At 39.1% G+C, this 144,179-nt stretch overlaps 2 long non-coding RNA genes across 3 annotated transcripts in view; both read left to right on the top strand.

Annotated features, from left to right (window-relative positions):
* Positions 1-1,795, top strand: part of LOC144930882 (uncharacterized) — a 53,255-nt gene extending 51,460 nt beyond the window's left edge. Inside the window, exon 2 of the long non-coding RNA XR_013636347.1 lies at positions 1,610-1,795. This is a non-coding gene — a long non-coding RNA (uncharacterized LOC144930882). The remainder of the gene's footprint in view (positions 1-1,609) is intronic.
* A 43,852-nt stretch (positions 1,796-45,647) lies between these two features.
* LOC140917278 (uncharacterized) lies at positions 45,648-128,674 on the top strand. Of its 2 annotated transcripts, XR_012160770.2 has the most exons (5): positions 45,648-45,825; positions 98,120-98,268; positions 110,341-110,428; positions 118,768-118,884; positions 126,915-128,674. It is a non-coding gene; the product is annotated as an uncharacterized LOC140917278 (long non-coding RNA). The 2 variants fall into 2 exon arrangements; XR_012160772.2 differs by lacking the exon at positions 98,120-98,268 and having other exon boundaries at positions 45,651-45,825; positions 126,915-128,673.
* Positions 128,675-144,179: the final 15,505 nt, after the last annotated feature.

Genomic DNA, 144,179 nt, shown 5'->3' with positions numbered 1-144,179 from the left:
TCAGGGCAAATCTCTGTGTATTGTGAATACTATGGATCTATTCCTTACATTATACCTACTCTCTACCCCACATTAAAGGCACTGAAAGGGTTTTGGTGGAAGTGATTACTAAAGGCATATTAGTCAAATACATGGTGTTTTTCAACCAGGAGCTAGCTCCTGATGTAGTCTTTTAAAATAACGTGGGCTTGTTTTTAATAAATTACAATTTTATAAATGAAGCTTTTTCTTTTTTTATAAACTAGGGGCCAGCTCAGCTCCTGTGAAGGAAAAATCCAGGGGCCTAATTTTCATTTCACAAAGGTCCATTTCCACTACCATGACAGTATAACTAGATCTTAATATGGGTTTAAATAAGTCCTTGCACCAGAGTGGTGTAAAGGGGCCTTAGTGTAAATGAGAATCAGAGCCTCAAGTTCAGGCTCAGAGTTTTCACCACTTCACTGCCTCATAGGGTTAGGCAGGTAGGCAGGATAGGCCTGCCCTGATGACTCCCTCTGCCCAGAACATGGGCAGAGGTTTCACATCCTGAGATTTGCAAATTGCCCAAGATCCACATGGATTTCAGTCAACCTATGAAGGCTTTAAACCTACAGAGTGCCTCCTTGTCCCTGAAGCCCTTCCTAGATATCGTGACTGCCTGGCTTGTACATGAGGGATGCTCTAGCTACCTCCTTCCCTGTCCCTAACATGACTCGTGGGGTGCAGAAGGTTTATACAGCACAACAGAACAGCAAGTAGAATATTGCTGAGTGATATCATTATCTTGACTTCTGTGGGGGACAATGCCACAGAGAGTTACTTTTCTCTCCATTCCAATCATCCCTAATTCTTTGTACCAACATCCATTCAGAGTTACTGTTGATTTCAATAGATTTACACACTGTAACTAAGAACAGAATTTGGCCCCTTTGTTTTGCATTTTAATTTGTGTGAGAATGGGAGAGCAAATTGTGCTGTTGCTTTCTCTTAGGTTTTATGATATTTTTTGCTTATATTTATTTCAAAAACTTCAGCTTCTCTCAAAGTAACTAACAGTTGAATCTAATTTAATATCTGCAGTGTCTCTTTTCTATGTGTTTGGGTATCATGTGTGAAGGTTCCAATCCTGCTTCTGAAGGCAAAATGGGAAAACACAATAACAAACCTCGCTTAAGAGTTTTATCATACATGATAATAACCTAGGCCTATATTTATGAAGAGTAAGTTTTCAGTGCAAAATTAAACTAAGCTGTACAGCACAGTAAAACCCAAATCACCTATACTGAGAGAATTCCTCCAGTGTTTCTTGTTCTTAAATGGTAATTAATAAAGACAATACTAAAACCAAAAGGAAGCTAGTGATATCCTGTTCTTTTTCATTGCAGCAAGGAGTCTGGTTTGGTAAACTCCATCTCAGATCATGTAATTTAATTAGTGAGCACAGAATCTGAATAAACATAAAGACATGACGAATAGCTTTCTCTTATAATTCCATTACTGAGTAACAGACGGGTGTGGCTGTTAAAACTGAAATATTTGTTTTCTTCTGTTACAGAGTGTTAAAAATATAAATGAACTCTTTTATCCTGCCTCCTTTTTCTTACCCTGTCTTTTAATTTCTTTCTAGATCTAAGTCATAGAAAAATCAAAGCGATGCGTGCCACTGGTTTGGATCATCTGTACACAATTCAAAAAGAAAAAGGTGACTTTTTAAAATTTCCCACCAGCAAGTGGGAGAGGTGTAGGCAAGTGTGAATTTATGCACAAAATGCTAAATCCAAGCACAATAAAAGACCTCTTAACGTCATATAAAGACTTCCATGTGCAATAATTACTGATCAGACCATCCACACGCTACATTACTTAATGACATCCAAAGATTGCTGCACTTTCTGAACCAATAGCAGCTATACAGTGACCAGCATCGTTCCTGAATGGAAAAATTGGCCCAACCACTGGTGAATGGCACGCAGTAGGTTTCCTATTGAACTACGCAGCACAACAATGATCCACATTGGTAAATCATTCTGTGTGGTTTTCAATTCTTTTGCATATCAGCTTCCATTCATTCTGGCGCCCAAGGCAAACAAATGTAAGAGATGAAAGTGAAAATGCATATGTTAAATCCAAATGGAAGCAGATGAGTGTGATATATACCTAGAGTTGCTTAGCAACAAACATGTTTTGGCCACAGGAATTGTGGCATAAGTCAGAGACGGGAAAGAGACGCAATTCTGCACTACTTGTCTGTCTCCCTAGAAGCTTCATAAGGCTCCTTCTTTAGTTATTTTAAGGCAGAAAATAAAAGACTATTGTGGACATTTGTTTATACTATTAATACAACAGACTCTATGACAATAATCTTTTCCTTGAGTGGAAAAATGTTTTCATTCAAGATATCTATTGTAAAGATGTATGCCTCCATCTATCCACACTCATCATGAACACCTCCTACATGGTTCAACTTAACATTCTTGATCTCTAGAGTTCATTGAAAAATTTCAATTTTTTTTAAATAAAAACAAAGGGCACCTTTTTTTAGCATAAAAATCCCATTTTAGCTCTGGTAGAAGAAACATTTGTTTTATTAACATTTCACATTCAAAGCACTGTGTGTTTTCAGAAGGCAAAATAAAATATAAATAGTTAACATTTATGTGGCTGTTAGTCATGTATTATTCTCATTTTACAGACAGTGAGGCATAAACACCCTCATAAAAATACAACAGTGTTCCACAGCATTGGCCTCCAGCACTGCAGTGTCACTCCTGTAAGCAACAGTGTTTCAGACCCTTAAGGCACTGTGGTGCTAATAGGGGAGAGTCAGCCAGCAGCAGAGCCAGCAGCAGAGGTGTGATGAGAAGTCCTAGGGCCTAGTAACGCAAGAGCACATGTAATTCCTTTTCAAGCAAATGAGTGCTATGCATGTAAAGCTATCAGATAATCAAGTGCCCCTGGCTTCCAGCAACATCCTCACCCCATAAGATCATGGCACCTTTCACGTATAGAAAGACATAACATTTATTTTGGGGGTGGGGTGTCAAGCAAATTGTCACATTATTGCTACACAAGCCACACTGGAAACATTTTTCAGTGTTTCCTTTAATTTAAGGTAATGAATGAATTAATTTTATTGGGCAGGAAGAGAAATCTGATCCTGAGTGAGGGGAACAGAACATATGAAGCATGCACTTTGAGTTCCTTGCAAAAAAAAGGATTTTCCCACAAGATTAGGAAATGGAGAGGAGCATAAAGTATGTGTGAGAACTCAAATGCTCTTAGATTTAGGAAGTAAAGTGTGTGCAGCTTGAGAAAGCTAAGAGAGTTGATGGCTACACCAGAAGAACATAACATATGAATGGCCATACTGAGTCAGACCAATGGTCCATCTAGCCAAGTATCCTGTCTTCTACAACAGTAGCTAGTGCCAGAAGCTTCAAAAGGAATGAATAGAACTGAGCAACTTTCAAATGATCCATCTGTCATCCAGTCCCCAGTTTCTGGCAGTCAGAGGTTTAGGGACACCCAGAGCATGGATTTGCATCCCTGACCACCTTGGCTAATAGCCATTAATGGACCTATCCTCCATGAAGTATGCATGATTAGAGAAGAATGTCTAGGAAATGAATCAGGATCTTCTAGGAATATTTGCTGGAGCAAATCCAACATTCCAATGTTCTGTTGCTATACAAGGGTCTTTGGTGGAGAATTACACAAAATGTGCCATGTTGTCCACCTCCAATTATCACATTGGACATAAAATAACAGGAATCTGGAGCACAGGGAAAATAAAGATTGAAGTGGAAGAAGGAGGAAATGAGAGAGTCAGTATTGGAATGAGTGTAGGCTGAGGAGAAAACCTGTCTTTATTTCCTATCTTCACTCCTTTCCGTTTCTCTTCCTTTCCCCAGCTCCCACCAACTGTGCCCTGATTGATAGATACTCAAGGCAGATGCAGAAGGGTTGCAGGGCTGTGTTATCTTGTGTGGATAGCACAGTGGGACAGGGCAGAAGGGTTGCAGTGGGGAAAATATAATCATTTCATAATGGGTTCTATGTTATCTCTTCAAGAATCAGTGGGCAAAAGGGAACTCATATTAGTCACAAGTCAGCTGTCCTTTATCATCCCCTTTGTTCAATAGTGTGATACTTCCATTCAAAATGTTAACAAAAATGTACCTTTTTGGTAATTTTCTGTATTTGTGAAGGGAACTGTCATAAATATAAAGGGAAGGGTAAACCCCTTTGAAATCCCTCCTGGCCAGGGGAAAGCTCCTCTCACCTGTAAAGGGTTAAGAAGCTAAAGGTAACCTCGCTGGCACCTGACCAAAATGACCAATGAGGAGACAAGATACTTTCAAAAGCTGGGAGGAGGGAGAGAAACAAAGGGTCTGGGTCTGTCTGTAGTCGTCTTGGCCGGGGATAGACCAGGAATGGAGTCTTAGAACTTTTAGTAAGTAATCTAGCTAGGTATGTGTTAGATTATGATTTCTTTAAATGGCTGAGAAAAGAATTGTGCTGAATAGAATAACTATTTCTGTCTGTGCATCTTTTTTGTAACTTAAGGTTTTGCCTAGAGGGGTTCTCTATGTTTTTGAATCTAATTACCCTGTAAGATATCTACCATCCTGATTTTACAGGGGGGATTTCTTTATTTCTATTTACTTCTATTTTTTATTAAAAGTCTTCTTGTAAAACACTGAATGCTTTTTCATTGTTCTCAGATCCAAGGGTTTGGGTCTGTGGTCACTTATGCAAATTGGTGAGGCTTTTTATCCAACATTTCCCAGGAGAGGGGGGGTGCAAGTGTTGGGAGGATTGTTCATTATTCTTAAGATCCAAGGGTCTGGGTCTGTAGTCACCTAGGCAAATTGGTGAGGCTTTTTACCAAACCTTGTCCAGGAAGTGGGGTGCAGGGTTTTGGGAAGTATTTTGGGGGGAAAGACGCATCCAAACAGCTCTTCCCCAGTAACCAGTATTAGTTTGGTGGTGGTAGCGGCCAGTCCAAGGACAACGGGGGGAATATTTTGTACCTTGGGGAAGTTTTGACCTAAGCTGGTAAAGATAAGTTTAGGAGGTTTTTTCATGCAGGTCCCCACATCTGTACCCTAGAGTTCAGAGTGGGGGAGGAACCTTGACAGGAACTAATAAAATGGAGCCATAAATGTCATTTACGTTTTGTGTGTGTGTGTATGCATGCGTGCCTGCCTGTGTTCATTTTGGAATGAATGGCCCTGGGCCTCATTTGGCAGTAGAGCTGGCAGTCGTTAATTGCTCTTGATTATGAGCTATCATTCTATTGGGATTAATCTACTAAAGAACCAAATTCAGATTTGATGTAACTTTTCAAAAAGTAATGTAACAGTGCCATGGAATGGGAGCAGCAGACCATGGATTGAGCAAGATTAAAGGAGAATTGAGGTAGAGCATAGAGATGATTGTCACAAAGCAGGATTTTCTTCCATTTTCAACTGCTTCCAGATTCCTCCGTTTCCATGCTACCTGTCAATACTGAACTGAGAAAGAATAGTGGACAAGGGTACAAAGGGAGCAGAGGCTAGGAGCAGCATAAAATATATTAATTACTATGATTATTTATTATGTTACCAGAAAACAATTTCCCAGGAAGGGCATTATGAGAATATGGGTTGGCATGGCAAAAGGTATGAAGATGTCCGTGACAGAGAAGGAGATTACTGGGGGCATCGAGGATAGCTGCAAAGGCAGAAGGAGGAGGAGGGCAGGGGGGAACACCCCAAAGAAGACCAGGCCCGAGATGTAGGTAAGAGATTGCATGATATAAGGTCTGAAGGCAAGGATTAGAAGTTTGATGTTGATCACCATTGCAGTGGAGACGCAATGAAGTGACGCAAGAGGGACAGAAAGGTGACATAGTGGACATGATGGATGATAAGATGTTAATTGTTTGCTTAAACCGACATCTAGAAATGCAAGATCTGCAGCTGAAACTTATGGCTGGCTTCTGCCATTATAATGGTCAAACTGGGATCCTAGGTCTGAACAGCGTGAACTGGTGAGCTTGGAAATTTGACCTTTTGACTCCTATCTGATGGCTTGGAAGCCCATCTCTAGTAACTTCCAGAAATTCCCCGGCAGTTTTCTTTTCCAGCAAACTTTTGACAGTTTCTTAAACCAATAACTATGTAAGCTCAAGAAATAATGAACTTGCCTGCAAAATAGATGTTAATAAGGCCTGTCAGATTGCCATCTTTTTAAATGCCAATAATCAAAATTTGTAATGGTAATTGCACAAAATATTGTACATGTCACATTAATTACTGTACTGCAATTTATTTCCAAATAAATACATTTCAGTTTATATCTCTGTGGATCTATCCGTTCCTTAAATGTAGGACCCATGGCTACGTTAAGTTTTTGCTTTCTGAATTTTTTTTCTTAATTCTTTTCTTTATGAAATCTGCTTCTCTAATTAGCAACCACACAGATGGATAGGTGATTTCAAAAAGAAAGTCAGAGCTTTGTTTGACTACAAGGTTATGAATACATTTATATTTTCATTAATTATGCTATGAAGTTCAAATGAAATGCAAAATGTATCCCTCCAAAAAATCTTAGTTGATGCTAATTAACGCCTTTGGCCTACATTCCACTTTCCCACCAGTTACTCTAAAAGAGGGGTCGGAAAATGGTCAGAAAACTCTGCAGCCTTATGCCAGAAAATCCCTGACAGGATCTCCCAACATGGGGAGGAGTTTGAACAGGCTGAACAGTAGGGCAAAGGGTGTCATATGCTCCCATATCTCTTGCCTCTGTTACTTCTCTTCACAGCCCATGTATTATGAACTCCATTAGCTATCATGCTTTCTCCCTGCACAGTTTCTTCCACAAGAGAGTCTGTGCTTTCTCCCATGCTGCCCCTATGGCAGCAATAAGCTCCCTGAACAAATGTGTCTTGCAAGCTCTCTCATCTCCTCCACATCCTTCTCCTAAACCTGTTTCTTTCAGGCAGAATTCAAACACTGAATGCTCAGCACCAGTCTGTGAAGAGAATTACATTTTTAAAAGAAAAGAATCAATAGTATATATTTCTAAGTAAAGTAACAATATAGAAATGAGAGCCAAAAATATGTGCACATTCGGTATCCGATGTTGTGTGATCCATGACCTTCTGTCACCCTTCTTTTCTGGTTGATACCATCTTTCCCAGATCAGGTTGCACATAGTTTGTCATAATGTTTAAGGCCAGAAGGGGCAACCAGATCATCTCATCTGACCTCCTCACAAGCCACCACCACCACCACCCCGCACCTGCACACAAAATCCAGCACCCGAAATTATAACCCACAGGAGACTGGACTGTTATGTGCCACAGGGAGAAAATAGGAGGGACCGAGGTGCACCAGTTTCTGAGGCCCCCCACAGTGGTAGGGACACGATGAAGTGAGCTATATCCAGATAATCCAAGCAAGTGACCTGCACCCACGTGCTGCAGAAGAAGGCAACTCCACATCCCCCGCTTCCCACAAGGTCACTGGCAATCTGACCCAGGGGGAAATTTTCTTCCTGATCCACATATGTCAGTCAGTTAGACCCTGAACACGTGAGCAAGAACCAGCAGCAGCCAAGCATCCAAGAGAGAATGCTCAGTGCCACCTCAGAGCTCTGGTGCACCGCATCCTCTGGAGCCCCGAGACCTCCCTCCCCGCAGGGCTGAAGCCCCCGAGCCCGAGCAGGCACCTTCTACAGGGCAGAAGCCCTGAGCCCTGGCAGACATGCCCTGGCTCTCAAACTTCTGAAGATTGTTGTATGCGGCTTGGAAGGTCAGTAAGTTTGGACACCCCGCTCATACACCATCATAAGGGTCCATCTCGATTGATCCCTTTGCAGGATAGGAATTATAAAATCCTTAGGACAGCGATGCTATTTGTCATTTGTCTCCAAAGCATCATATATCCCTGTGGTGCTGTGTAAATACATAAACTAATAAACACTGTCACTGAGACTGCACAGAGCCTCCGGATTCAAAGGAAAATCAAATCCCATACATCTAGATCCTATGGAGTCATTGAGATGAGCTGTATCCGTACCAGTGCATCCTGGCTCCTATCCTTATTGGCACCATGCTATCATTAGCCTCTCCACAGTGGCTATCCACTATCCCACTGTCTGAGAGCTTTGGGAACCCACAGAGAACGCATAAATACACCGAGAGTAGCATTATTATCCATGTGGACTTTTGGCTTGTAAATCCATTGGCTGCTAAGAAAATCATACTACCTGTTTCCAGGCTTCTACAAATGTAGCCCACCATCCATGACCACCAAAGCATTCAGATCCTCAATTGCATGGCAGTCATTCAGAGGAGTTTTGGCTGGCTCACAGAGAAGGGAGCATAGCATTCGCCCATGCTCCTCTGCCTGCTCTCTCCTGTGCACTTCTTTGCTCTCTCGCAGCAGATGGGAGCATTTGGCATTTGTGCTGCCGCAGAGGAAGGGGTCAACCTTCCACAGGACCAGGGTTTGGGGGGATAGGTAGCATGCCCACTCTGTAGTTCCCAAACACAAAACACCTGAGGGGATGTTTGGTAATTCTTGCCCCTCTAATACAGCCAAAGGGTTTTTTCCGTGAGACGGTGTGCTTTTCACCAATAGTTTTGTCAAACTACATCAGAGACAGGGTGGAGGGTAAAATTTTCAAAAGTATCCAAGAAACTTAGAATTAGTGTTGGTCAAAACTCAGAATTTCCATTCTGTGGGAAATGCTGACATTTTCAAAATCTGTTTTTGTTCCAAATCAGAATGAAAACACAACAAATTCAGAAACTGTGGCAATAAAAGTGTGGCAATAAAAGACGGCTGCTACTCTGAAACCTGTGGCAATAAAATGTTCCATTTTGATAACATTTTGAAATGGAAAATTGAAACTATTTTTTCCCAGTTGTTTGCGGATATGTTTCCACAGAAAGATTCAATTTCGATTGCATGGAATTTTCTAATGGAAAAACATTGTCTGAAAATTTTTGACCAGCTGTACTTAGGAGCCTAAGTCCGATTGACTTTCAATGGGATTTAAGCTCCTAAATCACCTGATGCTTCAAAAAAATGATCAATCTTATCTCATTTAAGCTTTAAATATTTTTTTCAATCTATCTGCAATAAACTCCATGTGTTATAATAGGCTTTTTCTGGCCAAACTGAGGATTTCTCTGAAGAAAAGTTTTGAGGCCTCACTCCTCAATGCTTTGCACCAGGTTCACACTAGCACTGCACTGATTTCACTGGTGTAAAATAGGAGCAATGATGGCTTTTCATTTAGCTTCTTAAAGCTGGCCTGTAAATATGTATATTGAGTTCAATTAAAGAGGATCTCTTAATCTGGATACCTAAATCACTCATATGCCCACAATATGAAACCCAGAGAGACAGGAGCACGTATCCAAAGAGAACAGAGGTCTGACAGATGAAAAGAATTAATGGTTCAAGCTTATATTTTATTGAATTACTGAAATAATACTGAAGTAATTAATGGACTGCTTGCATGTCATTACACTTTTGAAAACCATGTCCCTCAGATCCAGTAATGCTCTGAAACAAGGATGCTGATTATGTGACCAATTGTTTAGCATGTGTTTCTAAAATGGTTTATAATTACCAAATTAATCTCTCAAAGGTATTAAAAGCCTATTTGCACAATATGCATAAAATGAAAAGGGAAGCAAAGCACTTTACCTGCCTTGACACCAAACACCGCAATAGCAACTATTTGTCTGTGTAGCCGTTGTGGCTTTTGGGAGCAAGTAAATATAAACAGCAGGAAACACAAATACAGAGGAAGTGCAATTGGAGGTTGTCAGGCAGCAGTATGGTGGCTTCAGGAGCTGAATTCTGCTTGAAATAAGCTTTGTCTCAGTGTGCGTAAGAGGCTTTGGCACTGTATCAGACCTCTGGGGAAGCCACTCAGCAGGGTGGGGATTACTATAGTTTGTGCTTTCCAATTCACAGCAAACTTGCTTCCCCTTCATACCCTTGCATTAACTCTCTGTGCACCTCCTCTGCTTTTTTCTGTGTGGTTTTCTTTCAGCAAATAGACTGACACATGCTTGTTTGAGTTTAGATAAAATCCTTAAGATACGTGACTGAGTGACTACAGAACATTTGAAATCTATGGCTAAAGACAAAAGCACAAAGATGGGTAATTTTGCCAGGATGTATAATTCTCCGCTGGAATTGATATACTCTCCAGTAGTTGCTTTGACAATACACCTAAAATGCAAATGAATTGTATCTGAACATAATTGCAGCTAGAGTTGTCTAGTCACTCCAGTAATATAAACTTACTCCTAATAAATTTTCTGTTCAGACATATGGACTACAGTCTCTTTTAAGGCTTGTCAAGGGTTAATTTTTCTTTGCTGTGGGAATAATATGCATTGGGAGAAACTCCATGGTTATTCCTAACACATGACTATCAAAGTGTCAGATTAGTGGAAGGGGAGAGGGAAGGAAACTGCCTGTGCACTTCCTGTCTGTTAATGAAGCTGAGATTCCATAAGTATTTAATATCTATTGTGATTACATAGGAAATTGCCTGAACACTCTTAGCAAGTAACTGAATATATGGTTGCTATATTGAATACCATTTTTCCAAGATCACTTTTCTTTCAATTATGACAGATATCTAGAAAATGTTGTAAAAGCAGTATCCTCTTACAGAGCACAGCTAAGTGAGCACCTATAAAAAATACAGCTTTTAAAATTCACATCCCTAAAATGTATTGAGAAATGTGAAGTGCACCAGTGTGAAAGAAACAACAGCAATTGCTTTATAAGCACTGCTAAGGCAATAAAATGTGGATTCCTTACGTAGGTCCAAATGTAGCAGCTGGATTTGGCTTTATGAACCATGAAAAATAGTTCCCATCTGGAAGCTGATGTTGAATAAAGATGCAACAGTAAGACTGCATCTTGCATGTAACATTTATACATTTCCAGATCTGTGCTACAATAATATGGGAGGAGGGAGGAATGTGCAAATCAGAAACTGCTGGCTAGTTGTAAATATATAACAACAATTTAGCAGAATAAAATCTTAAGGACCCAAACCCCATTATAATATTGGAAAGCAGACATTTTTAAGTTAAGATAAAACTTAAAAAATAGAATTTGGAAGTTATAGAAACACACAAAGTTAAGGTACTGCAAATGTGCCCCCACTCTACAAATACCCTGCATTCAAAATCAGGACACATGTTACTTGCACACTGTATATATTTAACATAGGAAATATAAAGCACATATATGTTAATTGCACTGTGCCATACTACATATGCAATACCACTCACTATATATGGGACCTCTATATGATTATAGGCTTTCTTCAAATTAGCCCTGCATTAATAAGACAGCAATACCAACTTCTCACTTCTTATACTTTTATATATATATATATACCAAAAACCTACACAGCCTCCATACCACTTCTCCAGTATAGTTGGATTTGCACGTATTGAAAAAGTGATTGGTGCACCAGATGCAGAAAGAAAGGGAGAATCATCTTAGATTTGGGAGAATGAATGCTTAAAACAGGGGAACCCTGAGTACAGCAGAGAGATTATATTATGTGTGTATTTGGCACTGGTGTCACCGCTATTGGAATACTCTGTTCAGTTCTGGTGTCCATAATTTAAGAAAGATGTTGATAAATTGGAGGGGGCTCAGGAAAGAGCCCCAAGATAAAAGGATTGGAAAACTTGCCTGACAGTGGTAGGCTCAAAGAACTCAATATATTTAGCTTAACACGGAGAAGGTTAAGGGATGACTTGATCAGTCTGAGTACCAACATGAGGAACAAATATTTGCTAATAGGATCTTTCATCTAGCAGACAAAGGAATAAAAGTTCCAATAGCTGGAAGCTGAAACTAGACAAATTCAGTCTGGAACTAAGGCATACATTTTAAACAGAAAAGGTAATTAATAATTGGAGCAATTTACTGAGTGTTGTGATGGATATTTTTTTCTAAAGGATATACTCTAGTTCAACCAGGAATTATTTTGGGGGAGTTCTATGGCCTATGTCAGAGGTTCCCAAACTGTGGTCTGTGGATCACCAGTGGTCCAAGAGCTCCAGTCAGGTGGTCTGCGGATAGTTCCCTCTAAGATGCTCATCTGGGCGGCTGCACATGAGAAAATGAAGGGCCACCCACCTAATTAGTGGAGCCGGGCAGGCGTGGCTTCACTAATTAGGTGCCTGGACCCTGGAGAAGATGCATATGCAAGGTGAGGTGGTGGCCTTGGGGGGAATAGGGAGTAGGTGGGAGGGGGCAGTGGGATGAGAAGAGGGGATGGGGGAATTTGGGATGTTCAAGCCTGCAGTGGCCAGAGAAAGAGGCAACTTTCCCCAGCTCCCGGGCTGTGGCTGCCAGGAGAGATGGCCATCCTTCCCAGCCTCAGCGCTGTGGCAGGGGAGAGACCCCCCTCTTTCCCAGCCCCAGCTCGGGGGCTGCTGTGGCGGGGAAGAAAGGGCACATCCATTGCATTAGAAATGTAAGACTACTGATATTAAAATATGAGTTGTGTGCTTTTATTTGTAGAACAAAAAATGTTAACTATTATTAAGGGTTTTTTTAATATAGTGCTTTTATCCAAAGTGCTTTACAATAATTAGCTAACGGTACAAACAACATTTGGAAAGATCATTAAGTGGTCGGCCAAGATCCTCTGCAATTTTCAAGTGGTCTGCGAAAAAATAAATTTGAGAACCACTGGCTTATGTTATCTGCAGTCGCTTCCATAACTGATAGTATAGACCAGGACATAGAATCATAGAGTTTAAGGCCAGAAGGGATCATCAGATTATCTAGTCTGACCTCCTGTATATCACAGGCTACAAACACCACCCAGCACCCACACACTAACCCCAACAACTGAAATTAGAGCAAAGTATATTACAACCCACAAGAAGGCAACAGGGCTATTACATGCCACAGGCAGAGAACAGGAGGGAACGAGGCGCACCAGTGCCTGAAGATTAGGGAGAATTTGTGCAGGAACACTAGGAAGTATAGGCTGTGTTCAGTTAGTCTGGGAGCTGGAGATGAAAAGAGAACTACAGTCTTGTCTGTGTCCAGTGGCTTTAATAAAGAATCCCATTTCTATTTATTACTGCATCAAGTCCTATCTCCTTCTCTGTTGTGAGGGACATTACAGATACATTCACAAAAAGAAAAGGAGTACTTGTGGCACCTTAGAGACTAACCAATTTATTTGAGCATAAGCTTTCGTGAGCTCTCCGATGAAGTGAGCTGTAGCTCACGAAAGCTTATGCTCAAATAAATTGGTTAGTCTCTAAGGTGCCACAAGTACTCCTTTTCTTTTTGCGAATACAGACTAACACGGCTGTTACTCTGAAACCTGTCATTACAGATACATTGTTTCTTTGTAGTCTTAAGATATTCAGATGGTTTTTAACCTGCATTAAATCTAGAATCTTTAAATATGTTTCTATAGCCAAATGTCTTGCAATTAGCTTCTCAAAAAGTGTGGGAATTTACAGAGGAGAGGTATAGTGACACAGTGATCAAAGTAATGCTTCCTTCAGAATATCACATGGCAAAATTAGAGGAAACTCCCTTGGTTCAGTTGGATGAGGAGTTAATATCTATGGAAAGTTAATAATATTGGGCCTGTTTTTGGCATCACGAACATTTACTGTGCTTGTACACCTAATAGTAGGCATTCCAAGAAGCCTAGGGATCAGAGTGTTAATCTACTTAGATGATATTCTAATTGCTGCTTCTTCTCAGGAAGCAATAAAACTTCATTTGAATTAGACAATCCACCTGTCAACATCCTTAGGGTTTCAGATACACTAAGTGGGGAAAAAAATCCATCCTCATTGCACAGAGATTGTATCTACATTTTATACTGAAAGCAGAAGTCCTAACATTTTTAAAAATTAAATGCCCCATTGCACACACCAATGTGTGCATGCAGCTATTTGGCTGTGCTGATGGTACAATTATTATAAGTGCATAAACAAATCAGGTAACTGCACAAGCTAATAACCACAGGTCACAATTTGGATGTTTAAAATGTGCACGTATGGTTGTGGTAATTCCATAGTGTTAGTTACAAGTGGAAAAGGTGGGCATATTGATGTTCTTGATTTAAAACAAAATCAGGCCCTTGAAGTCAGATTGTCAAGATTATTGCCACAAAGAGGGGAGAAAATTTTAATTAAAGGAAGAATTATAACAAAAATTGAGGCAACTAACAATATGATAACTTCCTTAGCATTTGTTTTTTGCCACATTATCTAGCAGCAACAGCACCCTTCAGTATCTGTTACTGTTACAAAGAAAGACCTATGAACTAGAACGGGGATGTAAAACTGAGGTTAGTGGCTCTTCTAGAATTTGAGCGTTATGGCAATTTCACCAGCTGGTAAAAATTACGGTCATACAACCACTTACTTATTTTCTTCCTCCCACATTTTGCAGACAAGTGTTTCCACTCAATGCCAGGCAACTTCCTTTGAGAGCTAAGTGTTTTTGAGCTTAGTTTTGGATAGCTACTAGTTGGAAAATAATAAACAGGCTAGAACTGATAGTTGACCAAAAAACCCTCTATAGTATCTCAGCACCTTGGGCACTATAGGGTCAATATGAACAAGTTCTGTCTGACAACATAGTATTAGAAGCTGATTTATACCAAAAGAAAATGTAAGGAATTACCTTTCAAATCTAGCCCCACAAATGCTAGTGTTCTCATATCAGAACCAGTGGTTCCTGGCAACATTTCACATTCCAGGAAAGAAAAAATTAGGTAGTCCCTCTCCAGGACTTGTATCCTATGGGAGGATATATATATTCTGGGCATGTGGCTGAACACAGTGACAAAAAAGTGGGACTCCCCACTTGTGGATTTGTTCATACCAGACACAGCAGGCAGGAAAAATTGTCTGTCTTGAGACAGCTTGATAGAAAACATAGGAGAGAGCTGCATTTTCCCTAGATGGAGAAAGTGCAGTGGATGAATGTTTTCTCCATTTCCCCTGTTTTAGTTAGTGTCCAAAATGATCAGGGATCATCTGAAAAAGGACCTATTAAGTATTCTTCCATACCTATCCCAAATAGATTCCTAAATAGCTTCTCCCTTTGTTTTGTAGAAAGTGTCTCATAACAATGTAATACTATATATAAAATTCAGAGTTTCATCTCTCTTCAGTGACATCATCTGCACTGATCTCATTTCTATCTCAGGAAATCCCAGTGACAAAGGTCTTCCAGAAGACACCACTGACTTGTTATGCGAATCCAGGAAAGTTTCAATGAATTCTTTTACAAAAGAATATAGAGAGACTTTGCTGTTAGGTCCAAAAAATAATCTTGGAAGCGCTTTTCAATTTTTAAGCTCTAAATTTGATTGTATCTGTTATTAAATTCAGTTCTGGCCTACAGGCTTTTAGTTTAGAATTATCTCCATCTTCAGTGAGGTCTGTATTTCCTGAGATAGAATCCTATCCTAAATATCTGTTGCTTTTCAGGGCAATAGACATCACCCCTGAATTGAAGTCATTTTGGGTTGTTGATGTTCCATCAAATACTTTAAGAAAAATGTTTGTGTCCTATTCCATGACATTGGTATCTCCAAAACTGCACCCATTGACATATATGTAAATGGTAAATGACTTCATGAGATGAAAAGTAGCAGAGAATCAGGCCGCAGGTCCGATTTCAGGTTAGATTCCAAATGCATGACTCAAATTTATGGCAATCCTACTTTATTAGACTTGGTTAGAGAATAATTAGGGAAATCATAGGTGCCAACTCTGTGGGTGCTCCGGGGCTGGAGCACCCATGGGGAAAAATTAGTGGGTGCTCTGCGCCCACTGGCAGCCAAGCTCCCTGCCCCACTCTGCCCCACCTCACCTTCTCCTCTGCCTCCTCCCCGAGCGCACTGCCTCCCTCTGCCTATGTCCCAGTGCTTGCCGCCGCCAAACAGTTGTAGCAAACTCTGGGAGGGAGGGGGAGGAGCGGAAACATGGCGTGCTCAGGGAGGAGGCGGGGAAGAGGCGGGGCCGGGGCAGGGATTTGGGGAAGGAGTCAGAATAGGGGCAGGGAGGGGGCGGAGTTGGGAGGGGACTTTGGGGAAGGGGTTGGAATGGGGGCGGGAAGGGATTGATGGGATGGGAATTGTGGGTATTTTGTGCTGCCACAGACTACCTTAGAACAAACTTTCTGTCACCAGGGATTGTCTGCTGCCTTAACCCAGGCATAAAGCAAGCCCCATATTCATTCCTGTACAGAAACTTTGAGGAAAAAGCTGAAATATTTCAGAGTAAATTCTGCCAAATATTCATATATCTACATTTTCTCTGCACTCGAGGGGAGCAGTGGTAACCAATGCACTGAAAGTCTTCAAATGCCGACAAATACAATCTAGCTTTGAACAATTCTGTGGTAGTAAATCCCTTTTGAAATCAAAAGGTGAGTCGTTAGCATTGACTTGTGAGAAATGGAGATTACTATGAATTCATGGGAAAGATTCCCTAAAATGTTTCCCTAGCAACAGCTGCTGAGGGGCTCGGGGCATCTCTCAGGTGCCTAGGTGATAGTGGAGCTGGCAGCTGTAGAACAGGCAGCTTTCTATCCTGTGGCTGGAGTGTGTCATCCTTTTCCACTCAGATCTTGTCTACACTTGGGGAAAAGGTGCAGTTTCCAACTGAGCTAGTTGAACTTGACTCATCTCCCCCAAACACCCCTGAACCCAGATTGAATTCTGATTTTAGCATGTTGAATTTATAGCCAAAGAAGTGCCCTAGGCAGTTTTACCAGCAGCAAGCATTCAAAAATCGTAAGTTAGGTCCCACAAACTCAAGGGATTGTCTTAAAAATCATATTTCATATAAAACTTGGGGAATTTAGAGTTCTCATTATTTGCCTTCTGGTTTTGAACCTTTGGAGTGCACTTCAGTCACATTTTCAAGCTTTTTTTCCCCACTACCACAACAGCTATAAATGTACTTTTTAAAAAACAAAACAAAAACTGAGCTCCTTGTAACTCCAAGTCCTGGGACTTCATGAAAAGCACCAAATAGCATGACAGGTTTCAGAGTAGCAGCCCTGTTAGTCTGTATTCGCAAAAGAAAAGGAGTACTTGTGGCACATTAGAGACTAACAAATTTATTTGAGCATAATAAATTTGTTAGTCTCTAAGGTGCCACAAGTACTCCTTTTCTTTTGCAAATATCATGACACTCCCAATAAAATCATGAATTGGCAACATTGCCTTCTCTATAACTCCAGCTGCTAGAATCAAACTAAAGATATTAAACTGTGCCTACACTGGTATTAAGTAGTATTCAGTCAAGTTACGCTAGCTTGGTTGAGCAACTCATCGAAAAAACCCAAACATCCCCTCTCATAGTTTAGATAAAGCCTCAGAAGACTTTTGTAGGATAAGAAAGGGCAGTGATCAGACCCAGGTGAAGAAATGGTTCAAGGGATGGTCACTAGCATCTGTAAAAGTGCAAGCATGAGAGTGAGTGTGTGTGTGTGTGTGTGTTGAAGGTCATTGGAAGGCTGAAAATGTAAGTGGAATATTGGCTGATGGCAACTGGCCTCAGAGGTTGCACAGGCTGAATTCTTTGACTTATCATACAAAACAAGAGTTGGGTTTTTTTGGTTGGGTTTTTTTGTTTTTGGCTTAAGTTCTTGAGGATATTTTAGGTTCCTGCAACCAGTCTAAATCTCAGGACCCCTGCAAATACATGCAAGCAAACCCCTTGACTACAGTTCATGTCAATGACAATGGCTTAAAGCAGGCAGTTTCTAACAGCCCTAAGGGCTAGCCTCAGTCAATAAACATTTAAGTGGAGCCACTCACCACTCTATACCAGAGGTGGCCAAATTTACTGACCCTCCGAGCCACATATGACAATCTTCAGTAGTTCGAGAGACAGGGCTAAAGCCCTGAGACCCTTCTCCCTGCTGGGCAGAAGCCCCTACCCCACCACACCGCTGCAAGGCAGAGGTCCCAAGCTCACTCCCCAAGTCTGGCAGGTGAAGAATGGAGGGTTCGGGGGTGGGGGGACTCTGCAAGCCATACTTTAACTTTAAAAGAGCTGTATGAGGCTTGTGAGCCAGGATGGCCACCACCCCTGCTTTATAAACCATATATATTAAGCCAATTCCTTTATTAAATGATGTTCTTTCCTAGTCCCTCCACAATCTGTTTACAACATTTCGTATGTTGGCAACATGGTCTTACAAAATGTTTCATATTTATGCTATATATTTTTTCGTAGCCCTCCCAAATCCACCCTAGATGTAATTATACCAATATGGATCCTAATAGACTTAGTAAGAAAGTATATAAATTGCTGCTGGGAAAACCAGCAACTTATGCAAACAATCACTTTTGTGGTTTTGCAAGAATGCAAAATATTTGTTGGGGTTGTCTCCAGCTTTTTGGTACTTTCAACAAAAAAGAGAAGCAATTTTGTTGATGAAAAACAACCATCATGTTGCCTCTTACTCTTCTCTCTAAATGAAACAGTCCCAATCTTTTCATTCTCTCTTCATATGGAAATTTTTCTGTGCCTCCAGTCATTTAGCAAAATGGGCTAAATTCTGGCTTCTGTGCTCTGCTCTAGGCATGTTCCCTCATTGAGTTAAAGAATAACCTCCTACTCTGTTGAGCAAATTGCTAGCAGAATATGTAGAAATGCCAGGAAAGATTAAACACATCCAGTGCTGCCTGTGGAGTTTACTCATTTGGGGTTCCCTCCTCTGTATTCATTAGTTCCCTCCCCACTTCTCTCTATGTTTATAATTAAAACTGTATTTTGTATGTAGCATTATAAAACAAATAACAAACAGCTCTGTGCTCTGGGACAGGCTGGGAAAGGCAGTGAGAGGCTAGGAGGAGAAAAAGGGCAGCAGAGAGAGGTGGAAGAATAAGGAGCAGCAGGCACAGAACTCTCTCATGGTAAAAAGAACAGGAGGACTTGTGGCACCTTCGAGACTAACAAATTTATTAGAGCATAAGCTTTCATGGGCTACTGCCCACTTCATTGGCTGCATAGAATGGAACATATAGCAAGAAGAAATCTATATACATACAGATAAGTTGAAGTTGCCATACAAACTGTGAGAGGCTAATTAGTTAAGATGAGCTATTATCAGCAGCAGAAAAACACTTTTGTAGCGATAATCAAGGTGGCCCATTTAGACAGTTGACAAGAAGGGGTGAGGATACTTAATATAGGGAAATAGATTCAATATGTGTAATGACCCTGCCATTCCCAGTCTCTATTCAAACCCAAGTTAATGGTATCTAGTTTGCATATTAATTAAAGCTCAGCAGTTTCTCCTTGGAGTCTGTTTCTGAAGCTTTTCTGTGGCAAAATTGCCACCCTTAAATCTTTTCCTGAGTGGCCAGAGAGGTTGAAGTGTTCTCCTACCGGTTTTTGAATGTTATGATTCCTGATGTCAGATTTGTGTCCATTTATTCTTTTGTGTAGAGACTGTCCGGTTTGGCCAATGTACATGGCAGAGGGGCATTGCTGGCACATGATGGCATATATCCCATTGGTAGATGTGCAGGTGAACGAGCCCCTGATGGCGTGGCTAATGTGATTAGGTCCTCTGATGGTGTCAATTGAATAAATATGTGGACAGAGTTGGCAACAGGCTTTGTTGCAAGGATAGATATAACACAGGTATAGCAGGGGCTCAGTTTTTTTCTCCTGCTGATAATAGCTCATCTTAACTAATTATGGAAAATAGTTTGGATAAAAAAACAAACTGTGCTAGGTCAACCAACTCAGACGCTACTGGAACAAAGTGGGCATCATGTTCCAAAATTAAGGAACCTTAGGCAGAAAGGGATCACCATATTGAATGAGACCTAGTGATCTGTCTAGTCCAGAATCCTTTCTCTGACAGAGGCCAGTAGCACGTGCTGCAGAGGAAGTGCAAGAAACCCTGTAGCAAACAATTATGGAAAAACATGCCAATGGGGAAAGTTTCTTCCTAATCAAGTTAGAAGCCTCTTTGTGCCTTCAAACATGAGTCTAGTCCTGTTCTAAAGAAATGTTCACATCTCCTATCATTATGTATGTTATTATATATATTTAAGTTTAATCCTTTTAAAAATCCATAGACCCTCCGTGATATCGTGTGGCAATGAGTTCTTCAGGATAATTATGCATTATGTAAAAATGATTTCTTTTTAACTGTTTTAAATGTGCTGCTTTTTAATGTCACTGAGTATCCCCTTGGTTCCTGTGTTATGATAATGAATGTAGAAGAACACCTTTATTTACTTTCCCCATGCCATCATTTTGTATTCCTGTGTTATACCTTCTCTTATTTGTCTTGTCTCTAAATTAACCAGTTCCAATCATTTCATCCTCTGTTTCTCTGAAAGTTTTTCACCATGTCCAATTATTTTCCTTGCCCATTTTAGAACCCCTTCTGTTTCTGCTACTCACGCTGTATGTATATCCGCTGAGAACACCTGATATTCTAGAGACTGACAGCTCATGCAACCTAGCTGATCTTAACTGCCAGGTTAAAACATGATGTTAAAACAGTGAGGCAGTCTCTAAGAAATACAGGCCCTAAGCCATGAGGGCTTTATGTATCAAAAATGCCATCTTGAATTACACCTGGAAGTGAATTGGAAGCAAGTGGAGTCTCTGGAGTACAGGTGTAATATGCTCCCTGTGAGAAGTGCTGCTAAGGAGGCAGACAGCTGCACTCGCTGAAGTTTCTGAGTGGTCTTCAGATTTAGCTCCAAGCATTGGTTATGATTGGTACCAGCTGCAGACTCAGTCCAGTGCAACACTATGAATCCTCAGAATACATTCCAGATGATTAATCTGATGCAGATTTACTGGAATGAGAGTATATTTGTGGGGAGAAAAATCATTACTTCTCAGAACTCCCTTCTTAAAGCAAGGCAATCAACTTGCACAAGAGCTGCATGGATGGAACAGAGAGCAGAATTTGGGCAACTGTTTTTGGCTTCTAGTCAATCATTAGTAAATAAATGACATTTACACCCATTTTGATACACCTTTACAGTGCTAAGGAGGAAGCACTGTAAACAAAAATCAGGCTCAAAATGTTTTCAAGTTTATGTACAAATTGGAAAATTTTGAATTCTCACTGTTCCCCCGCCCCGTTCCAAAGGTAAAAAAGGAATTATTTTCTCCTGCTGTAGCTTCTCTAGCTTTCCCTATTATCAGAGAGGCATGTTTGCCACTTAAAGCAACTTGAGAGGCATTACACAGAAGTTAAGCAAAAGGGCAAATAACCATCACATGAGACAAGTTTTCCTGAGCTGAAGCTTCAATGGGGACATCTCATAGGAAACTTTGAGGAAATTTGCAAAAACATGTCAAAGGTTAGCTGCGGAAAATCCACTAAACTGCCTAATTTTAATTTTGTGTTCTTTGTTGTGTCACTGGAAAAAAATGTTTTTCCCTCCCCCTTTGTCTTGTTGGGGAGAAAATGGCTGACGGTGAAGAGAAGAGGGCTCTGACAGGGACTGAGAAGAGGTTATGCTCCCTTTAGAAACCAAAAACCTCTTCTAAAACTGGTGATGATTCATTTAAGGGGGGACTTGGGGAGACGAGAAAAGAAAACTAATAATCAGCCTCTAAACGACAACTTTCCTCTTGAATAAAAGAGCAACAGGAGGCAGTGCAGGCAGGGGGTGACACAGCCTGAAGGCAGTGTCACAAAAACAAGGGAAGGAGAATGTGCCCCATTTCCCACTCTAGAATCTAGATCCCCTACAACTTTACTGAAGCTCTGAAAGCACAGAAACTCACACAGACTTCTGCAGATGTGTCTGTGCCAGCTGTGGCCCTGGGACTCCAAACTGGGCTCCTCCACAGAGAAGGAAGAGACTGAGTCTAGTAACACGAAAGTCAGAATCAAAGAAATAATGACCACAGCAGAATCTGCCTCCTATTCTGAATAGACAGCATGAGTAGTGAAGCAAACCATCTTTACAGGCCCTCTGCAGACAAAGCTGCACTGATTTAACTAAAGATGTGTTTTCAAACCAGTTTAGTTAAAAGATGCAAACCCCTGTGTGGCCACTTTTAATTCTGCTTAAAGCTACCTTATATTGTTTTAGCTGGTGTCCGTAAATTTACCAAAGCCAGATCAACTGAGATAAACTGGCTTTAAACTGATATGAGTGTCCACACAGAGTTTGCACTGGTTTAACTAAATTTGTTTTTAATTAGACCTCTGTAACTTGTGTATGTACACCAGGCCTGTGTCTTGTAACTGTGCAGTGATGCATCAGTGGTGAATTTACAGCATACATGCTCCAAATGGATCATGATACAAATTGCATTGGCACTTACCCCGAGTCCAGTTCCAGCTGTCAGTGATGGAGAAGCAGAGTGGACGGCTCAGATTGTCCATGTAACGCAGATTGGATCTATTATAAGTCAGATGGACTGGTGGTATGGGAACAATGTGGAGCCAATTCTTTTACTACGTGGAGTGTAAAGTGATGAGGCAGAGAAAAACAGGGTTTAAATCAGGGACTATTTCTGCCAAATTTAATTCTCTGCAATACAGAAATAAAACATGTCGTGTCTGGTGATGTTTATTCTGAACTATGCACAATGTTCTCATTGATCATAAAAGAAAGCCTACGTGTGAATGTCATCTAGAAACTTCGACACATTCTGAAGAGAAGATAGAGCTTGAGTCCACTGAAATCTAGTATGTGGAAAACCTTTTGACTGTGAAAGTTATTGGCAGAAAAACCAGGCAACAAGAAGCAAGAAAATTAGCTCTTTTTTATCTGGTAGATGTATTTACAACATTACAGATAGATCAAATTCTTTTATTTCACAAAGATATTTTGAAAATAGCTCAAAATAGACTCCAATTTGATAACAAGTATGAATAACTTCTGCATAAACGAATGATGGTTTCCCATATTGATTTTTGTCTAAGTTTTCAAAGGAAGGTGAAATTGGTATCCTTGCAAAAATGCATTTGCTACACCCAGTGCATTTGTACTTGCATGTAAAAAATTGTTCCTTGCCTGTGCAAAACAGGTAACTACATTTATAAACCGGCAACAACCCATACTATAAATGCAAATCTATAGGCAATCGTCGATCCACTGGTTCATGGTGTACATGGAAAGAGGTCTATTCAGGTGCCCGACAAATCCACTTATGGCTGGCAAGCACAATGCAAGAGAGACACAGCTTGTTACAGATTTCACAGATACATGAATTGTCTGACTTGGAGTCCAAGATTACAGCATGCTGCTTTCTCCTTTCTCACTTTGCTTCCATCCTCTGGATCAAAGTCAGTACATGTTGAGCTGCATGCAGTGCCAGATATTGCCCCCAGATTGGATGGGATTCTGTGCACTCCTCCCAGCTTTGTACATTGATGTTGAACGACTTTGTATCGTTTTTGCACGTCGTGGTACCGCCATAAAGGGTGACCAGGCTTTCTAGAGCCGTCTCAAATCTCGCTGTACAAAATATTCTGGGGGATACAGTCTCCTCCCATTTTCCTGACATGACTGAGCCATCACAACCTCTTCTTCTTGATAGTGATTTTTAAGTGTCAGTCCTGCATGCTGCAGCACTTCTGTGTTTGGTATTTTGTCTTCCCACTTTATTTTCAGACTCTTATGCAGGCATCTCATGTGGGAACAGTTCAGTCTCCTGATGTACATATCATAGAAGATTAGGGTTGGAAGAGACCTCAGGAGATCACCTAGTCCAACCCCCTGCTCAAAGCAGGACCAACACCCACTAAATCAGCCCAGCCAGGGCTTTGTCAAGCCTGACCTTAAAAACTTCTAAGGATGGAGATTCCACCACCTCCCTAGGTTACCCATTCCAGTGCTTCACCACCCTCCTAGTGAAAAAGTTTTTCCTAATATCCAACCTAGACCTCCCCCACTGCAACTTGAGACCATTACTCCTTGTTCTGTCATCTGCCACCACTGAGAACAGTCTAGATCCATCCTCTTTGGAACCCCACCTTCAGGTAGTTGAAGGCTGCTATCAAATCCCTCCTCACTCTTCTCTTCTGCAGACTAAACAAGCCCAGTTCCCTCAGCCTCTCCTTGTAAGTCATGTGCCCCAGCCCCCTGATCATTTTCATTGCCCTCTGCTGGACTCTCTCCAATTTGTCCACACCCCTTCTGTAGTGGGGACACCAAAACTGGAAGCAATACTCCAGGAGTGCCCTCACCAGTGCCAAATAGAGGGGCATAATCACTTCCCTGGATCTGCTGACAGTGGTCCTAGTAATGCAGCCCAATATGCCGTTAGCTTTCTTGGCAACAAGGGCACACTGCTGACTCATGTCCAGCTTCTCATCCATTGTAATCCCCAGGTTCTTTTCTGCAGAACTGCTACTTAGCCATTCGGTCCCCAGACTGTAGCGGAGCATGGGATTCTTCCGTCCTAAGTGCAGGACTAAGTGCATAGCGTATGTAGTCCAAGTTTCTGAACCATAAAGCAGAGATGACAGCACACAAGTCTTGTAAATTTGTATCTTCATCTTAGTTGATAGTTTGTTGTTACTCCATGCACGTTTCTGTAATAGCCCAAAATTCTTAGCTGCTTTTCCAATTCTGTTAGTCAATTCAGTCTGAATGTCAAGATTCTTGCTGATTGTAGAACTCAAGTAGCGAAAGCTATCAATGACGCTAAGAGATTTACCCTCCAGAGGGATGTCAAGCATTAGTTCTTCCACCCATTGGTACATGATCACAATCTTCTTGAAACTAACTGTCAATCCAAAGCTCTTGCTTGGTGCAGAAATCTACCCAAGAGATTTTGCAGGGAATATTTATTATGAACAACCAAGGCCACATCCGCTGCAAACAGGAAATCTCTCAGACCCCCAGCTTTTTCACCTTGGATTTTGTTAATCCTTGCAAAGTTAAACAAACTTCCATTAGTCTGGTTTGAAGATAAATGCCATCATTGTTGTCCTTAAATGCATAAAAAAGCAGGAATGAAAAGTAGATGTTAAAAAGTATGGGGGCTAAAACACACCCATTTCACCCACTGTTGATATCAAAGGCATTTGATTCTCTGTTTTCATACACTACAGTTGCCCTCATACCTTGATATAATGAACGAATGACGTTCAACAATTTGGGCGGACAACCCAGCTTCTTCAGAACAATAAAGAGGCCCTGTCTATTGACCATATCAATACATATACAAATACCCATGTGAAAATTTATCTCTTGTGCCTATCAGGAACTGGTATTGGTTAACTGCAAGTGAACTCTGGTTTTTTATGGTTTTTTCAGCTTTAACATCCCAGTCAGTTATGGTATAAACATTCATTACCTTGAGAGAAATTAGAAACAATGTTAAAAACCAAAGTGAGAAATACTTACACAATTTTAATTACAAATCACTAAAACCTACTGAACTGTATAATATGAAACATACTTACTTGTGCAATCCAAATTATAATAGTGTCATGGGTAGATTAGCTCCTCTGTATTTAACTATATTTGGAAAAATAAACAATGATTTCATTTTTACATAGAAATATGGTATAGTTAGTGAAAAAATGGATTAACATATTCTCTTTTCAGTGGTTCAAAACAACATTTGCATCCTGAAATTAAATGGAATCCAACTGAGGTACTGTTGTCTTTCAGATACAGGCTTAGTTACAAGGTGACGCATTAATGATTAACCCATTGATATTGTAATTTTTCTAGTATACGCAGAAAGAAATTCTCATATCATAGGTTGCTGAGAACCTTAATATTTCACAAATTGGGGATCATTAGGAATGTTTTCCATCTCAGATCTATACTAATTGTGATTGTGTTGATGACATACATGATTCTACTAAAATTGAAAGTCACTGCTTACTAAAGAGGTTGAACCCTGAGTTTAAGTCCTTGGTGACTGATTTGATTAGTCCATTTGAGTGAGAATAGGGCAACACAGGGGCTATGTTAATGGAACTTAAACAATAGGCCATCACTAATCAGAGACCTCAAGGTTGAAGTGAGGTTAATTGTTATGCGGGTGGTATTTGAAAAGAAGTCTTAACTGGTGTAATGCGCTATGGGACTGTAGTATTTGAACATGCAGCCTTAGGGCCAGATGTTTTGTTTAGGTTCCCACTGAAATTTAAAGCTACATTATGTACATCTCTAAACAGCAGCCTATATGCCATTACCTTTTGATACATCACAAGAGCAACTACTAACTGACAATAGAAATGAGCCCAGGACCAACATTCAGATCCAAATCTGGTACTGGATTTCAATCCTCTCCTAAAATCTGTGGGGTCGAAGCTGTTTCAGAGTTCTGGTTAAAACCAATAGGACCCAGCCCTAAAATTAGCTGCTAGACATGGGTTTCAAATTCCCCCTAAAGCTCAGGAAGCTTTAAATCCAGAGTTTTGGTTTAGGCCTATAGTAAAAACTTATGTTCATTGTGATTGGTTAATCACAAAATAATGGGAATTATCTTCTTGAAAACACAATGTTCTGATGTAAAAATACTTTGGTATAATTTTTAAGAAGTGTTATCGATACCTTTAGGTTGATTTAAATGCAAACGCACAGTATCTTAAAATAATGTCACATTGCCAGTTGCAGATTTCTGAAGTGTAAATTTTTCTTACACATATATAGAATGGGTTCCTGCACCAGGGGATAGTAGGTATCAGTGCACGCCATTTGGCAAAATCCTGCTAGCATTACTCATATGAGTAGCTCCATTGACTTTGAGTACTTCTTGGGAAGTATTTGTTTCAATTCTGCCTACGCATTGGTCACCTGAGTCACATGGTATTGTTTCTAATCCCTGATTGAGTAACTGAAATGTTATAAACAGAGAGGGTAATACAAGATGTGACTAGCAGCATACCAATTATTTTGAACAAATCCAGTTAAGAAACAAAACTTTCACTTTCTGTGTCCACACAGCAACATGCAAGGAAGGGCTGGGAAAACAAAAATCTAGTATGAGCAATGGAAATGTAAAGATATTTTAACACAATTGCATATGGAATTTACAAGTCATGAATAAGTGCCTTATTCACTCGAACCCAATATTTTGATGTATTGCTATGATAGAAACAAAAAGATGGGCCAGAAATGACAGACCCATAACACATGCCCTCGTTGTCCTTTATAGGCACTGTCTTCCCCTAAAAGCAATCTCTCTATTTTTTATTTCTTCTGTGAAAATAATCAGTCCTCCCAAGCATACCCAGTATTAGCAAAGTCTTTCCAATGTAGTTGGAAGGATCACTGGGTGCTGTGGACAAAGCAGCTGTAGGCCTTATGAAAACCAGCAATTCATATGTATGTTAACATAGTACCCAGCACACCAAATGGCTATTTAAAGAAAACCCTTTAATTGCAGCCTATGGGAAAGAATGGATGGAGGGTCAAAATGTTGGACATAAGCACTTCGCTGTTGATAACAAAACACTTTCACTGTGAGAAAATGAGGTTTGAAAAATAAAATTAAATGATAAGTTGACGTGCTAGATACTACACAGAAAATGCAGTTTCCTCTCCAGGTACATGTGTACTCTCTTAGAAAATATAAAAGGGACTTTGAAAAGAACTGTCTTGAACAGCTTCAAGAGCAAACAATAGCAAACAAAGAGTGGGGGAAATATTTTGGTTTAAAATCTATTGAACCACATTTCCTTTAAAATAACATGCAAACAAACTGTTTAACATTGCACTGGGTCAAATTCAAGTCCTGGTGTAAATCTGGAGGGTTTTTGTTTCTTTGCTTGTTTTCTCTTATTTTGTGCCTTGTAGTAACATCCCAGTCATGGACCAGGACCCCATTGTATTAGATGCTATACAAACACAGAACAAAAATATGGTCCCTTCTGCAAAGAGCTTACAAATGAAGTATAAGGCAAGGGACAACAGTTGGATGCACACAGACATATGGAGGATTGTTCACTATAGCGAAGCACTTAAGCACGTGCTTTAAGCATGTGAATAGTCCCATTGAAATCAATGGGCGGAATTCCCAATCTGACATGGCTGGAGAACTGCGGTTCAGAATTTCCCTTGTGTGGATGTTACAAAGCTAGCAGAGATGGATCTGCCACCAACTCCACTACCCACCGTACCATTTGCTGTGCTGAAACTCAGCTGAATGGACTATGGGGAGGCAAGTGGGAAGGAGGGGGAAGCGGGTGAGGTGGTGCTTCAGGGGGGGGATTGGGCATGACAGAGTGAAGCTTTGCTATGGCCAATTCATCACTCATTAAGTTCCCGAGTTACCCAGGCAGCATAGTTTAAAGGTGCCTCCCTGCAACTTTTAAGCTGGGTGGCTGAGAATCAGGGGCCTGCAATTAGTGCTTAGGTAGCCCTGCTCCCTCCTCCCCTGCCACACACACATTGCCAGAGCTCTGTGCATGAGCAGTGTATAAACAAGTCCATTGGGAATACTCATGTGCTTAAAGTTAAGCATGCCCTTTCAGCGCTGTGCCAGATTGGGACTTCTGAGCTTTGCGTTTTGAGGTGCTTCAACTCCCAGTGGCTTCAGAGGGAGCTGAGATCATTCAGTATCTTCCAGGAGCAGACATGTTGTTTTGTAGTTCTAGATTTACCAGTGAGTGGCAATTTAGGACGTTGATGTATGTTACCCACCAAATGCGTGGGACACATAAATAACAATGGCTGATGGTGTTTCTGTTCATCCAGGCCTTCCTACTCTGGACACAGCTTACTGACTGACAGTCTTGAGGGGTTTGCAGGCAAAGAGAAAGACAAACATGCTTCCCCAGTAAAACAGCACTAACTGTGCCAGTTGTGGGGGTGCCGTTACATCTGCATGGAAGCAATTCTAACTCTCCGTTCCCCTCCTCTAACTTTTGCTGTAAAATGTGTAAAAAAGAATATTACCCTTGGCAACTAATGGAACAAATAATACATATGCTTTCTCTGAAATACAGGTCTTCTCACAAAAGGGCAAAATCCTGCACTCAGCAGGTCCAGTGTAAATTTGGAGTTACTGCAGCCACCTCAAGTATGTGCCAGCACCTTAAAAGTAACATTTAGCTCTTGGCTTGCACTGCTCAGCTCCATTGAAGTTATTATGCCTGCCTCTATACAAAACAGGTTTAATCCTTACCACCATCGCTCTTTGGGTATTATGGCTGCTCCCAGCCAACCCACCACTTGAAGTGGAGCGCATTCAACACTTAGCAGCGTCAGGCACTAAGAAGTGTAAAATAATCCTATATCTATATCTGTACTTGCTACATCGTTGCCCAGTCAGAACCCTCACTAAATTCAGGAGAGTGAAAAAATTGCAGGACTTGACTAAAATGTTCTTGTTGGCAAATGTAATGTTTACTGAAAGAGGCATCATGTTTAACTTCTTCATGGGAAAGGGGAATGCAGTAATTAATATGATCCACACCAGAACCTGTCCTTTTCTTTCTACCTTCCCTTCATCTTTAAGAAGCTTCAAAATAAAAGTTAATTTTAAAATGCTAAATCTCAGAAGATTATTTCATTGTTGATTTGCGGATTTTGTTTTGAGCAGGGGAATAGAATCTTTCAGTAGCTCTACACATTTTTTATGAAAAGTGATTTATAAAAATTGTCCTGATTACCTGTATAGCCCTTGATGTACTCAGCACACTGTTTACTACAGCTTTGATTAATTATCCATAACTAGTAAAACCTTTCAAATTTTTTAACTGCAAGAGCTAATTAAATGAACAAATGATTCTGTTTGATCCAGATATACTTCGAGTCATTCATTTTAAGTTAAATGATCCTTTTTTTGTAACACAATCAGCACATATCCAGTAATGGAATAATTTTTAGCAGCTGCACTGTATTTACTGTTACTCACTTCCTTCTGTCTGATCCGCTTGTGTTTTCAGGTAGTACAAGATACCCACATTACACCAAGCAAAACAAGCTTTAAAAAATCCCCCAAAACTGCAGTGTATGCTGTATATGAATCAGATTATTTAGGGTTTTCAAAACAGCCTTCAAAGATTCCATGTAAAACCCCAAATTGCAATCTGTAATTTAAACAAACCTTTCCCTGAGGTGAAGTAAACATGTGCTGGACAGCAGATATTTCTAAACATGCCAGCTTGCCCACTATATGGCCAAACTGTTTATTCAACTGAAGCTTGGACAAGAGCCACCACATCAGTGTCACAGTCTCTCAGCACATGTGAAGAAAATACATGCGATACATAGCAAATTAGGTGTCATGCTCTAGAAGGAGTGGAATAGGATTGATTTGCCACTTTTAGCAATGCTCTTTTACTGTCAGCCATGGCTTTGAGAAAAGCATTAGAGATTCTTGTCACAGATGTTTCTTTCATAAACTGTTGTGGGAGAATGACATTCTGCAAAAATGGTTTACTACTCTGCTTTCTTCTCTTGGGAAAAACAAAGTGCGCTACTCAGCCTAGCCAAATGGGCTCAAGGAACGCTCCTCATTTATACCACAATAGCATTAAGGATCATGACATTTACAGAGCTGATCTCAGAGACTCTGTTGGCAAATGTACAGTGCAGAGGTATTTATCCAAAGTGTGTGCCACTGATTTTTTTCTCTTGCATTAGTTCAGTGGCGTGAAACTGGCCAGTTGGGTGTTGAAAATTGAGACGATAAAAAGGATTGAGCTTACACACCATGCATTAAGTGAATGGTTCACACTGGCTTTGAGTGATTAATCACCTTTAACAAAAACAGAACAAAACAAAAACCAACCCACCACTACTACAGTATTTAAAACTAGAAATCCCCTTTGGTTTACTGTGTTACGACATTGCAAAGTACACGAAATATAACCGTGAGACTAGATCATTTTTTATATCAAAATAACTCTTTGTTAGGAAAGATATTTTAAGAGGTTTCTATCTAGACTGACAGGAAGACAAAGATCTACTATTTTTGGGTCAGAAACTTTGCTTGAAAACCTTTGAGAATGTAAATTTTCTGAATTCAAGTTGAAAGGCTTTGTATGAATACTTGCTCTGACGTAAAAAAATAGTTACTGTAGCAATGGCATTTTTTCTAGAACGTACCCTGCAAGTCATAGACAAGTTATCCACACGCCACACTCATGTTCATACTTTTATATAATGTTACTTAAGCAAAAAACAGAACAAAAAGCCCCAAATCCTAATAATGCCTCATACATTTTCCCATTTTGCACTGGTTATTTTAAAGTAATGTTTTTCCTATACAGTCCCATGTTCCTGCAGTCGACTAAGGGCAGGGAAGGGCAGAGAGAGGGCCATGAAATGATGGGATAGGGAGTAGTCTGGAGGGTCAGGCAGTCCATGTGCATGCCCCAGTCCTGCCTACAAATGCCCTGGTATCAAAATGGTTTGCGCATTGAAATCAGGACACAATTACTGCTGAAGGACTATGCCCCTATGTACTGGCTCAAACTTCCTTCTTTGATGAGAATACTGCAGACTGAAACAGAGTTTCCTGCACAATTTTTTTCTGTTCTATGGGCTTTTCTGTGGGAATACCGATATACGGCATTGTATTTTTATTTATTTATTTATTTATGTTTAATATGATGAATTTAGCACGAATAGGAAATAATAGCATGGCAGGCTTCAGCTAGCTGTAATGAAGCTAATGGGGCCACAGCCTTCTACACAACAATGTACCTTAGGCTTGATTTAAAACAAACAAAACAAACCAACCCTACTGAAACAAAACACTATGGTGGACATACAATTCTCTCCCTAGAGAGAGGACAGGGGAGAGTATGAACCACACCTGACAGATGTTGTTCATGGGGCAAGGTGCGTGAGGTAATATTTTTTACTGGATCAACTTCTGTGAGTGAGAGAGACAAGCTTTCAAGCTTTCGCACATTTATGTCACTTAATGCATGACTGGAAGGTGCTTAGGTTACTGTGGTGATGAGGCCAGGTAAACTCTCTGGGGCAGGAACTGTATTTGGTCTGTGTTTGTACAACACCAGCACAATGGGGCCTCGGTCCATGACTAGGTGTTACTGCATTATGAATCATACTTATACAAACTATTTATATTTATATTCAGAGAGAGAGAGAGAGAGAGAGAATAGATTTGCATCTCTCCTGCTAGCCTGTACCTTGGACTCTTTTTAAACTTAACTGTTAGTTGTGCCAAATTGTGTGATGGCCTTGTTATATACACAAATGTTTTCTAGAAGAAGAACATTCCTCACCACAAAGGTCAGATTTTACTCCAGTTACACCACTGGAAACCTGTAGTAATGCCACTGATGACAACAGAGTTACTTCAGATGAAGGTTAAGGTTTTGGACCCCTACTCACATTGATGAGCACTTACAGTGCTCATCAGCACGAGAAAAGGTTGCACAACCTAATTCCGATTACGCTGGTGTAACTAATAGCAAAATTTGGTCCAAGGTCTCCAAAGGTGAAAGGCTAGTGTAAGTAATTATTTAAAGCACCTAGGCCTTTTTCTCCCCCTGGATTCGGTGTTCATTCAGAAGGGCTTCACTGTAATTCAGTATACAGTGCACTGTAGTTCTGTATGATTAGCTTCATGGAATAGATATGTGTTCCTTTTGCAGGTTGTTTATTTATATATATATATATATATATATATATATATATATATATATATATATATATATATATATATATATACATACATACATACATACATAGAGCATCCTTTAAAAATCCCGTCTACTGTCCTGTATTTAAATAATAAAAAGACTTCATTTAATTTGCAGCTGTGACTATGTTCAGTCTTTACATATACAGTTAGACTGAAAATCTATGTCTTAGTTTCTAAGTTGGCATGATTCCCAGATTGCAATGTGGTAAAACTTTTGACATAAGATATTAAATAAATGACAAGAATTTCATGCAAGATTTGCTTCTATAGAGTATCTGTGTACTCTATATCTTTCTTTTCTTCATCATTCATGTATTCAGATTTTGGTTTATTTTATTTTATTTTGCCATGTAAATGTCAACAAGTTTGATTAAGTGTAAACAAGAATTTAGAATTCATCTTTCAGTGGAGTCTCACAGCAAAAGGAACATTCAATACAAGAGAAGGTACTGCAGTACAGGTATTAAACAGATTATTCCTCAAAATCTGAATTTCTGGAATTCTGTGGCATTTTGAGACCAGCTTTCTGATTAGGGAATCATAATTCTATGGCTGTATTCCTCAAACTATAACCTTGGCTGCAGGACTCTAGTTTCACAACTATGAAATCATTCTATACCCCTGGATTTATGTAATAGTCTCAGTATATCTTGCCATAGCTCTTAAAGAGGAATGTCAAAAAATGGATTAAATCCAACCTGTGTCTAAACTGGTATACAAGGAAAAAAAACAGATGTACATTACTCAAATGACGTATGCAAGCTTGCAATGTGGTGATAAGTATGGAATTCTGTTCACAATAGTGTGCTACCACCCATGCACGGGTTTCTACACAGGCTGCACAAATCCATGGCAAGGGTTGTGGTTGTGAAAGAGGCATGGACACCAAGAAGTCTGGTGAGAATATTTGCAGCTATAATGAACCCATACAAAATGAAAGCAATAGCAGAAGGCAAAATGCGACAGAAGCTGAAGTCAGGAGCACCCCACAGCACATTGGACTGGCCCTGCATGACATTCTGCCCTGTTATGGCAGACTACACAACATAATATCTATTGAACTGCGTGCACCTGGTGTTGCATGTGGGAACACATTGTTGTTTCCTGTACTTGTCTTTGTGCATATACTTGGGATTTATTTAGCCCATTATATTAGTATGTGTCCAAAAATGTTGTGTAAAGTTTTCTACTAACGTGCTGAAATGATTAAAAAGGTTCTATACAAAAAAGATCTGGCACTTTATAACTAACCAGTGCTATTTAGCAACCTGGGAGCTGTTAAGCTGGATTCCTCCATGAACATCAGGAGTGACATCAGGCACTAACTGATGCAAAAACAAACAAACAAAAAGCTGACATACTGCTATTGGCAAACCAGGGAAAGTCTTTTTTAAACAACCACATTTAATGACCTTTTGTATCCACTGCTGTTTCCTCTGGCAACTCTGGGCAGGGGTCTGTTCTTTGAAATAGGTTTGTTATATTTTAAACATTTAACAGTGTCTAACATAGGAGCTGTTCTCGCTGTACTCCTTTTAAAGTGCCACAAGGACTATTTTTGACAGGTGACTAAGAAGAAACAAGAATTGATTATTAAAAGGCTTTCGAATGATATTGTTAAAAATACAGCAGCAGCATCTGACATATTTCCTATAATATTCTCCTTTGGCCTGGTTCCCATTGTATTTGCTGCTGTTTATTTCACATCACTAGTGATTTAGCAGAAAATGCTTGGTATCCAGTGTAATGTCTGATGCTGACATAAAACATTGATCTGCAAGTTCAAAAGAAGGGGAATGATTTTAAACAAAGTTGGATGAATTCTGTAAAAAACAACAACAACAAAAACACTGGGCCAGATCCTCAAATGGTGTAAATTAGCTTCAGTGAAGAGATGCCAATTTACACCAACCTGGTATTCATAAACTTTAATTCTAATTCCAAATGGCTGTGGAGTTTGACTGTGTTCTTGCCTCTTTTGATTTACGTATGAACAATCCCTCGGGGGCTTTTGCCTACATGAGTGGATGGGGAACAACTGTGTTTCAGATAAATGTCCAAATTCACAAATGACCAAGGGCATTTTTGCCTAAGCAGGATTATTTTAAAAATTGGCTACTCATTATTTGCCATTCATTATTTGAAAAGTTTCATTCATCCAATCAGGGAGTAGAAACAATACCACGTGACTTTAAGTATACTAATGCATGGTGAACTAGCCAAGTGAAAAATTTGTGAATGCAAATAATCCCATTGGTTGAAATGTAAAAGCTGGTGATTGAATTCTATAAACTGTTCATTGAATAGAGAAAAAGTTAGAAAAAATCAGTCTTTGTGAATGTTTTGAAAATCAGGAGAAAGGGTTACATTCAACTGATAAATTGTTTACAATGAATCACTGAACCAGATCTAGTCTGAAAGTATTATCTTCATTTCGAATGAACCCAGAGCAGGTTGGTTGGGTGTGTTTGTGCATCTTTTGCTGTCCACAAAGGATTCTATGGCTAGCTAGCCTATAGCTGGTTGGAGAACTAACAAACCTATAACTGATCTATTTTGTAATGAAAAGGTCCAACCAATTTATGAGTGGGCACAATGCCATCCAAACAGATGGGTGTGAGTGCCAGCAGCCAAAATACCAAGTAAGTTCATCAAATGCAGATATTGAGGCTGGGCAGATTTCACAGCCAGGAGCATTGAATGTTGAGCCCATGTAATTAACAGAATGTGACATCATTAAACCAGCTTTGGGCTGGATTGATTTTAAAAAATAAAATACATACTGTACACATTAGGGAAGGGAGAACCTAAAAAGAGGCTGACTTTCAATAGTCAGGATATGGCACATGGAAGCCAAAGATTCCAAATCAGAGACCACAGGTTTACCTTTCATGAAAGTTCATGGCCCAGTGCCAGATTTAGGTGTTCCAGGGCCTCTGTACAATGGATGGCACTTTAATGGGAGTGAAAGATGAGGTGTCAATCCAGTAGAGTTTCCCTTACTCCCCTTTTGCCTTTCCAGAAGGCAGAGAGCAGCAAATCTTTCTTCCCTGGCCAACATTTGTCAGAGTAAGAGTAAGTAGGATATTCTCTGAGCAGAGCTTTTGTTGATCGAACAACAGTAATTTCTTAAAAATTGACCCTATAAAATAAATATATTTTCAAATTATATTTAAATTCCATAAGCTCCTACAGTGGCAACTATGCCACCATACCGAACCCCCCCGTTATTCGCTTAAGTCTACTGCCACCTTCCCCTGAAGTTCTGCCACAAATGAATAGGTTTCAACTTTGCTTATGACAACATAGGAACCCTGCTCAAAGAAGCTGCATGGAGCATGTGCTGAATCAGCTATTCTTTGCTTGTCTTGTCCACACTCATTCCTTTGATGAACCTCCTGTGATGGACTTGAGCTGCTCAGCAATAATGTATGAATACTGCATGTTGACTGGTTTACTGGGATGTTTACTGTATGAATTTATTGGTTTAGTTTAAAAGGGGTCTGTAAGGACAACTGAAGGAAGGAAACAATGGCTCAAGATAAGCCGCCTCCTGGTAAACACTTGAGGGACAATAGGAGAGCCATTGACTCTGAGGATTCTGTTTTGATGTCCTGCTAATAGTCCCCAGACTGGGCCAGAAGGGCAAAAGCCCAGGAACTGAGAAGAACAGGGACTCTGGCCAGGTTAAAAACTCTCTTTCCTGAGAGGAGGCTGTTGTGAATCTGTTCAGGAAAGCTGAGTGACATAGGAACCCATTGAGGTGTCTGAAGAAGTTAGGTCTGCATAGGTCACCGTCACAGTATGGTAGGGCTTTAGGTGAAGTAGACAAGAATGTAGACTGTTGTCTCAAAATCCTTTTTTCCTAGTGTGAGAATAAACAATTCTTTGGTTTAAGAAGGCTGTTTGATCACTATATACCATTGGTCACAGGTGCCTGAAGGAAAGAAGTGCAGGTGATGAACCCAGTCAGCATGTCTGTGTAAGCACTGCTGATACCAGGGCCCTTTCTGAGTGGAAGAGTCATGTGATTCCACACAGGAGAGATGAAGTCATTAGGCCTGATGCGTGACAAAGTGCACTCAGAGAAACCAGGAAAGGGACAGAGGTGCAGCTGGCCCTGCAACTATGATACCTCCATTTTCTTCTTGTGATCTGAAGCAGTGACCGTCCCGCTGCCCTAGTGGGTTGTGTTGGCCATTTCCTGAAGTCCACCCATCTTAGGAGGCTTCTCTACTCCCAAACTCATTGCATTTGCAGTGGCTGGGAATGCTTAAAATGGGTGCCACAGACTGTGGCTAACAGTGCTGCACAACATTACTGCCCATTGGCCACTAATACCAAGTCCTCCCCTCTGCCCCAGCCAGCTTCAGCACTCATGCTGCCACTGACCATTCTACTCTTCCCAACAGGAGATATTTCTGCACTTCCAGTATGGATCAGCAAGTGGTTAGGGCCTGCAGCCTACAATGGAGGCTGGATTTACCCTTTGTGCTAATCATTGTGTGTTCCTCAGGATCACCAGCCCTAAGTACTCAAACATCATGATTCAGATTCAGACCCCAACAAAGCATGAGATTGGCTAAAAAAAAAAAAAATCACGAGATTTAAAAAAAAGAATGAACTTGGGTTGTTTGGTTTTGGCCTTTCGAGTTCTGAGCCTTTAGGCTTCATGTTTTCAAGATTTTTCCTCCAAACCATGCAGACTAGAATCTTACTTTAAAAAAAAAAAGCTGAGACTTTCATATAATCCCTTGACTCCAGGAGCTGGAGCTTAAGGAAAAACCATCAAATATTGGGACTCACAATGAAATCACAAGAGGTTGCAAAAGTGGTTCTTCACTCCATGTGCTAAGGAGCCATAGAGGGACAAGGTATGTGTGTGTCTAGCTTCCTGTGTAAAGAAGACACTTTGTGTTTACTATATTTGAGTCATACCACTTCTGTATTGTGATAGACACTACAAAAACCAACAAGCAGGACTGGCTTTAGGCACCAGCAAAGCAAGCACGTGCACGGGCTTGGGGCAGCAAAATTCCAGGAGTCGCATTCCGCTCCCCCCCTTTTCTTTTTGCTTGGGCAGTTGCTCTCTCCGAGCTTGGGGTGGCAAATTTTTTGCTTGGGGCAGCAAAAAACCTAGAGCTGGCCCTGCCAACAAAAGAGCTCCTCCCACCTATCTGGGATAAGTTGCTGAAGAATGCTATTAGAGGGTAGTAAGTCACCATGGGAACTAGGTTGTCCAATCGAAAAAGCAAAAGAAAGAAAAGTATTTCAGTGATTTTTTTAAAAATCCCTTTTTGTAAATGTGTCCTCTTTTAATAACATTACAACACTACCTATAGCCTGAATTAATAAAATGCTAATAACAAGGATAACAGAATTTGTTTGGCCTATGAATAGTCCATGAATAGTTAGTATTATCATATATTACTATTTATAGCCACAAGGGGTCCTGTTCTCCCACATTAAATAGTTTATTTGTAATGGAGGTTGGGGGGAGGTTTATTTGTAATGGAGGTTAACCAAGACTATTTTTTAAAACCAGTAAAACATAAAGATGCTTTTACATTTTGCAATATCATCACCCCGCACAATAGTGAAAGATATTGCAAAATGATAAGATATTTGGTCTTTTATCTCACAACCCACTTTACAAGGGCTAATATTTTGATAATATCACTTTACCCAAGTATGTCTTTTTGCTTAATCTATAAGGCCTGATCCTGCCACTGTTTCTCATCCTGGAGAACCTTATTTCTGGAATAGTCTAATTGTTTTCAGCAGACCTTACTCACATGTATGTGTAATGGATATATTCATAGACACATTTGTTTGCTAGGATGACTAGTATTTTATGTAGAGGTGTGGATAATACCAGCTTTTCTGGATAATCTTCAGGCAATGTCAAAATTACTGCAGGCAATTTGTTTCAATTGTGTGAGATTACTAACGTTGAGACCAAATTCTCCTCTGTTATATTACTGCATTCCCATTGAAATCAGTGTTTGGGGGCTGGGTGTGGAGGACCTGCAGTAAAAGTGTCCATGCTTTTTAATATCTGACTTGTAACAGACTATGAATATGAAGCTCATATTTTTTTCTTGGAATATTTAAAAAATATATTAAAATATAGTATGTTAAAATATTATGCATGTTGTTTATCTTTATGGGTTTCAGTTAATTTTCCGTTCACGTACAGTTATGCATTGGATGACAGTCAGAGTGTGGGACTTTTAAGGTCAAAATCATTGTACAGGCCAATTTCCTCACTGCTGAACTTGACTTTTTATAGCCCACCTGTCTTGATGTAATTTACGCTTTTTCATGATGAAGCCATTTGTAGTAACTTTTCCAGCAGAAAGATTGTCTTTTGTAAATATTTAGCCATGAGCATGTACCTGCTCTGTCGCTCCAATCTTTAACACACAAAGTGCCTGACTTTTATTAATAGCCCTATAACAAACATGAAACATTGTAAGAACAGAGAATCAGTTTTCTACGTCTCCTTGTTATTATTTCATTTGAGCTAAATAAGAATAGGGCTAGCAGATGAGTTATTCATGTGAAGGTTGGAAGAAATATCACTCTAGGTTCCAGAACCCCTGCAGGTTTCCACAGATTTTACCAAAATATTTTTATAGATTCCTATTGTTTTTTTTTTTTACTTAAAAATATGGCAGAACTGAATGAAATGAGTAGGCCTCTTTCAAGAGTAAAAAAAAAATTCAATTTCATTGCCCAGCATGTGACATTTTTCTGTGTGTTTCAAATATGCTGTAAAACTAGATCTCCATGTCTTTTTAATAGAGAAACTTAGCACTTTGAAAAATCACAGACAAATACAGGAAGACTGTAGATGATTCAGCTTTCTATAGTTATGATGCTATTATGATATTTTTTTTACTTTGTTCACACTGTTTTGTTTTTAGTAAACTTTGCTTGAATAGCGAAGGACATATAAGCTTTTAGAATTAACTTGTACCTTGCATCACAAGTGGAATAAAATCCATAATATACAAAGTATGTAGGTACAGCTGAAAAACCAAATGAGTCCTTTTGGACTGATGTGCCTCAGTGCATAAGGTCAGTTAGACTTTACACTTCCTGTAAAGCCCTAAAGGTTATTTAGATGTATCTCCTAACAGGAAGCAGCAACAAGCAGGGAGGAAAAACTCTTAAAAGAGGATACTCCCATAGGAGCACATTGGTAACAATTCTGTCTGCCTAAATCTGTTGAGAGTCTACCAGCAGTTTGTGCTAGGTATGGCATTGATATTTAGTCCTGCATCAACTTGTTACAGCCTTTTCAGTCTTCTAAAGCACACTTTGTACATTCCTCTGGAGGCTAGGAAAAAATGTGGTATTCATATTGTAAAGCAGTAGCTAAGTCAAAATGTACCTGGAATTAATAATATCTTCCCATCTAAGCCTATACAATGTAATGTAGAGTACCTACAGATAAACCAATGGGTAATCAAACGTTTTACAAACTTAAATATTCTAGAAAGTTAAACAAATTTCAGTAAAACAAAAAACTTTTACAGCTATGATTCAAACTGCCTTCTCTCAGTGCATGGGTTGCTTTTTTGCAAGAGCGAGAGAGAGAGAGAGAGAGACTCATCTCCTACATTTCATTCTGAACCTTAAGTGATAGCATTGAAATTGAAAAACAAATATCTTACTTCATACTTTGCATGGAGTTTCTTTGAACTCCAACGGCATGCGCAAGGGAAAAAAGTGCCACTCCTAACATCTTGCATGTGAGACGAAGGGAATTCACTTCAAAACATATTTTCGCCTTTACATAAACCTACCTGGTTTGAAAGAAATGGTATGGATTTGATGCTTATGAAAAGGGCTAGCTGGCGTGCTGAAGTCCTCTTTTTAGCCACAGTAGAGACACAGCAAATGCAAACTTCCCCACCCTGTTTTACCAATGAGCCTCTCAATCCTCACATAAAAGAATATTACTAAGAGAAAGGAGTTCAAGCTTCATCGGGCCCATTCAATCCTTGGCCTGTCTAGCTGAGGCAGCCACCAAGAATAGCAGTTTCTGCCAGTTGTGGTGAGAAGGTCTGAGGATGCTGAATTTATTTTCCTAAGGCCTGTCCCATCCTATGTAAATATGCTAAGCCAGAGTTCTTTTACCTTTTTATCTGTGAAGACCACAGGAATTAAAGGACAAATATGATGGTCTATTTGTGATATGGATGGTCTTTGAGGTGAATGGTGTGGTGGGCTTTTAGTTGGGTTTTGTTTTACCTGGATAGCTGATAGTTAACTGTCTTGCTGGGTTTTCTTTTTATTATATAATAATAATAATAATAATTATTATTATTATTATTTTTTAAGCTGGCTGTCTTACTGTTTATTATGGTCAGATTTTTTTGTTTTGGTGGGTGTTTGGTTCTGGGCTGCCTATTCTAGTTTTGGAATATCGGGGCTGACTATTTTGGGGCTGGCTGGTTGGCTCTGTGTTGGCTGTTTGGCTTAGGGTTGATTGGATTTAGGCTTCTCAAACTGGCCATCTGCTCCATCCACTCCATAGTCAGCTTATTTATTTACCTTGCCAGCCATCCTGAATTTATTGCTGATAACTCCTCTTTCCCAGTTTAGTTGTCTCATGCTTCTTCACAGAAGGTGGCATAAAGAACCTCCACTTCATTGCTAAACATTACGGTACAGAAGACTGGAAAGTGAAAATGGCTTTCTCTGAAGGCATGCTAGGCAGCAAAGTGTGGATAAGGTGAACAGGACTTGAACCTAACTGCCCTAAAGAATTCATGCACATTTTGGAACCAAGTCTTTTAGGGAAAGAAAGCTGTTGAATAATGAAAAAGCTCTAATTCTGTGGATCTAACAAAGCATAATATGGCTCAAACAATAGGGCCAGAACTAAACCCAGGGTTGTGAGTTCAATCCTTGAGGGGGCCATTTAGGGATCTGGGGCAAAAATTGGGGCTTGGTCCTGCTTTGAGCAGGGGGTTGGACTAGATGATTTCCTGAGGTTCCTTCCAACCCTGATATTCTATGACCTTGAGAAAGTGAAGCATTGGTATCCAGTAGCTCTAAAATGACAACAGTTATGGATCAAATATTTATACATTGGAATTCAGCACTATGGCCACAGAGCGAGTAATAGAAGCAACACAAAAACAAAATGTGATACAATTTTTTAGGAGATTAAAAGTTTGGTTCATAAAGGTAACTTTATTGACATAATAGACTTTGACTTATATAAAACATGATCACATGACATTCTGATTAAGAAACTAACACTTTGCAAAACCAATGGCAGCTGTATTAAATGGATTAAAAACTGGGTAATTTACAGATCTCAAAATGTAATTGTAAATGGGGAATTGTCATCTAATAGAAGTGTTTCTAGTGGAGATCCACCAGGATATAGTTGTGACCCAATCCTATTTAATATCTTTATTAGTGGTGGAGTGGTAAATAGGGATATGGACACAACATTTCTACAGAGTGTTCTGGATCATTTGATACACTGGTCTAATTTGAACAGCAAGCATTTCATTACAGGGTCACATCTAGGACAAAAAATGTAGTCACGCTTATAGGAGGGCTGACTATATTTCAGAAAGCAGTGACATTGAAACCAACCTAAAGATCATGATAAATAGCCAATTTAACTCAAGCTCCTAGTGCCAATTGGTGGTAATTAAGTGGAATACTTTTCCTAGGGATTCTCTGCCACTTGAACTCTTTAAATCAAGGTTAGATGTCTTTCTAAAAAACTGCCATATATTTCATGTTATAGCAGTCTCGGATGATGACCCAACACTTGTTGTTCCTTTTAAGAACACTTTCACTGCAGATTTGACAAAACACAAAGAAGGTACCAATGTGAGATTTCTAAACATAGCTAAAGTACTCAACCCAAGGTTTAAGAATCTGAACTGCCTTCCAAAATCTGAGAGAGACGAGGTGTGGCGCATGCTTTCAGAAGTCTTAAAAGAGCAATACTCCGATGCAGAAACTACAGAACACAAACCACCAAAAAAAGAAAATCAGCCTTCTGCTGGTGGTATCTGACTCAGATAATGAAAATGAACATGTGTAGTTCTGCACTGCTTTGGATTGTTATTGAGCAGAACCCATCATCAGGATGGACGCATGTCCTCTGGAATGGTGGTTGAAGCATGAAGGGACATATGAATCTTTATCACATCTGGCATGTAAATAACTTGTGACGCCGGCTACAACAGTGCCATGAGAACACCTGTTCTCACTTTCAGGTGACATTGTAAACAAGAAGCAGGCAGCATTATCCCCTGCAAATGTAAACAAACTTGTTTGTCTGAGTGATTGGCTGAATAAGAAGTAGGACTGAGTGGACTTGCAGGCTCTAAAATTTATCTTGTTTTGTTTTTGAATGAAGTTATTTTTTGTACATAATTCTACATTTGTAAGTTCAACTTTCATGATAAAGAGATTGCACTACAGTACTTTGTATTAGGTGAATTGAAAAATACTATTTCTTTTGGTTTTTTTACTGTGCAAATACTTATAATCAAAAATAAATATAAAATGAGCACTGTACACTTTGTATTTTGTGTTGTAACTGAAATCAATATATTTGAATGTTATTCTGTTATTGCTTAACAGTGTGATTAATCACGATTAATTTCTTTAATCGCTTGACAGCCCTACTTCCAACCCATCATGTAACATCACAATAAATCACACACCTAGCATGTTTAGCACAATAATCAAGTGGTAAACATAATATATATCTATAATTATTTGTTTCTCAGGTGTAGCAGATTGCATTTCTTACCCAACTGTGGCAAATTGCCAGCACTACTATGATGGGTCTCGCGCTTTCTCTTCTTGGGTGGGGGTTCAGGGCACCATTTCTTGCCCCTGAACTGGGGTATTAACTGCCCCACTAGTGTCCTAGAAGAGGGGAGTGGAGAAGAAGGGACCCAGGCCCGCCCTCTACTCCGGGTCCCAGCCCAGGGGCCCTAGGGATAGCGGTAAACCACTAGAACTAGTGGTTCCTTCCCCTGGGCTACTTCCCTCTCCTGCCTTCAGCTTGTGGGGCTTCCTGCCCTCCCTCTGCACAAACCAGGTGCCCTTTACCTAGGGTCTTGGTCTTCTTAGCCCACTGCAGCACTTCTCCAAACTCTCCTCTGCTTCCCTCTAAACTGCTCTTTGCTCCAACACCAATCCACTCTGCTCCAACTCCTCCTCTTGTCTGATTGAAGCAGGGGGGTTTTATCATGTGACTGGCTTCCGGTGCTTTACTCGGCTTCAGGTGCTTTAATTAATTTATAGCAAACTTTCTTCCCTCTACAGGGAATAAAGCTCCCTTCTAAAACTCTCCTGCTGCCCTCTGGCCATGCTGTATCTCACAACAAACAGATTTTTTGAGATTACTCTAAATTGGCATGGAGAAAGCATGAAAGCAAGAAAGACTGACAGACTGACCCTGGGCCCCATTTTGCTCTACTTTACACTGGTGCAGTTCCATTCAATCAACAAGATTGTACCAGTGTGTTTGAGATTAGAACTGTGGCCTTATTGTCGTGGTCTTTGGTTTAGTCAAAAACAAAGACCAAGACTTTCTTACAGTACAGTGTGTGCTATAAGCTGCTGTATTTGATAGTGAAAATGTGACTAAGTTGGTGGATCCTGAGACAAAAGGAAGCTTAGAATATAGGTTCTCAATAGCTTGGAGTCCCTCCCTTCCCCTTCATGACTGCAATCACCCTTCCTCCCATTTGTAATCTTGTAACATTCCTGTGACACGTACAGCAATTCCTTCCATTACATCGACAAGTAATATTAGGAAAGCATTCCATGCATAGTTGGCTATAGTTTGCTATATCCTTATATGATTTAGAAGCTGGAAATGAGGAAGAGTCATCATCAGCATGTACTTTGTGGTCCCAAGACCACAATTAGGGAAACCCTGTTTTAGTGTGTACATTTGTATTTGTGCATAATCTTTCCAAGACCATTTCAAACTAATAGTCTCTGCTGCCTTACCCACACAGGGTATTGTAGTTAGCAGTCATATATTCACTCTATCCAATAAATTAAAGCGAAGTAGAACCTTTTATGTCAAAGGATCCTGAAGTGCTTCACAAAGGTTACAGCCCATACATGTTTGAATCACTTCACACACAGCCAGCTCAGGGGTGAATTATGGCAGCTGCTTAACAGAATGCAGCGGCACAGCACAATGGTTGGGAGAGTAAGAGCAAACTACTCTCCCAATGCCTGTGCTAGTAACTTGGTTGGGTCCTGAACACGTTGGGGAAAGAAGGGACAAATTCTGAACCCTGGGCCACAGAGCAGCCAATCAATACTTGGCCAAATGGCTGAAGTAGCCTCCTTGGCCCTTGTGTCACTTCCATCTGTGGCAAAGAAGAATTGGAGGATAAAGGAACCTATGGCTCTCTTCCTGCCACTGAACATTCATTACACAGCAGTGCGCAAAGAGCACTTTATGTAGCATCTCCAAAGCCTTGCTCCTCTCTGCACTGACCCCACTGTGAGACCCTGGTACCTGCAAAGGAGGGGGCAGGACTTAGAGAAGAAGAATATTGGATGCAGTTGAAACTGCTGGGAAAAATTAGGTAGGCAGAATGTTATTATTCATACTGATATTTATCCAGGACTCCAGTAAATATCTCAATATTGGCAGTGCTGGAAAGTTGCTGCATTGTTTAGGCCTTTCTTTGAGCTCATGCAGATTCCTCAGATATTATACAGCTTAGAATCAGGGAGCTAGAGGAAAACCCTTAGTTTCATTGTCAATCCATATCTACCCGGTGACTTGAACAGAGCCCAGACTTTTCTAAAAGATCAGATAGGAAATTAATTTATATTCAGTTCCCTTTCTGGCTGCCAGCTGTCCTTCCAGCCATAAACTAGTGATCCTCATAAAGGCCTTCTGAAGAAACAGGTGGTTTCCTGAATAAATCAAGTTTTCCTTTCCTCCTTTCCTTTTGTCTTCCCTCCTTGACTAGTATCTTTGGTGACAATCCTGTGCAGTCTTTTTGCCAGCTGCTCCAGTCCAGCACTTACATCATTTCACCTTGATATTTCCCTCTGCATTGTTTCCTGTAAATGCTCAATATTGTGAATCCTGAGATGCCTCTGAGTGGCTGTGTGCAGAAGTTCAATGCAGAAGCAGAACTGGTTAAGGGGACATGCACCAAATTAAGGTTGGTTTCTTGCTGTAGGAATGGATTCATTTGTACATTGGAAACATTTATTTGAGTTTCCTTCTGCAAAAGAATGTGACTTACAAGAATGTACTGTTTCATATTCTCTTGTCTGTATAGGTTCAGGAAGTCTAGCTGAAGATGGGTAAACTGTGAGCATGTGGGTTGAAAGAAATATGAACTACTGTATTGTTTTGCTTGCATTAGACATTGTAAGACTTCAAAGAGTAAACTTTTTCTGCTTATACAGTGTAATATTTGTGTGACTGGGGTCCTAGAATTTATGGTGTTCTGATTTTTTATGTGACTTCACTGAGTAAACTGCAGGACCTTTCATACTTAGAGGCTAATTCTGCAGTCTTTCCTCCAATTAAGTCATTTTATGAGACTGCTCAGATGAGTAAGTACTACTCAACATGAATAAGAGCTGCAGAATTGGGCCTTTGAAAATATGCTGTTTGCAGGAAACAAATGTCATTTATGACAGACTTCTATTGATTTCAGTGGGATTTGGATCAGGTTCCTAAAGAGGGAAAAAACCCCAAACAAATCAACATAATCGTTGTTTACCAAAGATTTGCAAATTTCATTGGTTTATTTTCCCTACAACTTAAATTTTAAGAAGAATTTTACATACAAAATATTGGGTATCAAATTGATTTTTATGTATCAACTCTGTGATAAACTGAGTCCTCTGCTTATAAATATTTTGAGCCTTAAAAAGCAATTTCTGTTATGTCCTCCTTCATATTTCTCTCTCTTTCATTACCATCCACAAGGAAACACTTTAACTTCATGCAACAAGAAGCCTTTAATTCAGTCTAAATTTATATGAAGTACAAGCTCCATTAGGGTATAGAATGTAAAAAAATACCATATTTTAAAAATGACAATTAGATCATTTATATGTCTTTGTCTATTTTAAAATATATAATAAAACTTCAATAAATTATACTCCGGGTCATATCAGCATCTCCTCAAGAAAATGAAGTTAAATCTTTGTAGTAACCAGCAGCTTAATTTTCATTAGGCTAGCTATTCAATAATTAGTCATGCACCATAAATCAAGTCCCCAAGTCTTCTCCAGGTTTCTTAATTGAAAATTATTGTTTCTTGTCTCTATGGCTGAATGTGCAGCAAGTCTGAGGAGTGATAGATGCTGAATCCAGCACAAACAGTTTGAGACAGTCAGAACTTGATAGATCATTGCCCTGAAGGGGCTTGTAATGGTGGATAGGCTGTGAATTTCAAAATTAAAGGTTTGTTTTTAAAAATAGCAAGTATAAAAGCTAGATGTAGTTTACCGAATATGTCTTGACCTTCATCCACTTTTCCTGTTATTGCTAGTTGGAATCTAATTGTTTTTTTCTAGTGACAATAGTAATAAATACATCTTGAATATATTTGAAAAGTGAAAACTTTTTGTTTGGAATGGTTAAATAGAGTTGTTTTTGTTTTGTTTTTTGGAAAATCTCATTAACATGTGTGGAACTTGTTTCATTTTTGGCACTTTCAAAACCCTGAATGAAATGGTTATACTCATCTGACAGTCAATATGAAAGAACAGATGGCCTCCCAACTCTTGCTCCTAGCCATAAAATAATTTCAGATATGATGCGATTGTGGTGAAGTAAAAGACTTTCGCAAATTTAGAAATATATTGAAATATATAAATAAATATATATGAGTGTAGCCCTTTGTAATTTTACTTTTGACAGCATAGCAGTCTTTGCACAGAACTCTGCTCATGTTTGCCATTCTATAGATAAGAACAGGCACAGGGGGTTTTCTGCCATTCATTGCTTATTTCCTAGTGACCTGGCAGCCAGGATCTTAAGATGACCACAGCAGGGAACAGTGTGAAATGCACCATAAATTTAAATGCAGGAATCAATAGATACTAAAAATCTGGGCACAAGATCTTGCTGAGCATTTCAAAATCACCTGTGCAAATATATGGTTAAAATCTTTTCTAATATTTATGCTCCGAGAAACAAAATCAAGACTCAGATTTGATCAGTGAAATTTTAAAAGTTTAAAAATATTGACTTGTATCTTGTCAAAGGATAATTTTTAGTATAAATTGTTATTCAAACTCTGCAATACTTGTTTTGCATGAATTGTTATTCAACCTCTGTATTCAAACTCTGTTATTCAAACTCAGTTACACCGTCACAAACTTATTGATTTCACTGGGTTGCACTGATGTCAATGAGAAGGCCTTCATCCTAGTTTCTAGGCCTGATCCTGCAACCCTTGCTCTTCTAAATAATTCTTATTCATAGGAGTGATGATGCTGTTAAACCAGTAAAGGTTACCCAAAAGAAGAAGGGGTGTATTCTGAAAAGTATTTTAAAAAGGCATTCCTCTTGTCTTGCTTGATCAGTTGACAAGAGCAAAAGGGACAAATGCCTACTTTTGCCAAAAAGTTGGGATGGCCAGGACAAGGCTAAGAGACTGTCCCGGCCAAAACAGGACATATAGTCACCCTACCTTCAAGGATCTATGTGGCAAGAGCCACAACTGTCAATTCAGGTAAGCCACTGTCCTATGGAAACTGGCTACACCAGACAGCTATAGGTCTTTTGCAAAGCACTTTGGGGTTGGAAAGTTTACTGTTGGGGTCAAGGTTGTGCAAGTTTGTGAGGCAGTTAACACTGTCATTTACCCCTAGGCAGTTGCCATAAAAAAAGTTCCAGAAATAATAGGGGTTTCAAAACTGTGCTGGGGCCATCGGTAGCACTCATATCTCAATACTTTGCCCACCATGAGGGGCAACTGAGTATGTGAACAGAAAAGGTTACTATTAAATTGTTCTGCAAGGCTTAGTGGAACGTACAGGCAGGCTCATGTATACTGGAAAGGTTTATGATGCCAGGGTATTGAGGTGATCAGGATTATAACTGAAGGGGGGAGAAGGGACTTTATTCACCATAAATGATATGGTTCTGTACAGTGCGTCTGGGTCAACTGTCATTTTGGGGGACCCCGTATACCTACTCCTGCCTTGGCTCACGAAACCATACGCCAACATAAGTGACCCTGGAAAAAGGGAATCCAGATATAAGCTCATTGAAGAATGGTCATAGAAAGCATGTTTGGTAGGCTGAAAGCTTGTTGGTGCTGCCTACACACCCATCTGGATGCCAGTGTGGCAAACACCATGCATATAATCATCGCCTGCTGAGCACTACATAACATTTATGAGTGTACTGGGGAGTGCTTCAGTCCCTAGTGGGCTGACGACAACTCTATTTTTCAAACTCTGTACAGGAAGCCTGATCCCACCCACACTGTACACTGGTCCTGGTTCCCAGCAGGCAGGGGAAAACAGGGATGTCATATGAGCACACATCTGTGTGACATCTGTGTGTGCTGAGAGACACTTTCACATCCTATAAAGCTGCCATAAGGAAACACTGGTACATACGTATGGGCTATATAGCATTGGGAGGGATTTATTCCCCTGTATTAGAAGGTCATTAGCGACTTGTTCATGTGACATTGCATATATTAATGCAATGGATGTGCTCTGTTCTAAATGTCTTTATCAACTTGGGGTTAGGTTTGTGTTGTGGAGGGGTTGTCCAAGTTGTCCAATCTATTTGTCTGTAGTATTTACACTTCTTTAGAAGCCCCTCTTATCAGGAGAATGTAAACTTTTTTTAACAAGCTTATGACTGTTTGCTTTAGGGGTGGGAGAGTATCGCAACAATTTTGGTTTTTTACTTTTTATTGTCAGCAATGCCAAGTGCGATGAATGGCTGTTACAGCACTAATCCCTGGCATGGCTGTAACTGCTTAAAGTTTCAGGGTAGGGAAAAGGAGCTATTTTGGTATTGGCAGAGACTATTATTGCCAGTGAATTCCCTCTTTCTTATTGTTCCTTGTTTTTTTATTTTAAATATAGGCATTAAGACATCAATCGATCCTTTTTCTGTATTTCAGAGATCTGCTACACTGAAAAACAGTAATGCTTTCTAAAACACATAACATATCTCCTGCATTTCTATGGTATGCCCACACCCTGAATACTGCATGCAGATGTGGTTTCCCCATCTCAAAAAGGGCAGAAAAGGGCAACAAAAATGATTAGGGGCATGTAACGGCTTACATATGAGGAGCAATTAATAAGACTGGGACTTTTCAGTTTGGAAAAGAGACAATTAAGTGGGATATGGTAGAGGTCTATAAAATCATGATCGGTGTGGAGAAAATAAATAAGGAAGTGTTATTTTATTCCTTCTCATAACACAAGAACTAGGGGTCACCAAATTAAATTAATAGGCAGCAGGTTTAAAACAAATAAAAGGAAATATTTTTTCACAGAACGCACAGTCAACCTGTGAACTGTCTTGCCAGAGGATGTTGTGAAGGCCAAGACTATAACAGGATTCAAAAAAGAACTAGATAAATTCATGGAGGATAGGTTCATCAATGGCTATTAGCCATTTCAGGCCAATACGGGCTGCTGAAAGCGGCAGCCAGCACATCCCTCAGCCCATGCTGTTTCCCGTAGCCCCCATTGGCCTGGAACGGTGAACCGCAGCCAGTGGGAGCTGTGATTGGCCAAACCTGCGGACACTGCAGTAAACAAACTGTCCTGGCCTGCCAGTGGATTTCCCTGATGGGCCATGTGCCAAAGGTTGCCAGTCCCTGGATTAGATGATCACAATCATCCCCTCTGTCTTTAAGTCATTGGTTTCAGGGAACTACAGTTTGTGTCACTGTGCAGCAATTTAATCTAGCCCAATGTGGGCTTTCAGTTTGTAAAATTTAATGTTTGTAAAGGCATAGTCTTCAGTCTTTGCTACTTCACCTTCTGCATGAAGGTGGGGAATGGGCTGGTTTTGATTCTAGCCCTTTCTCCTAAGGTGCTGCCCACCCCCTTCTCTCTTGCCAGCACCACTCAACTTTTTGGGAGTTGTGCTTCCTGGCAACAGCTCTAGAGATTTCAGGCCAGGAGGTTTCAGGAACCTTCATTCTTGCAGTACCCACTCTGGCAGTGGTCAACAGAGCCTTTTACAATGAAGCCTGGCATCCATATTGCATGTTCATGGTTACTGAACCATGATGGAGGTAGGCTGTTCTCAGTGGTGGCAGATGACAGAATAAGGAGCAATGTTCTCAAGTTGCAGTGGGGGAAGTCTAGGTTGGATATTAGGAAACACTGTTTCACTAGGAGGGTGGTGAAGCACTGTAATGGGTTACCTAGGGAGGTGGTAGAATCTCCATCCTTAGAGGTTTTTAAGACCTGGCTTGACAAAGCCCTGGCTGGGATGATTTAGCTGGGGTTGGTCCTGCTTTGAGCAGGGGGTTGGACTAGATGACCTCCTGAGGTCTCTTCCAACCCTGATATTCTAGGATTCTACTGCTCTAGGGGCCACTCCTTCCCCCTTGGGAGGATGTTGGCTTGTCATTTAGTACAGAATGGAAGTACAGAAAAGTTGAATGCCTGGAAGTACAGAAAAGTTGGGGTGGGGGCTCTATTTACTTTGAGGTGCTTCCCTTAGCTTCTGGGGCCTAGGCATCTTCCCTACAACATGTAGTTGTCTCTATGAAGGGTCTCAGTGTATCAACTGCTAATTGGATAGCTCCACTCTGGTGATCATAGAATGTGGTATACTCCAAATCTAAGACTCATACCCTCCACAATTCTTGTGCCAGAGCACACAACCAATCAAAGGAGAGGCAGGAAGGGAGAGTGGTATCGTCTACAGGAAAAAGGGTTGAAGGAGGGAGATTGCATTAGGCTGAGCCCCTAAAACTACCAAAAGCCATGAAGTTGTGTGGGATGCCGTTTGGTCACCATCACTGGTATAAATATAATACAATATTAATGTAAAGGTTGGGGTGAGTGGTCTTCATAAGCAGAGCGAAATAATATTCAGCAACTGGCCATCTACTTGCTATTCACTTCAGAGTTTAAAACAACTAATTCCAGATGTATGCCTACCTCAGTCAAAGAAAGACCTGTAACAGTCACCAAGAAAAAAGGCATTTGTGAGGCATTTATGAAGTAACTCATCAAATCTTGAACTTGATTATGTATCTGTATTAGAGATCTTTATTAATAATCTAAATTGTTCATTTACACCCAGACTGAAAGAATAGCTAGATAATCCCTTTACAGGAGCAAACCAAATCAATACATTACAAGTTACAAGTCAGGACATGCTGTGGTGGCAGAAGGGTTGTATTCAGTGATGTGCTTTGCCCACAACTTCATAAATAATTCTATGAATCCTCACCAAATGGAGAGCTCTGAGGTTCTCTGTCCAAATAGTTCCAATGGAAAAATGAGATTAATAGATTCCAAGACCAGATGATTTGGTTCAGAGTTTGGATTGAGTAGCAGATGAGGCCTATTTTCCTGTTCTGATTGAGGTGCAACCAAAATCTCCTAAATCCTGCTGCTCTAGAAAGGTTTCCCGTATTTGGGGCCAAAACCTGATTAAAAGAAGTTACAGAATTTCATCACCATCAGATCATCTTATCTTTTCACTCTGGCTTTTGGGGAGTAGGGAATCCCTTGAGATATAACAGGAGACCGAAATAGTCTTTTATCTGTTTTGCTGTAATGATTAGCTGGTCTGGTTATTGCTGGTGTGTGGCAGAGTTTGCTGCTGGATTGGTCTGTCTGCTATGATTTGTGTTTTGAAATTAATGTCTCAGGTGGCTAGAGCTTGGGATACAGGCACCTTTGTAAATTCTTGAGTGCAAAGAAATACAAAATAAATAAATAACCGGACTTGAACCCTAAACAAGAATTGGTTTTGGAATCAAACTGCAACCTAAACTGAATCTGAATCCAGAACATCGCTTTTTCAGGACATCTTTATGCAAATCTGGATGGTCCTCAGATGCTCAGATTTTAATACTTGGCTAAATATAGTTAGCTTTACTGTCAAATTTGAATGGGTTTTCAAAGTCAATAGGTCCAGTCCTACACTGATTAAATGTCTAATTCAGCAACATTAACTTCAGTAGGAGGGGGATCAAGGCCATGAGAATATCTCCCATATCAAATCAGAACTAAATGTATGTACATTTCCTCTCAGCAAAATATACCCCCAACCAGTTTTCCTTTGGTTTGCATCACAGACATTGTAGCAGTTCAATATACCTCTTCCTCTCCTTATCTTTTTCTGTGTTCAGAGATGATAAATTCTTTGGGGCAAGAATCTGTTGACTTCCATGTCTGTGAAGTGCCCAGAAGGCTTTTGAGTACTATACAAAATATAAATAAATTTATAATGAAAACTATTGTCAATATGCTACTATTCATACAAAAAAGTACCTTGTTATCAAAATCTGGGATAATTAGTATGTTCCAATCTAATTTAAAACAACCTAATTAAATACTGTGAACCTTGACAGATTTGAAAGGTATCCAAATTCTTTTAAGGTATTTACGATACTAATATTTAGAGATTAGGTTTATGCTGTAAACTGCTGCTGTCTGGTAGGAAAAATGGCTTCCAATAGGGAAAAAATGTCAAAGCTTGCTGAAAGATATTGGCTACTTTTAAAATCTGTGGGCAACAGTTTTCTGCTCCAAGGTCAAACTGTAGTCAACACTGATGTCAATAGATGTGAGCACATATCAATAATGACTGTGGCTCAGTTACTAGTCCTTTTTTTTCTTTTAACCTCTTGGCTACAAGGTCATGGGTTCAAGTCTCACACAAGGACTTGGGTTGATTCTTAATTCTGACATGGCAGTGCAACACCACAGAGGTGTTGAACTGTTTGAGATATGGACCTGCAGATGAGATGTTAATCCAAAATCCCTTTTGCCTGTCCCTGTTGCCTGTCTAGGCAATATCTCCATGACACTTTGTGAAAAGAGTAAGGATAAGCCTACTTCCCAGCCAAAATTCTCTGTCTCAATAAAACAGATTCTAATCTCCAAGTCAGAGGAGGAGCTATTGTTAACAACACTTAATGGCTGTTATTGCACTACTACTACTGTATTTAGCTAAATCCAGTGGAAACACTGTCAAGCATTTTAGGGTACCCAGAGTATGAAAGGCCAAATCGAAAAACCAAAATCTAATGACAGGTTTCAGAGTGGTAGCTGTGTTAGTCTGTATCAGCAAAAAGAACAGGAGTACTTGTGGCACCTTAGAGACAAACAAATTTATTTGAGCATTAAGCTTTCGTGGGCTAAAACCCACTTCATCGGGTGCATCAGATGCATGGGTTTTAGCCCACGAAAGCTTATGCTCAAATAAATTTGTTAGTCTCTAAGGTGCCACAAGTACTCCTCATTCTTCTTCCAAAATCTAATGTAGTCTTCTAATTTCTAATGTCTCTGTATATATGTGTGTATTAGACATATTTAGAAAGTTGCACATGAATTACATTCAGCATACACACAATTTTATTAATACTATGTTGTGCAATTATTATCCTCCATGCCTCATTCATACAGTTTTTATGCCATTTTGAAATAAGAACTCTGCATTTAATATCAAACATTCTTTATTAATGAAACACATTGTTTAGCTTGTCATGTTGTAGTGATACTGTTCTGTAAGTACTTTAAGCATGGATACGCTGTGGGTGTTTTCTTCAAAGCAAACGGAAAATCTGGGAAGAAACATGTTTCCACTGTGTATGGTTAAAAATTAGAAATAGAAAAAGCTGGTTACAACGTACTATGTATATTGCACTGTTTAAAATGCCAGCTCATGTGTTATCTAGTAATTAGCTGCATATCCCTATTATTATATATTTTTCTTCCAACATAGATTAGAAGTGTCAGAGCTAGATCATGAAGTATTCATGCTTTATAAGTGTTTAGGTAAATAAATGTCTCTGTGACAATCTCCACAAAGTTTCTTTTATAATTCTATATTTAGCGTTTGCACTGAAAAGGCTATTAGGTAACTGAGTTTGGGTACAAATTAGAATAATTTAGGATTTTTGCATCTAACAAGTCTTTTTTCCCTAAAATTAGAAGATTATGAGTGCTTGTTATCAAAAGAGACCACTTAAGAAAATAGTCAATTGAGAAGTAAAACTTCAAAATACCACCCCCCCTTTTTTTTCTGACTATTCTGCATAATATAAAGTGTTTAAACTCTTTTTGCAGCAGTCCTGCTGGCTTTCTGTTGCTTGATATTCTGACCATCTTTGAACCCTTGAACTCTGACAGAGAGGAGGGACTTGGAGAGGTTGTCATCTGATCTATGTATGAAGGCAAAAGGAATAGCTTTCCCTTTAATAGCACTCCTTTCTGCTTAACAGTTGGTGGGAGATTAAAATGATCTAGGTGGATAAGGCAGGTTAAAGGTCAAGGGACACCACAATTTTTCCCCCTGCATGTCAAAATATAGAAAGGTCGTTAGAAGTTAAAATTTTATGTCCTTTCCCCAAATATTTCAGTCTATTTATTCACTAATTTTTATAGTGAATTCCAATTCTTCAGGGGACTGGACCCCCACCAGGCTACTGTCCAGCCTGCATAGTCATCAGGTGCTGACATTCTGAGTTTCAGCCATATTAATTGCTGGATAAAGGCTATAATTCCCTTGCTTTGAAGCTGAAGGCTGATTTTTAGGCAGTACTTCAAAAGCAGCACACAACTGAAGAGGCATATTTCCTACTAGCACTGAATCAACATGATTTACTCTGTTTGCATTCGTCTACATAGGCCTTGAATATTTGGCTGCACAACAAAAAGGTGCGATCTGGCTATAATACAGACCAAGGAGAAGTTTTTACTATCCTGAAGTTGATAAATGACCTCATTTGAGACATACCATTCCAGATCTTTGCTTTAAGCATCATTAATAAAGTATAAACTCCTATATCATACTTTTGTTACCAATGAAAAATCTTGTCTTATATGATTTGATTTTTTTCTTCCCCTGAAACATCATATTAAAACTATAATTTAGAGTCAGTCTGATTCCTAAAGCCTCTCTAAATAAAGGCTGTGTTTTTAAAAATGCTAAACCTTCTCAAAACACTGTTTTAATATCTTAAATACTGCAGCTTCTTAATTAAATAAGACTGTGAACAAGAACTTCATATCCAGCAGGAAATGTCCTTTATTAATTAAACATATTGTTTAACTTGTTTGCAAAAATGCCCATAAGTGCAAAGAAATTTCCAGCCAATATGGAACATTTTATTGGTGTGTATTTCACTTATGGCTTTCTATCTGCAAACCTGCACTATAGGGACTTTCTCATACAGGATTTGCCAAGTATACTTAGTGTTATGTTTGAGAAAGATTAACAGTATTTCAGATCAAAGGAGAATCCTGCTGCATGGTTTTAGGAGATTGTCATTCTCTCCCATTATGGCTCATTTGCACAAGATTTTCATGTAATATTAGCCATTGTTTTGATGGCAGTGACTTGACATAGAGACAGGGCCAAAATGCATTGCTGGGTCCGAGTCAGTCAGGCTGGGGGGTATCTTGGTCCCAAAGAACTTGCCAATCATAAAATGCAACTCTTATTTCAGTTATGTTTAAGCCTTTATCAAGTGGAAGACTTTTGCATGAGCCTTGATTCCAGAAAAGAGCTAACAATGGTCATTTTTATTAGCACTTAGATGTAGTTTTAACAAGGCAAAGTTTTGATTAGCATGAAATGCACATAGCAAATTATGAGTAGTTTTGGTGAGCGGTGTACTCCTAGGGCTTGTTTGTTACTTTGAAGTAGACAATTTATTTTAAAGTATTTCACAAAGTGGGAAAGCCTCGTCTTGTAGTAACACATGAAAATGTATTTATCTTAATATTTACATTTAGGAACCTAGTTTTAAGCCTCAGATGTGGTATATATGTTGTATTGCAGAATGTTTTAGGATCAACTGAGTTGTTAGTGAATTGCACACACAAAAAAGTACTTCTAGAATACTTTTCTTCAAATCCTGGCTTTCAGCTAATAATTGTTGGGGAAGGTCAGATTACATTGGCAAATAAGAATTAAATCACACACATGCACAAAAAAAACCTATGTTAAAGCAATATTTAGAGTCTGATTTATATCCACAAATACATTCAGAACTAAGCCTGTTACTTTGGCTTTAACACACCCCGCAGTGCTTAGGTTGTGCAGGGAACTCAAGGCATTAACAGATGTGAGATATCCCAGGCCTGATCCTGTAATTCTTACTCAGGCAAAACTCCCATTGACTTCAGACATGGATTGTGGGATGCCCACTCACTCTTCCCTCCAAGCTAAAGTACATAGGTGCAATTGTGTGAGCAATTGTGTGTGCAACTTTTTTTTTACTCTTTTGAGGATTGTAATTTGTTCTTTCTACGGTGGAAAAAAACCCCAAGAACAATTTTTTAATGGAAATATATAACACGTGGTACATTATGATGGACATGATGGACATTTGAGACATTATTTACTTGGAAGAAGTAGTGGCTCCTTTCTAGCAGTTACATTTTCCTGTGACTCAGTGTGAAGATACAATGTTAAGATATGCATATATAAAGTTCTGAAGAAAAGTTATTGCACATTAGCTGGCTGTAAAATGTAAACACCAGGCATCTTTCTTGTTCTGTATGTTTGTGTGTATCTCTAGTCAAAATTGTGGGCAAACACCTGTAATATTTCACTGTAAATGTCCGAGTACTTTGGAGATAAGGAAATGCAGAAGAAGAGCCCCAAAATAGTATATTTGAATTTCTTCTGATCCTTGCAATTAAAAATTGTTCCTACAATACTTATATCTATTTTTTAAATGATATGTAAGTTTTAGGATGGAAGAAACATTATAGCCGAATTACAGAGCTTTCCCAAATGGGGGTTATAATGAAAACCCTGAAAAACATTTAAGTTTGGGTATGTTAGGTGGCACTCCATATTAATTTGTTGCATCAGGGTTTACTTTAGTAAACTCCATCACATAAAATGGAGTGTAGAATTTGTGTAAACAATTCCACTGATATTTAAGGGAAACTAAAAATATGAAGCATCAAGCTTTTAAACAAATATTTTTTCCCCTCATCAGGAAATGCTTGCAAAATACATGAACAACAGCGCCCTCTACATTTGGAAACCCTATGATGATTAAAAACAGATTTTACTACTTGCAAAAGGGAGCCTTTTTAATTCAATAGTAGGCAGTTGCAGCAGCTGTTTTGGGGGGCCGAGGGGTGTTATGATGTGTTTCTAAGAGGTATGTAGTATTATAAAATTACACATTACCATGTTTTAATTAGAGTTACAAGAGTTCCCTTAGTATAGTAATAAAAATAATAAAGTGTACAATAGATGTTATGTTACACTTTTCTATTCCCTAAAACATAGTTTAGATACACAGTATAACTTTTTTGAAAGGGAATATATTGCACAGCATTGTTTGGCTTTTAAAATATTTGCACTCTATTCTTTTAACGTTATTTTTACTATTAAGATACATTTTATTTAGAAGCATAAGTATTAATTTCCTTTGTTGATTAGATATATAGTTATGATATTCTCGGAATATGCAGTAAAGTCAGGGACTGATCTAAAAGAATGTCTATGTGAATCTTTACACATAATGACTGAAATTAAATTTGGAGCTAATTGTAATATTTTTGCAGATCTCAAAGTGCAATTAGCCAGGGAAGTATATGCTATTGATAATTTCATCATTTGAACAATGCATTTTCATGTTATAAACACTACACAAAGAAATACACTCATTCTTCCTGTGTGAGAAGTTTTTATATGGTATTTCTTAATCAACAAAAAAATAAAAAAAAATCCTACTATCTCTATAGTCATTTAGCATAATTGAGATGCTAATTAACTTAGTACTCTCTGAGTATATAAATGTAAAAAGTATGGGATGTTGTGTAATTTTAAAGTAGCTATTTTAGTTATTTTCAAACTGAAAAAAATATTTTCTTTAAGCTAATGGCAGTGTGCATTTTATTAACAGTGTAATACATAAATATAGAAAAATAAATGCAAAACATGTTGAGATAGTTAATTTAAAAACAATAGTATTTTTAGCCCTTCAAAGTCCGATATACTTTAATTCTTTATCATTATATTACGTCTTGCTTAACTAAATAATTCTTCCTTTTAAATATGCAATTAGCATCTAATAGCTCTTTCACATAGAAAGCAAGATTTAAATGTGCTCAGGATTCTTTTTACATTGCACTACTTGGAAAAATATATTTCAAAGGAATAGCTTTACAAAATTGAAGTTGTGTGGTTTTTGTGTGTAAATGGAATGTAAGAATATCAGTGCTTGGGATGTTGTATTAACACAGACAAAACTTACACTTTAAATTTACTAATTTAAAAAAGAAAAACTGTCTCTTTGGCTAAACAATTTAGGACAGTTAGAAATGTCTAAAATCATTACATTTCTGCAGATCTGCCATAGAAACGTAAGAGGAATGTAAAGACATGTCTGAGTATTAATATAAGCTTAGATTATTGCAGTTATAGTGATTTAAAAATCAAGCAACAGTAGTTTTTTGTTATAGTTCTACTTTTATGCCATTTAGGTTGCCACTTTGAAAAATATGAAGCCATGTACTAAATTTACAAAGACAAAGCACCAAGGGCTCTAAGTATCACTGTGTTCAGTTTAAGAGCAAATTAAAAGAGTGGAAGAATGGTACAAATAATTGTTTCATATGTTCTTTGCTTGTGACTGCTGTAATCATCCAGGCTGATTTACAAATGTAGACTTGTAGGTTTCTCAGCTTCCTGCAGTGTAGAAGACTGTTACTTTGGCACTCACACTCATGCCCTTGTAATCACCACTCAAAACTGTGCCCTGGTACTTCCAATTCCCAGTCTCTTGATTGAACACCTCATTCTGTGCTAACAAGGTGTCCAAGGTATTTGAACAGGGGCTGCAGTAGGAAAATTGTTAATGGTTTTGCTTATTAAGAGTTGCAGCACTAGTTTTGGTAATTTGGTAACTGTCTAAATTGCAAGTTGATTTTTTTCTCCCTTCATTTTAAAGAATGATGCTAAAATGGGAGAGGAGTGACATAAACAGCTACAAACCCCCAGAAGAGTGATTAAATGGCTGCATTTGTATTAATGCAAAGATTTTTTCATAGGGTAAATGGTATTATTTTATTTCTGAGATTATATTTTAAAGTTATTGACAAATATAAAACAAGTATAAAAAGAAAACATAATGAAGAAAGATACACAAAAAGAGAATCACATCTCTGTGAAACAGCCTAAAGTTCTCCCCGAAATTGTTTTAAAAACAAACCTATTTCATTAGATAGTAACAAAAAGTCACCAAGAATTCCTATTGGGCTTTACTGGGACCTTGCAAACACAAGGGTGTAAATCAGGAGTAAGTTTGTTGAAGTCCAAGAAGTAACATCAGTATAAAACTTGTCTAAGTGAGATTGCAAGGAGGCTTTAAGAGTCTTAAATAATCCTCCTGAAACAGTGTAAATTAAGAAGAAAATATCTTATGTTCACAAAGGGCCTGATCCTGCGAACCTTAATCAAACAAAAGTCTCATTGACTCAGAGAGGAATTTTACTCAAGTAAGGAGTGAAGAAGTTGTGCCACAACACAGGAATATAGACTAATTAAGGTACATTTTATAAAATACATCTAAGGAATTTATCCACTTATAAATTTGTCTCACTTGAGCTTTATTGATTTACTTCCAGGGGCTGTTTAAAATTATAAACATCATCGGGTCAGATTCTGTTCTCAGATACATATCTTATACTCAAAGTAATTCCACTGATTACTCTAAGAATTTGCCCTGTGGAAAATAATTTAAAAATGGGGGTGGAGGTTGGAAAGTTACTTTAAGAATGAAATAAAAAAAAATAAATGTGTTATGTAGGTTTTATTTCCCTACTAAAGTTTAAAGTTATCACCAAGAACGTGAGATCTAGTCTCTCTCTCTCTCTCTCTGAATTAAAAGTAGTTTTAGGTATTTCCCCTGTCCCGAATCCTCCTGCCAATTTTTGTGATTTTACAATCACATATATCTAATTTTAAAAATGTTTTTGTCTCCTCTGCTGCTGCCTAAAAGACACACACAAACACCAGAGGAAAGTGACTGACTATAAAAAGGAAACACTAACACTGCTCATGCAAAAATATTGTCAAATGCACACAGTAAAAACAAACTGAAGAGAGAATTTTTTTCTAATGTCTCTCCATTACAGTAGTCTTAAATGTTCCTTGTTACAACACTAGGCAAAGCATTTTCAGGCAAAAGTGGGCTTTTTAAGTTGACAATGTCCTTTGAGGTTATGGGTCAAAGTTGTTTACTGAACAAGCACCAATTTAAATTGAAATAGGAAAAATGTAAAAAAACCCAAAAAACAAAAAAACAACAACATTTTTTTTGCAATGATAGACATATTAACACTATTTGGCCTTTGCAAAAATGTTCCAAACAGCAGGCAATGCTAATCTAATTTAGCAATAGGACAATCCCAGTCATTCCTTCTTTAACCAATGCTTTTTTCAGAAACGTATGCCAGTTACAAAATCAGTGTTCAAAAAATCACTCTCTCCACTTGCTGGCATATTTCTCCAAGGTACACATTTTATTTTTTAAAGGTGTGTGTGTGTGTGTGGGGGGGAAGAAATAGAGGGAGGGGCAGCTGAATTAATTGGACAAAATGAAAGCATCATTTTATTTACAGTGCTGATATATTTTGCTTAGAAATATTGTGTGCATAAATATGTCCACGTTGTGTACTGAACAAAACATTTTATACATACTGTAAAAGTATAGCACAATCTGTTAATTGCATTCAAATGAAGGAATTTATTACTTTTAAAAGCAACATAAGTATTTTATAGTAATTTCTGGTTTTGTTTAGATTCCATATTTTTTTTAAAGAATATGAATTTATATTTAACTGAGGATGGAAGTTGTGCTAATGTGCAGAAGGCAAAGGGCTATTTTAATATGATTTATGTAGTAGTATTCTTCTATGTGCCCATTTTTTTCTTCTTATCTGACTGTAACAATATGGTGGTTGCTAAAATTGTAGTAATAATTTCCTGGAATCAGAGTCTGTCTGAATTTCAGTTTCTGATCAGTTTAGTTCTGAACTAGAAAGCGTAGTTTTTTCCATATACTTGTTCTGTTGTTCCCATGGAACTGAGTGTTTAGATAAAACTCCACCCATATAAATCTGAAACTTCTCTTTCTGAGCTGTTGAATGCCGACCATGACCTGTGCATAGAAAAATTATAGAAATAATGACATCCTACTATGTACGGAGTTTTTTTTTCATGAATCAAGCCCAACATTATTTAAATTAATTCTGGTCTCATCACTTTAATACAATATCATTATTGTTCTTTACAAAAAACAAACAAACAAATAAACATAAAACAAAAACCCCACAGTTCATGGACATAACAGCAATACCTGTTTGACCTACTTTCCCCAATTTTTTTTGTCTTTATCAAAGAGCAAGAATTGCAATGGTTCCTCTTCAGTGATAATTAGATTTATTCAATCAGTATAAAAAGATAGTGTGTAAAGTGTACAAATTACTAACCATTCTATTGTTTCATGGATCACAAGACTTAGTTTATTTATTTTTACCTTGAAAACTCAGTGACTGTGGAAGTAATCAATGAACAATTCTATCAGTCAGAAATCTTTATGAAAAAATCAAAATTCTCATCTAATTATAGTCCATCATACATCTAAGTATTATCTGATTGCACTTAGTCTATATGTTACCCATAAAGGACACTTCATTTGAGGTCCATCCTAACCGTGCCAACACAAAACTTCCACTAAAAGTGAATGCAAAATACCAATGCTGAAGTACTTCCCCAACCATATTCCAGCTAACAGAATGATTACAGGATACTGTGCAATAGCTACGGTCTAAAAATTTTATTTTGCCAGTACTTCCATAACTGTTGTTTCCCCTTTGCTTCATCCAGATCTAAATTCACTCTCCAGGTCCTTGTCTGAGTACGTAACCATGGAGTGATGTGTGGAATGGGGAGGGAGAAGATATTTTCTTGCCAGGACAGAGAGCCTATAAGGGCTGCAACAGCTGGTGTAACCCTAATGTGGTCCCTTTTTCAGGGGGAGAACGGGAGGGTGTGCATAACAGATCTTCCATCCCATCCCAGTGGACAAGGAGTCCCAAAAGGGATGATCTCTGCTCCGTTCAGATGGTTTGCACCCCAAGTCCATCCTGTTCAGTGGCACAACCATGGTACCATTGTCAAAGGAAACTTCATGGCCCTGGATTAGGGGCAGTATGTACACGTTAATCACAGACACACTGGAACAGAAAAGGCTGCCGCTCTATCCTTATACTGCAGCGATTGCTACTGCAGTTGAAAGGTACCTGACATACCAGACTAGTTGTGACAGAATATATGACATTCTTCCTGCTGTCATATAAGTCAATGGGAATTTGCCATTGACCTAAGCAAAAGCAGAACCGGGCCCTCCCTTTTCTCACTCCCCCTCCCCCCACTCCCCCACTCTTTTCTCCTTGAGAAAAGAATGAATAGGGACTTTGTGGGCTCAAGTAGTCAAGTTAAGCACTAGGTGATGTTCTCGGTGCTGAGAGGAACTAACCTTCAAGGCCACTTCCTTAACGCAAGAATGCAGGATAAAAAAGAGCTGAACTTTGGATAGAGTGTGTATAGGTCTGAGGAGAGATAGGCTTAAATCTGACCCTGCGCTTGCAAATGAGTCAGAGGTTTGCACTCCTATGTTTGGCCTAACTCTCCTACAAGGCAGGAGTAACTCAGAAGTTACCCAGAAATTCTCTATTACATGATCAGGTGTCTTGGCATTTCCTATCCTGCTTGTCACTTTATACTTTGTGCTTATGTGTGCAACCATCCACACACGCTCTGCAAAAGATGGAGCCCAAAGTATTAAATTGTTTTTAAATTGGCACTGTTGATTTTTAAATCCCTGGACAGTTTATACCCTGGCTATATTCAAGAACTCCACTTTCCAAGTGAATTTAACGGTAGTAGTGGGAGAAGTTCCATGAAGTTGCAGGAAATTGCTGCATGACTAATTTCAACTATTTTGGTACCTCCTCCATCTTGGAAATACTATTTTCAATATATTGTGTACTTTAATGTCTGAGCAATTAGGATGGCCTGTGTATTTCCTTAAAGGGGATTGGTGACTGGCCAATCAGGGATGTTCACTTAAACCTTTTACAATAACTCAGAGAACTCTCGCACTCCATGCACGAGTAACTATTTTATACCAGACTTATTAACAATTCCAACTTTAAATATAAACATAGTTCCAGTCACCAGTACTGAACGTATAACCTACTGAACAGATGGGGTATAACTCATCACAATGTTGATGTCCACATTTTTCTTTGTTATTGCTTAAAATAATTGCTCATTTTACATGCTTTTGCAATCCTTGATGAGACCATCTAATTTCCTAAAGGATAAATCCATGTTTTTCGGAGAGGTTTTAAGGGGGAGGAGGCAGAGCTACTGTTGCTTTTGCGTTCAGCTTGTTCCTTACTTCGAGTGGCAGTGTAATGTCCAGTGTGTGCCCATTTGCAGTAGCCTTTGCTTTTCGGATATGAATTATGGAACGCAGAGCAGTATGGGCAAAAGTCTCATTTCATATCGACAACAACAAGTTCAGCATGAGCCATTCATGTCCTCAGATAGACTGCACTGTGCTAGATTAGAGACACTCTGGTACCTTTATAGGAAACATTTTAGAAGTATTTTTGGTCAAGAATCATTGTAATATAGGTGTAATACTGGTGAATCTATCAACTGAAGAGACAAAGAGTTTTTGCCAGTTTGCCAGATTTTTTTCTAGTATTTTTTAAGACTCTTTAGTTCTCTCTCCTATGTATTTGACACTGTTCTTTCCTGATTTTAATCGAAAGTTACTGTTGGTTTGAGTTGCATAGATGTGATAGTGGGAGGAGGGCACTGGAATTCCTTCTTCTCTTTTGCTTTTGCTTAGTGTGCAGTGTGGAGGGGCAAACGTTGTCCCCTGTAAAAGGCTATAGCAATATCTGCTGCTCCCAGAGCCTCATGAGCTCCCAGAGCCTCATGCACAAGGCTTCTGCAGCTTCCTCTGGGGCAGAGTGCCTTTCTTCACTGTGGTTTAAAGCTACACTCTGCCTTAAAGCTTACTGCTTAGATTTTGTGTAATTGGCTTTGAATGAAATTTGCCTTGCTACCCCACTAGTGTGCAGTGGAGTAGGACAGGGCACAGCAGCAGGGCAAAACTGTTTTCTCTTCACTTCTTGCACATTGGGGAGTTTGGGGATGGAATATTGCAATACCCCCAGTGCCGGCTGTGCCTTAAAGGCATAACTGAGCTCTAAATACTTTGATTTCATTCATGATATGTGGCATGGAAGCCGCAGGGTCAGAGATCATTAGCTAAATATCATCTGTTTATATAATGCTACATTTAGTGCCCCAGCATGTATAACACACATTACATAACACATTTGTGGTAATGTTACTTCTTTAGGAATCTAATCCATAATTTAATAGGCCTCACTAGCAGGATTTTTTCCTTGCTATTCAGTCTAAATTGTCCTTTACTTATTTTCATCCTATTATTCCTAATTATACCTCACTTTTACTACACCCAGATACTCTCCTCCATTAATGTACATAGCCCCCAGACTACATGTCCTGTAGTCTCCATTTGGCCAAGCCAGACATATTCAGATTTTTAAATCTTGCTACTGTGAAACAGAACAAGAAAATGGATCAGTGTAATAATTTAGGGTTTGCTCCTGCTCTGGCTGAAATTAGTAACACAACACCCAATTGGAGCAGACTCAGATCCTTTGCTGATTCCCTTTCTGGCATATTCAGTGGCTAACACATATCTATCTATCTATCTATCTATCTATCTATCTATCTATCTATCTATCTATCTATCTATCTATCTATCTAATCTTTAAAAGATACATTTTATATTTGGTGAACTAAAAGAAAAACTTAAAGAAGGGAATATCTTTCAGCAACAAGCATGGAAATGTGGATATAGAACACATGTTGGAATTCCTTGAATCCTGAGAAGAAAAATCTGAGCCATACAATAAACCTGGACTATATTTATTTGTGTCTTCTAGATAAGCAATTTCCATTTGATGTTATCTCAGAGATTGGATTATGGAAAATTGAGAATAATGGGCCGTATCATGCCTTCAGTCCATGTGCAGAACTCACACTGATGTCAATAGGCGTTCCCTTCACAGACTGAGGCCCATATATGGCCCATAGAATAAGACAAGATTTTTCACATATATAACGACAAAATTAATGGAGCGTTTTAATCCATTTTAAGATCTAATGAACTACACCCTGATTTAAATAGAAATTAAACAGAGAGATGTCAATAGACGTTGATGAGTTTCCACATGCAGATGACAAAATTCCTGCCACCACCATACAGCTTTTGAGGGATAATGGTTCATAGACTCTGAAAACACATTTACTCAGAGCATTATTGATTAAACATATATGGAGGCTTAAATGTGTGAATTATACTTCAGTGGTAACATATAATTTACACATCCAAAATTGGATCTGTTTTGGAAAGATTGAAGCATCCCACATGATGAGCTTCAGAATTACCTAATGACATCCAGTTTTAAATAATATTAGCCCCTTTATTCAGTTCTGTTATTTTCAAGAAAGGAATTATTTGTACGTTCCAAGGTGCCAGAATTCAGATGAATCATATCAAATCTTACTTGCTTAATGCAGTTAGTTTCACCCAACCCTGCTACCAATTTAGCCCTTTACAATAATTTGGGAGAGAGCTTGTATTAAAGCTTGTATGCAATAACCAGGGCCTGGGTACTCCACAGTATAAAGGGACAAAATTCCACAGCAGCAGCTTCTAAATTCTGCAGCAGCACCCCCATGTTCCATGGCGACATTAATTTATTCTAGTGCTATGAAACATCTTTCATTCCCTTACCCCTACCCCCATGAAAATGTACATAACTGTGGCTATTAGTCGAAAATACCCTTTGACATAACCTATTTGGATGATTATTTTAAGTGGGATTATTTGCAAACGTGTTTTAGATTATACTCTCCAGGCAGCCCAGCTCCACTCCTCAGGGTTTAGCTTTCATGATGTTGTCCAGGTGACCCAGCTGGCTTCAGTAACTTACCTTCCTCAGCTTACCCAGGCCTCAGCTACTCCACTGATCTCCAGTGGGCCTTGCTCAGCAGCCTACACTTCTCCCCTACACCCTGGCTGCAACTCCATTTGCTGGAAGCTGGACTTTATTTCTTGTTCCACAATATTCTGCTGCCTAGAATAGTGCGGGGTTGGGATGCACAGTAATCCAATTAATGCCTCCTTGTGTGGAGACTTGTGGAATCAGAGGCAGCTACAGGCAGGTCCTGGCATATCAGGGAGAGAGAAAGGAGAACGGCTGGTGCCTACCTGCTGCAAAATGGTGAATTCCATGGTACCTTGGAAAAATGCCAAATTACAGTCTAGCACTGCAGAGTCCACAGGCATTCTTAGAGCTAGTATTTCAGGCTCTCCAAGGCTCAGGCAGAAGACACTGCTTTGGCTGGTTCATATTTTTGAGATTTTGTCTTTAATCTTTAGGGCTAGTGCAATAGGGGTGCCCACCCCACACAAGCCCTGAGAGCGGGTTAACCTTATATGCTGCACCTGGAGGGGAACCAGGGATTGATAAATGAAACCTAGCTAGGGAAGGAACTAAAACAGGATTATAAAACAGGAAGTGAGAGCAAGGAGAGTGTGTAGGGAGTTTTAAGTCATACTCTGGGGGGGGGGGAGTGGGGGGGAGGGTGATACCCAAGGGGTAGAATAAGCCCTGGGATCCTAGCCTTGAAAGAAGGGTCAACCCAAGGAAATTACAGGGAAGAAATGCTGAGAAGGAGGAGTAGGAAGAAGTCGAGGGAGGCAGCAGCAAGGAGTTTGACAGAAGAGACCTTGGCTGCAGTTCTAGGGTCATCAGTACTACTGGCCAGTCAGAGGGCTGGTGACTCTGAATACAATCACACCGCTGGATTTAAAAGCCCAGCTGTAAACTGAGGGGAAGGGGGAAGGAAAAGGGAAAGGGAAAGGGAGCGGGAAAGGGAGGGGGAGAGGTAGGAGGAAGAGGGCACTTGTTGCAACCTGCAGGATCCCCCAGCAGCTGCAATTTATACCTAGTAAATTCTATAGGCTCTTTCCATAACACCTAAGTGCAGACTCGATGTTAAAATCGGACCCTAAATGCTATTCTTGCTTACGAACTTGTTTCCTGCTTTTCTGGTTGCCAACAGACCAAAACAGGAAAATTCTTTAATCCTACTTTGGCTGTTTGAAAATTATAAAGTTACTATGCTCAACCTCTAACATCCAAACTGATCTCAACTCTTATTTCCAGATCCTAGTAGGTGCACTGTGGAACCCTGTTAGAAGGAAAAAGATTTTGTTTCTTTACAACAACTTCTCTATAAGCAGTTTTCATATAATAGGAAAGGGTTTAGTGGGCTCAAGATTCCCTTTTCTTCACCTTGTGCATTTGGAGGCTCTGGAAGGCCATAATATAACTTTGCTCCTTGTCAGCAGCAACTATAGCAAGATTATTTGGGGTTTTCTTTAATCCCTGCTGGGAGTGGCTGCAGCAAACTCAGAAGACCCTGATTATTCCTTACCCCTTCCCCTAAAGGATACATCCTACATCTACCCCTATTTAAAGATGTGTATGATCTTCTGATCCTCCATCTTAGCTCAAAGCACCTCATTTAGACAATTTTGTTAAAGAACCTCCATATCACCTCCAGATGGCATACTAGATGGCAAGAATAAGCTTCAGTCATAGGCACTGACTATCTCATGACAGATCCAACAGTCCAGCCCCCTGGTTTTGATCTTCCATGCTATGTGTGGGTAAAGCTCAATCGCGTCAGATATAGAGTAATTAGAAGTACTGCAAATGATTATAGTGGGGCCTCTGTGACTCTTCTCTTTGTCGCTGTGGCCAGTTAGAAGATGTAGATCATAACTTGCAGGCTGTATCCATTGGCAAGGGCTGCCTGGTTCCCTCATTGACTTGCAAAATGCCCTTCCCTCAGCTATTGAATGGTTAAGACATGTAGACTAATAGGTTTGACTTGAATGTCTATTTAAAGGCAATCACAATAATAATAATTAATTAATAATAAATAATTGAAAAAGGATACAGGCAACTTCTCATTTTATCTCCCTCCTCTGATCAAAGTGTGCCCCCTGGGAATGTAGCACTGAACTCCAGCGCTTGTCTGCAGGGTGTAACCCACTTAGTTTAGTCTGGTGAAACTTCATGATAAGCAGTGAAGCACCCCTATCAGAAGAATGGAAGTCACTTAGAATGAACAGAAGCAATTTACTCTGTTCTTTCCTTTTTGTCATAAGTCACATTTTACTACTACCAAGTTTGCTACAAACAGATTCAACTATATTTCTTATGGGCTGAAGCTACGGTTTCCAGACTAATTTGCTTTTTACCTTTATTATTTCAGAACTGCACTGTATGTGGTGTTTCTGGGTCCATTTCCCACGCCATTAGAACAGTTTTTCTCCTTTATTCCTTCTTGTGATATTGTTCAAAGGCTTCTTGTGATGGCTTGAAAAAAATTATTGATTGTTAGATCATTCCTCTCATTCATTCAGATGTTTTCTGGTACCCAGATGGAAACACCAAAGCTGCTGTACTGGAATTCACTATTGACTTTTGTCTCTGGATTATCAGGGCCCCAAGCAAGGAGGTCTGAATCCAGGCTCTCCCTTTTCCCTCTATTATGTGTTAAACTTATTATTCTAGCAACTCAAAGGAAGTTCTGGAACCTGTATCTGACAAGGATCAGGAGTAGCAGATCATATGTTTGCTTTTTCTGAGCTATTTTTCTAATCTATCTTCTGTTCTTTAGTGGTTTGTTTCTTTCAGTTCTTCTGTAGGACCACCACAACTCTGAGACATGATCATCTCTGTCCTTCTTTCTCCCTCCCTCTGCTGTGATTATTCCTGCTTTGGTCATTCATTTTATGTAGGAGGGCTAGAATCTGCCTGACAAATTAGTATTTTTCAAATTCAACCTTTGCTGGCCACAAGCCATCTGCTCAAACAAAGAAGAAAGTGGGGAAGATTGCCATATTTTAAATGCTTTTCACCTTATCCTTCAAGGAAAGCCTCTTTTTAAAAAATTCAAACTTGTTGTGATCCAAAGAAAATGCTTATTGTACAGACTGTTTCCTTCCCATTCAAATTTATTTATACCCCCCTTCTTGTCTAAGGGTATAATTATGAATGATCTAAGCTTGTAGTAAAAAAACCTAAATTAAAAAATACATCTGTTGTAAGGACTCTTCCACCAGAAACCTTGAAAATGTTATCCTGTCTGTATATCCATATATCTACTATCTCTCTCTAGGTTTATTGCCATCCTTTATATGTTCCAGAGTTAAATAGGTGTTAGATCTCTTGCTGTAGATCTTATCTGCTTTAAATGTTGACAAAAAGGAATGAAACACCATGAGAATCTGAGGATATTTTGTATTTATTACTCATACTGGTTTTCCATTACTTTTTTTACTTTATGGAAAATTATGGAAATGTAACTGCATTGTTTCCCTCATTTTATATGTGGAAATAAGAATTAGTTTAGCAAAAAATATTATTTAAATGGTAAAACCTCTTGCAAAGAAAAAATGGTGCATTGCTCTCATCAGAAAGGTAGGTGTGTTCCAGGCAGTAAATCATAACTACTTCATCCAAACTTTCCCATCATGCCTTAAGAAGCAACATCAAAACACATTTTTAATTAAGGCCAACACTGTCCCAACATTTGCTTTAAATATGAGGACTAAAGAGCAGCAGAAAAGGACATTATTCCTTAACTCCTTTGAAGCTGCCTCTTGACATGTAGCTCAAGGGAGAGAAATACCACATGTATGGTGGGTTCCTGGTAAATTCTTCATGTAGCGGAAGAAGCTGTGTAATGTTTTCCCACTTTATGTCTCTCATGATTAATAATCTTGTTTTTCAGTTCATTTTAAAAACATTACAGTGTAAAGATTCCATTAAGATGCTGTAACATTAATTAATGTCATACACTCTTCTTCTTTCATTTTATTTGCATTGGCTTTTTTGTTTATCAAATGGTGTGTTGTGAAAATTATTCCTTTACCCTGCAGTTTTGCCTTTTTATCACCTATATATTATTCCATGCTAATACTGAAAGGTTAAATGCTATAATTATATATGCTAATTCTAATTTTCCCTAGTGTCATAGGCAGTACAAATGAAGCAGCAGCAACTGATTATACATCACTGACAGCATAAAATAGAACAAACATCCATGAAAAGCCCATGCCAGGTAATTCATAGTTAGGTGGTTGTGGCATCATGAGAACACCAGTCAAAACCAACTAATAATGATGATATGAATATTTATTTTGTGCCTGATTTTGGATGTAAGTCACTTTGATAAATAATTTTCCTTGGTGCTTTTGTGCCTAAGGAAACGGGATGGAAAATATATTTACTTTTAGAACTTTGTGGAGTTAAATATTAGGATTAAATTCTGGCTTTTGGTTACCAGTGTTACTCTGAGGAGGGAGTGGAATTTTTGCAGTCAAGTGTTGTTTCCCTGATCCATTCTGCTTGTCTAGGAAGATGTAGACCTAATAGGTAAGGTTTGGGGGGACAGGATCTGGTTTCATCTCCCTCAGTATTACACATTATGATAGGTCCAAAGCAGGAAAAGCGTACATTACCTCCCGAATGCCTGCTTCTGAGTGTCTGCAGGTAGCCAGGGTTTGTTGGGGGCCTTGGCCATGTCATCAAACCACTTTGGGACCAAGGTGTGTATTTCAGGCACATTAGCCAGGCCCTTCCACTTAGTTCTCAGTGGAGTACCAGATCACCCTTCTTCTTTGGATCCTGCATGGCTCAGGCAGAGTGGGCAAAAACTCTACAAGTCCCCCCATCCTTTCCCCATAGAACGTCCATCCAAGACCTGGCAGAATTTAACCCTTTCTGAGAAGACCTAAATTTATTTCTTAATTATTATTCCTTTATTACTTATTTGCCCACAATGTGTAAGCCCTGGACAAATACAAAAGGAGGCATGGTCCCTGCCTCTCTCAGGCGGAACAGTGGCTCAATCTCTACCATGGCACCATCTGCACTGTAAATGGACAAAACAGAAAGACAGAGATTAGGGAAAAGAGGTACAATAATGTAAAGTGTCCAGGTGGTAACTGGCCTTTTTTTTTTTTATAATACAACATTTTAAGAACATAATGGGATAGATGGTCAGCTCCCCTGAAAGAAGAGCAGAGGAGACATTATACCATGTTCCCCCTGCTCCTTTTCCTGGGGCTGACAGGGGGCCATTTCAGTCCCCAACACAAATTAGTTACGGGGCTGCTCTGACAACAGCTGGAACAGTCCTCTAGTCTAGGGTCTGTTCTGCCAGCCCAGGGTCACCAGCAAGCTCCAGGCCACTCCACAAAAATCCAACATGAAGTGGGGAAACGGATGGCACAGAGCTGTCTATGCTCGCTGATACCACCAAGGAATTCCCATATTTGACAGGCAGCTTTAAGACTCCTTAAGGTGCCAGGGGATTTCCCTTTAGGACAGTTTTAAGTCTCATTTGAGCTGCTGGGGCAGTGACTTAAGTGGAGGATCCAGCCCAATGTTTTGAGAGCTTTTCCTGTTGCCCAAGTACCCCCCAAAACAAGCTGCAATCATATGGTTAGTTTCTTGTAGGCATCACAGTAGAAAGGGGCCTTAAAATGGGATTTGATTACAGAGAGGATAGTGGTGTTGTGGACCAGTTCAGGAAGGGTTTTCTGTGAACAGAGGGGCATGTGGAAGAAAAGGCGGAAGTGTTTGAGGGAGAAGCAAATGGGGCACTGAGAATGGAACTATTGGCTGAGTTGAGGAGAAATAGGTAACATAGTAAGAGACAAGAGCAAGCAGGGAGGGACAGAGTTATGCAGGACCTTGAATTTAGGGACAAGATTCTAGAAATTAAGAACAAAATGTTCCATCTTACTCTCTGTGCATTGAGAGCTAAGAAGCAAACACTTAAGTGGAAGCTTTTTAAAAAATACCTAAGGGATTTAATTGCACAAGTCCCACTGAAAGTTAATGGGCCTTTTGCTGCTAAATCTATCAGAGTACTTTTGAAAATCTTCTCAGAAAAATCTAATAGTGGTACTTCCACTCCAGCCTTTCAAATGTCTAGACCTTGCCAAAATTCTGTGCAACAAACAGTAAAAATATGAAACAGGTTTATACTTATATTACCCTGCAGGAAAACACAAATTGTGCAGATCTCAACTTTACTCAACTACATAATTTTCATGAAGAAATACATTAATGAATAAAGGTAGATGAAATACCAAAAAGTTAGGATATTCAACTTCAATTACAATACATTGATTTAAAGGAGACTCCCTTTTTTTGGTAGCACTATTGCTGTCTGACTCAGAATTAGTGAAATACAGATTGGTTGCTTTAGCACAGATGCTTTCTTTTCCCCTCCCATAAGGCATAATAGAAAGAAAACAAAGCATCCCATTTTATCTATAAACAATGACAACAACAACCTACTGACTTAGATGTGTCCATATCCACATCCATTGCAAAAAGTTATTTTTCTGGCCCATAATTTACTGTTCTTTCATTTTACTTTTTTCCCTAAAAGGGTGAAGATTTCAATCTATTCCAGTTGATCTTTATTCAGAAAGAATAAATGGTGGAGCAGGCTGACAACTTTATTTAGCTAATGATTAATATCTTTGCTTTGTTCTGGCCTGGAGAATAACCACAAAGTATTAGACGAGGGTGTGATGAAATATGGTTTACAGGCAGTTTTAAGTTAGTCTTAAAAATGCAAGGTACTAAATCCATGAGGTTATGTCAAAACCAGATCACTATGTTGTAGTTCTAGCTAAAATTTAGCTAATTTTGCTTGATAATTCATAACACACAATGGACGAGTGCCTCCTAGCTATATGTATCGATGAACCCCCAGGTGCGCAGATATCACCCATTGTGAATGGAACAGCGGCTCTGCCTCTACTGGGGCACCCTCTCTCCCCAGAACCTGTGGACTGAGGTGTGTGCTGGAGAAGAGGTGGAGACTGGGCAGGTAATGGGAGGACAGGGTGTATGTGTGAAAGGGTACCTCTGGCTACTTGGAAATTAGAGAAGATAATGCAATCTGGTACTCCTTTATCTTTCCTGTATAGCCAACTTCGGTGAGCCAGAGGCAGCTGCGGCTAGAGAGTCCCTGAGGAAAATTTCCAATGGATCAGTGCTGCCAGGAGCCTGGGGGGAGAGGCTGACTCCTGGATCCCTTACGGCTGGTGCAGAGGCACAGTGCCTCCATTCAGATGGTTCTGGCCTCTAGTGGCTCCCCCAGCATCTTCTAGGGTTGAAGCCAGCTCCGACTGCCTTTTCCACAAGGAAGCAAGCCACCCCCCTGTGCTGTGATGGTGTTGTGAGTGAATGCTTGCAGAGGAAAAAACCCCATAGTCCCATTTCACAGATTTTTTTCCATTACAGGGGATGATCTGGGCCAATTTAAGCTCCACTATATTTACAAGCTCTTTTATAATAGCTATATTTCACAGATTTTTTTGCCTAGTCCAACTTTTTGCTATTTCAGCGAGAAGCAGTATTAAGGATTTATATTTTATTTTTTTAATTACTAATCTCTGTAGAGGGAAAATTAATTATGTTGCATGTGGTCACACATCATGCCAGGAATAACATTTAGCGTATATAGTTTAACTCAGTAGACCATTAAGAAAAATCTTTTTCTAAAGTTTAGTTTTAGTTTGTGCACTATGGAGTATTTAACTTACCTTCAGGAGGATATTTTGTATAAAAATATAATGAAACTGGGCTACTAGAATATCAGCCATGCTTGACTGATACTAACCATATGAAAAAATGTATCAGACATCTAAACTTAATATGAGAACTACAGTTAAACGCACACATTTTTCTTCTAAAATGGATGTCCAAACTTTAAAGGGGCTGATGTTATTCTTCTTAAGATCCAAATATATTTTTGGAGACTTGGTTCCTACTATTTGCATTAATGAACCCCTCAGAGAAGGCAGGGGGAAAAATAACTTTTCCTAAATGCTACTGTAGGTTAGAGGAAAATTTGAAAAATAGTTTAAAATCAAGATGCCTGGGATCTTCTCTGAGTAAAGGGTGAAGTTTTCAGGAAGCCTCTTTGTATGTTTCCCTGTGCCTTCTCACTGAATACCTAGGTGGGGCCAAAACCAAGCTGGCCTGAAATCTGGGATTATTTTCTAGCATTTGGTGAAGAATGTGTGCTAAATGCAGCAGAGTAACCTATCAAACGTAAATGCTAAAACAAATGAATAGTATTTTAGACAAAAAAACAGTGCTTCAGGACCAGTTGTTATATCTTGGAGAGTTGGTTTACCTGTATCTATGTTTATACATCTACAGATATATTACATCATCTAACCATCAAGAGTATATGCATAAGGAGAATTATCCCTGGTGAGGGGACGAAGAAACTCTACATGCACAAAATGGCTGCCAAGCAGCTATTCCTGTCCAGAAGAGGAAGGAAGTGGCCTCAGTTCATGCCATGCTTCACCTCTATCTCCAACATGTCCCCCTTTTCCATTGCACCTGTAGCAGAAGGCAACGCACACAGGGGAAGAGTAGATAATGAACAAGCCCTATGCAATCCAGTGTAGCTTATGGAGCAGGCATTCCTTCACTGGGTAGTCTGCTTTCTCACCAATGGCCTGGTCCAAAGTCCACCAAATTCAGTAGAAAGACTCCTGTTGACTTCAGTGGGTTTTCGATCAGTCTCCAGAATTGGTGCTCAAGCTGTTTGTTCCATGGGATATATAGGGAACATCTCTGGATGTTAGGCCCCATTGAGTTAAGGATGGTACAAATAAATGAGCTAATTCTATGCAGAGGGGTTTATAGTAAGCAAAATATTTTCTGCTGTTGTTGTGACCCCAGGACATACACAGCCTCATTAATAGTATCCTGTGCTGTGTTTTGTGTGTGTAGTGAGTCATACAAAATTCAAATAAGAAAAACATTTACTTATTTATTAATTTCCTTACAGATTATCCTTTCTCACACTTACATTTTTGTTTTAAAAACATTTGTGTTTTAAATCTAATTTCTGTGGTTTACGGTAGTCTCCCATTGTGTGTCTCATTTTTTCCCAACACTATTCTTCATTATTAGTAACTCTCACTGCGTGCATCCAATGAAGTGAGCTGTAGCTCACGAAAGCTTATGCTCAAATAAATTTGTTAGTCTCTTCGGTGCCACAAGTCCTCCTTTTCTTTTAGCATTTGTAGCAACTAAAAAGCAGTGAAAAGAAGTGGAAATGCTATTTATTTTTGTTCCCTCTACTTCTGCAGTCTGTTTGGATGTCTGTGCATTGGTTAGCTAAGAAATAGCAGTAGGCTGTAGTTTAATTGGCTGAATTATTAGATCAATTTTCAGAGCTGTGGACAGAGGGTCAAGTGTATGTTTGTATGCATCTGTGTTTGAGAATGAATGTGATGCACATAAAGATAAATACCTGACTACTCTAGGTTTTTAAAATCTGAAACATGCATGATACGACACTGATCATTAGAAGAGGGGGTTATGTCTGAAAGGCCAGAATCATGCTTTGTGTTGCAAGCCCCTGATGACAGTAAGTCTGCTTGGAGCAAGGTCATAGAGGCGCAATCCGCTTGCATGCCACATTCTGCCAGTAATCTGAGCCACACAACGAATTCCCAAAATTGAATGAGGCAGGACTGGAAGTGGGAGCAGGGAGAGGGCAGGACAGATGCAGTGATACAAAAACCTCAACAGTGGCTGCTAGTCTGCTGAGTCCACAGCCTATCATACTGACCAAAATTATCTCGTTGTTTCCTTTTACTGCCCCATTGGTACTGCCCCAGCTCTTGTCTCTTGTCTTATACTTTGATGGTAAGCTCTTTGCAGCGGGAACCTTCTTTTTGTGGTGTGTTTATATAGCATCAAGCAGAAGTACCAGGCTAGAGGATGAATTCAACAGAAGCAACACCAAAGCTGGAAATATATCACAGTACCAACTAAAAGATACTACACAGGAGTACCTTCTATTGTCCAGGTCATTAAAATCCCCCATCACGCATATTGGAAGAAAGCACCCATGGCCACAGTCTTGTTACACCTCCTGTTCAACCTGCATAGTTCAGCAATAGGGCTGGTTGAATTTTTTTCAATTTGAGCAGAAAGTTGGGTTTTCAACTACGTGAAATATTCTGTTGAAAATTCCAATGTTTTGTAAAAACCAAACAAACCTGAAAACACAAAAACTTTTCAGTTTTTCAACAAAAAGTTGAAATTTTCCATTGTGGGAGTGTATAAAAACCATGTTCCAACCAGCGGTACTCAGAAATTATCTTCTGTTATTTCTCACGAAATGAAAGCCTTTCCAATTCAAGTGTTTTATGTTAAGGTGTAAAGGAAGACTCTGAGAGGTGATGATGTTTCTGGGGCCAACAGTCCACAATTCCAACTGACCCTTTTGCCTGTCTCTCGCTTTGAGGAGAACCCTTGTCCTGCAGTTTAGACAAATTTGAGGTTTAACCAATTCGCAGCAACTTTGATTCAACTGGTAAACAACAAGGGAAACCAGTGGTGTAGATGTACATCACAGACACATGTGTGAATATTTAGGGCCAAATCCTGAGAATACTGAGCACCTGAATTGCTACTTACACCTAATAGGAGTTACAGGAGTCTACAGGACTGACTCTGGTGCAGGCAAGGTTCTAGTATCACTCTTGTTGCTAGCCTTCAGCTAGCTATCTTTGCTGTCTCTGAACACAAGAACTCAAGTTGTGTCTGCCAACTGTACGTAAATACAAGGTTGGGAAGGTGCTTTGTCCCTTTCCTGCACTCTTACACACAATCTTGCCCTGAGCAGAGAAAAGTATATTAACACAAATATAACATAAACATATCAGCATAAATATGTTAACTCAGAAATGTCAACAGGTCATTTGTTCTTGCTTCTCGTTTTAATTCCTGTCATTTTTAAAAAAACCCTGAAGTTATTTACTCTCAAACAATAATGAAAGAGTCAAAATAACATAGTTTTATAAATAGTATGGAAAGGTAATTGCCAGAAGGAACTATTTCATTAATGTAGTATTCATGATTCTGAAATTCAGGATAAATTCTAAAATTTCCATCCAAAATGACTGAAGGATTCTTTCAATAATGTCTCTTTAAGGAATTGTGTACTTTAAATTAAGATCTGGAGCAATTTCTGTGCATATGATAATGTACATCTTTCTTCTTTTAAAGGATTTAGAGGGTTCTCACTGTTATTAACATGGACAATAATGTACACTTACCAGGTGGAATACTAGTTTTTTTTTTCTTGAGACTGATCCTTAGCTTGGATAAATCAAAATAGTTCAATAGACGTAATTGAAACTATGCTGATTTGCACCAACTGAGATGTGGCCCACTTTTTCCAGCTTTCTTTGGTATACAAGTACCAGCTTTTGGCATTTATGAGACACACACACATAATTACAGACAAGACTTTATTTGATTAATCTTTTCTATGACTTTGAGTAGAAACTTTGCATTTATTATGAATTTTAAAATTTATTTAAAGGTTTTATTTCAAAAGACTTTGATGAAGTAATTTTGCCTGATTATTGTAATTTTTTTACATTTCTAGGGAAGGGTTTTTTCCTGATGTAACGGGGTCCACTTCCCCCATTCGATTATGTGTCTGCTGCTTCAGTTTCCCCAACTCAGTTCCCATAGAATGCTTGTGGTTCAAGTACATTCCATTCTTGGGGTCTGACTTTTTAACAAAACAGTTTGACTCAACAGAACATAAATCTTCCCAATAGACTTTCTTGTTCCTTCCCATCCCCAGGTACTGCTGCTTGGCCTTTCCTAAAGCTTCTTCTTCCAGATGAGGCTTCTATTCCCACTCCCTGTCTTTATCTCCTGCCATGCCTTCTGGTGCAGAAAGCCCCTTTCCAGGTACTTTCCCTGACCTTGTGTCTCCCACACCTGTCTAGGGTGGCTCCCTCTTAAAGGAAACACCACCTTCAGATTGTCGTCACGTGATATTTGGTCACTTGACCCAACTGCCAGCCACAGCCATGAAACAGTGTGCTAGGACACCAAATTAATAATTGGTAGCACCAGTGTCTGACTCTTGTTTTTATTAGAGGACATAACTTTGCAAAAAGGAGGTGGCAGCGTTCATACAAGACATTTGGAAATTTTTGGCTCTCCCTTCCATATCTTTCTGAGTGAATAAGATCTATACTGGTAATGTGTAAAAGGATGCACATATTTTCAAAATTAAAGGGTCAAATTATGCAACTCTTTGGGATGAATGGTAATCGGGATAAAATACAACATGGTTTTACAAAAGGCAGATCATGCCAGACCAACCTCATCTCCATCTTTGAGAAGATAACTGATTTTTAGACAAAGGAAATGCAGTAGATCCCTACTGGATTTCAGTAAGGCATATGATACTGTTCCACATGGTAAATTATTAGTTAAATTGGAGAAAATGGGGATTAATATGAGAATTGCAAGGTGAATAAGGAACTAGTTCAAGGGGAACCTGCAATGGTTCATACTGAAAGGTGAACTGTCAGGCTGGAGGGAGGTTACTAATGGAGATCCTCAAGGATCAGTTTCGGGACCAATCTTATTTAACAGTTTTATTACTGATCTTGACACAAAAAGTGGGAGTGTGCTAATAAAATTTGCAGATGACACAAAGTTGGGAGGTATAGCCAATATGGCAGAGGACTGGAATATCACACAAGAAGATCTGGATGACATTGAAAACTGAAGTAATAGAATTGGAATGAAATGTAATAGTGCATAGGGCAAGGTCGTGCATTTAGGGACTAACAACAAGAATTTTTGCTATAAGATGTGATCTTTTCACTTAGAAGCAATACAGGATGAGAAAGACCTGGGTGTATTGGCTGATCACAGGATGACTATGAGCCGCCAATGTGATACAGCTGTGAAAAATGCTAATGCAGTCCTAGGATGCATCAGGTGTGGTACTTCCAGTAGGCACAGGGAAGTGTTAGTACCATTATACAAGGCACTGGTGAGACCTCATCTGGAATACTGTATACAATTATGGTCTCCCATGCTTAAGAAAAATGAATTCAAACTGGAATTGCTGCAGGGAGAGGCTACTAGGATTATCTGAAGAATGGAAAACCTACCTTATGAGAGGAGACTCAAAGAGCTTGGTGTGTTTAGCCTAACCAAAGGAAGGCTCAGAGGTGATTTGATTGCTCTCTATAAATTAGGTCTGTTGATTAATTGCAGTTAACTCACTCAATTAAATTAAAAAAATTAATAGTGATTAATCGCAGTTTTAATCATACTGTTAAACAGTAAAATACCAATTGAAATGTATTAAATATGTTGGATGTTTTTCTACATTTTTAAATATATTGATTTCAGTTAAAATACAGAATACAAAGTGCTCACTTTATATTATTATATTTTATTACAAATATTTGCACTGTAAAAGTAACAGAAGAAATAGCATTTTTCAATTCACCTTCTACAAGTACTGTAGTGCAATCTCTTTATTGTGAAAGTGCAATTTACAAATGTAGATTTTTTTTGTTAGATAACTGAACTCAAAAACAAAACAATATAAAACTTTGGAGCCTACAAGTCGACTCAGTCCTACTTCTTGTTCAGCCAATCGCTAAGAGAAACAAGTTTGTTTAAATTTACAAGAGATAATGCTCCTGCTTCTTATTTACAATGTCACCAGAAAGTGAGAACAGACATTTGCATGGCACTTTTGTAGCATTGCAAGGTATTTACATGTCAGATATGCTAAATGTTCGTATGCCCCTTCATGCTTTGGCCACCATTCCAGAGGACATGCTTCCATGCTGATGATGCTTGTTAAAAAAATAATGCATTAATTACTTAGTGACCGAACTCCTTGGGGAAGAATTGTATATCTCCTGCTCTGTTTTACCTGCCTTCTGCCATATATTTCATGTTATAGCAGTCTCGGATGATGACCTAGCACATGTTGTTCCTTTTAAGAACACTTTCACTGCAGATTTGACAAAACACAAAGAAGGTACCAATGTGAGATTTCTAAACATAGCTACAGCACTAAATCCAAGGTTTAAAAATCTGAAGTGCCTTCCAAAATCTGAGAGGGATGAGGTATGGAGCATGCTTTCAGAAGTTTTAAAAGAGCACCACTCGGATGGGGAAACTACAGAACCCAAACCACCAAAATAGAAAATCAACCTTCTGCAGGTGGCATCTGACTCAGATAGTGAAAATGAACATGCGTCTGTCCGCACTGCATTGGATTGTTATCAAGCAGAATCCGTCATCAGCATGGAAGCATGTCCTCTGGAATGGTGGTTGAAGCATGAAGGGACATATGAATCTTTAGCGCATTTGACATGTAAATACCTTGCAATGCCAGCTACAACAGTGCCATGAGAATGCCTGTTTTCACTTTCAGGTGACATTGTAAGCAAGAAGAGGGCAGCATTATCTCCTGCAAATGTAAACAAACTTGTTTGTCTGAGCAATTGGCTGAACGAGAAGTGAGACTGAGTGGACTTGTAGGCTGTAAGGTTTTATATTGTTTTGTTTTTGAATGCAGTTTTTGTAGATAATTCTACGTTTGTAAGTTCAACTTTCATGATAAAGAGATTGCACTATAGTAATTGTATTAAGTGAATTGAAATACTATTTCTTTTGTTTTTTACAGTGCAAATATTTGTAATAAATAAATAAAAACATAACGCGAGCACTGTACACTTTGTATTCTGTGTTGTAATTGAAATAATACATTTGAAAATGTAGAAAACATCCAAAAATATTTAAATAAATATTATTGTTTAACAGTGCAATTAATCTCGATTAATATTTTTAATCGCTTGACAGCTCTACTATAAATATATCAGAGGAATAAACACCAGGGAGGAAGAGGAGATATTTAACTTAAGTGCCAGTGTGGACACAAGAACAAATGGATATAAACTAGGCATCAACAAGTTTAGGCTCGAAATTAGCCAAAGGTTTCTAAACATCAAAGGAGTGAAGTTCTGGAACAGCCTTCCAACAGGAGCAAAAAACTAACTGGTTTCAAGACTAAGCTTGATAAGTTTAAGTTTGGCAGGGATGATATGATGGGACTGCCTATGATGGCATGTGGCCCATCAGCAACTGCCAGTAGCAAAAATCCCCAACAGTTGGAGACCGGACACTAGATGGGGAGGGCTCTGAGTTACTACAGAGAATTCTTCCCCCGATGTGTGGCTGGTGGGTCTTTTCCACATGCTCAAGGTCTAGCTGATCACCATATTTGGAGTCAGGAAGGAATTTTCCCTGGGTCAGATTGGCAGAGACCCTGAGGGTTTTTCACCTTCCTCTGCAAAATGGGGCATTGGTCATTTGCAGGTTTAAACTAGTGTAAATGGTGAATTTTCTGTAACTTGAAGTCTTTAAACCATGATTTGAGGACCTCAGTAACTCATCCAGAGATTGTGGGTCTATTTCAGGAGTGGGTGGGTGAGATTCTGTGGCCTGCAATGTGCAGGAGGTCAGACTAGATTATCATGATGGTCCCTTCTGACCTTGAAGTCTCTGAGTCTTACCTCGACCAGGACTTCCTTATTCAAGTACTCACAGTGAGTTCATTTGTGTGACTCATGGTAAGTAAAGGTGCACATTGGGCCCAAATTAGTATTTCAATCTTAAAGAAAATAAATATTTGAATATAGAAATAGGCTAAATATATACAGTAGATGACAAAGTTGGTCATATACATTAGGAGTATAGTTGTAGGTCATGGGACATAAGAACAGTTCCTCCTACCTTCCCACCTATCCACAATCCTTTGAGATTGTCCTGAACCGAAATCCTGCATCCAAATAACCTCAAACTCTGTGGGAGTCCAGAATCTGAACCCTGGATCCAGGTCTGAATTTTCAAATGGGGACCCTGTCTTTATAATGGTCAAGCCAAAGACCCAGATCTGAATTAATGTCATATTTTGTGGGCAGCTGGATGTGATTCAAAATCCAAGTCCTTATCAAAATTTTGCATTGTCTGCCATTATGTTACCCATTCACTTAGCTTTATTAGGTCCCTGGTGGACTAAAGTGTTAATTGTTAATGTCAGCTCGGTGCAGTGAAGGAGATTATTATGTGGGTCTGCAAAATACGATATGATTGGATTTGTTTGGACATTTTTAAGATGCTAGGAAAGAAGAAAGAACTGTACCCTGAACCAAAGCCACCATTACCGAACCCTATTTTAAACAAAATAAGTATTAAACATTTTTAAAAACATGTTCAGTTATTGCGATCCTCTTTTTACTTCTTGAATTATGCGTGGTTATATACACACAAACACTCACTCTGAGACAGAAACTTCTGTGTGTATAAATATTTCATTTCACAGCTAAGTTGCTGTACTGCTTATACTGCCCTACTGTATGTTTCAGCAATTTTTCACTCAAGTGGACAGCATGCAATTTTCAACTTTCTCAGGGCAGCAGTAATTTGTACTCTCCCCTTTTTATGATTTGTTCAAAGCCTTTTTGATGAATATGGCCATTATTCATCTTAGAGCTAGATAGGACCATTTTGCATCCTAACTTTCTTCCCCTTTTGGAGTTGTACATCTCTTAGGAGTTTAAAAGTGAAGAAGAGTTCACTATATTAGTCACATTTGGGAGTGGAAACACAATATTAATCAATGTCACACAAAAACAGGTATATAGGAAAAAGTGTTCCACATTTCCCTTGAGTAAAGATAACACGAATTGTATGGAAATAAGCCAAAGCTTTTTCATGAGTAGGGCTCTAAGTCTTTAGAAATAGGATGCAGGCTTAGTAAACAAGGTTTCCCATGTCTTTAATCCTAATCCCAACATATAAACCACATTCTCAGTGGAGCAGTTAATGGCATATTGACTAAACATAGCCAGAGTTGTTGGCTTTTATTTTTTTATTTCATTCTATAATATCTATTCTCAGATTTAAATTTCACTCTCCTTTTCTGTCTCCCGTGCATTGAAACAACATACAGTCACTGGTCTTCCTATTGACTGATGCCCGTGTCAAATGTATTGGGTTTTTGTGATGTAAACACCTGTCCACTAAAAGTTAAGGCCCTCAACTCATTTAAAATAGGTCAGGGAACATCCATCAGATGGTAGTGAGTGAGCTGGATCATTTTAAAATGGCCTAATTTTCAGAAAGTGCTCAGCACCCATGCTCTGAAAATCAGGCTAATTGAAAGTGTCTTAGGTTGGGCACTCGCAAATTAAAGTACTCAAAATCACCAGTCTCTTTTGAAAATCTTGGCCTCACTGTAACATCTTCATGACTTGGTGGAGCATTTTCTATTCCATGACTGGAAAGGGAAAGGGAGAAAATTTGTGCCCTACAAGTCATTCTGCAGCAGTTACACCCTGAATGAATTTGGCTCTATGGGTTTTGATGACACATAAATTAAGACTGCCACTGGACAGATTTAAACTACATCCTGTGTACTTCCTTCTTCTAGTCTTCAGTGTTTCCTCTCTTTTTACATTTTTTTAAACTTTTCACTTTTTTCTGCTGTTTTTATACTATTCTAATAAGTTCTATTGCCCCTTCTTGTCTGTCACCATCCCATGTTTGAGGGAGTGCAACCCTCAACTGTACAATGGTGCAGTATGGCCTTGAGGAGTCAAGAGGCTATATGAAACATTGCTGCACTCACAGCTTAACTGGAGAAAGCAAGCATGTCAGTTCTTTGGCATAAAAGATGTGAAAGTGCTATGGGATCTTTTTTTTCTTTTTTCAGTTGGGCCCCAAGTGTTCCCATGCTATACGTGTGATGTGCATTACTAGCCGATTAGAAGTGACATCAATTAGTCACTTTTCCGTGGGTTTGATGGAAAATAAAAATGAGCTCCTGTACACAAAAATCTCAAATTCATCTCTGTGTTGCCTAGGGATCTTTTCCCTTGCAATATCAGTTATCAGTTTAATATAATATTGTTGACTTAACAATGATGTATTTCAGGCTGAAGGCAGAAATGCATTTTGCATTAATAAATTGTTTTGAGATGGATTTAAGGAATATTTCATTACATAAGAGAGGCAGCTATAAAACATATTTGGTGGTCTTTCAATCATTGCTACCTGTGGTCTATTTGTAGGGATGGCATTTATCAGAGTGGCAGGAAATATTAAACAAGTGATAGACAGTTATTAGTTCTCCTAAAACAGAAGTCCTCATACCTTATACTCCTACGCCATGGGAAAAATTCACTTGGTATTTTCTTTCTGGCAACTGTTCTGCTGTTCATAATTTGATGGAAAATTGATTAATCACACATTTAACTCAATGCAAGATCTTCTGCACTGTAATAAATTATGGCCATTAATCAATAAGTACAAAGTAATTCCAGGAGTCTGGAGACATGCTGGTTTCTAATAGAAAAACTTGCGCTTAGGCCTTTCTGCCAGTGACCACTTCATCTGAGGTATTTTGCACCTGCCTCAATCCAATTAGATGACATAATTGATGAATCTCAATGCACTTGATAATTTGTTACACAAAAGAAAGAATGTTTTGGCATATCCATTAAACCCTGATGTACAACACTTTGCAAGGAGAGAAGGTGAACGAGGAAGAACAGAAGCTTAGGATGGAAGTCTTAAAGTTCAAGTAGGAATGTGGAAAACCCTGTTTAGTACATGGAAGTGAGTATGCAAATTCAATTTAACTTAAAACAAAAGTACACCCATTTCCTTCTCTTCTAGATGAAGAGAAACTAACCGCGTTTAAAAACTTCCATGACATCTTGTTCCTTTTATGAAAAATGAAATGGTATGATTAGAGTAAGTATTCAGGAAGTATTGGTTCCCAGGCAATCTAATCAGTGTTTCCTTGGTTAAGTATCAGTTACAGTTTTACATATCTCAGTCCTTTAGCACCTGTTATATGCAGCTAACAAATAGGCACTCAATAGATTTCAGTGAGAGAAAGCATGTGAAGATAAAAAGAAAACCAGTCTGCTGCTAATTCTGTCACTAGGAGACGCCATGAGCAGATTTTGTTTAGAGACTTTGAAAAACAATTAGCTAAGGATTATAGGACTAAAAGGCCTTTACTAGCTGTACCTGGAAAATACTTTGCCCATTTAATGCCTTCTAAGCTGTCATTGTGCTTGAACTTCAGTTCTAGTGATTAATGAAAAGCTTCAGGGCACAGCTAGAAGCTAAAGTCTCAATTATGAAAAAGCAGTAACTAGTTTAATGTGCTGATGCTTTTATACTTAAACTGACAGCTGTGAAAAATGGCAATATTTCCAATCACGCTTTAATAATTTATCATTAATTTATTGGCATGTCCAACATACTTTACTCCCACTATTCTTTTTTTCCTTTTCGGTGCATGGCATTTTGACATAGAAGAACAAAATCTGTTGCAAATCTCTAAGGAGGAACTTCCTTTTTGTGGCTGAGTGGCTATTGTTTCTAAGCCTTAAAATGTTGTCAAACAGCCCACAGTTTATTAATAGAAATACAGTATAAGCATTTTGGTGGGCCAGATCCTTGCCTGGAGTAAATCAATGTAGCTCGATCAGTTTAAGTTGAGCTATGCTGTGTCATATCTGCTGAGGATATTGACTTGTGTGATCTGAGGTAAACATGTTCATGAATGCAATTTTTTGCTTGGCCCTGGAATGCCATTTTGAGCTGGAGCAAGAACAGAAATGAACTATCAGAAAGTTCTAAATCAGAACTTAAAATTTAGAAAGGAGTTCTTTTGAAAAATAGAGCCAGATTCTCAGCTGGAATAAACCGGCTCATATTAACTCATATTAACTCATATAATAACTCATATTATTTACAGGGCCATCAGAATGTCACATGTCTAATTCCATATATGGAAGTAGTCATGTGGTAACATATACATAAGGAGATACAGTATATGTGTGCATGTATATAAACCTCCAAATATTAAAATACAAGACATGAATTTCATGTTTGTCATCTTAAACATTTTCCTTAATAAGTCTAAGCCTTTTCCACATATACCTGTCCTTTATCTCTCCCGGACTGAGCCCATATTTTCTAAAAATAATCTATCTCTTGTAAGATACAATACCTCCTCTGATGCTGCTGAAATGGATAAGAATATTGAGCATTCTGCAATAGAAGGATTTGTCTCATTTTTTTTCTGTCTTAAAGTGCTATTTTTAGCTGTTATTAATGTTACTTTAATCCAAATGTTATTTGCAGAGGAAGCACGCAGGTATTCTTTAGTCATTTAATACACAGAGATCTGGGGAATGCTGTAAAACCAGACCTATAAACTCTTTGATAGGGCTGAATATTTTCTGTCCAAATTCGTATCCCTTTCAATGGGAATAGTTATGACTGTGACTGAACTTAAGCATGTAATAATGAGTGCAATATGGAGATATAGAGAAATATAGTTTATGGATGTTATTCATCACAGTGTGAATCAGGGTCTCTTCTGAAGTAGAAAACATTTATTGGCAGTCAGTGCTCCTCAGCCGCTAGACTGTTACATGCACCTAATCAGTGTGATCCCTTTCTGCTATGTCCATATCCCCTCCCCAGCCAGCACTATGCACTGTTGGGGCAATACTGCCTGTTTGCAGGGTTCCCAAGTGAACAATGTGTGCCACTGTCAACTGCTATCTTGGTACATTTTCTATTACCAGCAGACTCTGCATCTTCAGTTATGCCAGAGAAAACTGGCTTAACTGAGGGCATATGACCTCAAAACACTACATAGTATAAATGTAAGAATGAAAATGGACAGTGCCAGCAAATACCTAAAGATGTGCTCCTTGTGCTTGCAGACTAGTAGACTCAGTGGTGGTATTTGCATGAATAAGGCAAGCAGGACTGAGCCAAAAATGTATTTTGATATCATCTGTGGAAGTACAAAAATAAAAGATGATATTTCCAGGACTGACTTGCCTGGCTGGTATCATAATATCATTCCAAAGGAGCACCACTTTCTAAAAGTTTTGTAGCATTATGAATGCCCATAAGTACATTACTATGTGGATAACAAACTATCCATCTTGAGTAAAATGTTCACAAATTCCTAAGTGACGTATGAGCCCAAGTCCCATTTTCAAAAGTAACTTAGGAGCCGAAGGCACACTGAAAGTCAATAGGTGAGTTTGACAATTTTATCCCTTATCCATAGCATGTTTGGAAGTTCCCAAATGTCTGTGAGACAATCCCACATTGAAGAAATGAAAAGGAAGATAGGGCCTGATCCAAAGCATATAAAAGCCTTTACAAAGTGTCTTTTCACTAACCAGTGAGTTTTGGACCAAACCAATGATCATTACTGATAATTAGAAGTAAGAGACACAGAATAAATAGAATCAGGGTGGTGGCCTGTTCATGATTAAAAGAAAGACTTGGCACTTTAAATCATACTAATTGGAGTGCCATATACTACCATGGGAGGAGCAAGGGTCCCAGGGACTGCAATTGTAGGGGGGTCACAATGTGGAAGAAGTCTCCTTGCTCTGTCCTCCCGGCTGTAAGGGACAGGCACAATCTGGTCCTAAAGGTAAGCAGTTTAGTTCATAGCATGCCTTATGTGACAAGCCAGAGCATGAAGCATCAGCCACAGAGCTCAATTCTGGCAGCCTTTCTCAAGCTGACTAGTACCTCGCTCGGTGGGACTACTTGCCTGATCCCTGTCCCTACACACACACAGCCTTTTGGGCAACATGTTCCCTGTGGGTAGCACCTTGGAAGCAGCCCTACAGTCCCTCAATTGCAGAGGCTGCATGTCTGGTTGAACTTACACAAACAGTTCAAAGTGGGGGGAGATGGAGGTGCGCTCCTTAGTCTCTCCGACCTGCGAGCCCCAGAATCTAGCCTGTAATAGCTAACTATGTGCATGTAATAGTCTCTGCAATCCTATCAGAATATCTTCTGGAAACATTGTCTCTCCTGAGAAGTTTACCCAACTTGCCTTGGAGTATTTTATGTTGACACTCTGAAATGAGAGGTCTTATACTACTTATATGGCTCAGAAACATTTATTACATGGTTAAAAGACTTCCTTAAAAAAATCAAAGCTTTTAAAATCAGGCAAGGCAGGTACACCCTACAATAGTGGATCACTCTTAATGGAAATGGTAGTGTTGTAAAGTTAGAAAATGTCTCTAGATATGGATGGGACTATCTAAATATCCAGAGATCCTAAGATAATATATATTCTGACTGATGTATTACAGATGCATTTCCAGTACTGGGCCAGTGTGATGGGAAGATCAGATTTAAAATGTTTAGGGCAGGAAGAGACCAGAGCTTTCATTTGATAGATGAATTTTAGGTGGCTAACAAATGGGAAAGTTATCTCTTCATTTTGATAATCAGTCTCTGCCTTGTAGGGCAGCAGATCAGTTTCTTATGCAGTCTCTTTAATGTGAAAAAGATTCAGATTTTCATTCTCTGCCCTACATACTCGGGTCAGAGAGAGAACATCCTATTTTTATAGCTTTGAAGCCAAATGGTTGTGCAGAGGCTGATTTCTTCCCAAATCATTCTCAGAATTAAAAAAAAAAAATTCCCCAAAGGGAGCCCCATCTATTTCATCTAATATCTACCTTAAAAGAAAGGGACAACACAACTAAGAAGACTCTGAATTTCACCTGTCAAAGGGCAATATGAACATTATTCAGTCCTGGTGGTAACAGCTGGCATTACTGAAACTCTTGCCCAATTAGAGAAAAGTGGTCCTTGAAAATGATTCAGTGAATTGCAGAATAACTGGAAAAAATAAGCATATTTTTAACTAGAAAAAAGCCTCTGTGTTCTTTTTCCTCCACGTGTGGCTGCATTGTTTTAAGTGTGAATGTAGCCTGTGACAGCTGAATAAGGCTTTATTTATTACAAACAGTTTGGTTCAAGAACTCATGGAAAGCACATTTGTATCTACTTTGTTGCAAATGCTGACCACATTCTGATTTAGAGAAAGTGCTAAAGGGATTAAATGCACAAACATCTGCCTGGAACAAATGGCCGCAAACACTAGACACGTGTTTTGCTCCCATTGGAGCTCATCAGCACAAATCCTGTTTCTTGGGTAGGTTTAGACACTCAGTGTCAGGGTAGCTCAGTATTTTATTGTAAATTGTGAAATAAGAAGGCATTTTCCCCACAGATGATTTGTTGCAGAGACTTTGGGGGAGCTCATCTGGGAAGCTTGTCTTGGGATCACTTTTAATATTTCATTGCAGACTTTAGAAGGAAATTGTTTCATTTATGTAAACACAGTGCAGGATAATAACATTATTTTATAGTACTGTGTAAAACAAGTAAGTCATACAGATTTATACTTTGAGGGCTCTGTTAGTAGTTAATCTGCTGCTGACCACCTGCGGAGGAGGACTGGAAGAGTTGTCTTTTGATCTCTTTTGTGAAATGACCTTTCAGGTTGAAAAAAATATATAAGAAAATAGATGTGGATGAACCTTAAAAGGTTTGGTACAAATATTCTGTTTGGAACTGTTTGGTCCTTTAGAAAAGGTTGCTATAGGACATTAAATGTATGAAAAAGGGTAACATCTGTGTTTTAGGTCAAGAAGGATCATCACACATTAATGTAACTCAGCTAACTTCTTACAGGTCACTGAGACACATTGTTGATCTGTTAGAGTAATTTGTAAAAATTCTGTATTCTCAACAAAGCCTGAAGAAACAAAATGTTAATGGAGATAGAATGTAATTTTAACTTCATTCTTCTATACTTATTACTTTTCCTAGAGGCTACCGCCTAGTTGCAGCATTCCTATGTATTACATACAGTAGACAGTGCTTCTTATAACATCTGCATCTGGTCTTCTGTAATCAGTTTCTGACCTTTTCCTTATGTAGTATAAGAAAATTTTTACAAGGGCTGGTAGAAGGACATAGTTAACTTAAGTTAAATCTATTCGAACAGAAAGGGCCACATTTAAACCCATTTAATAAAAGTCCAAATTTTCAATTCCATCTTAATTGCACCAGCAAATTTTGAAGATTCATCTATGTGACACCAAAACAGAAATTTAACTTAGTTATTTTGCACAGGCATAAATGATCACTTGTGGTAGCAGAGAGTAGGCTCTCAACCTCTGAATGGATCAGATGTGTATTATGGATATGTTCTGGCTTCATTTTTTTATGATGCTGAATTTCTTTGACTTATTGTAACAATACAGTGCCTCTTCTTGAAGTTTCACATGTCTGAATATCAACAGGCATACTTCTTGTATTTCTTTAATCAACTGAACATTCAGAAGGTATCTAGAATCCCCTGAAGGACTTTGTGCTGACAATAATATCTGCTTCAGCTCTATATGTGGACTTGAAAAGGTGCAAATTAAGCAGCATTATTCTCTTTCTTAAACTCTGCTCTTGTGAGAGATCATACTGAATAAAGAACTTTGCCCAGACCAATGGTAATTTTTTCCAAAGCACCTAAGTCCAGTTTCCAACGTTGATGTAGGCACTTAGGCTCCTAAGCCACTTAGATGCTTTTGAAAATGGGACTTAGGTACTTTTGAAAAATGTACCCCAAATCTCCTTTATGGAATGCTGGATCCAAATTTTCCTGAGCATGCTCAAAAATTGAGCAAACCATGTACACTACATTATGCTCACAGATGTTCCTTCAGGATCATAAAGTAATGTATTTTGGGTCGATAGTTACACACAACTTGAGATATAAAGTGTGTCCTTTTTAGTTGAGTATTTTCTGTGTGCTAGATGGCTCAAAATCCTTTGGCAGTCTTAAAATACCTTCAAACATTCGAAACAAGTGAGTAGTTTGTGTACATTGCTTGCTACCAAAACTTTAAATTTAAATAATGACTATTTGCATTTCCAGACATTTGAGTCTCAGTGGTATTACTGGCAATAACACCGTTACTAGGGCTTATCTTAAGAAGCATTGCTAGTGAAAAGCAGTATTCTTAGGCGTGCTAACCCCTCCCCCACCCCCTCAAAAACCCTTTTCTATCTCCCAGTATTGACCATAATCAAAGGTATTTGGGGGATTTCTTTTGGCAGCATGGGGATTTCAGTTCTAGATCATTTTGATTTTTTTCATACCATAAGAGAGAAATTTACTTATGAGACTGAAGGTGAATTGGATTCTAAGCATTTTTACTGGAGCAGAGAGGGTAACAAATAATTTAATACAAACAAAGTTCTTAAGATTTTCTGGAATTTAAATCTTTTCCAAGTTCTCCCAAGACTTCTGTTTACTGTATAGTTCCATACATGCTAACCAGTGGAAATTAGAGATCTGTCAGATGCTATATAACTCACACCTGGTTGTGTGCAATGGATGATCTGAAATTGTAGGTGCTAAAGAGGAAGGGTGAGGTCCCAGAGGACTACAGAAGGACAAATATAGTATTTATTTTAAAAAGGGGAACAAAAAGGACCTGGGGAATTATAGACCAGTCAGCCTAACTTCAATACCTGGAAAGATACTGGAACAAATTATTAAACACTCGGTTTGTAAGCACTTGGAGGAAAATAGAGTTATAAGGAATAACCAGCATGAATTTGTCAAAAACAAATCATGCCAAGCCAATCTAATTTCCTTTTTTGACAGGGATATTGGCCTAGGGGGATGGAGAGAAGAAGTAGATGTGATATATGTTGATTTTAGTAGGGCTTTTGACACAGTCCCACATGACATCCTCATAAGCAAACTAGGGAAATGCGGTCTAGATGAAATTCCTATATAGTGGGTGTACAACTGGTGGAAATGACCATATTCAAAGAGTAGTTATCAGTGGTTAGCAGTGAAACTGGGAGGGCATATCTAGTGGGGTCCCACGGGGCTAGTCCTGAGTCCAGTAAGACAAAGGAAGTAATTGTTCCACTGTACTCAGCCCTGGTGAGGTCTCAGCTGGAATACTGTGTCCAATTCTGGGTGCTCTGCTTTAGGTAAGATATGGACAAATAGGATAGAGTCCAGAGGAGAGCAACAAATATGATAAAAGGTTTAGAAATGTTTAAAAAATAAGCATGTTTCGTTTTGAGAAAAGAAGACTGAGGGAGGACCTCATAACAGTCTTCAGATATGTTAAGAGCTGTTATAGAGAGGATGGTGATCAATTGTCCATGCCCACTGAAGGTAAGACAAGAAGTAATGGGATTAATCCGCAACAAGGGCAATTTAGGCTAGATATTAGGAAAAACTTTGTAACTGTAAGGATAGTCAAGCTCTGGAATAGGCTTCTCAGGGAGGTTGTGGAATCCCCATCATTAGAGATTTATAAGAACAGGTTGGACATCCACTTGTCAGGGATAGTCTGTATTTACTTGTTCCCACCTCAGGGAGCTGGACTTGATGACTTCCTGAGGTCTCTTCCAGCCCTGCATTTCTATGGTTCTATTTTACCAATATCTGGTTGTGCTCAGTATGTATCTGAAATTGCACACTATTTTCAATTAAAGCTAGGCAATAATTACCCACAAAAATATCAAACAGCAAACATATCCATTGAATTTTTCTGCAAGCACTTGCATGTTCATATAACAAGCTAGCTGCCTCCAGCCCTCCAGGATACCCTTAAGCAATGCTTTTCAACAGGCCACATTTTTTTTTCCAATATTTCAGCCATAAGGTATCAAATTGCAAGAGTCTTCTTGTAGTCTGTTACATATGTTTCAATGTAACAACTCAACACTGATTTCACAAACAAATGACTGAGGTATGTATAAAAACCAAGGGTTAGAAATAAAGCATAATACAGAAATGTCCCCAGTAGCTCTAAGTACACAAAACTGTGTCTACAAAATACAAAATACCCTTCTGTTTTCTTAGTAGCTTTGTTGTGATGACGCCATGTATGTGAGTACTGCCCTAGAAAAATTTCCAGGACATACGTAGCAGAGTAATCCATTTACTTTCTGCTTCATGTAACTCTAGGAAGAATTCATTCACAGCAGTAGAACTTCTGGGGATTGTAAGGTTCAGAGATCTAGTCTTTCCGCTCAAAGTACTAGAAATGTCGTGTATACAGACACTCACCCGCTGGAAGTCAGTTTATTAACCTAGAAATAGTCTAACTGTAACCTCATTCTATTGTAGTCTAATGCTTTGGTGGTCTCTATCATTTTGACACTTAACAGTGAGCACAGAGGTTCTAGCTATGTGTGATTACTGACTAAAAATTAAAAGCATTTATTCTGTACGCATTAAAGGCCTGCATCTCTATGATGTTATGATCTCAAATTTGCAGGAACAGCATTAAATTATAGTGTTGTATTTATATTTACAAGTGCGCGTAACAAAATACTGCCCTTGCCATGAATACCTCTCTTTCTGCACTCCCCTCCACTTGTATACCCAGGTAGGGCCAAATATAATCTGTTTCTAACTTCCTACAGGTTGCATATAAGTGCATGAAGTGGGCAGGACACAGAGATCCTGCTCCACTATGAGCCCCCCACACCAAGGCTGGTCACAACTGTAGTACCTGGTCTTATCTGAGTTAAAATATAGTGCAGGCTAGCAGTGCTACCCCTGAGAACACGGGAAGAGATTGGGCTATGGCTCTGCCTCCTTCATATCAAGCAGCAGAGCTGGCTAGGACCTCAACCCCTGCAAAGTGCTGAACACCCACAACTTCTGCTGACTTCAATGTGTGCCATGTGCTCAGCAGCACCTTGTAGGACCAAGCCCTAGCTGCAGAGCGAGCACTCAGCATGCCCTTTAAGAGTGGAGAGACTGTCCATGTTTCTCTGCATTCTAATGAGCTTTGATTATACAGGAAGAATTAAGGAAGAATGCATTCCTTGCCTGGTTTGAAAGCTTCTTCCCATAATCAAATATTTTACTAAGTTAAATTGCACAAGGTTGCATCGTTGATTGTCCTCACATGTTGTGAAGGCCTGTGCTGATGTGTCATACCTATGAAAATCACAGACTCTCTGGCATGTCCAATGTGACCCAGGCCCGATATTTTATGTAAATGATACTGATATCTCTGGAACTTGGGACTTTTTCAGAAAAGAATACTTTTTTGAAAATGGCATTGTTTGTAAACTGGCTTCTCTTAAGGGCCTAATCTTTGATTCTTAAGCTTTTCAGAGTAGGGACTGTCCTTTTGTTCAGTGTTGTACAGCACCTAACAGAATGGGATACTGGTCCATGATGGGGGGGGCCTTAGGTACTACCACAGTATAAATAATAATAATAAATAATCTCCTCATAATGTTAATTCATTATTATTATTACATGCTTTTTTGTGACTGTCTTATTTTACAACTGAAACAAAGCAAAGGGTAATTTATAGCTACAGAGGTAGAGACATCGGCCAGGTACTTTTCTCCCTAGCATATATTTGATGATTCTGCTCCCATTAAAGTCGATGGAAGTTTTGTCATAGACTTAAATGGAAACAGAATCAGGCCCTTAGGACCTTTTTCACCCCTGCACTATTCCAATGTTACTGGGAGCAGTGGAGTTCCACTGTTGTAAAATTGAAGTGAAGCAGTGATGAAACAGACCCTTAGTCTGTATCCTATTCACATCTGTGCAGATTCTGTAGGAGATCTTATTTTATCTCTCTCAATGAACTGAATGTTTGGAATCTGTATTTATGTGCTAAGAGGAGAAAATATGCCCACAGTTCATTCGCATAATGAACAGGATGGGAAAATAATTCTGTGGGGACTAACATTGTTTGGTTTGTCATGAGACATACTTGACATTTACTGCTTTGTCCCCTTTGTGCTATTGCAATACACTGTTAAAAGATTGTACCATAAATCTGAAAGAATGTTTTGCGAAGTTCATATCTGCATTTGCTACCTTTAATATTAATAGGAGGATATCTTTAAAGTGAGTAAATTGAGAAAGTGGCTGAAACTGTAGTTTATAAAAGAAGATTAGTGGGTTTAATATGCACTGGAGAGTAAAAGAAAAATCTTATTACTGTATGGAGAAATTACCTCATAAAGAAGCTAATACAACAGGCTAGGGAGTAATTTTTAACAAGGTTTTTATGATGCACAAGTGTAGGGAAGTTAATGAACTTATCTTTCTAGTTATTTTCAGATTGTAACAATGCTTTTCTTTTGAGTTCTTGTGCTTTAAAAAGTAAAACACATTTAATCACTTACAATAAAACTAACTCATTATTTTGATAAATCAAGGAAAACCGTATACTGTTCAGTTAGATGTTTGTGGCAGTAATGCTAGAAACTAGATCAGGTGATTATATTAAATATGGAACAGAACAAAAAGTAAACTGCTTGCCTTATGTATTGTTGAAATTAAAAGATGCCACCTTGTCAGTGAATGTTCATTTTTGGGAGGATCTACTCTGGTTTTGATAATAGGACTTGGGGAAAAAAAAGACTAAAGTAGGGAGTGAGGCCAAGACTTGGTTTTAACAATTCCACTCGTTGCATAATAGCCATGTGGTCTTTGACATTCATAAAACAGACATCTGAAGAATGTCACATCCAACAGCAAAGAAACCATGGGGGGAGTTGGTAAATACAGAATGTCCATCTGTCAGCACCCCAGCATGGCATGCGTAGGTATTGTGTAGGAGGAGTATGTCCACATTTTTCTGCCCAAATGCAAAGACAGACTGCTGAGTAAAACAGTTCAATCTTGATATTGATTAGAGAGATGTGCTCTCCTTCTACACTATAATGACTGCACTTGAAATTAATTCAGCAAAACTCCAAAGGAAAGATCTCAGGTTAGAAGACACCCACTTCAGGTTTTTAAGTACAGATGTACGAAAACAGAACTTGCGCATGTTTGGAGATACCACCAAAAGGTGACACTATAATAGGATAAACTCACCTGATTGGGAGTTTATCTAAACTATATCGGCATAGACTGGAATAATATTAAGGATCAAAATTATTCACAAAGTACAGCATACAAACATGGGGAAAGAAAACAAATGGAGGGTGGTGACAAGAAAATGAAAGTTGGTTGTTTCCTGACTGAGAAATGGAGAAGGATGAGGTTTTGAGTTGATTTGCTTTTGTTGATGAGAACATTCTTCTATTTATGTGTATCTGCATGGAGTGGAAGTAGGATGTTCCCCACTGTTTTAATATTCTGAGTAAGTTAGTGACAAGCAAGTTACACACAGCTCAAAGCATTCAAGTATCACCACACCCTTGATCAATTATAGTTGCCACTGTTTACTGCACAAACTATGTGGGCATCATTGTTTGATCCAATTAATCTAGGGACTCCTATAGTTAAGAGGAGGCCATGGCCCCCAAATCAGTGCTGTAATTACTGTAGTATATCATGGGTGGGAGAAGTATCAGTTTTTCCAAACAGTCCACAGCTCTATGCAACTGGAAAGCACCAGATTCCCAAGTAATATTGCATGGGGACGCACACTGTTGGTGACATAGTGATTTTAGGAGTTAAATGCAGAGGTGATTGCATGGAGCTGGTGGAACTTATACTTTCTTCCAGCACCCTCAACATGTCACTTATGTTATCTTACATTCAGAGGGTGAAATCCTGACCCCTTTGTAATCAGGGACAAAACTCTCATTGACTTCAACGGAGCCAGGATTTCACCCAGAGGGCCTGACTCTCCACTCTCTTACACTGATGTGATCCATTTTTAAGTGAGGATCAAGCCCAGAGTGTGACCCCATTAAGAGATGAGGAGAGGTAATATCTTTTATTGGACCAACTTCTGTTGATGGAAGAGACAAGCTTTTGAGCTTATATGGAGCTTGTCTCTTTCAAAAACAGACAGTGGTGCAATAAAATATATTATTTCACCTACCTTGTCCCTCTAAGATCCTGGGACCAGCCAGCTACAAACAACCCAGTTAAGACGCAGTAAAACTCCTTTAACACTCAGTTACATTTCTTTAGAAATAAACTATCATGAAACTGATACACGGGCTCCTGTCTTTATGGGAGAATGACTAGAGAGGGAAACAGAAGTCTGTTCTAAGTATCAGTGCATCAACTTCATCTATAAAAAATTGACTATACTCCTCCTTTTGTGATTTTGAGGAAGTCAGGAGAAAATGTCTCTCTCTTAAATAAGAATCTGACAGTACAGCTAACATAAAGCCATTACTTTTATCTGTTCCTACCATCCATTTGTCCATCAGGAAAGCAGATAATATGATATAAGACTGATCCTGGCTGGATTATGAGTTGTCTCTCATTATCTCCCATTTATTTTTCAGTTGGATGAGTTGGCCTGACACTTCTTTTACAGAACAGACTTTCTTGGTGGCAATCAGAAGGAAAATCAGAGTCAGATAGAGGTGCTCTTTTATGGGCTATTAGGTTAAATGGAGAACAATAGCCAGTGACGCAACAAGGGAATTGCAAGGTAATGACATATTCAATTTTTAGTACTCTCTAAGCATGTGATGGGCTTGGGTGAAGGAGTCACAAGACTTTGTCAAGTGGTTGAAGTAGGTTCAGCCTTTACACATCACCATTAACATGATCAGAACCTGCCTCTCATGTGCAAAGAAATGTCACAATCAAAGTTCAAATGAATAAACCCAAAATCTCTTTTGTTATATGACCATTATGGTTTTCAACAAAGAAGGTGACTCTGAAATAGGCTTTGAGGTGATCCAAGCACTAACCAGACATTGCAGATGATTTCAAATGTTCTCAGTGTATGTGCATGAGGGGGAAGTATACCATTTGCACCATAGCCATTATCTGAAGTGTATGTAAATACTGGTGCTTCTGCTTTGTAATGTAGGGTAGCAATGATAGACTGATAAGCTCTGAAAGAAATAAGAAACCCCTTTTTTTAGGCTCAGTATTAACCCAACAGGAGAAAGATATGTAATTGTTTGTCATCTGATCTATATATCGGTGGTAACATATATGCTTTCCCTCTTCTTGTGTTTCTTAGAGCAGGTCTTTCTTTGTAATCAAACCATAGCAAATGCTAGAAAAGGATGCTTGGTATGAAGCATCATGGGATCAGTATGCTGAAAAAACCTTTGGAAGCCAATTTACTGTATGTTAGAGTATGGCTGTAAATAAAGGTCAGGCATTTCTGCTACTTTTTGGTTTATAGACTACGTGTTAGGATGATTTCTGGAATACATAGCCTTCTTCTGGAAAATCTCATCTACGAAAACTGGAGTTTTCCTATCCTGGTTAAGCTTTTGAGTGATCATGTGTAACACGTGGATGGAATAGTCATTTTTGTAACAGTGCTCATGCTCAGTGCCTCTAACATGGAACTGTGGTAAAATAATGAGTGATGCAAATCCAGAGGAATTCTTCTCTTCCTACCCTTTTCTCTAATAGTGCAAGTCCAGCGATGCTACCATTCAGCAGCAGGTGTGTCACTATATATATATATATATATATATATATATATATATATATATATACACATACTTTCTGAAGAAAGTAAGGCTCCATAGTCATAGTGTCCAGAGTTCCCACATTTCCACTCAACTTATGTGCACTGTGTGGGGAACACAAATTATGTGTCAAGAATCATCATGATGGGTAAAATGGCCCTAAACAACTTATGGGTGCCTCTTTTGGAGAGAGCTGACTGATTCTGAGAGTACAAAATAAGAAGTTTTTATTCATATCAATGAGGAAATATTAGCCTTGGCATTAGTACTGCCTGATCAAGATGAGTGACTTTTCTGCTGTGGCCTCATATCAGAGATTTTGACCCATTTTCCAGCCTTTTCTGTGGGGTGTAATTCTTGCTTTGCTGGATTGTGGAGTATATACAGAACTATGGCGTCACCTACTTCTAGTACAGCTCTGTTTATAGGCCTCAGCATAATGGTGGTGCTACATACCTCCACCTCACTTCACTGTCACTACGTGTATGTCAATGCCACATGTTTTATTTTCAATACTGATGCTGGATTTCTAGTAGAAATGGGCATGAACTAAAACTCCAGATTCAAGCACCCTCAAACTTTGGTTTAGAAATTGGTTCAGAATCTGAAACTTGCAGCTGACCTCTCTCTCTGATGGGCTGAAGGAAGTACAAATATCCCCAGATTTCATAGAAGTTTGCATTCAGATCTGACCTGTATAGCTTGGCCTTATCTCTAATTTCTGGGAAACTACAGAAATGTCTTGGAATAGAATGCATCGAAAAATGAAATACACAACTGTCGTGTTGTCAGGAAGAGATTTGGGAGGGTGTCTTTATTTATCTATTAACCATGTACGTTTCTTAACTGCTACTTTCATCCCAGACTTTGTTTCATGCCTTGGTGATTTAGGATCAGTCCTTCAGTGACAAATTTTTACAAGAGAACAAGCCCACCCTTCTTCCTCTGCCTCCCCTATATCTGTATTTTCTATTCCTTCTTGTTCAGTGGAAGCTGACTGGGGCTGGAGATTGGAATTTTTGTCCTGCTGAGAATATGGAACAAAATACATTTACAGTGTTTTATTCCCCCTAGAGTAAGAAAAATCAGACTTTGTGGATGCCGATGACTCGGAGACTGATGATTTACTAAAACACACACATTTACAAATATATGCCCTTGAGAGGTCAGCTGCAAGTTTCAGACAGCAAGTTTGGTCCTTGGCTTTGGTTGCTAAAATAAAAAAAGGTGCATTAACTTTGCTAGAGATATGTACAAAACAAGTTCTGTAGGTATCTAATGAATATGTCTGATACAAATATATTTTATGTTATTGTTTAGAAGTTCTTAAACCACCCTCATCACTGTAATATCTGAGCTGCTTCCAGTGGTGCATTAAGAGAAGTGACAAACATCTGTCACATGTGGTTAGAAATGCGCTGTCAGATGATGAATACTGTCTGTGTTTGCAAACTGAAACCTTTCAGAAGAGCTACAGTTGTATTTCTCTATATAGCTAATGGAGAAATCAATAAGATGTCAATATTGTTAATTGGTATTGTTGGAAAGAAATAGTGTAGTGAGACAGTGGGCCAACTTTTGATCTCAGTAGTACTGAAAGCTGATGCCCAAATAAATCTGTTCGTCTTTAAGGTGCCACGGGACTCTTTGTTGTTTTAGTAGTACTAAAGTAAATCAAGAGTAATTGCACACAAGTCAAACAAGCTACTCAAGATTTACATAGTTTCTCTGTCCACTCCAAAACATACAAACACAGAGTAACAATGGTGTTTTGGGGAAATTTGGTGATTTTTACTGCACTACCTGTTGCTGAAGTCTTAAGCAAATGGTTTGACAAACGGTGATCTCTCTGTCTCTCTTTTTTTTTAGTCCTGTGTATATTGTTGAAGAAATAACTGCTTTGTTTGGTCTTGCAGACTAATTAATTAGTCAAGCCACAAGTTAGAAAGAAATTTTTAACAACCCGTCTCCAAGAACAACCACTGATCTGCCTTTCCGGAAATGAAGAGCTGCAGAGTAAACTTGGGTGGAAATATTACTTGAAGTATCATGAAAACACTTTCTCTCAAGTTTCAATCAACCTCATGGCTTGAGCTTGGACAGAAATATTACAAAAACAGCATTTCATGGAGTATGTCTGCTTCCAGACCCAACTGAAACTAAACATATACACAAAAATAACCAAAACCAAAATAAATATAACATTAAAACAAACAAAACAAATTCACTATATTTTTTGAACCGGAAAAGGTTCATTCTCTTCATTTTTTATCTGAACTTTTGCCCATCCACAGCTGGAAGTAGACACTGTGTTCCATGGACTGTGGAACAGATGGGGAAGAGTCATGTGAATATTGAACAATATTTCTCACAAGTATGTGTTCACCTTTTTTAGATGAATTTACTTCAACAATGCTCACTCCCCATCTGCATTTACATTATGTGAATAATCAAGCTATTGAGTTTTATTGGCACAAATGTCTTCAGAAAGCAAATTTCAAAGAGGCATGTAAAGGTATTCATGAAAAAACGCGGCTTTAATCTGCAAGCACAAGTTGATTCGGCATTATTATTGCCAGAACGTAACATGACCCCTTCCATTTCACCTCTTCATGTACAGCCATTACTGCTTGCAGTACCAAGTTGAACAAATCTGGTAATAGTATGTATCCTTGTCTCACCCCTGGGAGCATCCAGAACCATCCCATCAACTTCTTACCACATTCATCGACTTGCTATAGATGTTTTGTATCAGCTTGATCAGTTTCTTGGGGATGTCACACATTCTCAAAATTTCCCATAACTCTTTCTGTCCGATGCTATCAAAAGCCTGTTTGAAGCCTATAAAATTATTGTAGCAGGTTTGGTTGTGTTAAATATACTTCTCTGATATCTGTCTTATCACAAATACCTGATTTATTGTACTATGTCCTGTCTAAATCCAGCCTGTTCCTCTGCAAGTGCCACTTCCACAGACCTCTTCATTCTCCTCCATCTTCATGAATGCTTTTCCTGACACACTCAATAAGCTGATTCCACTCTCTCTCATCTCCTCTTTCATAGATTGTTTTTTTATTCAGTACTTGCTTTTGTTTGTAAATGTTATTGAATAGCTTGTACATCGCCTTTACCAAGTGTCCCTTGCCTTCATGCAGCAGCTCTGCAGTTATGTTGTCTCTCCCCAGTGCCTTTCCCTTTTTCAAACTTTCTATTGAGATCTCTATTTTTTCTTTTAAGAGTTCTGGCATCTGCTCTCCTTGATTTGTACTCGGAAGCTTTTTCAGGACCATTTCATCTCCTGTGTTCTGCACATTGAACAGCTCTTCATAATATTCGTCCCATTGCTTATTCTTTGCTTGTTTACACTTCATTCTTTTATCTTGCAATACAATCCCATGTCACATTACTCTTTACATATTCTTCAGCTTTTTTACATTCTTCATTTATCCAGTTGTTTCTGTCTCTTTTCTTTATGTTTTATCTCTTTGGTTAACCTATTGTACTCAACTCTTAGACTAGGACAGTGAATACATTAGATTTGCAGACAATATTGACCTCATAGCATTGACCAAGGAGGTTTTGCAGAAAATAACTGACAAGGTAGACTGGGAAAGGAGAAAATTCAGATGGAAGATTATCACAGAGAAGACAAAAATATGGCAATTTGAAGAGAAAAAGAAGAGATAAAGATCAAAGTTGCATATAAAGAACCAGAACAAGCAGAAAAATGTGTTTTCCTTGGAGGACTACTATCAAAGAATGGGAATAGGGAAGATAAATAAAAAAGAAGAATTGGACTAGCCACTGCTGCATATAGAAAATGCTGCAAGATCTGAAACGCTAAAGATATTTTCAATAAAAACAAAAATCAATGTATATGGGACAACTGTCACACCAATACTGCTGTATGGGTCAGAATACTGGAGTATGAGAAAAAGCCAGTGAATGAAAGATATTGACTGCAGAAATTAACCAGCTGATGGGAATCCTAAGAGTTTCAAGACTGCAGAAAATAAAAAAAACTGAAGTGATAAGAAAATAGCACAAGAAATAATGATGTTACAGAAGATTTAAGAAAGACAACTGTGGTGGTTTGGACACATGTCAAGAATGGAGCCATCAAGGATACCATTCATAGCGATACATACCGGATTGCAATGAAGTAGAAATAGAGGAAGACTCAGGATTGTTTGGATAGACTTGGTGAAGAACGGTGGAGAACAATAAGGTTTAAATATGAATAAAGCTGTGAAGCTGGTACAAGATAGAGAGTGGTAGAAAGACTTCATCTATCCCTATAGTCTCTGCTGAGCTGATCAGCAGGAATTAAAGACTGCCAGAACATAATGAGGGATTTTAGTGTTATTGGGGTAGATGTGTGTGTGGGTTCAATTCAGTCAGAGATCAGAGCCAATTACCAGGCAACTTATCTGACCAATCACTTCTAAACAACATAGCTTTAATTTGAAGTTTCATGATCAATCTACAAAGAAGAAAACATTTGAAAAGGTATTGAGTTAATTTTTTATCTACCCCATCGAGAAGCATAGTCAAAATCACTATTGCCTCGCAAGTGTTGTCACAAGATCCTTCCAGAGAACAGTTGAAGACATCAATGATATTAGCCAGTTAGCTAGCTGTCTCTCTAACTGATCAGCAGTACTGATATGTATTGATCACTATCTTAATTCTTCTTTCTGGAGAGCTAGTCAGTATATTACATTTACAAGGAAATGCCAGCACCAACAACAAATCATGGGAAAGTTTTGTGACACCTATCATTCTGTATCACTCACTCACTCTCTCTTTTTCATATGCACACACACACACACCCTGAGGCACCAAACCAGAAAATCAGACTATTTACAGGTCCAGAAATCTACCTATTCCATGAACATGATAGCAGCATTGATGGGATGCACAATCACAGATGCAGCCACCCACTATTTAGGGCCTTCTGACTAATCTAGTTCTCTAATTTACTTCTGTCATGTGCCTGTCACTTCTGTCACTGTAGTATCTCATCACTGAGTATTGTCATGACCCTGTAACTCAAACAATCAGGTCTGGAAAAATCTCTTTGAAACTGAGAAGATCTAGAAAGGTTGGCTACTGGGTAAGTGTCTGCAGATGTATATTACCAGTTCCAAATGTTTCTTAGAACTAACACAATGGAACACATACATATGTAGTTAATCCTATCATAATCAATGGGACAACAGCTTTCCTTTGAGACCCTGCATAGTGACTCCAGGAGCATGAACCCAAACTCTTATAAGGCTTGATGACAGTATCCTCAAGTTCATCTGATCAATTAAAGGGAGGACCTTTAGCATCCTGATAATGCATTTCAGGTTCCTAGATAAATCAGGTGTTACATTATTATATTACCTCATTACGATCAATGAAATATTCCTTACGTGGTGAATATGGTATAGCAGTGCCATGCAAACTGGAATATATAAACTTGAGGCAGCCGAGATGAACCTGTAAAACCAGGATTATCTGGAAGGAAATTGTAGATGAAAGCAGCTTGTGTGAACACAGTGCCTATGATGAGGATGCTAGAAACCAAATACAGCGAGGGACTTCTATGTTTAGTGCTGTATTTTATAAAAGAATGGACACAATCCAGGGAATGAATGTGTGTACTATGTAAAAGCAGTGGCTTAAATATCATAGGGTTTTTAAGGACTGGTAATGTAGAAAATATTTAATGAGAAACTTGGAGAAAAAAGAGTGCATTGCAGAGAGACATAAAATAAAAAACCTTATATTCATACCTCTGCAGTAACACCTCACAGATAATAGAGAGCAATTAGTGCATAAGTGACCCACAATGGACATGTGCACAAAGTAAAATAACTCCCCAGAATGGAAACCATACACTCTTAATAACATAATGTAATGAAAGTAGTGTGCTGGGGGTGAGAAGGCATTAAATAGCCCTGAGTCCCCTCATCATGGTTGTCTGGAGCAGACAGAGTGGTGGTTCTGCATAGCCAGTGATACTGTATAGCTGGTGGTCCTGTATAGCTAGTGGATTCTGGCAGCGGTTGGGATGGGAAGATGATATGACTGCTTTTTGGAAAATCTAATTCCTGATCTTCCGTAAATTCCCCAGATAGAAACCGTTCTGATGCAGGGAACAGCTGACTGCTGTGACCCCTGCAAGTAGGACCATGGCCAGGTCTCATATCACTTCAGGGAGACCATCTGCTGTCACTTAACAACACAGGAAATAGCACTGAAAGAAAAGTCACACTCATATACCATCTTACAGTTCCTAAAGCAAAACAGAGGTATAAAGGCACTGTTAATACATAGGGTACAATACACAATTAAAGGAATGCAGCAAATGTAGGTAAATGTATCAAGTATGTTTCCCACTGAACAACAACACTAGTGAACAGTTAAACAGCTGCAATAGCAGGGACATAATTCTGGGGTTTACTGCTTCCCTCTGCACAGGTAAATACAGGAGAGCAAAAAGCAATGAGCTAGCAAAGGGATCGTGGAATGGGGAGTGTGACTTTATGGCATGCTCCTTTTCACCCATCTGTGTAGAAGCCCCTCTGCAGGGATTAGCCTGAGTGAAAAAAAGAGGCCAAGCCTGGGGTGGGAATGGGCAGAACAACAGTCATTCCTTCTCAACCCTGCAGGATTCTCAGTACTCAGTAATGCTCTGAGAGTGGTACTTCAGAGTTACACATTAATAGGCAGTGTTGCATCACCAGCTGAATAAAGGACAGTGCATACTTACTCAGAAGTTGGCTGATGTATGTAAGTATACTTCTATGAATTATGAGTGGTCATATGTGAAAACTGGTATTTTCTTCAGTATTTTTGATCCAGGATGAAATGTTGCTATTTGTGCCTCTGATGAATAAAACTCCTTTTACAAAGCAAATGATCAAATTTCCAGAGTGAGGGAAAATCATAAATTTTCATGAATTTGCTTTAAGCAGATTTCCATGTTTAGAAAGCAAAATGGCAGTTTCTGATTTATGGACAACATTTGGAATGACAAAGAAAAGTCTCAGAGTAGCAGCCGTGTTAGTCTGTATCCGCAAAAAGAAAAGGAGGACTTGTGGCACCTTAGAGACTAGCAAATTTATTTGAGCATAAGCTTTCATGAGCTACAGCTCACTTCATCGGATGTAGCTCACGAAAGCTTATGCTCAGATAAATTTGTTAGTCTCTAAGGTGCCACAAGTACTCCTTTTCTTTTTAAGAAAAGTCTGGTTTATATAAATGTGATAATTTTTAGTAAATGTAGTTCACATAATAAGGTATTAAATAGGCCAAAGTGATCAAGGGTGCACACCAAACAGAGTAGTATCTGGAAGTGGAATTGCCAGAAACACCACAATGGCCACATATGTATTCTACAATGGATAGTGAGTCAGAAGGAATATTGTGGAGAAAAATTAAAGGATGTAGAAACTCCAAAGAAGGACCTAAAGGACACAGAACATAGAGGAACACTGAGCCTCTCCCTGCACCTGTTTTTGCTTGCCATTAACAGGGGCATGAAGAAAAAATCTGTGTATCTGGAGAGGGCCATGAGCTCCAGAACTCCCAGATGTGTACTAAGCCCAGGCAGCTAGCAGGGAGCCTGACATTAATGTGGAGGGTTTGGTCAGAAGTGATCTCCTTTGAGTGGCAACATTTTTTCAGGTCATTATTGTTGATGGAGGTTTTCCAGTCGTATCCTTTGGCTGTAATCCCCCTGTCATGGGGGTTTATGATCTTTACCCTGGCCAATTGTCTTGGGGATGGCCTCTGAACACTTTAAGTCCCTCTTCTAGTCTAGGAGCACTCAAAATCGTGAGACTTGCTTGTGGCACAGAAAGGAAATGCCTTTGGCAGCAGGAAAGTGGAGCCTCTGGCAATGATAAGAGTCTTTGAAATGGTGTCCTGGATGGATTGTACAGGGACAGGGAAACACAAAAAACAATGTCTTAGTATTGGCTTGGTGGGGAATGGAACAGGAAGTCAGGGTTCTTCCATTGATCCACCCTGTTAGCAGCTCTTAGGCTCTCCATAAAGCTCGTTGAGTAAAATCTCCTTATTGACTGGGGGTTGGTTGGTCATTCCTGCAAGATATCAAGGAGATGGGAACATCCTTCTGGGCAGGGGTACCTAGGACATGGGATAGATATCTCGACAGGGAAACACTAGGAACAGTAAAGGAATTTTGTATTGTGCTATTGTTGTTTCAACTACCAATAAAGCAAAACCTCAGGAACAAGGTAAGTTTGGACTACATGCTGGCTGATGTATATACTGTTCAGAGCAGGGTGGGATCTCCACCTGCTCACAGCCCTGCTCTGTTAAAAAGCTACTAATCAATTCATAAAACTGACCTTTTTGGGTTTTTTCCATCTCTAATTTCCTGCATTCCTCACACTCTATTCTCTCTTTGTCTAGAAAACTCATCTTGTTCTCTTTTGAACATACTGATTCATAAACATATGTTCTAAGTTACCTCTCTTGTCTTTGGTAACATATTCCACATGCTTGTATGCCATTTTATGAAATAGATTTCTTTAACCTTTCTATTTGCCTCTATTTCCTAATGTTCAGAACATAGTCTCTTTCTTTCATGTTTTTTCTTCATAAACATGATGTACAGCTAAATAATGATGCTTTAATTGAAGCCAGAACCATGGAAGACCTAATCCTTCCTCAACATATGGGGCCAAATTCTGTCCTCAGTGACAATCATGCAACATTAATAAAATAAAATAAAACCCTCTATTTTTATAGGTTTAAAATTTTGACAAGACACTTTACTCTTGGCTGAAATTTGACTTAAAAAGCCTGGGTGAAATTGATATTTTGAAAATCACCCAGATAATTTATTTATGAGTTGACAAATTTTAAAATAATATGTATCTAGTCACTTATTAATATGTAATGTGTGTGTATGTCTGTGTTTCTGTGAGTCCTAAGGATAACTATTTGAGCTGAATATTTCAGTCCTGGCTCATAATTTTTTTGGCAATTGAATTCCTTTCTAATTTTTTTCATTAAAATGTTATTCAGTTTTCATAACAATAAATGCATACATAAGTGTTACACACAGAAAACTGTATGTAAAGGAGAAAGATTTGATTAAAAGAGACACCAAAAAGAGAAATAAATTATGCTAGTTGCTGTTCATCTTAAATCCCAACACAGCTGAGTACATGCAAAGGGCAAAGAGATGGGAAGACATCTCAGATGCTAAAGAGTCACAAAAACCAGTGGGGGTGTGCGTGTGTAGCTAAAGGTGGATTTTGGCCACACATCTATGTATAATAACCTTAAATTTAGGTTTTAAAGGTTAAAAACTGAAACTAGAGAAAAAGGGCAATCCATGATTGCAATACCCGAGTCATCTAGCTACCCACAAGTATCACACACAAACATGATAATAAAAAACAAGGTTTTGACTCATAAAGAAAACTGTTTTATTTCCAAACATTTACTCTGTAAATTGTATGTATCCCAGATTTAACTGTTCTGCCAGAATTATGAATCTATGAAAACAGAAGTCTCACAATGAAACGGTCTAATAGACTCTCAGACAGGAACCTGTACAATATGTTAACTTCATATTCCAATAACTTCATAGTTCAGTAACATCAGCACCAGGACCCTTTCCTGGTAGCCTGGACCTGGTTTCCCAGAGCAAGATAATCATTACTGTTATGCATAAGTAGAGAAAATACACACTGTAGTGGATGGAGGCGGGGCAACTTAAGTAAATATATGCTAAAGGTATACATATGTTCAAACCTATGCTCCCATTTATGCAAATCCTAGATGAATACTAGTCTGAAATCCAATTAAATGAATATCTGATGAGAGAATGAAGCTATTAAATTAATAAAGTCCGACTTCTCAAATGCCAGTGTACAATGATTGCCTTACCAGGTAAACAAAATTGTGTCACAAGGATAAACTAGTAGTGAGCCAATTGACGGCAAGACTGCACATGTTATGGAACCCTTTCAAAGGAATAAACACAATGAATGAAAGAAAAACACACTGACTGTATACGAAGGTTGTGCATTTCGGAGAGATTCGCTGTATTAGCTTCCTCATTCGTGTGGATAAGAGGCTTACTTATGGCTTTAGAAATAATGCTATCACACTGCAACGATTCTAAGTATAGTGATAAACAGAAAGTATAGAAATGCTAATATCTGAGAGCTGGCGGAATTTTAGAGGATCAGGATTGAGCCAAACTTTCAGATGCGATTGCTTGACATGGAAAAAACCTCATAGAATGAAAACGTTCGTGAAATCTATGCACTGCATATTTATATTCATATAATTTGACTTCGAGGTTTACTAAATCAATATCAAGGTTTTTATTCCCACTTCAAAGCTTAGATGCTTTGGAGCTTGTAAAATTAGAGTTCATGAGCAACACTGTACAACATATTTAGATTTTTTAACACTTTTTCATAACTTAAATTTAAAATGTCAGGGCCAGCCAGCACTTTAGCGACTGTGAATTATAACTAAAGAGATTTATATCAACTGAGGATCTAGCCCACAAGGTATAATGTATCAAAGAGGAACACAAGACAATCAAGTTTTATTAAAATACAATTATGAACAATGTTCTAAAATAAATACAAAGAGTGGGTTGCACGTAAAATTTCTAACTTCCCAGCTGCTACTCGCAGAGGATAAGTGTGAATACTAGTGTCTTCTTTCAACAGCAATGGCCTTGTGAAATTTAGAATGTAGCCAATTTGTTTACCATTCACTTGCCTAGTTGAGGAAGCCTCAACTGGCCTGTAATGGCCATTCAGTTTGGGGCATACAATCATCCTATGATACCACATGACTAGCAGGATGCCTTAGTGGGCTTTTTCCCCGCCCATTCAAATAACAGAAAAAAGGTAGTTGAATACTCATGCCAGAAATGTACGTTCATGAGTTTTCCCATTGACCCAGCTCAAATGCATTGGCAATATCAACTAGTGAATATCAAAAAATGTCTCTGGGTGATGGCAGGGATCATACCTGCCTTTCCAATCACATATGACTATTTGTTGTTACAGATGAATGAGTATCTGGTATGCAGACTTCAAGTGAATTGAAAGTTCCATCTTGAGTTGAGGTTTCAACAAGTGTTCTTCCTGGATCTGGGTATGGATTTTTTGTTATTTACTGAAAAGAAACAGTGTCTATAGGTTTTAAGTGCCACTCTTAACATCAGTAATATTGTTTAACTTGAGTTTGGTTCTTTGTAAAAGGATCTGTGGCTGACTTAAACCAATGAATGAAAAGACAGGTGAATATTTTAAAAAGCCCATTATATATTGCTGGGTTGAAATTGCAAACCTGGGAATAGTATCTGTTTCTTCAAATCACAAAGCCACCAGGGAATTTCTCCTGACTAGCAATCTCTGATGAAGAAAGGCCCAAGACTGAAAGAACCAAGGTAACTCAGATCAGCACTGAAAAGTGTTGCCAGGGCAGTGTGGGAAATCTTGCAGAGCACCAGTTGTCACACTATGTTTGGCTTCAGCTAGTGTTCCTGCTATAAGTCAGTGGTGAGCAACCTGCGGCCCATCAGGGTAATCCGCGAGCAGGCCATGAGACAGCATTTACATTGACCCACCGCAGGCACAGCCGCCCGCAGCTCCCAGTGGCCGCAGTTCACCATTCCCGGCCACTGGGAGCTGCGGGTGGCTGTGCCGGTGGATGGTCAACATACACACTGTCGCATGGCCCGCTAGCGGATTATCCTGATGGGCCACAGGTTGCCCACCACTGCTATAAGTCCTTCTCTTCTATGAGCACCAAATAGAAATAACACTCCAAGCAAAAAACAAATAAGCAAAAGACCCTGATATTTTCATGGCTGTGATCACACCAGAAAGCTGTTTCACCATTCATTATGCAGCGTCAACTCCCACTCCTGTACCCTTCCACTCTCAATAAAATCAAAACTGTTTCTATAATGATAAAGTAGGACAGCCAGTGGTTTCAACTGACATTAAAAGCTCTTTTATGTGAGGTGTTTAGAACCTGTTACTGAAGGGCTGCCAGTGAGAAATATTTGGTGCCATCTATAGGGGGAAAGGGAGAATGGAACAGAATAGTCACTAATTTGCATCTGCACTGAAGTGGCAGCTGGTTTGAAGAGAACACATTTTTATTTTTCATGAAAATGTTTGTAAACAGGTGGATTTTTGGTTAGTCTGCACTGAAGTTTGGGTCTGGGGAGAGTTTGTCATTATCTAAATTAGTCCCCTATTATTTTGCTATAAACTGGACAGGAGCTGGCTTGTTTTAGGCTCACATGCTGTTCAGGTAGCCCTTCCAATGGAGAAGCAGGGCCAGATTGGGGTGACAGAGAGAAGCACAGCTCTTTGTGAACTCCTGGCGGGAACCTAAGGCCATACCTTGGGCTGGACAATTGGGAGTAACCAGTATGCCAAGGGAACTATGTTTTGGGGAAATCACATATTGGTATGATACTGAGTCAAGGAACTTCTCACAAGCAATGACTCATGAGTCCACTCTATGAATAGATGTTGTAGATACAAAGAGAGAACCCAAGTAATAAAAGCTCCACCGTCTTAAACAGGCGCATGTGTCAATCTTGTACTTCCTCTGGGACTGCAGAGTGTTCAAGGCTTCCGTAGCACCTGTACAGCTCCAGCAAGAGGGAATGCTGTGGCCACAGAGCGGTCCCCATTCTCTTTCCAAAGGAAAAGAACATATGCGTATCTTGCTGGAGATGAGAGGGAATCACTCCCCCCCGAAGCATTATGGGTTAGGGCAAGTAGGGTTCTTTGCCCCAAGAAACACTGGCTTTTCTCCCTGCTGACCTGCATTCCAGAGCCAAATGGCAAGGAATGGCCAAGGCCATGTCAGTCAGCAATGGAAGAAACTGTCTTTTTACTGGGTCATCAGAGAGCCACTGTACATGTTCAGATGCTCCACTGACATCACTTCAGAGTGTTCAACTATCATATGCAACAGTTAGGCTGAGCAGTCTGTGGGAGGAGACAGAAGTTTGGTTGTTGCAAAAGCACTATATGGCCTGCATGGAGAATGCTCCCCCACCTTAGGATCTGCTTTGCTTGCTGTGATGCTGAATTCCCCTTGCAGCTTCTATGAACTCTATTCCATGGATGCTGCTGAATTCAGTACTAGATACACTTGGAGTTTTGCCTGAGTAAGTACTGCAGGATTTGGCTATATGCTAATCTGAGGTAGTGTGTAAAATCTAAGTGATCTAGAGGGTGTGATCATGTACAAGTAAATTAATAAGAGTGCCACTAAGGGGTCATCAGGGTATGAACACTATATACAGCACAAATTAATGGTGATATTTGTTTTCTCACTGCTGACCCTGACACATACAAATATTTGGTAACAGCTGTAGATTACTTCTCAAAACGCACTGAAGATAAACCCCTACAGGATAAACTAGCTGAAAGTGTTGAAGGGTTCTGTTTGAATTCATCAGACATTCATGTGTCTCCATACAAATCAATGATCAAGGCAGGGAATTCGTCAATCAGATAAGTGAGGAAATATATTAACAGGTGCCAGACAACAATTTTCCAGGGCACATAACACTAGAGCCAACAGGCTTGTGAAATGGCAGAATCGAACTGTGAAAGACAATCACCAAAGGTGAATGGGGAGAGTATCTTCATTGTGTCTTGGTCTCACATACAACCACAGAGCAAAGTTCAGAGAATTCTCATTGCTTCCCCCTACTACATTTAAAAAAACCTAAGCTACCTATTAATATTCATTACAAATACTGCAACACTGAGCATCTTGACAGCGAGAAGTTCCGTAGAATAAAAATATATACGCTCAACAGAACTGAGTAGGGAGACTCTGATACAAGCAGAAAAGAAACAGCAATGAATGGTATGAAGTGGAGTTAAAGAAAAGAGAACTGGAATTAAGAAGTAATGAACAGATGCAGTAAATTAAGTGATAATGATGGTAATATAATAGAGAAGTATAGAGAGGCATAGACTGACAAAAGGCGTGGAATGAAAATGCCGTGGCTGACACATCATACAAAATATGGGATTGAGGGTGACTAGGATGGATATGACTGCAGAAGAGTGCATGTTCTGAAAGCAATATATGTTTAATGGATTGTACCAGTAACATAACCAGATTAAAACAGATAGAATTAGATGAATGCTACCAAAAAATCTGCAACTATTTAGTTGAAGTTTTATGTGAATTTGCTCTGAATATGCCCATGTTATGTTATGTCTTTGTTCCACAAATATTCTAGTCAATGGGTTTACTTGCAGGAATGCTCTCAGAGAGAGTGATATTAATTAAGCAAATATTGCCGGATGTTCACACAGAGCTTGTGCTGAGTCTTTGCCCCAGGAACTTGATTTTACAAGTTCCCCTCATCTATTTGGAGAAAAGAAACAAAATCATGTAATATGTCTCTCACAGTTTGAATTTTAGCTTTGAATATTTGTAGCAATGTACTTATGTGCAAGCTACAGTTGTAGAATTATTCACCCAAATTATTCAGCAAATATTTTCAAATTACAAATAATATATATTAGACAAATAAGCTGCTTGTTCATAAGTTGCATCCAGAGAAGAAAAAATAGGCTAAATGTGTCAAATTATTTGCTCCCTGTTATTCATTCTAAACCCAAGAAATATAATATATTTAATATATAATAGATATAATATATGTGAAAAGAGGGCATGAGGTCGTCATGAAATCCCTAAGGGACATATTTTTGAAAAGCCTCCTTAATGGTACTGGTGTTTACAATATCTGTGAGGGTCACTATTCACATGCCCAAGCAAATGATTGGCATTTGTGTGCACCAGTGGGGTAAATGTGCACAAATAGGAAGCCAGTGAGTGCAAATGTGCAATTACTAAATTTGTGTCCGCAGTTATGGAGCTATGTGTACAAATGTACATGCTCACAATGCGGGAGTAGTTAACAATGTCCTTCAAAAATGTCATAATCAGTGAGCAGATTCTAAATGTAAAAAAGAACTATTATCATTGGGAGCTCTTAGAATTATTCCACTTCACTGATGGCATAGCTGCAAACTATAAACTGCCAGAAGAATTGCCATCTTTTCCGTATTTTATTCTCCCTCTTTGTTAGCTTTGGCATAAACCGCTCCACCAATAAAATTAAATCAAAATTTGATCTAATTTCACACCGAGTGTTAACACCTTCATCTGGACAAATTGTTAAGGCATACTATCCTGTGTCTTTTGGAAACCTTCCTGCTTCTAGGTGAAGTTTATCTGGTTTCAGGTTTCACTACAAACGTGAAACTCGGGCCAGGTTCAGTGAGATTTTGGATCCTATCAAGTGAACCCTGTTGATTTTCTAATGAACATGGGCCATATGTGGCATGAAACTTCACCTTCTCCATAGGGTCCAGGAATGGTTTTAGGTTCTGAGTTGAAAGTAGGTGAATCTCAGCAACTTCACATGGCTTAAACTTAACACATGGCCAAACTTGATTGTTATGGCATATACTTTGGGTTTAATTCACCCCCATACTGTAAACTGCAAGCTAAACCACAGGGTGTGAATCCATGTGAATCAAAAGCAAGATGACAGAATGGTTAAATAATGGACCATGTTTTAATAATAGAGAGGTGATCTCATGGATCATCCTTCCCAATCCTTCCTGACTCCATGATCCAGCTCTCTTTCCATTCACATTACATCCAAGGAAATGTTGATACGGAAAAGAAATATTAGGAAAGCATTTTGTGTTGTTTTAGCAATTTAAAGGAATTTAGCAACTGAAATCAAGCCCTATCTGATTAGTCAGTTCTCCAGGGACCACCAAAAAGTGCCCACAGATCACAGTTTGGGAATCTACATCTAGTCTGTATGTGAAAACACTGATGTCTCAGATTTCATTCAATGATAACTTTTGGCAAATGCGGACATGTAAATAACTGTAAGTGGGGACATAACCCCATGTTTACAGACACCCACATCCCCACAAACAATCTTAATAATGAATCAAATGGTCCTCGAGAGTAATTTGATCTTTTTCTGTGTAATTAGCAATTTCCACCCTCCATTCTAATTTAAAGTACTATGGTTGAATTGAGCAACTCATGTAATGAGTCATTATGCTGAGTCTTTTAAAGAAGTTATTTCTGAAGCTCCTACTATGGAGGCTAAAATAAATTTAAATGAAAAGAATGACAGGCTGCGATCATGGCTGTAAAATAAAGGTGCCCAGTAAGCAGTCCTACTACAATCAGAAGGAAAAAGAAGCAGATCTGTCTTGTGCATGGAAGCAGAGGGAATGATGAATACATTAGGTAACTCAGTCTGTGCAAAATCAATCTTTCACTGTCAATTTTAAATGAACTAATTTGTTCACAAATCTGCTCAGTCAGTTTGGAAGCATACTCAGTTCATCCATATTAGCAAATCCTTTAATCTTGACTAGTCCACTGAGTAAGAAATCTAGAAATGTGTTAATATGACTGGACATATGTAGTAGGATAAGAATTGATTCTTTTAATTAGTGTCTACTCAAGTTATAGTTCCTTCTTTTACTGAACTATTGACCCACTGATATATAAAGAGATTACTGCTATGACTAATATACCTTCCAAAGTTTTGTTTAACTCTTTCTTGATTGGTCGGTGCTTGACTGAAGAAAAAAGTCTTTGACTTGCCCCAAAATGTGCATGGTGATTTCTTTTATAGATGCTTTTCAGATATGACACTTTCATAATGGACATTTGAATTCATATTTACAATTTTAAAAACATACCCCCCAAATTACAGCCAATTAATTATGTAATTTTGTCTTTCATACTTAGGTAAAAATATGGGATGAAATCCTAGTTCCAGTGAACTCAATGGAATTTTGCCATTAATTTAAAGAGAGCCAGGATTTCATTCATGGTACTTTCAAACCTACACTAAACCTAAATCATGATTATTTTTTTCCTGCAGTCCACAAATGACATAGCAATGGATTTGTCTTCCTAAAGAAATATGGCCAGCATAGGATTATTCACATTCTTACAGTTAAATACACGCATAAGGTTCAGGGCCAAATTAGATTAGACCATGAAGAATGTTCTGTATATGAAGCACAAGCCAGCTCAGAGTATTAATTCCTAGGGCCAGACTGTAATGGCTTCATGCAGCCACACAGAAGGATCAGATGCAAGAAACCTTTCCACTTCTGTGATTGAACCAGGGCATCCCATCGTATCAGTGCCTTTGCTCTGGAGAACATATAAATAATAATGATAAGTCTCCTGAAATGAATGTTCTTAAATGAAAGGCTGCAAACTTTTAATACTTTACCTAGGCCTAGCCTGGAACAATAGAAATAATGGGCCTGATTGTCCGTAGCAGTGACTTACACTGTGGTGGAAAATGATTAAAAATGCCATCTAACGAGGAGGGTAGAATGCTGTGCCCACTTTGCACAGTCTAAATTACTACATGAGATTCAAGGCCAAAGCCTTTTGAATAGGGCTTCTTATACCCCATTCCCCTCTAACACTCTAGCCATTTTCCTGAAATCTGAATTGCTGCGATGATAATTGAGAATATTTAAAATTCAGTTGGCTCAGTTTTAAAATAAGCTGAAAATGGAACACAAAAAAGGGCAACATGCAGAACAGTATGTAAAAACCTCACTTGCTGAGACTTTCTACATTTTAAATTATGAGCCGTATCGTATCCACGGTGGAGTATTTTCACTCTGCAAGTAGTCCTGCTGACTTCAGCAGGACTGCTCACACAGGAGGGTACTGCTAAGCCTAAGCAAAGGCAGAAGAACTTTGCCCTAAGACTCTGCATATACTTGTAACTCCCTATAACGGCATCGTTATTCGCCAGTTTCAATCAATAATAAAATAGAAGTGGGAAAGAGAAAGGATATTAAGACTTGCTCTCAAGCCTTTCAAGACTTCTTCCTTCACCATTCCTGAGTTTTTCACATGAAGGATTTCAGCAAACAATGAATGCTAGAAGTGGGATTACAGAGTTGTGATTTGAATCCTAGAGTTTTGAAGATCTGTGGACACCTTTTTGTTTCATTCCAGCTCTCCTGCCCCACAATTTCTTAATTTTTATTTATTTATTGTTGTGGTCAGCATTCAGATTACATGTGCCCAGGGTTTCCCTTATGTTCTTTTGCTCCGGGGTGAGTCTCTGAAGATTGGTTGGTGGGGACCTGCACATTTCTGTCATATGAGGTGGCAACCTATAAATGACTTCTTCTAGTCTGCTGTTTTAATGCATTAAGACTGGCCTCTGCCGATTTATGAGCTCTGAGCTGTGAGGAGTTTTTAAAAGGGTATATAACTAATCTGAGAAGGGTCATAGTAGCACAACATTGCAGCCTACCAGTAATTTCACATGCTCTGTTTCCAGCACAAGGGGGACCATTACCATGCTCCTGTCTCCTCAGTTGTATAATACTCACCCACCAAGAGACCCCGTCCCAGCACTCCTCTCCTATCTCTTCTTTGACTCTTCTCCTCCCATCTTGGCTCAGCGGCAGCTGTTAGCTGGCCTTTGGCTTCTTAATTTGTATTTAAAACTCCATGAGACACCCCTGCAGTTCTCCTCTGCATCAGTCCTGTTGCTTCCTACTCAGAAATCATAGGGCATTAAGAAACAGGGATGTGAAGACTAGAGCTTCAATGCATCAGACCATCCAAAAACATTTAAATTACTGGCTAACAGGGTTTTGTCTCCCCTCATGGGGTACTCTTTACTCAGCATTTTGTTTTTAGTTTTTTTACAGATCTGTAACATGCTATCGTTTATGTGACAGAGCATATTTCAACAAAGGGCCCATATTTTCTCACAATTTTGTTTCCATTTTTTGGTCAAAATTTCACTTTTGTTGATATTTTCTAACTAGGATCCGTTATCAGTGCATGCTTCCTGGTTCTGCCTAGGCTAAGATCTTATTGCCATGCAAGTGGGCTGAGCAGAAGGGATCTGCAGCAGTCCTCAGAGGAAAATAATCCTTCCCCAATAGACATAGAGCTGTAGCAGAGCTGCTCTGAGGCCAACACATTAGCCAGAAGACTTAAACAGCCTCCACATCCCCAGAAAGGGGTGGCGAGAGCATAGGAAGATCTGTCTCCCCCACTTGCCGTAAACATTGCAGCACAATGGCTTGTGGTGAACTGCCATAGAGTCGAACTGCATTTTGCACAGGGAGTACAAAGCCCATGCCATGGCTGCCCAAACTCTGCCTCCACTCCTCCCTTCACACAGGGAAATCTCCTTAGCAGCAGGAGGGTATTATTTGCCTCTTAGTTTCTTCATTATGAACCTAAAACATTGGGTTTAGGCTGTGGACCAGTAGACCCCTTATTTTAAATATCTTTTGTTGGTCTGAGGCTCTGCCTTACATGCAGGATGACAGATTGAGTGTTAATTGTACCACCTCTAGAGCTTGTTTATTTCAAAATGTCACATGGTTTTTATCTCTTAGGTGTCTAGTGAGATGCTTTCCAAGGATACAGAAAATCAGTCATTGTGATAACATAGATATTAAGCCGCACAAGTTTGAAACACTTCTGTCAAAGACATCTGTTCTGCAAGTATAGGGGTGAGTAGGGGGAAACCTGTTCAAAAATCAATTTATTTATTTCCATAATAGGTTCTTTTAAGATACTTTTTCAAATTCTCTAATATCTTCCTATAATCTACACCCTGAAGCTTCAAAACCCAGTTTCCTACATGGTCCAACAACAAACTGCAGAGAAGCAAGGAAGGCAAGAAGCGGAAACTTTTGTAAGTGCATCTGCTAGACCCACGTTTGCTGTCTTGATGGGACTTGTCAGTACTCATTGGTAGTGTGCAGTCAGGCTGAAGATTCCCTACTGGCTGGAACTGAGTCATTTGCCAGGCTTTCCTTGTCAGGGAGAGTTAAACTAGTCACTGATCCTAATTCTAACACTGTTGTTGCAGCATTCCAATTTTTAATCGCTACATGACTTGTCAGGTTGAATACAAGCCACCTGGATAAAATTAAAAACCTTCAAATAATGAGAGCATCAAAGATTGCTAGCTCAGTGTTTCTACAGTTACCTTTTGATTTCCTAAATTAACGGCCAAGGTATATCCCCTTTAAGTTACCCTTTGTGTTTTTTTGTTCACTGTCTCTGTCTCACATTCACTGAGTCAATAGGCAATAAGAAGCACATGCCTACGCTTCCTGGATAAAGTAAGGTGCCTCACACTTAAAAGCATAATTTTCCCAGAAAGATTCCCCATATTCCCCATAGTTAGGTGGAAATATAGTCAGTGACTGGGAAGAAAGATAGCCCAGATCTCCACTACACACCTGCCAGTTGCATACATCCTAGGGGAATATCCTCTTCTCTTAGATTTTGGACCCTATATTACAAGTCTTTTCAAAACTCATTGCCATTAAGCATTGTCTTTGCATGGTCACATCTTTCTGCATTGCCAATTTGTCTTTAAATGTTGGCAATTGAAGTAACCATAGAAGGTTGAGGCAAGCAAAGTGGGAGACACTCTGAGGGAAAGGGCATTTTTCCAGCCGACTGACACATATGTATACTGATGTTCTATTCTACATGACAAAGTACGGTTAGGGCAGCTGTGCCTTATGCTGCAAGTTCCTGGATGCTGACAGACAAATCAGCGTCTAGTAGGCTCAGAGTTCTCATCTGCAATTGACTAATTTACCATCTTTATCTGCTGTGTGAATGAAATGCAATAATTAAATACAAAATGCTGGTGTGTTAATGAATATGGGCTGCTGAATGCTAGCCTTTTTGAATGAAAAATAGCTTATCCAGAACTGTTTGAATTCACTTAAATTTTTTGAGGAATAATTAATAATTCACAGCATTTTCCACAAAAGAAAAGCCAAACCTCTCTATTGCTATAATCACTGCAGGAAACACATGATCTTTTGGCTTTACCTTGGTTTAGCATTAACAAGATGATCTCCAACATACAACAAAAATAAACAGAGAAAGTTTTAAAAGTAGTGTTCCAATTACGAATTCAACTGTAATATTTATATCTATCAGATATAGTTAAATATTTAAAATGTTTAACAAGGTGCGACTTGTACAGCACATTGAGTTCAGTGTATACCAAACAAAATGAAAACACTGAACTTAAAATGCAATGAGATTGTATCCAAACTGCCAGTCTTTGGGATCCTGTGCCTTAGTTCAAATGCTATCATATAGGTTTGATCTGGGTGAATACGGCAAGAGGCCACTGCTGGGAACAGTATAGAGCTGCTGCTCCTTCAGGGAATCACTGGGCGGGATTGTGCCTCAGGGAAACAGAGTTCTTCCCCAACATCTCTTCTGCCCAGGGTGCATCTTCCCTCCTATCCCAGTATGGATGGGGATCGGGCTGTGATCTGTGTCCCCTTCACCACCTCTGGAGTGATGTGGGCCACTGTGGCCTTATCTCAACTTTGAAAAAAGGTGGCTTTTGCTTTTGGTTCTTTTAAAGTATTAGCTGGAATTGTAGGCTCCTACCACCTTTAAAATGTTTGGAATTGGAATTAGTTGGGAAATGCCAAGACAAAATGAAACAGGAAAATCCATGCAGAGGCTCTGGGCTTCTGTGGTGGCTCTGTGTTGCTGGTAGACCCCTGCTCCCTGGGAGTATGACTTCTCCAGTTGGAAACAGCCCTTGAGGCCCCCCTCTTCATAAGATGGGTACATGAAAATCCAGTTCCCAGGCTATATCATATTTCTAGGGGAATCTGCATGGAGCTACTGGCAGGGGGGCAGAGGTCAATTTATGTCCCTCTGTCTCCTACCACCTCCAGCCTGCCCATTCCTTCCCAGGAAGCCCAGTCCAACTAGAATGAACCTTCCATGGCTCTGTGGGGAAAGGGAGAGCACTACTATGGAAGTAGTTAACATTTCCAATCCTGTGCATGGGAGGGAAATATTTGCACATTGTGATGTTCCTGCTATGTGCAGATCTTGCATGCTCAGGTGGGCCCTCCAGTTTTACTAGCTCTCACTCAGACAAACTCCCACCAACTTCAAAACTAAGTAAGAACCGCAAAAAATGGGCAAAAGTTAAAAAAAGTTGTGAAGCACAAAGTAGAAAGTATAGCAAGGGTAGTGAGGTAACCTGATGCCAGAGTAAAAGTACTAGGATCTGATATATCTCCACTTCTCGTATGGTCTCATTCATTTTAATGACTGCTTTGCTTTGAACAGCACCATCTTTGTTGGTAGCAGGTCTTGATATAAAATTGAAGTAAACTTTTTTTATTTAAAGAAAAGCCTCCGCTGGACTCCAGGACCATTCCTGGTTCTGTGACTTCATGTAGCTTTCTTTTAAAAAAATGTACACAGCTAAGGTCTAGCAACACTTAAATAACCACAAAAATAGCTAGAGAGGGGAAAGAGGCCAAGTTTTGCATTTTTTAAACTCAAACCATTGGTCGTTTGAGTCTACATTCCCTTTTATTCTGATCACCAAAGACTGAAGACACTCAGATTTTTTTCTGAGTTCGAGAAAAAAGGTTTTATTTTTGTCCCCTCTATTATGGATAAACTGAGGTGCATGTGATTTTCGAGCTGGGTTGTGAAATATAAAATCAATCATGTTTTGCAGAACAAAACCGGAGACTGGTTCAGATTTAAGGTCCACTTTATTAAAACATCAAAGGTCAGTGGGGAGCAAAGGGGCGAGAGTTTATATTGGAATAAACGTTGCTAATCTCTACAAGCAACCTAGGATACCTGAACTTTTCTGGCACATCTCTAAACCATAATCTGGTTAAAAAAAGGATTCAAGATTAAACATAAAAAGGGCTGAAATGGTTCAATGAGAAAAAGGTTTATTTTATCCATCATCGTTTTGATCGTCTGTTGAGCAAAAGAAACTATCTTGTACAGTAGATACCAACATTTTACAATACTGCATTACTTTCAACATGCTTTTTGCAAAATATGTTATTTATACAAATGACTCATCAACTGTTTTGCAAATTATTATTAAAATGTTTGGCTTATTTCAGGTGTTTGGCTTTTACCTGCATTTTTGCTCAATAAGTTGTAGTTAAGGCCAAACCAAAATTAACCCTAAACATTTGTCTTTAGGTAGCATTGAAACCTGCAAGAAAACCTCTATACATCTGCAAGTTGCCTTTGGTTTAGATTGATTATATCTTTATAGTGGAGAAAGGGCCTGCCTGATAAAAGAATGGCTTAATCTTTATTTGCCTAGAGCAGTTAGAAAAATAAGTGAAGCAACCAGCCTCCTGTGACTGATTTCTGCTCACTTAAGGCAGTTCACTCTTGAAACAGAGAATAATTGTTCCCTATCCTTTTTCAGATATTGTTTTTCCTTTCATGTATTATATCCAAATAATCTTTAAGGTTTTTCAACATTAAAGAAGAGAGACAGTGAATAAAAACTGTGCACCAGGCCAAATTCTATCCTCAGATGCATGCATGCAGTTTCCATTGAAGTTGATGAGAGAGGGTGCTCAAATCCAATGGCAAAATTTGGCCCATAGTCTTTTTAAATCATCATACAAAAATGAAGAAAACAGTGTAAAGTACTTCTGTCTCCAAATGCAGGAAAAAATGAATTTATAGGGAATGTCCCTAATCACTGCATGCTGTCAGCAGTGTTTCTGCTGCTAGCACTACAAGCTATAAGGAGAACTTACTTCCTGCATGGTATAATTCGACACCTCCTGTCCTACTGCCCCCACCCAACCTGCTGCTATGTGAAGTCTCCCCAAAACCTCCTGCTGTTGTTCCTAGGTCTCCTATGAGATAAAGGAGAGTGTTCCTCTCCAGCTCCCCCCCAAGAAGATGGATACTTCTACCACCTCCTCCAGTTATACCCAGTCTTGCATAAGAACACCTCATTCCTCCTCCCCAGCTGTGTTCGAGGATGGGGAAGACAATTCTTCCCTGTAATTGTCTAGTCTCATAGGGCTCACTCCAATGGGGTTCCCCTAACTATGCCTATTGCTGCTTTGAAAGAAGACAGAATATGGCATCATTCCGCAGCTTTCAAAAATAAAAATATGCGATGGGCGATAAACCATGTGTTCTCAACCTTTTCCACACTGGGAAGCCCCCAGTAAGATCCTCTGAGCTAGCCAAGACATTGTTGCCATTTAGAAATACTGGAATGGCAGGATGGTCCTGACCTTCTAACAACTGTTCTCAATCTCCAGGTCAAGATGCCCTGCAATGAACATTCACATAAACCAGGGATTCTCAAACTGGGGGTCGGGACCCCCTCAGAGGTCACAAGGTTATTAGAAGGGAGGATCATGAGCTGTCAGCCTCCACCCCAAACCCCACTTTGCCTCCAGCATTTATAATGGTGTTAAATTTGTAAAAAAGTGTTTTTAATTTAAAAGGGGGTCGCACACAGAGGCTTGCTATGTGAAAGAGGTCACTGGTACAAAAGTTTGAGAACTGACATAAACTGATATGCCAGTGTTCTCTATTTGCTGGTGTTCTTGTCCCCTCTAAGAACCACTTTGGATGGGCTATTACCAGCAGGAGAGTGAGTTTGTGGGGAGGGGGGGGCGGAGGGTGAGAAAACCTGGATTTGTGCTGGAAATGGCCCAACTTGATGATCACTTTAGATAAGCTATTACCAGCAGGAGAGTGGGGTGGGAGGAGGTATTGTTTCATGGTCTCTGTGTATATAATGTCTTCTGCAGTTTCCACGGTATGCATCCGATGAAGTGAGCTGTAGCTCACGAAAGCTCATGCTCAAATAAATTGGTTAGTCTCTAGGGTGCCACAAGTACTCCTAACCTTATCTCTGGTCCTTCTTCTTTTAAAAGAAGGGAAAGCATAGAAAAGAAAAAGGGGAAAAGCTCATAATTCAGTCTACAGCTATCCTATTAGCTAACTTTTTCATCAGAGCTATGTATTATGAATTTTTTTTTATCTTCTTAGCAGCATACCCATGGGTTCTTGCAACCAAAATGTAAAGAACCCTTGAACTATGAGAGCTCATCAGATGTAATAAGGCCTAATCATTTTAGGGTTAAATGAAGATAATCAGACTAAAGTATTTTTCCCCAGGCATACCATTTTTTAAAAAAACTGCTTATAATTTAAAATTTGGAGTCTAGTCTTTCTATGTAGCTAAATCAATATTTAGAGCTGTGCTTAATGGTTGCAAGGAAGCCTCAAATGACTTCAACCTGGTTCTGGGTTTTGTTACAAATGTAAAATTGAGAGGAAGATTGTTGAAAGTTTTGCTAATTTTCACAAACTATTGAACTATAGGACTTAAATGAGTACTGTGCAGTCATATTACATTAACACTTATTCTTCCTCATCACATCCCTTCTTTAGTGTTTGATGGCCTCACCTGTTTGTATCGTGTCGAAAATTAAACACCTACCCTAATATCTGCTTCATGCAGACAGGCTCTTTTATTGCAAAGAGTCCCATGTGTCAGAAAGGCTATGCACATGTGCAAGGAACTGTCCAACTTGGGATGAACTGCAGAAGTATAACCTAAGATTGTAAACTCTTAAGAACAAGGCACAGGTGAAATCCTGGCCCTACAGACATCAAGGGAGTTATGCCATGGACTTGAGTGGAGCCAGGATTTTGTCCCATGTCTTCCCTTCATTCTACAATACATGCCATTCTTTACTGTGGTGAAAAAAATTATTAATAATGATCATGATAAAACAGACCAAGTTTGGAGCAAACATGAATCCTGTTTGAGTGAATTTGAGTCAATTAATATACATAGTGCTGAAAGATTCATAATTTGTGATTAAACATAAAACATAATTTTGACAGACAACCACTTCTATTCTAGCCTCAGCTGAGTTTTGCTTTCACTTCTTTCAAACCTGAAGTCTCAAAGTGAAATTCAGGTGTGCAGATTGTCCCCAAATGAAATTGAATAAAATATTTTCAAAAATTCATGTGAAGTAAAATCATCAACTCTCACAAAGCCACAGTGATAAGGTCAGCTCGTGAGCAGATATAAATTGGTATTGCTCCAGTGAAGTCAATTGTATAATTATCTGTATTTTTCAAGATATTAAATTTGATCCAGGATCAGATTCTAAAACCACCTCAAAGTCTGAGAGGTGTTCAGATATCTGCTACTGGTTCACGTTCAGGTGTACGTAAAACATAGAAATTGACTCTGCCAATCTTAACTTATAGTATATATTTAAATTCCAGTTATCTGTTTTTAGGAGTCTTGAATTTACTACTTTTAATTTCACAAGTAATTCAACTTCCCATCACAGTAAAACATTAACACTTCCATAAAGGATGCCAAGGGATTCATCAGAACTGCTAAGCACCTAAGTTTGCATAGATGACTGTCGCTGAAATCTGTGATTCTTTCTCTTACTGTCATTTCCATGATACAGGACTTCTAATATATGATTATCTTGATTTTTAAAGTAGTTGTATAATAATTAGACATAAAATACTACACAGTTTTTTTGAAAAATCCATTATCCATCCATCCATAGCCTATTAAAATTAAACACGACTTAGTTTTATTATGACAAACGGTGAGAAGTTGGACTGCTCATTGTTGCTTCGATCATAGATGGGCAACAATGGCTTTTTTTCAAATAGCGTTTCACAGTCTAGCAAACTTCAAGTAGCTCCTTTTAACTGAAACCCAGACATAGTTTTAGGTAAAAACAAAACTGAGCTGTCTTGAGTTTTTCCCAAGCCAAACAAAAGAGATTGGAACTTTCCATTGTTTTTGTCTGCCAACCATGCATTGTTAAGGAATCAAAATAAAGAGGAAAGGGGGAGGGGACGATCAAGGGTTATAGAGCTCATATTTCCACTCTGCATGACCCCATCTCAGCAATAGTGGTATCCTCGTGATCAGTTCCTGTTGGCCTAATAGCATAGCCATCTCTGAAGGAAACAAATTACTGTGTACGGTACCTTTGTGACTCATAGAAGAATACACTAGCATTTCAAAGGTCCTTTTGCTATCGCATCTGAAGAGGACCTAGACATTACTATCTTGAGATTGTCATGAAAATAGATGCATTTGCACCAAGTCCCCTTTTTATTACTATTTGTAACAAAACTAGATTGATGTTATGCCACTTTCTGTTCTTGCAACTCTCTGTCATGAGAATAAGGCATCAAACATGTAAATACCTAACATAGTTTGTGTAATATATTGGCAAGCTGCACTACTTTGATCTTTTCATTATTTTTTATTTTGGACAGCTGGGCATTGCATTCCTTCCTAAAAATCTGTACTGCCTATAAACAAGGGAAAGAAATTAAACAATGGCCAATGAAATCAAATGTACACATGTAAAATGACTAGTACAATTCACAGAATTAGACAATATGAATGATGCAAATACTTCAGTTTTGGGAGTCAAAGCACAGAAATTTGAATGCACGTTCTTTTGACAATGGATTGTGACAAAATGAGAAATACCACAAACAACCAATTCTCATTAAAATCTAAAGCCTGTAATCCCTCAGTTCTCACTGGATGTTTTGCCAAAGACTTCTAAAGAGATTATTAAATTTATTAATGAGAATCCAGAAGTAATTGTACGTGATTCATTCCTTATATTTATGACAGTGAAATTAAACATGCTGTGGTTGTTATTTTTTCCAGTGGTCCAAGGCAATGTAAGAAGGCAGGCTCTGGATGTAACAACTGTCAAGAAACCCAATTCCAAACACCAGCTGTACTGATTAGGGCAGTATAGTATTCTGCACTGTGAGAGCTAATGAGCCAACAGAAAACTATGAATTACCATTAAAGTTGCTTTTAAGCTGTTTCCTTCACAGTGTATCAGCTAGACAACCTTCCTACTTCCCTGTAACCCAGTAAAAAATCCTCTGTCTGTATCATACTCTGCAAGTATCGTTGATCATGATCTCTATCAAGCGTTCTTAAGAGTACAGTACCCATGGTCTGAAGTGAAGAAACAGATTGACAGAGCCAGAAGAATATCCAGAAGTCACTACAGGACAGGCCCAACAAAGAAAGTAACAGAATGCCACTAACCGTCACCTTCAGCCCCCCTACTAAAACCTCTCCAGCGCATCATCAAGGATCTACAACCTATCCTGAAGGACGATCCCTCACTCTCACAGATCTTGGGAGACAGGCCAGTCCTCACTTACAAACAGCCCCCAACCTGAAGCAAATACTCACCAGCAACCACACACCAAACAACAAAAACACTAACCAAGGAACATATCCTTGCAACATAGCCCGTTGCCAACTCTGTCCACATAGCTATTCAAGGGACACCATCACAGGACCTAATCACATCAGCCTCACCATCAGGGGCTCATTCACCTGCACATCTACCAACGTGATATATGCCAGCATGTGCCAGCAATGCCCCTCTGCCATGTGCATTGGCCAAACTGGACAGTCTCTACGCAAAAGAATAAATGGACACAAATCAGACATCAAGAATTATAACATTCAAAAACCAGTCAGAGGACACTCAATTACAGACCTAAAAGTCACAATTCTTCAACAACAAAAATCTTCAAAAACAGAGAAACTGCAGAACTGGAATTAATGTGCAAACTGGACACCATTAAATTAGGCTTGGATAAAGACTGGAGTGGATGGGTCATTACACAAACTAAAATTTATTTCCCCATGCTAATTTTCACCCGACTGTTACTCACACCTTCTTGTCAACTGTTTTGAAATGGGCCATCCTGATTATCACTGCAAAAGTTTTTTTTCTCCTGCTGATAATAGCCCACCTTAATTAATTAGTCTCGTTAGAGTTGGTATGGCAACCCCCATTTTTTTGTGTTCTCTGTATACATGTATCTTCCTACTGTATTTTCCACTGCATGCATCTGATGAAGTGGGTTTTAGCCCACGACAGTTTATGCTCAAATAAATTTGTTAGTTTCTAAGGTGCCACAAGTACTCCTCATTCTTTTTGATAACAGAGAGATACTCTCCAGATCCAGTTGAGATGGTTATACTTCATAGTTACTAAAGCTTCAATTTTTCATTGGAAATAATATTCACTGTAAATAACATTCATAGTAGCCTCCTATTTTGCTGGCAAATCAAGCCTGATTTTGACATACATATGTACTACTGTATATTCATTATTTGTACAGCAAATATTTACCAAATAGTTTATTCAAATACATTTCAACCTATGAGTTGTTCAACTTTTTCCTGATGTCTATCTACTTCCAACACTTCCACCTGTACTGGGGATTCATATTCTGTTTCCACTGGATACTGATACATTTTCCTCTGTACCTGATTAACTTTAAAAATGTAATTGTCACATCATTACTAAAAATTCACAAATGGTATTTAGCCCAGTCTACAAATTAATCAATTTTGAAAGATTTTCTTGTTTGCTAAAGGTTGTATAATTGTTTTTCTGCTTTTTTGTGACTCTTTATTTATCCTTTCATATATATGAACAACAATAAACATAAAAAAGTACAAAAAATCTTTCACCCTCTGCTTTCCACCTATTTGACATCCTCATATTGGTAACATAACATACACATCATATCTGCAACATATGCCAGTCTTTCCAAGTTCAGTAATTTGTATTACAACCCCCCTGACCTCCTGCCCCCTCCCCCCAAAAAACCCTGGATGTAACAGTCTTGAATCTTCTGTGTAAACAAGTCCAATCAGTAAAAACCTTTCCCTTTTTCCTGGCTATTTCAAGTATGTCTTCCATGGTTCCACAGACTTCGCAATGATCTCCTAACACAGAAACTTCTCTACTTGCAGCACTTATTCAAATGATGGGATATTAAAATCTGTTGTGTAGATGCTTCAGTTTGGTAGCAGGTGAGTGCTTTGACAGCGGCAAAGCAAATCACACAAACTAAAAAAAAAAAGGATGGCAGGCCTTGCATGTGGCTGACCAAAGTTTCAAGGTTGTAGCTCTACGGTTGTAGCTGTAAAGCTAGAACTCACCCATATACCAAAGATTGCAATAAACAAGAAAAGAGTTGGAGGAATACACCAAAGATGCATTTAGTTTTCAGTGAATCAGCATTTTCCAGTGGAAAAACGTTCAGTCAGAGGATTTCTGACCAGTTCTAGATCTAGGGGTTAGCTTTGAAAGTTCAAAAGTATGATGTGATCCCAGAATTCTAGATCAGATGTTGCCTCCTAATTGCAGACACACTGTCAAGAGCACGTCCTATGCTTGATTACACACAACCAGATGATCAGACTTACACATGATCTGTAACAAGGAATAAGAGTGCATGTGACTGTGATAAACACATCCCCTGCTCTATCACCAGAAATATGGGATGAGTTGGAAAGAGAAGCCCCTAAGAGTAAAACATGACAAGCAGTAATACAAGCTGCAAGTAATGGATGGAGAAATCAACACTTCTCACCAGCATGTAAAGAGGAGCTTTCCATGGTTTTGGAAGTACTAATGAAAGGTATAAAAATAGTAGTTCCCAAAGTGATGAGAAAAGATTTGTTAAGTTAAACCAATAAGGAAAGGAGCATCAAAGAAAGCTGAATTCCCAATGCTGGGGGTGGAACCACTTATGGCGTTGAAGATGAAGATAAGATGCTCGAATACAATATATAAAGAGATTGGAAAGTGATAAAGAGACAAGGAGAAGTGTGGTGATACAGTTGGAGTGATAGATAAGGAAGGTAATTTCGGTGGGGAGATGTTTGATAGACTAAAGAAGTTTAACATGAGAATCAGGGAGGCCAGGAAGATGGAGAGGATGGCTGAATTATTGATGTTAATAGAGAATGAAGAAAGAGGGGAGATTTCAGGGTGAGGCAGGTAATCTCTGTTTTTGCTGTGTTGCATTTAAGCTGAAAATATAGGATACATTTTGGATACATGCTTTCATGCACCACTAGACCAAGGAGCAGAAACTATAAATGGAGGGTTTATTTGGGAATAGTGAGAACAGTGGTGGTAATTGAAGCAATGAAAACAAATAAGATTACCAGGAATACAGTCGAGGAGGAGGTGGCAAGTAAGGAGCCCCAAGGAACACTGACAAAAAGCAAGAAAGGGGGAGGAAGCGGCATCTCAGGAGGGACTGGTGAGGCAGAAGGAGAATCCATTGAGTACAGAAGCACAAAATCCAGGGAAGAGAGAGAAGTGGATGAGAAGGTGCAATGGAAGAGGATAATGGAGAAGAAATCTGGGACTTGGTCAAAGAAGGCCGTCCTGTTAAGTGGAATGGGCAGAAGTCAGATTTCAGAGGATCCAAGAGGGCATTAGACAGTAAGCTGTAGCTCTGGGAATAGAAAGAATATTTAAGGAGCTCAAGTGTGAAATGGAGGTCAGGGGTGATGGCTGGAGAGGCAGAAGTGATCAATTGTATAGGACAGAGGAATTCTATAGAAAAGAGCATAATGTCATGGTGGAAGGAAAAGGAAAAGAAGCCGTTTGGGAAGGAGAGGTTGAAATTAAACACAGAGAGGGTATCATGAAGGGAGAATTAGAAGTCAGGAGCCAGTAGAAGACAAGCTCTAGCATAGAAAGAGTATTAGTAGGGACCTTCAAAGTCAGTGACAGGATGAAGGGAAAGGATGTGGTGGGAGGGGAGAGGATTAAAGGGAAGGATGGCAGATTGAGAGAGAACTCTTCTTATGGTATATTTAACCAGTAAACTAGGAGAAAGCAGGAAAGCTTATCTGACCATTCCAAAATCTCAGAAAAGGTTCTGTTGCAGGAATGCCAAAAATGGGTGAAGGTATATGTTATACAGAGGGATATTACTATTTTTTGCATAACAGTTCACTCATCCTCAATGAAGATATTCATATGAAATTCACACATACAAACACACACATGCTTTCACCTCTCTATAGCCAATTTTTGATCCATAAATACCATAAAATCTTCCATATACCAAGTCTGTCTTTGGCCCCAGCCCTAGCATACATACCCCAACAATCACTTGAACTATGGAAGATTTTATTGTGTATATGGATAAACTTTGGCTACAGAGAGATAAAAGTGTGTGTGTTTGTATGTGTGAACTTCATATGAATATCTTCATTAAGGATGAGTGAAGTGTTATGCAGAAAAATAGGAATTTATACCAAATTGCCCTTCCATCTTCAGCTGCAAAGCTGAGCTCTGACGTTCCAGAGCTTCCAGAGGTTTCACACTATGGAAAACAGCAAACCTTTTTAGATGAAAAGAACTGTAAAAAAATGAGAGGAAATGAATATATCATATATCTGTTAAACATTTGGATTTTTCACCATCTCCAGTCAATTTAAGCTGTTTGAATGAGTGGTTAATGTAACCTATACATGGCTTTAAAAATAAGGTGCAGTATAAAGTTTTTCTCATCAAAGGATTTTAAACTTATTTTTATACCTTTTGTGTATCACTACTAAAAAGTGGTAACTTCTCAAGCTTCAGGAGAAAAAGAAACAAAAGAAAAAAGCCTTTAGATGCCCACAGTAGGTGGCATCAGCCAGTGACCTACCTACTAATAAGGCAAATGAAAGGAAAATAGCCTGAGAGGAACTAAATACCAGAGAGCTGAATTCTTGGGGGGAGGGAGAGCAAAGGCAAGCGCATGATGTTTAATCCACTCTAAATAAAAAGCTCCCTCAAAATACATAATAGTAGTACAACATGAAGCAGTATCCTGTTGTATTTCTATGACTGGAGTATTGCCTTGAATACAAAAGACAGGAAGGTTGCAGGGTCTTTAAGCAAATATGTATAGCACACGAAGGAATTAATAACAGTCTCTACAATATTAGGGGCCAGCCTTGCTCCCAATGCAATCAGTCACTTATCTTGGACAGTTGGTCCCCAATCCTGCAATGTGATCTATGCATACTAATAAGGAGTCCCTTTGAGGTCCTTAGGGCTCCATATGGCTGGATGTCCATTTTTGTGGATCAGATTGCAGAATCAGGGCCTTATATTATAACTAGTTGGAGACAAAATATTCAGTACATTAAACAAAAAACTCAGAAGCATATTTAAAAACACCTTTCTCAACTCCTTTGGATATATTTATTATTTGTTACCCTGTCCTAATGCTTTCTCTCTCTCCCTATGTTTTCCTGGACTAATTAGACCCTCATTTTCCTCAGAAACCCAGCTGCCCTTTCTGCAGTGGCCTTTGGCCTAACAGACATTTTCAACTCACTTTCTTTTATTTAAAAAAAAAAAAAATTTACTCATAACCTGCTCCCACCTTACTTTGTACCCGTTTCCCAAGCAGACAGTATTTTACTGTATATTGCTAATGGTTACAGGATCCTTTAGTATACTTGATAGCTAGGCATAATCTAGTTTAATGTAGAATGCTGTGATAAAGTTACCCAGCAGGGATGGTGGAACTAAGCAGGCTGCAACCTCCACAAGAGAAATCCTGGGAGGGCTGAAATATGTTTCTGCCCCCACAATATCTGATAGAGGTTACAGCAGGACATGGCAGAGGGGCTGGAGTGGCTGCCACTGTGCACAAGATTGGGCCTGCTGCTCTCCTCTTCCCACCTTCTAGCCACCCCAGCTCCTGGTGGAGACACATGGCTGGAAGGAGGGGCAGGAGCAGGTGTTGAGGGACCAGGTTTGGGAGGAGATACAGGGGGGAGGGGGATGTCAGTACACAGGGCACCAGTTGCTGAGGGCAGAGGGGAGCCCCAAGTACTGGGCACCAGATACCAAGGAACAGCTGTAGGAATTGTCAGAACACCCTTTCCCAAGCTGGAACAGGTTCCCCACACCAGAGTCTCAGTAGCTCCCCAAACTCCCACTCCTACGCCTCCACCCCCATATGCACAGCAAGCTTTTGCTCTCTCTGTCCCTCAGAACTTCCTCAGCCTTAGTACTAGAGTAGTGCTTGTCAGTTTGGGGGGTCTCTCTTTTTCACAGTAATGCTGAGATTCACATGCTGTGTTGCTGAAAGGCATTCTGTAGCAAATTCCACTTCTCGTTACATTGGGCTTACACCAGGCAGAATTTGGTCTTTTTGTGTTTTTAAAACAGTGTATATATATATATAATGAAATTGTTTACTACATGCAAATATTTTAAACTATGTTTGTTTTAGATGACAGAAAAGAGTTGCAAGTGTCAATGTTTTCCTGTAAGTTCACTAGGAAAAACTGTCTGCATGCAAAATTCTTGCCTTTTTGTTTGGTCAGATTCCTGGAGTGTCTTCCCATGGCTTCAGTGACTTCTGGAAATTTCTTATATCTCCCATGCCATCAACAAGATTCTTTCCCAGATTTCTTAGACATTTTTAATTTGTAACCCTTAGTTACCTACTTCATCTATTCTTTACCCCTTATTCCCCCTCCCTTCTGCTTTCACACTAATAGGATTGCTGGAATCCACCTCCTAAATTAAATCTGCCAAGTTACTTCAGTTTTGAATTTTTTATTCCCATGGATTTCAGTTAGCTGCTATAGAACTAAAGCACTGTTGAATCAAAAATATTTTACATTCAGTTGTCATAAATATCAGTGCACTGCAAAGAACTTAGGCCATAAACACAAACAATCCAAGATGAACGTGTGCTTCCAACATGCTGCTTTATTTCTGTCCAAACAGTTTGGATAGCCTGTTATAAAGCTTCAAGTTGCTGTTTCTAGAGGGTCAAATGAACATTTTTCAATAAAATATGTCCCTTCTGGTTCCTTAATGATTAAATACAGTAGAACAATAGCCATTTAAAATAGCAAAAGAAAATCTGATGATTTTTTATTGTTAGAATTGCTAAAATAGGAAGAGTTCTGAAGCCGTGTATAAGATGGTAATAGAAAAATGCCCTGACAACAACAGAGCCATCTCTAGGACTTGCACAATTTGTCAAAAAATCACTGCCTTCTGAAGAGCTCATGGGAAAATAACCAAAGTCCATATTATTTTCTTGGCTCAGTCTTGTTAAGCAGCTCATGCCAATCTAATTGCAGCCCTCCTGCTCTATTCTCCTGGAGCTGTGTTACCCTTTTCCTGAGCCTTCAGAAGGGTTCTTGCAGAGTTTGCAAGTTTTATTGCTGTGCAGATCTCCTCTGTCCCTGCTCATACAACATGTTGATCATCAGGGTTCAATAAGAAGCTTTCACATGCTTCCAAAGAAAACGTGGCAGAATAGCCAGCAAGAAAAAGAGTTAGCTGCATGACAGAGAAACTCAGAAAACAGACACTCAAACTCTTGTTTTATGCACAAAGTTACCTATTTTGCTCCAACACGTGAAAGTGTTGCATACTTATGACATATTTTGGGTGCACTTTAGGTGGGCTTCTCAAAATTCGACTTGATTTGGTGTTGGCTACCTGAGTAGGAAAATGAAAGACAGAATATGAGCCTGAACTATGACTTCATAAAAGAAAAGGAGTACTTGTGGCACCTTAGAGACTAACAAATTTATTTGAGCATAAGCTTTCATCCGATGAAGTGAGCTGTAGCTCACGAAAGCTTATGCTCAAATAAATTTGTTAGTCTCTAAGGTTCCACAAGTACTCCTTTTCTTTTGCGAATAGAGACTAATATGACTTCATACTAACTTTTGGGGGAGGACCCAGTCCCGCCTTAATTTACACATGTGTAAATCAGGACTATCTCCTGTGTAGTCAATAGAGTCACACCACACGCAGAATCAGCATAAGTGAGCAGAGAATCAGGTCCAGCACCTCTAGACCAGGACTGTGGAATATCGATAAGGATGAAGGGAGGAAATCAGGTTGGTATTTGGTCTGGGTTATGCCAAAACTTCAGTCTCCAGGTCCATCAATCCAGCACTAAAGCTACCTAGAAATTAAATATAAAACATATGAGGTTAGAATCAGGCCCTTATTCAGGCCCCTTTGCGCTGCTCTAGAGACAAAAAGGGGTTGGAAAACAGAGCTTTACACCACCTGCTCCATGACTCTAAGTGAAAGTGGTGGGCTGTTGGTATAGCCAGAGTACCTTACATTCCAGCAAGCCCTGCGCATAACAGCCCTTTGGGAACCATTACCAAGTGGTATAATTTAGAGCAGCCCTGAGGTGTCTCTAGGTTGTGCCAGGTACTGTACTAACCCGCAGTGGCCCAAGGGTTGGGTGATGTAAAGGTGGCATAACACTATCCTCACCCAACCCACTTTCTTTGGGTCTGTAATCTGCAACAACATTTATAATACCGATTCCAACATATTCTTTAAACATGTAGAAAAATCACACATCTCTCTTTAACACTATGCAATGTGCTGTGACTAGTACTATATATGATTTAATGGGTGATCAATCATCCACATATCAGGGGTGATGTAAACCTGATGTTCATTTGCTCTTTTCAACTCATGCATGGATCTCATGTATCAAGAACAGAAATGTCTACCAGGAGTGTGATCATACTGGTGTGCTATTAAGTCCCAGAAAGCTTTCTTAGAATCCAAGTAATAAGGTAGCATCAGTTTACAGAGCAGCTTTTCAATGGCATTGTTCCAAGTCTATGCTAGTGGTCAGTGTGGCTTATACTTTGCTTTCATGGCCAAATATGTCATGCTTGACATGCCATGTCAGCTGCTTGCTTTGTGTGCATGTGTGTGTGTGTGGGTATGTTAGAGAGAGGAAATTGTTGATACAGCTGTGAAAGGATCTCCTATTCTTACTTTTCCAAGGCATTGCCTCTAAATCATATTAGCCAAAGTGAGTCTGTGGATCTCTGAGGATGTTTATTGCTTAGCAAACACTGTAGCTCACGAAAGCTTATGTTCAAATAAATTTGTTAGTCTCTAAGGTGCCACAAGTCCTCCTTTACTTTTTGCGGATACAGACTAACACGGCTGCTACTCTGAAACCTGTATGAAGTAGTCTCAGAAGGGCTAAGGTGTTGGAATGTAAAGGATATTTTCCTCACTATTCACTTTATGCATCATCTGATTTTAGGGTGTTATTCCAGGCATCCAAATGGGGCAGTCTGTTCCCCACGCGTGCCATCAATGGACCTGATTCTGCTGTCTGTATTAAGGAAAAACTGCTGTTAGTCAACAAGAAATTGCCACAGTTAGGTCTGAAAGATTGGGCCTGCAAAGGGAAATAGCACCACACCCCATTTCAATGACTTATGGAAGTGGGATGGTTTCCATGAGTACATAGGACTCAGGGCAGCAAGAGGTCCCAGTATTACAGTCATCTCTCACACAAGGGCTCGGAACAATTGCAATGGTAGGGAGGAGGTGGGAACATAGTTTGCACAGGTGTGCTGTCAGACCACGATGCACCATCCATAGAGATGGTACAATTGCAGCACTTCTGCATGCCATGAAGCTGGGGGAGGAATTGTGCCACAGAGTTTGCCCTGGAGTGGAGCAGCTTTGAAACACTCTCTCAGTGCCACAGTCTAACCCAGGGATTGGCAACTTTTGGCATGTGGCCTGTCAGGGAAATCCACTGGCGGGCTGGGACAGTTTGTTTACCTGCAGCGTCTGCAGGTTCAACCAATCACAGCTCCCACTGGCTGCGGTTCGCCGTTCCAGGCCAATGGGGGCTGCGGAAAGCGGCGTGGGCTAAGGGATGTGCAGGCTGCCGCTTCCTGCAGCCCCCATTGGCCTGGAATGGCAAACTGCGGCCAGTGGGAACTGCGATCGGCCGAACCTGCAGATGCTGCAGCTAAACAAACCGTCCCGGCCCATCAGCGGATTTCCCTGACAGGCTGCAAGCCAAAGGTTGCCGATCCCTGGTCTAACCCTAAAGGAGGTGTGGGGGGGAGCTAGCCACCTATGCCCAAACTGCTGTAATTCTGCTGTGCAAGTAGGAGCAGAAGAGCAAACTGCAACCTCCTGGTACGCAAAATAGAGTTCTTCTTATTCTGTCAGGGATAACAATACAACTTTGTCAGCAATAATAATAAAAGAAAAGCTAAAGAATGATGGCTTCTCTGAGGTGCTTTTAACCTTAATAAGAGCTCCATTAATTTTTCATATTAGCGATAAAGCTAATGAATAGAAATCTATCTTCAAACAAGCGAACATAAAAAGATATCAAATATCCAATTGAAATTATATAGTTATTTCCAGACACTGCCATTAAAATAATGTAAATCTGCTTGTGTAAATTAAATTCATGCATAACTAGATATGATCAACATACATATCTATCTCTGGGTCAATTTTAATATTGGCATACATGTTAATAAACTCTGAGGGGTTTAATTTAATTCCACTCTGAAAACACTGGTTCTCAATTCTGAAAGTGTGCACAGGGTAATTCTGTGAAAGGAGTCATGGAAGAATGTGAAATCCAGTCATCCTATGGGCATGGAGGGCTGTCAGCAGAATGGTTCTGCTGTGCAGGGGGTCAAGTGATGCAGATCCCATGCAGAGGGAATAGCTGGGGAAGGTCAAGGTCATGGCCAGTGATACCATACAATTATGGATATACTAGCTTAAACCACTTGCACAGGGCAAGTGCAGGAGTCCTGGATGTTCGTACAGCCATAGGCAGCTGGTGCTCCATAGCTAATAGCAAGAATACCTGGGAGAAAACCCTGTGTCATGCTACTCAAATAGAAGTCAAGAATTTGGCTCCAGGGAAGCAATTTTTCCATTGTCCACTTAATAATTCTTTCCACTAGATTGATCACATGGACAGCATTATAGTGAATCATACGTAATGCTTCGAGACATGTACAGCTACATCATAGTTGAATGATACAGGAGATACTACATTGAACCTATACCACCTGGAAATTCCCTTATGCCAGGCGAACGGTTGAGTGATCTCTTAAACCAGTTTTATGACTGCTTTGTGCAGCTGGAGCCAGGCAAAGAGTACATGTGAAGACCGAGATCTGGCTCTTTGTTTTAGTTTTTGATCGACAATTTGTTGAAGTAATCACTGTAAATAAATGCTGCAAAATAAAGCATAAAGATTTTAATGAGCTAGTTTTCACCAAAGCATGTGAATAAGAATCTGAAATCTATAAGTTTTGAAGATTAATGCAAATCAGATCAGAAAAATGTTGTTAAGTAGATGAAATGACTCTGAGCCCTACTTTACAGATTCTCGGGAAAATGATTAAAAAAAAATGTACTCCATTTGTTACCACAGTTTTGTGCATTTTGCAAACAGCAGTATTTGCTCCCTGGATAATTCAAGGAAACAAACAATCACAGAAAATTAAGGGACATATTCCACTGTTGAATGCACACACATTGGTCCCAACAGGAGATATGTGGTTCACATCCAAGGAAAGAATTCAGCCCTATGTAAGAAAATTCTAACCTGAATTTGATATTCTGGACAATGCATCTTTTTAAACACTGGAAAAATAAAAGTGCTTTTACCACTGTTGTGGTATGCATTTGGGGTAGGAAAAGCCCTGCTGTTGGTGGGTGGAAAAGCTGCGAAAGCTAACTATGCGCAAGGGGCCAGATTCACCAGTACGTTTTGGTTGCGTTCATAGAATCATAGAATATCAGGGTTAGAAGGGACCCCAGAAGGTCATCTAGTCCAACCCCCTGCTCGAAGCAGGACCAATTCCCAGTTAAATCATCCCAGCCAGGGCTTTGTCAAGCCTGACCTTAAAAACCTCTAAGGAAGGAGATTCTACCACCTCCCTAGGTAACGCATTCCAGTGTTTCACCACCCTCTTAGTGAAAAAGTTTTTCCTAATATCCAATCTAAACCTCCCCCACTGCAACTGCGTTGCCTCACTCTGCCTATGCAAAGCAGCCATAAACTTCATTTAACTGGCTATAGTGCACTGGTGAATTCGGCCCAAGTTCTGCAGTATTGAATAGTCTTCACAGTAGCTGGAGAATGGGTGGTCTTTCTAAATAAACCCTACACCGTTCTTTTAGAATTTGCTTAGTGACGAAGTAGACAAAATTCTTCCTCAGTAGGTTTACCTGATATATTTTGCCTTTGCTGTCCCACATATCTCACTGACCATCTGTCAGACGGTCAAGGAGAGACATTCCCAAACACAAATCCATAGCATCTGACAGATGCTAATTGTTTTAAATTGATTGTTAAAATTATTTTTAATTTGGTTTGAAGCAGGTTTGGATGGGGTCCATGCACCCAAACTAAGTTATGGTATTGGTCCTATACTCATTGACTTCAATGGGGCACCATCCAGCACTCAAAGGAAAAACAGAATAGTTTCATGGCACTGGTTCTTCTATATCCGATTAAGGCAGTGCCTAAATTCAAACTGAGTGCCTCCTAATTCTGCCTTCTACTGCAATGAGATGGTACAACTGCACAAGGCATAATGTTTGAGCAAGGAGACAATAGTCCATTTTTTCCTGCATATATCCAGAGGCCAGGCTCCTGCTTGGAAGTATTTACATTGTTTGAACTTTAGGATCAACTTTTTATACAACTATATTTTGTAGCCTAACTTGTTCCATTTCAGGCAACTGGCATTAGGACAAAGCAAAGTTTTAAAATATTTGGCATATCTTTGATAGAACATCTGGTAAATGTGGACACTGTTCATTAGAATAGTTTTCCAACTAATAGTATGCCTAAGCCTTGACAAAAGTACTTATGTTTGATGTCAATCATTCTTGTTTGCCTGTTTAAACATATATCCTTTTGGGAATAATTCTAATCCATCCTGGCACATAAAACATAATGAGCAATATCTTTAGGCTTTGCAGATGAAAGAAAGAATACATAGTGTATTGTATGTGAAACACCAGTTACAGCAGCCTAATCTAAAAAGGGCTGATATTTATATACCTTCATTACAATGATATCAGCAAAGAAAATTAAAACCAATGAGAAGCAATGGCAACAGCAGCAGAATCTCTTGCAAGTGGAACTGTTAGAAGGACACACAGAATAGCAAGTCTAGTGGTAATGTCAGACTTTCTTCCTTTGTGCCTCCCAAAGCTCAGCCATTGTCTTGGGGTATTTTTTTCCTAATGAAAGAAGCACGAAGATAAAGGATGGTGAAAGAATATGTTACAAAGCTTTTATGGACCGTAAAGAATGTCTGAGTGGCATTAAATTTGTGAAGCAACAATACAGCCAGAAAATGATCAAAGGCCAGTTTCTGATACCCTTCCATTGAGTACATTACTCCTGAAGTGGTTCCTAGTGATTTTCACAGGTCTATTCAAGAGGTAAAGGACAATTATCATGAGTAAGAATATCAGAAATTGACCCTGTATTAACGATCAGGTGACTCTCCATTGCTGACATATGTCACACTGGAGAAAAAGATATGCGTTAGCCTGCATTTTTACTCATGTGCCTCCTAATATCATTCAGACTGAGCTTGTTCCCTGTGAATTTCACAGACTACATTTCAACAGTAATTACAAAATAATAATGATCAGGGAATAAACAAAAATATCATTCAAGGGAAGTTATAAATCATGCATTAGTTATATGAGATATGTAACCTAATCTCAAGCCATTGTGGTCTTTCACATAATCATGTTAAGTATTGTTTAACTATATGCTGGTATAGCAATTAGGAGCTGCTGAATATCGTAGGTATTTATGCTTTTATTCTAAATGGGGATTATAAATTATTTGGCTTTTGTCGTACACAATATGCATATTATCGTATGGATATTGTATTACCAATTCACTGTAACTAAGCACTTCAAAACATTTTGAATCAATAGACCATAATGGATCCTTTCAAGTTAGTCTTAATGCAGCTGCCCTGTACTGAAAAATCCATATGAAATAATGTGCAGAACAGTATATTTTCAATAAAATATGATGGCTGTTTCAAATGTTTTTCAGATAAACAAAATCCACTTTACTGACTAATTAGCAGAAAAAATCCAATTAGAAAAGGGGGTGCCTGTTAACTAGCAGATGTGGGCTGGGTAGCTTGATACCTGCACATTTACCTACAGGGGCGATGCTCTGTTTGTCCAAAGAGAGCTTCAATGCGGTTATGGCACAGCATAGCTGTAGTACATAGCCCCTTTGGGAGCACCAGATAATTCAGCCAAAAACATATTAGAAAGTGTTTATAGTGGCTTAAAGGAAAAGGTTTTTTTTTTCCAGTGCTGGTTTCAGTACATTCCATCTTTTTAAACCACATAGCAGCTTGTGTCCTGATGTGTGACACAAGCTGCTATGTCAGTGTTTTATGTGCCATCATAAATGTTGTACTCTCATCAATGAAATAATGATTCAAGCTATGACATTGAAAACATTTGGTTTGTTAAATACTCTAGTTAAAAACAAGTTTGCATGAATGCAGCACAGAGAAGAATTTGGCCCAATGATAATTCACTGTAAATTATCTGTAAATATTTTTATTTCTAAGATTTATACATATATGTATTGTGACAAAGTTTCTCCTCTGCTTTGGTGGGTCCTGTGCTTATTAGCCGATTTCCTCGCCTCAGAGATTCACGGCAGTTTGGCCACTTTTGCTAGTGGCTCAAACCTGCCATTCACTCAGCTAACCTCATCACTGGCCAGCATGGGGAAAAGGAAGGAGAACAATCCCCGCAGTCTCTGCTGATCTACCTAGTGGGTCAGGGGACAGGCCAGGGACCTTCCCCTCTGGTGGGACCCACAGTCCAGGTCAATTCCTCTTATATCCAATAGTGGGAAAGGGGAGTGGGGGGAACCCGGGCCCTTCCTCTACTCCGGGTTCCAGCCCAGGGCCCTGTGGATCATAGCTGTCTACTGTGTTTCTTGTAACAGCTGTGTGACAGCTACAACTCAGTGGGCTACTTCCCCATGGCCTCCTCCCAACACCTTCTTTATCCTCACCACAGAACCTTACTCCAGATAGCATTTGTACTCCTCAGACCTCCAGCAGCAGCACGCCCTCTCACTCTCAGCTCCTTGCACACCTCTCACTGACTGAAGTGAGGTCCTTTTTAAACCAGGTGCCCTGATTAGCCTGCCTGTCTTAATTGATTCTAGCAGCTTCTTAATTGGCTCCAGGTATCCTAATAGCCTGTTTGCCTTAATTGGTTCCAGCAAGTTCCTGATTGTTCTGGAACAGCTCCTGTGACCTTACCCAGGGAAAAGGGACCCGCTTAATCTGAAGCTAATATATCTGCCTTCTATCACTCTCTTGTAGCCATCTGGCCCAACCCTGTCACAGTATATATTTTTATTTAGCAATTACTAATTACACGCAAGCAGTGAGATTTTCACCACTTTTAGTGTGCTCATCTGTATGGATGTTGTGCCTTTTTCAAGTTGCATACCAGCCAGAATTTGGATCAACATCATTAAGGGCCAAATTTTCAAAGGAGATAACCCATCTTCCTTCTAAACATCTTTGCATGCACAATTCACTCACACAAAATGTTCACAGAAGCATACAATAATAAAAAGGTATGGCTGGAAGGGACTTCAAAAGGTTATCTAGTCCCTCACCCCAGGGATGGTCTAAGTATACTCAACAACAGAGGCATGGTTGAATATACTTAGATCATCCCTGACAGGTATTTGTCCAGCCTGTTCTTAAAAACCTTCAGTGACAGGATTCCATAACCTCCCTAGATAACCTGTTCCAGTGCTTAACTATCCTTATAGTTAGAAAGTTTTTTCCTATCTGACCTAAATCTCTCTTGCTGCAAACTCATCTGATTACTTCTTGTCCTGTCCTTTGCGAATGTGGAAAACAATTGATCATTGTCCTCTTTAATTTTAGTGCATTATTCCCTCTGCACACAAATGAGTTCACATAGGAAAAAATATTGGGCCAGATCCTCACCTGGTGCTAATTAGTATAACTTCATTGAAGATGATTTACATTAGCTAGGGAGTTGGCTTATTGTGTTCCCTTTCTCTGCACAATGGGTTCTTATGCATATAAGTTCTACTATTTGCGTATACCAGGAATAAGGTGCAAAATTGCACATGCAAGGGATTGTGTGAGCACAAATAAAGGCCATGGTTTGAAATTTTCATTCTAATTGGATCAAGACACTTAGGCTATGTGGGTATGATTCCCAGCTCCCATAGACATATTCACACTAGCTTTCATTGAGCTAGCACATTAAAAACAATAGCATAGATAGGGTAGCATGGGCAGTGGTGAGTGGTAGCATGGGCTAGCCATGCTGAGTATACCCACAGCTCATACTGATACCCATATTCATAGACACATCCATGCTGACAAATGCCTCTGACAGCCCAGAAAACATGCATGTTGATTTTTCTGAAAATCTTGAGCTTGCATTTAATTTAAAAGTACTATTGCCAAAGAGCAAGGGGGATTGTTCTTTTCAATATGCTCATTTATCCCAGCTAAGAAGCTATATTATTTTGCATAATAAATTCTATATGGGCATTCCCATAAATTAAAGTTACGCAATTTTTAAAACAGTGAAATGGACTCTGCCATTTCTAATGCTAATTCATTGGCCCTAGCTAGGAGCACTGGACTTAAACAGTATGCACTGGTTCCACTGTTTCTGATTTCAAGATCTGAAACTAATATAAATGTTCTATTCAGTCTTTGACACTTTTAAAAATGAGCAAGTCGTATGTAAGACTTTCTGGGTCTCTTTTCAGTCTTTTCTCATTCCCTCGCTCATATATGTAATGCAAGAACAGACATTACACATGACACTAGCAGTCCATTAGGTTTCACAGCATCATATATTCTTAGCTCCAGCAGTCTGAGGGAAAAAATGACCAGTGGAAATGCAAACTATCCAGTGGGCTCAGCCAATAGTTCACTGGATCTCAGCCAGATTTCTTGAGTCTCTTAAAAACAGTTCATTTTAGGTCTTTTATATTATTACTTTGAATCTGATTTTGAGTAGGTCAGCATCCAATCAAAATTGTAGTTGCAATTATTTCACAAAAAAATTATACTCCACTGAGAAATTTTAGTAGGCCGTTTTGAAACATACTTTGAAGACAGTACTTTCCCTCAGAGTATCTTGAAGAATGAATTATTATATCCTTGTCAAATTGTAAATATCATGCTGTTAAAAATATTAGTCACACAGGCGGT

This window comes from Lepidochelys kempii, chromosome 9, assembly GCF_965140285.1.
Source record: "Lepidochelys kempii isolate rLepKem1 chromosome 9, rLepKem1.hap1, whole genome shotgun sequence".
NCBI classification, from domain to species: Eukaryota; Metazoa; Chordata; order Testudines; family Cheloniidae; genus Lepidochelys; species Lepidochelys kempii.
Note: the sequence above shows the minus strand (reverse complement) of the source record. Positions and strands in the feature narration are given on the sequence as shown.